This window comes from Fusarium falciforme, chromosome 8, assembly GCF_026873545.1.
Source record: "Fusarium falciforme chromosome 8, complete sequence".
NCBI classification, from domain to species: Eukaryota; Fungi; Ascomycota; class Sordariomycetes; order Hypocreales; family Nectriaceae; genus Fusarium; species Fusarium falciforme.
In genome coordinates, this window is record NC_070551.1 from 2,936,244 (window position 1) to 3,074,982 (window position 138,739).

At 40.5% G+C, this 138,739-nt stretch overlaps 24 protein-coding genes and 1 pseudogene across 25 annotated transcripts, besides 1 other annotated feature; 11 read left to right on the forward strand and 14 right to left on the reverse strand.

Annotated features, from left to right (window-relative positions):
- Positions 1–6,594: 6,594 nt before the first annotated feature.
- Positions 6,595–7,921, forward strand: NCS54_01070900 (Stc1 domain-containing protein; the record flags this gene model as incomplete). The annotated part of the gene is made up of 4 exons (XM_053156009.1): positions 6,595–6,626; positions 6,686–6,944; positions 6,994–7,734; positions 7,793–7,921. 4 exons carry the CDS (start codon positions 6,595–6,597, stop codon positions 7,919–7,921), a joined length of 1,161 nt encoding a protein of 386 aa, XP_053011984.1.
- Positions 7,922–8,632: 711 nt separating this feature from the next.
- Positions 8,633–10,015, forward strand: NCS54_01071000 (Hypothetical protein; the record flags this gene model as incomplete). Its single annotated transcript, XM_053156010.1, has 1 exon — positions 8,633–10,015. One exon carries the CDS (start codon positions 8,633–8,635, stop codon positions 10,013–10,015), a length of 1,383 nt encoding a protein of 460 aa, XP_053011985.1.
- Positions 10,016–10,067: 52 nt separating this feature from the next.
- Positions 10,068–11,410, reverse strand: NCS54_01071100 (Beta-lactamase domain-containing protein; the record flags this gene model as incomplete). Its single annotated transcript, XM_053156011.1, has 4 exons — positions 10,068–10,196; positions 10,253–10,943; positions 10,996–11,260; positions 11,311–11,410. 4 exons carry the CDS (start codon positions 11,408–11,410, stop codon positions 10,068–10,070), a joined length of 1,185 nt encoding a protein of 394 aa, XP_053011986.1.
- Positions 11,411–12,003: 593 nt separating this feature from the next.
- On the forward strand, positions 12,004–12,981 carry NCS54_01071200 (Nudix hydrolase domain-containing protein; the record flags this gene model as incomplete). The annotated part of the gene is made up of 2 exons (XM_053156012.1): positions 12,004–12,041; positions 12,090–12,981. The coding sequence occupies 2 exons, from the start codon at positions 12,004–12,006 to the stop codon at positions 12,979–12,981; spliced, it is 930 nt and encodes a 309-aa protein (XP_053011987.1).
- A 2,387-nt stretch (positions 12,982–15,368) lies between these two features.
- Positions 15,369–18,232, reverse strand: NCS54_01071300 (Hypothetical protein; the record flags this gene model as incomplete). Its single annotated transcript, XM_053156013.1, has 3 exons — positions 15,369–15,734; positions 15,788–18,020; positions 18,144–18,232. The coding sequence occupies 3 exons, from the start codon at positions 18,230–18,232 to the stop codon at positions 15,369–15,371; spliced, it is 2,688 nt and encodes an 895-aa protein (XP_053011988.1).
- Positions 18,233–21,064: 2,832 nt separating this feature from the next.
- On the forward strand, positions 21,065–22,276 carry NCS54_01071400 (Utp12 domain-containing protein; the record flags this gene model as incomplete). The annotated part of the gene is made up of 1 exon (XM_053156014.1): positions 21,065–22,276. One exon carries the CDS (start codon positions 21,065–21,067, stop codon positions 22,274–22,276), a length of 1,212 nt encoding a protein of 403 aa, XP_053011989.1.
- Positions 22,277–23,471: 1,195 nt separating this feature from the next.
- Positions 23,472–24,224, forward strand: NCS54_01071500 (Hypothetical protein; the record flags this gene model as incomplete). Its single annotated transcript, XM_053156015.1, has 1 exon — positions 23,472–24,224. The coding sequence occupies one exon, from the start codon at positions 23,472–23,474 to the stop codon at positions 24,222–24,224; it is 753 nt and encodes a 250-aa protein (XP_053011990.1).
- Positions 24,225–24,794: 570 nt separating this feature from the next.
- NCS54_01071600 (Hypothetical protein) lies at positions 24,795–29,102 on the reverse strand (the record flags this gene model as incomplete). Its single annotated transcript, XM_053156016.1, has 1 exon — positions 24,795–29,102. The coding sequence occupies one exon, from the start codon at positions 29,100–29,102 to the stop codon at positions 24,795–24,797; it is 4,308 nt and encodes a 1,435-aa protein (XP_053011991.1).
- Positions 29,103–32,532: 3,430 nt separating this feature from the next.
- NCS54_01071700 (MFS domain-containing protein) lies at positions 32,533–34,286 on the reverse strand (the record flags this gene model as incomplete). Its single annotated transcript, XM_053156017.1, has 2 exons — positions 32,533–34,086; positions 34,140–34,286. 2 exons carry the CDS (start codon positions 34,284–34,286, stop codon positions 32,533–32,535), a joined length of 1,701 nt encoding a protein of 566 aa, XP_053011992.1.
- Positions 34,287–41,024: 6,738 nt separating this feature from the next.
- On the forward strand, positions 41,025–43,088 carry NCS54_01071800 (Hypothetical protein; the record flags this gene model as incomplete). Its single annotated transcript, XM_053156018.1, has 1 exon — positions 41,025–43,088. One exon carries the CDS (start codon positions 41,025–41,027, stop codon positions 43,086–43,088), a length of 2,064 nt encoding a protein of 687 aa, XP_053011993.1.
- A 974-nt stretch (positions 43,089–44,062) lies between these two features.
- On the reverse strand, positions 44,063–44,848 carry NCS54_01071900 (Protein HRI1; the record flags this gene model as incomplete). The annotated part of the gene is made up of 2 exons (XM_053156019.1): positions 44,063–44,643; positions 44,692–44,848. 2 exons carry the CDS (start codon positions 44,846–44,848, stop codon positions 44,063–44,065), a joined length of 738 nt encoding a protein of 245 aa, XP_053011994.1.
- Positions 44,849–45,958: 1,110 nt separating this feature from the next.
- On the reverse strand, positions 45,959–47,297 carry NCS54_01072000 (Hypothetical protein; the record flags this gene model as incomplete). The annotated part of the gene is made up of 5 exons (XM_053156020.1): positions 45,959–46,015; positions 46,072–46,179; positions 46,233–46,868; positions 46,922–47,161; positions 47,220–47,297. 5 exons carry the CDS (start codon positions 47,295–47,297, stop codon positions 45,959–45,961), a joined length of 1,119 nt encoding a protein of 372 aa, XP_053011995.1.
- Positions 47,298–49,047: 1,750 nt separating this feature from the next.
- On the forward strand, positions 49,048–50,481 carry NCS54_01072100 (Amb-all domain-containing protein; the record flags this gene model as incomplete). Its single annotated transcript, XM_053156021.1, has 3 exons — positions 49,048–49,702; positions 49,755–50,358; positions 50,415–50,481. 3 exons carry the CDS (start codon positions 49,048–49,050, stop codon positions 50,479–50,481), a joined length of 1,326 nt encoding a protein of 441 aa, XP_053011996.1.
- Positions 50,482–50,900: 419 nt separating this feature from the next.
- Positions 50,901–51,917, forward strand: NCS54_01072200 (Hypothetical protein; the record flags this gene model as incomplete). Its single annotated transcript, XM_053156022.1, has 2 exons — positions 50,901–51,047; positions 51,096–51,917. 2 exons carry the CDS (start codon positions 50,901–50,903, stop codon positions 51,915–51,917), a joined length of 969 nt encoding a protein of 322 aa, XP_053011997.1.
- Positions 51,918–53,868: 1,951 nt separating this feature from the next.
- On the reverse strand, positions 53,869–55,624 carry NCS54_01072300 (MFS domain-containing protein; the record flags this gene model as incomplete). Its single annotated transcript, XM_053156023.1, has 4 exons — positions 53,869–54,123; positions 54,182–54,356; positions 54,471–55,261; positions 55,346–55,624. 4 exons carry the CDS (start codon positions 55,622–55,624, stop codon positions 53,869–53,871), a joined length of 1,500 nt encoding a protein of 499 aa, XP_053011998.1.
- A 7,441-nt stretch (positions 55,625–63,065) lies between these two features.
- On the forward strand, positions 63,066–64,659 carry NCS54_01072400 (Hypothetical protein; the record flags this gene model as incomplete). The annotated part of the gene is made up of 3 exons (XM_053156024.1): positions 63,066–63,489; positions 63,544–63,645; positions 63,704–64,659. Exons 1-3 carry the CDS (start codon positions 63,123–63,125, stop codon positions 64,657–64,659), a joined length of 1,425 nt encoding a protein of 474 aa, XP_053011999.1. The 5' UTR covers positions 63,066–63,122.
- A 2,174-nt stretch (positions 64,660–66,833) lies between these two features.
- Positions 66,834–67,544, reverse strand: NCS54_01072500 (VOC domain-containing protein; the record flags this gene model as incomplete). The annotated part of the gene is made up of 1 exon (XM_053156025.1): positions 66,834–67,544. One exon carries the CDS (start codon positions 67,542–67,544, stop codon positions 66,834–66,836), a length of 711 nt encoding a protein of 236 aa, XP_053012000.1.
- Positions 67,545–68,146: 602 nt separating this feature from the next.
- Positions 68,147–69,448, reverse strand: NCS54_01072600 (2EXR domain-containing protein; the record flags this gene model as incomplete). The annotated part of the gene is made up of 1 exon (XM_053156026.1): positions 68,147–69,448. The coding sequence occupies one exon, from the start codon at positions 69,446–69,448 to the stop codon at positions 68,147–68,149; it is 1,302 nt and encodes a 433-aa protein (XP_053012001.1).
- A 904-nt stretch (positions 69,449–70,352) lies between these two features.
- Positions 70,353–71,592, forward strand: NCS54_01072700 (GST C-terminal domain-containing protein; the record flags this gene model as incomplete). Its single annotated transcript, XM_053156027.1, has 3 exons — positions 70,353–70,484; positions 70,536–70,685; positions 70,732–71,592. The coding sequence occupies exons 1-3, from the start codon at positions 70,473–70,475 to the stop codon at positions 71,590–71,592; spliced, it is 1,023 nt and encodes a 340-aa protein (XP_053012002.1). The 5' UTR covers positions 70,353–70,472.
- A 154-nt stretch (positions 71,593–71,746) lies between these two features.
- NCS54_01072800 (HET domain-containing protein) lies at positions 71,747–73,081 on the reverse strand (the record flags this gene model as incomplete). The annotated part of the gene is made up of 1 exon (XM_053156028.1): positions 71,747–73,081. One exon carries the CDS (start codon positions 73,079–73,081, stop codon positions 71,747–71,749), a length of 1,335 nt encoding a protein of 444 aa, XP_053012003.1.
- A 3,543-nt stretch (positions 73,082–76,624) lies between these two features.
- NCS54_01072900 (HET domain-containing protein) lies at positions 76,625–78,977 on the reverse strand (the record flags this gene model as incomplete). The annotated part of the gene is made up of 2 exons (XM_053156029.1): positions 76,625–78,423; positions 78,482–78,977. 2 exons carry the CDS (start codon positions 78,975–78,977, stop codon positions 76,625–76,627), a joined length of 2,295 nt encoding a protein of 764 aa, XP_053012004.1.
- An 882-nt stretch (positions 78,978–79,859) lies between these two features.
- Positions 79,860–80,891, reverse strand: NCS54_01073000 (Hypothetical protein; the record flags this gene model as incomplete). The annotated part of the gene is made up of 3 exons (XM_053156030.1): positions 79,860–80,154; positions 80,194–80,537; positions 80,778–80,891. 3 exons carry the CDS (start codon positions 80,889–80,891, stop codon positions 79,860–79,862), a joined length of 753 nt encoding a protein of 250 aa, XP_053012005.1.
- Positions 80,892–83,838: 2,947 nt separating this feature from the next.
- NCS54_01073100 (Hypothetical protein) lies at positions 83,839–85,218 on the reverse strand (the record flags this gene model as incomplete). Its single annotated transcript, XM_053156031.1, has 1 exon — positions 83,839–85,218. The coding sequence occupies one exon, from the start codon at positions 85,216–85,218 to the stop codon at positions 83,839–83,841; it is 1,380 nt and encodes a 459-aa protein (XP_053012006.1).
- Positions 85,219–87,784: 2,566 nt separating this feature from the next.
- Positions 87,785–89,019, forward strand: NCS54_01073200 (annotated as a pseudogene). The gene is made up of 2 exons: positions 87,785–88,751; positions 88,802–89,019.
- Positions 87,785–89,019: a sequence feature.
- A 1,050-nt stretch (positions 89,020–90,069) lies between these two features.
- NCS54_01073300 (CMD domain-containing protein) lies at positions 90,070–90,800 on the reverse strand (the record flags this gene model as incomplete). Its single annotated transcript, XM_053156032.1, has 2 exons — positions 90,070–90,167; positions 90,314–90,800. 2 exons carry the CDS (start codon positions 90,798–90,800, stop codon positions 90,070–90,072), a joined length of 585 nt encoding a protein of 194 aa, XP_053012007.1.
- Between the last annotated feature and the right edge of the window lie 47,939 nt (positions 90,801–138,739).

Consider the following 138,739-nt stretch of genomic DNA (forward strand, 5'->3'; position numbering starts at 1 on the left):
TTTTCTTCTTTCTTTTCTCTTTTTAGAGCCCTCGTGGGCTGGCTGCTTGGTGCGTGCGGAGGCCGTCTTCCAGCGGCCGGGGCAGCCGGGGGGGGGGGGCAAGGTAATCAAACTGCCTGTCTAGCCTCGACGCTGCTCTCTTTTTCACTTTCCCTTGATCGGGACGTGCCCTGCGATCCCGTCCAGTGGTCCAGGGACCTGGGAATAAGAAAAAAGGGGGAGGGGACGGGGAACACGAGAGGGGGAGGAAACTCGCCTCGGGGAGGGGGGATCCGTCGCCGCCGTTGGAATGACGAAACACGCTGGAGAGTCAGTAACGAATAACGGAGAGAGCCCGGCTAGGATAGCAGCCAGCGCCGGCGACCGAGCGGGAACATTTCCATGCGACGGCTTGGTCTGGTTTGTTGGAGGCGCACAGTACATGAAGATGGTAATGGGTTCGGTGCATAGCCTTTTTTTCGAAACACGCGAACCCCTGCCACACACGTGTACAAAGTCCGTTAGTGCGAGTTATGCAATTGACGTCGCCATGCACCGTCGGCTTCAGTTCTAGAGCCACCTGGGTCAAGACAAAAAGATATACCCAGACAAAACTATGAGCCTATTCTCCCCTAAAGATGATCAATACAGTATGATAAGAATAAATAAAAATGCTCCAAATTATGAGATTATTTTTGTAATATTTTCCACAAATTTATTTATAATGCGTAAGGGCAACTAGGTAACCCTCTTCATATTCTGGCGTCCCATGCGTGGGAGCTTCCATGCACCACGTACTTTTGAGCAAGCATCTTTCAACACTTGGGAACCGCTGGTTTGAATTAAACTACATAGATGCTCAGGACAGCCTCTTTTTCGTCGCCCATAGAACCCGATTCTAGATCCTAGTCCTATATCATCTTATTATTTCGTTGTTCTGCCCTGAGCACAATGAAGCCCGATACAGATATCGGGAAGCAGGTATAGAGCAAAGTAGGAGGGTGTAGGTCAATTATTATGGGAGGACTCGTTGCTTCTGTGGGAGTGGGAGCCATGGTGTAATAGTGCTATCGTCCAGCGAGGGGAAATTTGAGAATGATGACTTCAACAGGAGTGGTAATTGTGCATGACGGCGATGGTGCTCGATGTTTTATTGATGCTTCAACAGCCTCCCGTTGAGGCCATCACGGTTTTATTTCCCCTCTTTTGTGGCTATGAAGGCGTCATCTACAACTGTTACAAACTCTATTGACCTGTTGTTGTGTTGTTGAAGCTTGTACTCCGTATAGAAACTTCAATTGTGTTACGGCTGTATTATTTCTGCTGAATTGTGAAGCCCCCGCCTCATGGGAGCCCTTTCGACTTCCAGGTCGGTCACGAGAGTAAGTTTTCCCGGCTCTCACTCGGTCACACAGAGAGTGCTTGGACAATCTCTTGCCCCTTCCACTGCAGGGGTACGCAGGACATCGTCAGGGTCCAGGTGCCCATTAACTCGGATCAGATATAGCAGTGACAAAGCTGCCAGAAGAAGCGATGGGTACAGTTGATATCACGATGTAGTACTGTACGGAGCTGTCAGAGAAGAGGACGGGCTGTCCATCCGAGCCACAAATGCGGCAAATCCATTACCAACAACCAGGTACAGATCCCGACTCCTGGCCCGAAAAGAAACGGGCTAGCTATTCCCAGGGGAAACCGGCTCGAGTTTGAATTTTCACTCCCCCATGTCAACCTTGTGCTTCCTTTCACGGCAAATCTTTGGGTGTGTTTTGCTTCTTCCCAAAGAGACGCCAATCCGTTGGTCGGGCCTCGAGCCAACGGCCGGAGTGTGGGGCCGCTGCCAGGGACCAACCGCTGGACCATCCCATCCCATGGGACGGTCGGCGGGCTTCACTGGTAGGTACTTGATGCTGTGCGCCTGTATGCGTGTGGGCTTCGGTACCTTCCAGAGGCTGCTGCAGGTACCAGACATCTTGAAACCCCCCCTTTGGGTCCCGTCTCATCCAATCCATCCCGCACCTCAGCCCGCCCGCCCGTCTTGTCAAGACGTGACGTGACGTGAATAACGAATACTGTGCGTGTCGTGCGTGCGTGCCCTTCGAGGCAGTTACTCCGACCCTGGACTTTTCTTGTCCCGTCACGATGCCCGCGGAATCGGTTCCAGCGCAAAGGGACACACAACAAGCACAGGGGCCCGGGGAACGGAGATTGCCATCCCAGGGACGCGCAGTGGACACCTACCGTAGCATCCCCCGGGTTGCCCGGTGTCAGGGAGGGCTGGGCAAGAGCTTCGAGAAGCAGAGCTATCCTGGCCCAACACCGATCCCCAACGCAGCGGATGCCCTAGGCGTCGATCCTTCTCGCAGCGAGCCGTTTGCTGTCCGTCCCCTTCTGCTCTGCTGGGTGTCTGTCCCCCCCCTCCCCTCCATTCATTCCCCCTCTTGTTGCTCTTTGATTTGATTCTAGCGCGCATTGGATGCCTCCCTTCAAGTCAGTGGTTGCTCCCAACACGGCAGGCTGCCCAACCATGCCGCCCCGTCATGAAACGCGGCAGCTCCTCAGGAACCGCCCGCATGCTTGCCAATTGCGCGCTTGTCACCCAGCCTCACAGTATGCAGCCCATTGACAAGGCCAGCTCAGAGTCGAACCTGAGGGAGAGCAGGCGGGGTCTGAATGTTATGCGATGACCCTATAGCCCCAGTTGGAGTTCCCATCGAAAGCTGCTCTCACGTCACCTTGCGGCCTGTGGCAAGAGGAGGCAGCGTCATCGCGGTCCCGGGACATACCCAGGAAACTCCCTGCGCGACATCGCAGCATGCCTCTGAGCGGCCGGCCGCATGCACAGATGATGCGAGCAACTGGGCGCGTAGGATCTCTGGCAGGCCCGTTCGCGCATTTGCCAGCCGGCCGCTTGAGGGGTTGGCGATGGTGGCTGAAGGGATCAGTATTGTCTAATAAGAGAACCCTGCGTGGGATTGCAGTTGAGGCCGGCAAGGACGTCGTATCGTATCTGATGGGAGAAGCACCGAGGCTGGGGCAGAGGCTGTGGTTTGCTGGTGAGATGGGATTACCGCCGTTGATTTCTCATCTTCTTGTCGTTTGTGGGTCTGTATTTGCTTCTTTGCGTCTCTTGCTATCTGTGACCAAATTGTGCTTTGATGTGCCTGAAATGTGTGCCTTGATGTTAATTGTGATGGCTCAGTTGCAGTAGCTCCAACGCCGTGCCATTACATCGTGCCTCCATCTCTCGTCACCAATTGTCACTGTCACACTCGCAATTAAGCAACTCGCCAATCCGAGTTTTCTCTCCTATGCTTTCTTTTGCCAGTGTGCCCTTGCAGCAACGCATGGACATCCATCTCAACACGAAAACTCACGCCTCAAAGCGTGGTCAAATGTGCGCCACACGAGCAATACCCAGCCCTCTCTTCCTCGGTCGTCTTCCTGCCACCCTCCAAAGAGCCAGCCTCTCCTTCGCGAGGCCCAGCCTTGGGTCAACGCTCCAGGAAAACTTCTTCGATTGACTTGACACTTGTGGAGTACAGCCGCCGTCAAAGGGTTCTTCCCGATGGGACGCCCCGTGTGCTGTAGTTCTCCACTCGCGCTGTCGACCGAGCCTCGAGCTTTCGAGCCAGTCGCTTGACTCTAGCGCAGCGCCCGAACCGCGCCGTCAAGAGTCTCGTCCTCGGACCTCGACCTCGTCTCTGTGTGCATGCCTCTCTGCAGAAAGAATCGAACCGTTCATGCTTTTTCCTCCCCGCCAAGTCCTTGATCAGCACTTCAGGGGTGAAAAAGTCTCACTTCTGGAGTTCGGGTTTCTGGCACCTCGTCCCGGTTGGAGACTGAAATCCTTGCCTGGTTCAAGGCCAGATCTGGCCCCATGTTCGTCAAGGCCCTTGACGCGTCTTGTTCGCCTCCATCGCTGATGAGAGACCATTGACTGAGAGCCTCACCTGCTGAAGATCCGCTCAACCGGGACGTCGTCAAGTACTTTTGAGTTGGCATTTCGATATTGGCCGGGGCAGACGCTGGTGAGACCCGCGCTGTGCGTGGGATTGTCCGAATGTGGCAACATCTGTCCACCTCGAAAAGCATGGCGGTCGATCCCAGCCCACCTGGGGTCACCTGTCACTGCGGCATCGTTGTGGTGGTGAAGTCACTGATCCAATGCCCGCTGTAGACGCGACAGGACGGCTTGACACGACTGCGGAGGGATGTCGATCTGTTTTGTTATGGTCAAAAACGGAAGAAACAAGGCAAAGGCCCCAGTTGACCCCCATCTCAGCCGATGCTGTATGTAGCTGGTGGAGAGGGAGTGAGCTGTCATGGAGCATCGCAGGCTGAGCAAACCAGGAAGCCGGTTCGGAAGAGGGGGACATCTCCAGCTGGACTGTCTCAGAGCACCGATTTCTCGGCAGGCTTCTGTCTCAGCTCTAGAGTCCAACGTCCAACTTCATGATGCCGAGTCTCGTAGAGGAGTCCATCACGCCGTCGTCGAGAATTTAGCTTTGGCACGATTCGGCGGGCTTGCAGTTGTGTGCATGTCTAAAAGTCGGTTACCCCAGATCCATCATCCAGGATGGGCATGACTCTTGTCGACTCGAGCCATGGGTTGATCCTGAAGTGGAAAACCCGCAACCCATCTTTGATCAAAAGAGGTTCTTGCGGTCTGGACCCTGCCCTCCCTATTCCCTCTTCAGCTTGCGTCTGCATGTCTCTAGTGGGTACGGTGGGCGAGGCTATCTCTCCCCATCCACCGCACATGGGCCGTTCGCCAAGCTCAAGTCGGTGATGGAAAGGGCCCGTTCTCTTGTAGACAAATAGTCTGGCAGCGAGTAGTCAGTGTACCCGGTGCCGGCCTCGCAGGGCTGTATCAACATGACTGCATCAACATGGCGTGACTGCAGCATGAAAAATAACTGTGTTTGTTCACACACATGCTCTCCCTGCTGAGTCGGTCACTTGCAGCCTCCAACCCGTCCAGCCTGAACATAAACACCAATGGCCTAGCCCGGAGGGGCCGGATAGATGCAGCACCCATCTGCCAGACCGACTCAGACTGCTCTCCTGTCTCACAGCCCTGCATCAAAGTTCAAGTTTCGTTCGTCCCTCCCCAAGGACCCCTCCGAGGGGATCCATCGTCCCAGCCAGAAGCCCGGTGCTCTCGCGTAGTTGGTCGAGCCAAGCCACCGAGAGGCCATGGAATCCACCGGCGGAGCGGCGCCGTGCCATAGACGAGGGTATCCGTGAGTCGCCGAGAAGCATGCCAGGTGGCCGTCTGGGGTTTGTGCAGCGAGCTAACCAAGGGTTGGTCTTTGGGCGGTGAACGCCTCGTTTTGTCGGTATGCTATAGGGTAGGTAGCGGTGAGGGTGGAGGAGGATGGAGTCTCGTGTCGATAGAGTCTGATGCCTCGGTAACTGGAAAATGATGGTCAGTTTGAGCAGTTCGTCAGATGGCTTGAGTAGTTCGGGCGTGACAGTTGGGGAGATGCCTCACGTGGATGATGCAGGTTGTGGATCTGCGGCCGGTTGAGCCTCACTGATAAGGATGGAGACTGCTCAGATGCGAAACGACCTCTGTCCAGAATTAACAGTGACTGTCCGGTATAATCCATAACCAGAGATTGATTTCCCTACCAAATAAAACTCCATTTATCCATGGCCCTGGATATAATTACACAGGCAACATGTAGTGTGCTACATATACCGTTCATGGGCTACCCAGACTACTTCCATCCACCACCCGGGATCAATGATAATAACGACGAGAGCCAAGTATCTATTCCGAGGCTAGAGTTTTGGCCATCTCTGAGTATCTCAGAATTGTATTATGTCGATATTCATCTCTGAATGGGGAAAATATGCCTGAGAAATTACTCATCTGAGGTCATCGCGACTTCAGTGGCCTTCGGCGGCATACAGAGGAACCAACCGCCGCTATCCCCATATGGAGATAATACTGTACGAGAAATGGCAATTTAAATCATCACAGCACACGCACTCTGCAAGCAGCCGCCCATCACAATTCAGCAGCCAAGGCTAAATCCATTTCGTGGTCAGAGTATATGCACCTCCCCGTCGTGGCACAAGCAGGAGAGAGCAACACAGCAAAAGCCCCTGGCAAACAAACAACAACTGTGGCAAAAAAGGAGCTTCTGTGACACTGAATCACTGTCGGAAAGAAGCCTTACAAAAATCTGCTACGTGCGCCGACTTCTCATCGAGTGTTTCTTTCGTCTTTAACCTCACCACAACAACCCCCGTCGGGCATTTTTATCCCACACACAGCCTTCACAGAGGTGCAAGAATATCAATACCGTGCTTAATCTCAGGTTTGTGCTTGATCGCGGCGGGCGGCAGTGGCAGCAGAAGATTTGCCTGTGTTTGTGCCCGAGCAAGAACACTGCTGCACTGCACCTTCCCGCCCCCTCCTCTCCCTCTCGCACCTCAACTCCTCCACCACAAACAAACTCCCCTTATTCTCGCATATTTCTTCCACAACTTCCTCTCAGGAACCTTCACCTAGCGGCCCTTTTCCTCGGAGTCGTCTCTAATCATTCTCGCATCTTCAGGCCAATATCTTCATCCACCCATCATCTCCAGCAAAGGACCACCATGCCCAACAAGAACAAAGGGGGCTATAAACCGTGAGTTTGATCCCCATATGACCATGAAAAGAGTATCTACTAACTAGTTCATGGTATAGCCGGGCCCAGGGAACGACTCCCACCAGATTTCGATGCAAGGTCGGAGGAGAGTGGAAGCCACTCGCCGACTTCTCCAACAACCAGCAGAAGAATATCAAGTGGCAGCTCGAGAACCGCGAGAACGTCGATCCTGCGCACTGCGGAATGATCTGTAAGGAGCATTCTGCCGGCACCAAGTTGGAATACCGCTGCGAGGTGTGCGACCTCATCAAGCCCCGCGAGCACTTCAGCAAAGCCGCTCTCCGCCGCGACGAAATCGTGAGTCTCTTGGTCCTTGGCTATCACCGTTCGCCTACTGACGTCTTAGATTTGTGAGAGATGCACCGCCTGGACCGAGACCCAGGAGCCCAGTGTTACGCCTTCGCCCTTGGAGACGGGCCATGTTTCCGTCGAGGAAGAAAACGAAGGTGTCTGGGCTCGCGATTTTGCCAACGCCGACTTCTTTGGCGACACTGATGCGCTTCCACGAGCTCCCATTACCGGCCTCGGAGGTCTCGGCCTGACTGAGTTGGAGAGCACTGCGGAGGGTACCCGGGCCAACCAGATCCTCTCCGAGGTGCTCACCCGCGATGGCTCGACTTCCTCGCACTCTGTTGTCGGTGCCGCCGGGGACACAGCAAGCGTCGCCGACGAGGCAATGTCGACCATCACCCGACTGCCTCCTCACCTGGCAGGCAAGGTCTCGACCAAAGCGAACTCTGTTGTGAGCTCCGTTGCGACATCCAACCTGAAACAGCACAACGAGCTGCCACCTCACCTCCGAGGCCCTGGGAGCATTTCAACTGCGAGCACCGTTCGGAAGGATCGAGAGGAAACGGCCAAAGCACGTCAGGTTCAGTACAATGCCTGGGATCCCACCGGAAAGAAGCACCAAGCCATCAAGAACCTGACTGTCATGTCCAGCAGCGGCGCATCTGCCTTGTCTTCGGCCGACAAGAGCGAGTATAGCAACCCCAACCTCATCGGCGACTGGAGCGATGTGCCCAACGCCCTCGAGGCGGAGCCGGCCACTCGAGGAGGGAACAGCAAATGGCCCAAGTCCAGCGAGGTAAGATACCTGTCCGAACAAGTATTGATTGCCTAGGTAACTGACCGATCAAATGCAGCTCCGAATCCCCCAGTCTGAGATCAAGAAGCAGCCAGTGCTGGTCTCGACCAAGGCGAAGAATGTCGATCCCGAGGTCGCTCGCCAGCGCCGCATGCACTACGCCGAGTCGGATGATTCCGACTTTTAGTTGGGTTGTGATTTGGGGGAGGATATTCGCAGATACGGGTTTGGTTTGGGGTCTCGAGATTTGATACAGGGAAAAGCGATGCCATTCATCGCAGGTCTACAGTGAGCAGCGAGGGACTCTAGGCTCGAGGGAGTTCGACCAGAGCAAGGTAGCAATATGGAACAAATGAATAGTTTTGCGATTTATACCCATGAAGTTGTCAGTGAAGATCTTTCAAGTCTACATGTGGGGCGAGGCACCGCACACGGTTGAGAAATGAACCAAATACCAGAACTTGTAAAAGGGTTACCTAACTCCTTCTAGGTATACTAATAGAATTATATAAAATAATTAAGAATATGTTATAATTAAGGTGCCATTTTGGACCTCTTTTGCCTATCTTTAGGAGAGGATACGCTAAAGGGTCTGTAGTATTGGTGTCTCTTTTTTCCCTCGGCCTGGGTGCCATATCATTGACAGCATCAAGAGGAACCACAAATCAGTAGAAATTATTGGGAAGTGTGAAGAAAACACTTATGGCTTTTGATCGTACGATTTTATTACGCTGAGGTTAACCGTTATTCCTAGTCATGGCTGAGCATGTTGAAACTATTGTCCACTTTCAGATGATCTTGACCTCATTGTGGGTGCCTCATTTTTCTTGGAGCCTCGCAACCAACTCAACCATTTCAAACCCACCACTCATTCTCTGTCCATTACGCTGCGCATAAAATGACCTCTTCCCAGCGCATTTCGGAGCTCGTCTCATGGGCGACCTCTCACGGCGCCCATCTGAACCCCTCGGTCAAAGTCGACAACCTCCCCGAAACCGGCCTCTCATTCCGCGCAACTTCCAAGACGAACCCTCTCGACACAATCGTCAGCATCCCCTCCAGCCTCACGCTGTCCTATCTCAACGCTCTTCCTGGAAGTGACGACCCTCGACCTTTTCCTGCTGGCTTCCTGGCGCAGACGCCTCCGCACGTCATCGGTCGTTTGGTCCTCGTCAAGCACTACCTCCTCGGGGGTGAGTCGTTCTGGAGTCCTTATATCCGTGCTCTCCCACAGCCGGAGGACCAGGATTCTTGGTCGCTGCCGCCTTTTTGGCCTGATGACGATGCAGAGTTGTTTGAGGGGACCAACATTGAGGTTGGTGTTGCGCGCATCAAGGCTGATGTGAAGCGTGACTTCAAGGCTGCTCTTGATGCTCTCACGACTGAAGACTGGGAGCCAGAGTTGAGAAAAGGGTTTACTTTGGGTCTTTATCAGTGGGCGTACAGCATCTTTTCCAGCAGGAGTTTCCGTCCGAGTCTCGTTCTTGGACCGGAAGATCAGAAGCGTCTCCCCGAGGGTGTCAAGATTGACGACTTTTCCGTGCTGATGCCACTGTTCGACGTGGGGAATCACGACATGAGAACTGAAGTACGATGGGAGCTCGAAGAAGAGAAGAAGCAATGCAGCCTCAAGGTTGCCAAGGCGTACGAAGCTGGAGAGCAAGTGTTTAACAACTACAGCATGAAGACCAACGCAGAGCTGCTCCTTGGCTACGGCTTCATGCTCCCCGAGTCAGAAGAGTTGCATAATGACTATGTTCATGTGCGGAAGCGACAGGCTGCTGAGGCTGCGGCTACTGAGGAGTACTACATCTCTCTACGACCGATTCGACATCCTAGTTCCCTTCTTGCGCGGTCGAAGCAGGCTATCCAGTTGAGCGAGTCTACTACAGTGATCGGAGCGTTTCAACACGTTCAGCATGACATGGTTTGGGACATCTTTTGCACGATAGCAACCCCCGAACAGCGCGCGGTCCTCGTCCCAGTCGACACCACTCTCCAGGGTGAAGCAGCCGAGCAAGCCCAGCGAGAACGCTTCTTCAGCGGCGACATCATCGAGGAAGGCAAAATGTTTCTTCAGCAGACGGCAGCTATTATCCAGCACAAGGTGATGCAGGAGCTGGAGAGTTTGCTCGAAACGGACGTGGAGGTTGTGGGCGGAGGAGATCTCACGAGGAATCAGCAGCTGGCGCTGGATTATCGGGCGAGGTGTAGACGGGTGTTGGAGAATACGTTGGAGGCTATGAATGCAGATGAGTTGTTTGGAGATGAGGATGAGTAGACAGTATTGCCATTGATGAATGGAAACCAACAAGTTGTCTACTGGCTAGGCTCTACTGTATGCCCAAACATCGATAAACCTCCAACTCGAGCTCGTTATACAGGCTCTTGACGACTGGATCGCCATGTGGCTGCACATTGACGATCAAAGCAGCCGCAATACCGGCTTCTCTGTCAATCCACTGCAGTAAGACAGGTCAGTAAATCTAGATAGCATCCTGTGAAGGGGGTAACTCACCCATCTGCTGTTGCACATGCCACTCCACATTAAACTGCCCTTGCGTCTCTTCCCAGGCACATCCTCCATGTTTATGACACCTCCAATCCCATGGTTTAGCTTCGCCCCCTTGGGGTATTCAGGAGCGAAAGCATCTTGGCCGCCAATGTTGTACGCAATCATCTCTAGAATGCCAGCCTGTGCCTCGTTGAGCTGCGGAGAAAACATCTCCTGCAAAGTCTCCTCCTTGACAAGTTTCCCTTGCAGTAACCCCCGGAAGAAGGTAGCGTAGTCGTTTGCTGTCGAGTACAGGCCTGCGCCGGCACTTTCGAGGATGTGTTCCTTCGGTGGAGGTAGGGGACCGGGCTTAAGTGTCTCGCCCTCACGGTATGTACACACGGTAGTGCGGTCCGCCGTCTGGGGAAGCTTCTCGGGCCAGAATCCTGTGTCCTTGATGCCCAGTGGCTCGAGGATGTTCTTCTGTGTGTAGGTGCCCAAGGTTTCACCCGTGATCTCCTCGAGGAGGACGCCGGCCCAGTCCGTCGCGGCGCCGTAATACCAGCCTTCACCGGGTGCAAACTTGAGGGGGGTGTTGATACCCTCGCGGTTCCAGGAGAGGATGGTATCAGTGCGGCCGACAGCTTTGGACCACTTCATGAGATCTGGATCTGCGAGGTCAGAGCCAAGGCCGAGGGTGTGGGTGAGGAGGTGGCTATCAGATCAGTATCGAGGAACTTTGTTATGTGTCGATTATGGATACATACCGAAGCGTGATAGGTTTCGTGTTGTCATCGAGAATAGGCTTGTCGTTGTCGTCGAAGCCACGGAGGATTTGCATCTTGGCGAGCTCTGGAATACGAGGTCGAACATCATCATCCAGTCCTATCTCTCCACGCTCGACGAGTTGCATGAAACAAGTGGTGGTGATGATCTTGGTCATGGAAGCCATCCAGGTGAAAGTATCGGTGCTGAACGGTCTTGAGTCGGGGTCAAAGTCGATGCGCCCCGAAGAGCCAGAGAAGAGGACATCTGGGATATCTTGTTAGCATTGGACGTGAAGCGACGGCTTGGTGGCGAACCTTTTGCATTTACAACCATAAAAGCGGCCCCGAGGAGTTTGTTGGTGGTGTCTTGTCCTTGAGCGACGTGCTCTTGTAGTATGGAGCTGAGCTTCTCCATGTTGGTGTGTGGGTGAATTGATGCGATAGAGGAGGAGGAGAACCTGGGGTATGGTTTAAGGACGAGATGAAGTTTGAAGAGAGTGGATAGCCCAGGATAGCTCTCGGTGTGAAAGAATTGGTGAAGCTATTTCGAGGATGGCAAGCCGCTCTTATATGATCGAGGCGAAAGTGGAGAAGGATGATCGACGACGTTTTGAAGATGTACAACAGAAAAGCCAACCAATATCATGGCAAGCCACGATTCTTTGTCAAGCTCGACGCTTGGCATTGACAAGCGCCTGCTCACTAGATTTCAACTGTGAAATAATCAATATTCAATTTTTGTAGTAATTTTTGGCCGGCTTGTTTCAAGGCCTGTACTCACTTCTGGGCCATCATGGCACCCTTTCGCACCTATGGTCCTGGTTCGCTGGTGCTTCTTTGCAAAGCTATCAATCAGTGTCTGGCAACTCCACATTCTGTGATATAGTGGGTGACTCACTATATCTGATCTGCTGCTCGTATCTCGCTTTTCTCCCTCTTTTTGAGTCAACAATCGGACATTTCCAGCCCGTCTTACCATTGCTGATCTTTAACCCCTCCCCCACCATCATGACCAAGCTTCTCGACCTCGTCACCCAAATCGACAAGTGAGCTCCCACAATCCCCATCAAAACCCTCGACTGACACACATGCAGTGCCCCGTTGAACTTTGAGACGGCTCACCATCCCTACTACCGCCTCTATCTCGCCCCGGATCCTCGTCCTCATGGCTACATACTCCCCGACACCGTCTCGCGCATGCCGTGGCCCGCAGACTTTACCGTCAGCCACGACGACCGCTCCGTGACGCTGTCGGCGCCTCCTCCGGGAGAAACACTCACGACGCATGCCAACACTGCCTTTCAAAAGGCTGTGGACGGTGCCATTGACGGCGACCTGTTTCCCATTCTGCACCGGGAGCACAGCGAGCCTTTCCTTGTTGTCGGAGCTAGGAGTTTTGTTCAGATTGAGCGTTTTGCAGCACCATTGTTTGGTATCGCTACTCGTGGTGCCCACATGACGGGCTATGCTCGTGGTACGGATGGTAAGATCAAGATTTGGGTTGCGCGTCGAAGCCGTCATCTCTTTAGTTACCCAGGCCTCCTCGATAGCACCGTCGCGGGCGGTATCAAGGCAAGCAACACACCCCTCGAATGCATACTCGCCGAGTCGGTAGAGGAAGCCTGTCTCCCCGTGGACCTCGTCTCATCCAAAGTTCAAGCCGCCGGCGCCGTGACGCTAGCCAACATTAACGAGCGCTCTGGACTACACCACTCCGATATTCTCTACGTCTACGACCTCGAGATTCCAGACGATGTAGTCCCAAAGCCGGGGGACGACGAGGTTGAAGAGTTTGTGTTGATGGAGTGCAGCGAGGTCGTGAAGCGGATGCTAGCCGGCGAGTTCAAGCCGAATGTGTGCCCGGTGTTGATTGACTTCTTGGTGAGGCATGGAGAGATCACGGCCGAGAATGAAGAGGACTTTGCAGAGATTCAGGCTCGACTGAGGAGAAAGATTTCTGTGCCCATGGAGTCGGATGAGATATAGACTTGTTCGTGATAGACTAGAGTTGAGCCGTCGATTTGCAGGACACTGTCGACTCCCACACTAGCACTGGTGACTCCCAAGTTTGTATTCCTAGTATGCGACCTAGATTTACTCTTGTACTTCCAAAGGAATATCTATCTGTTGCTCGGTCTAGTCTACACTTGGGAGCCGGCCAAGCATTCGCACCCAAGTATCGCCTAAACGAGGCGGGCACTGATGGATGCGCAGTGCCTGAAAAGCCGGAAAAGAGCACGTCACAGCTGCCATTTCGGGAAATCCATAAATGGACATGAAGAAAGCGTACAAGTGTAGAAAGAGTCTGTCACTGTTATTAAGGCACAAACGGTGTGTTGTGGTGATGGCTTCTCACGGGTAATAGAATGGGGATGCATGGATGAATTCATTCATCAACAGGAGTATAAGGCTTGAGTATGTCTTATTATTACCTGTAACAACCTCCCCATAAGATCTAAAATATACCTTGTTCTTGCATCATTCAAACAATACGATGCCACCAAGCATCAAGCACCCCAAAACCCAAAGTAAAGTGTAAATCGTGTCTAGGGTAGGCCGTCAGCTCTCTTTAGAAACCCGGGGCAAGCCAGCCAGCGTTGGTTGACCAGTCCCTTCAGCGAGGCGAGGTTCCTTCCCAAAGTTCTCCCCCCCTAGTCAGCCCACCAAAAAAGTCGACTGCGAAACAACTCCCACCCATCCGCCAAATTTCCATTCAGTTCCCGCACACGGTGGAAAATTCCAGCTCAGGACAGCCACTATTCTTGCGATATTGCTGCGAAATGTCGTTCAATATCCTCTACTTCAACTCTACCGTCTCTGAATCACCTTGATCTTCACTACCTAGGTATGAACGCGCTCTTCGTGTCTGCTGACCTTGCCTGCCTTCCTTCCCACAGCGACCCCGCCCTGTTCTCGGGGCCATCTTCCGTTCACGCTGGCCAGGGACAACAACACTCAACTGGACGCTTCATGGGTTCGCAAGGAACCAGAAGTGACTATCGCAGACCTGGCATGATACCTCGAGTCCGTTTCACTGTCATATCGGCTAGTTCACGCCCTTTTCGCGCCGGAAAACGCTTCAGAACACCTATTCAACCTCCTCACTTGGCCACAAACTCACCACCACCTCCAGGGATCCCTTCACTCCGACCACATCATCTTCCCTCACGGCGACATATCGCTGCTGAATCACTCACTGGCATCCCCTTTCGCCTCGCTTTCAATGAATCTATTATCTCTCTCTTATTTGACTCCTTCCTTCAACTGTCGCCCCAAAGGACACTCTCGCCCTACTCACATAGCCTTTGCACATTTGCGACGAGGCCGCCAGCTCACCTGTCGACTCTGCCGACCGGACACTTTACTTTCCACAACAACAACAAACACACACCCTCCCAGGATTTGCTCTCTTTTCCCTTCTCTTGTCAACTGTCATCAATCGCTCAAATCCCACCTTTGCCCACCATTTCAAGCCCATCAACTCTAAAGTATGACGAGGGCGAGGAACTATGAGGCCAGCTCAGATCATCCAACACCGACAGCCGCCTGGAGTTCACAGCGCTCGGATTTCAACACAAACATGCAACTCAGCCCATCAAGCCGATAGCGACAGCGGACTTGCCTATTTGGATAGATCGCCCTGATCACATGGCTCAAACCACTCCAGAACAAGCGACAGCATCACATTTTGTTTGGCCTATTACCTTCGCTGGCCAAGCCCGCCACCTACTCGCTTCTTCAGCCTACATCGACATCACATCACATTGCACGGCAAAAGACTCAGCATGGGAATCAAAGTTCCATGTTACTATACATCTCAATCCGTACACCATCTCCGAGTAGTCCTCGAGATTTCCCAAGTCGCTTCATCTTCCCCCACGACTTTCGCTGAGCAAGCAAGCAAACGCTATCGTCCTCCTCCGACTCCCTTGGTATCGTATCGACTGCTTATCAGAGCCCTTCATCCTTGCCAATCGTTCGTTGCCCGACTGCGCCAAAAAGTCTTTCTCGACGACAGGACTCACTATCTCCCTCCCGCCCGGAGCTGCGCTCAGGCTGGCTCTATCTGCGCTGCTGTTGTCCGAATCTTCCAAGAGTAATAGTTGCCCAAAACTATTAAGGCCAGCATGCTACCAGGTCCCTCTTGGTCTCGAAGCGCATGTCTTCAACTGGGCTGCCTCCTGCTGAGGCGGCATGCTCAAGCATGTGCCGAGCACGCACTCAGTCTGTTGACTGTGAGCAACCAAGGGCACGTCGAATAGCCATGTGGCTGGGTATAATTGGCAAACCACCTCCTCGTTCGGCTCAGCAACCGACTTTCAACAGTCATACAAGTTTCATCATACAATCCATCCATGAGCCCAACGTCGCCTTTACTCCTCCTCCGAATCCGACTCATCACTGGACTCGGCGGTGGGAGTGGGTGCCTGCAGCACGGGCTGGGACTCAGACGGCTCTTGACCTGGCCTATATAGGTCTCGGAGTCCCCGAAGCTGCGCGATGCGCTCCTCTTGCTCACGGGCACTCATGGGCTTGTTCTTCTTGGGCTTGGCCGATGTCGACGACGACTTGGACGGCTTGGGCGCAGGCGCTCGCGTAATCTCTGGCGAGGATACTGCGGCCGCGCTCGAGTCCTTTCCGAACCCAGGCAACACCTTCTTGCAGAGCTCCCACAGCTTAAGTAGGGCATCGTTGCTAAGCTGGTCTATGTCAAGCTCCAGCTCACCATCATTGTTCTCCTGGAGCACATGTCAGTCACAAAAGAGCTACTCTGGAAACGGGAGTCACTTACGTTCTGACCCGTGTCGCGCTTGATGATGTCGATGGCGCGATCGAGGTATGGGTACTCGAGATCGTTGATAGCGTTGGCAATGGTGTCCTTATCCGCCGCTGTCAGACTCTTCTTGGGCGCCGCCTTTTTGGTGCCTCCAGACTTCTTGGGATGCGCGGGGTGACTCGTGGGTTTACGCGAGGCAGAGCTGGCGGGCTTGGGCTTGCTCGGCTTGCTCGCCTTCTTGGCCGGCTTGTCATGCTTCTGCCGGTAGTCGCTGAGGTTCTGCTTCGCCTTGAGGAGAGCCTCCTGGATCATGCTCAGGATACCTTGCTGCACAGTGATGAGGCTCTGATTGGGCGAATCACCAGCAAACAGGTCCGTGAGCTTTTCGCTCTCTTCACGCAGCTTGGCTTCCAACTCGCGCACTTCCTTGGACGGATCAACGCCTGGGTTGGCAGTAGCCTCCTCGCCCTCGGCGTCGAACTCTTCCTCCTCCTCGTCGCTCGCATGGGAGGCTGCAGGAGGAGCGTTGGCCTTGGCATGCTTGGCCAACCACGAGTCCTTTGTCTTCATCAGGGATTTGTAGTGGGCTTCAAGCTGCGACGCCAGATACGACACTGGGTTGCCCTGATCCACGTGTCCGTTGAAGGCATAGCAGTTGTTGAATATCAACATGATATTCTTGTCGAATTCTTTTAGGCTGGTGATTTCACCATTTGCCAGCATGCGCGACACTTTGCCAAGATCCATGGGCTTCTTGATGATGGAGTAGTAGTGAGGGATGTTGAGACCTTCCGCATCGACAGCGTCCATGAACCACGAGTTGAGGTTCTTGTTCTTGGGGTGCATCAGGTCGCTCAGAACCTCTTCAGAGAACTGAAGCTCGGGCTTGAGCTTCTTACGAGAAGGCTTGGTGGAGTAGTCAATATCCTTCGGCTTCGGGGCACGTACAGTTCGCTTGGGCCGGTCTCCATCGGTGGCGTTGGAGGCACGACGCACTTGAGCAGCATTGTCTGGAGCCGCGGGAGCCGGTCTCGGGGCAGGGCTCCCCACGGTAGGGCTCGCGCTAGGCCCAGCAGACTGCTTACGAATGACTGGATCCCCGTGGGTGACGGTGCGTGGCCCGCGAGGAATCTTCTGCTTTGGTGCCGGCTTGGGTTTGGCTGGCTCCTCCTGGGGGATGTGGACAATGTCTTCCCAGACACCTCGGATGGCATTAAAGGCAGCACTGGTGACTTCATGTAATTCGCCATTGAAGTCTCGGGTGTTGTTGTACATGAGGAGCAGATCGGCCTGGAAATCCCCAACCGTGGTATACACACCGTTGACATCCCGAAGTGTTCGGTCAATCTCGGACAAGTCGGTGGGCTTCTCGATCTTAGCGAGATAGCTTTGCGCCAGTGAAGGCCAGAGTTTTGGGACCGAATCTCTGAAGTGACCGCCAGATTTGGTTTTCTTCACACGTCCAAGCACCTTGCGGAACTCACGACGTTGGAACGGGGTGAGGGTTTGGCGTATCAACTCCTTGTCATTCCATCGGTTGAGCGAGGCGAACGGAGACTCTGTCTGCTGGGAGGCAGACTCGGCAGGCGCTGTCTCAGCTTTGGGGGCGCTGGTGGATGGTGCAGGTTCCTCTGAGTTGGGTTCCGTCTTGGCTCGCTTGGGCGCAGGCTCATCAGTGGTGTCGTCCTCGCGTTCACGGGCAACTTTGACGGCACCAGGCGCATCCTCCATGGCGACCTCGATGGAGGGCTTGGGGGCAGCGGGTTCGGATTCGATGGCAAGCTGAGAGAGGCTGGCGGGCTGCAAGTCAACTTCGGATGTGGGGAGTGCGGTGTCGTTGGAGGAGGATGGTGTCTTGTCGGTTCCGTTGACCTTTTCAGCAGGGCCAGAAGGCTTCTCCGACATTTCGACGTCCTTGGATTCCTTCTCAGGAGCAGGCTTCTCGTCCTGAGACTTGTCCTGCGCGGATGCGGCATCCGTCATATCCACATCTTCTGAGGCAGAAGTTGAGGGCTTGGATTTGTCGTTTGATTGCTCCGACTGACTCTCACCTGCAGGCTTATCCCCGTTTGCGCCCTCGCCATCCTTGCCCGACGGTGAGTCTGTAGATGGCTTGCTTTGATTCTCGGCATCTCCCATCTCAACATCCTTAGTGACGCCGTTTGACGTAGGGTGATCGTCCGTCTTTCCATTTCCATTAACTGTCGGGGGCTCAGATGTACCCTTGGGCTCATCGGGTGTCGCATGACTGATGAAACAAAGGTCAGCTACCGCTGAAAGATGCATAGGTGTGCGCGCGCATGATGGATCGCGTCGCAAAACGGAGAGCAAGGCCATCGTAGCAGCGCGCACAGGAGCAGGGGTGACTTACCCATTAACTTCAGACTTCTGCTCTGCTTCCGACGTCGAATCGTGCGATTTGGTGTCCGGCGCAGGAGCGTCGGGCGTCGGCGAAGCCATACTGGCCGTTCGCGGTGAGCGCGTCAAAATAGGGGATGCTCAGTCAAGTCGTCGCGACATGAAGAGGTCAAAGACCGATGCGCTTGCGGCGGATGTAGTTGGTGAAGCGATCGATGTGCGATGCGACAAATGCGATGCGATGCGATGCGCGCGATGGAGTTGGTAGGTGTGGAGCCTTGGGAATGGAGGCGCGTCGCGCGACCGAGAATGTGTGAAGGCGGGGGGGCGCTGTTTTATATGCGCGGTCTCGAATTGTGTGGCGCAGAGGCGAGAGGTAGCGCAACGTAGATGGCGACGGAATCAGGTTCCAAGGCCGAGATGGTAACTCCGGATACGCGCAGGTGACAACGCGATTGAGGTAGGTCAGGAAGAAAAGAGGAGAGAGTTGGGGCAAATGACGCCGACGACCAAAGGGGAGCTTGTAATGGCGGGGAGGGGAGTGTTGACGCAAGCGGGAAAGAGTATGAACAAGAAGAGAAGAAAAGGAAGAAGTGGATAAAAAAATAATCAAAGAGAAAAAACAGTTTAAGCGATGCAAGGAACAAAACAAAACAAGCCGTGCCCCGTGATCGTAAACTTATTATTGATTATCTGGAGTGCAGTTGGGCAGGTGTTGCTGGACGTAGACGTAGACGTGGACGTCGAGACGAGGGCTTCGAGAACAATAAGAACGTGAGGGGAGCTCTTATCGTGATCGGGCGCGGAAGGTGCTTTTTGTGCTTCGCCGCAAAGAAGAAGGTGGTTGCGGCGCTGGGTTGCCAAGATGGAACACCAGAGAGCTTTTGTGAGTGGCTAGACTTTTAGGCGCAGGATGCGGCGACGGTCTTGCTTGCCGAGAAGGTACCTCCTCTTGAACCTCGTTTTTTTTTTTTTTTTTTTTGCTGCTTCCTAGCAGGCCCGGGAGGGTGGAGGGGAGGGGGGAGGGGGGGTTGAATATAGGGCCTGGAGGGAAAAGCGCGTGCACGTCAGTGAATTTTGCCCGGTCGGAGGCGCGGTGGTATTTATGAGAGAAGAAGGCAAACTCCGCTGAGCCGTTTGACTTGTTTCTACCGGGGCGCAGAGGTGACCAGGGGGGGTAGGAGGAGAGGAAGAGAGGGAAAAATTTAGTTGGCCGAGCTTTTTGTAGTTGAAAGGGGAATGGGAAGAGAAAAAAAAAGTGGACGCACGGACCAGGCTGGCCCTTTCTCTCTCCAGTCTGTTGCGCTTGCTCTTGTTGCACCGGGTTGGGACTGGTGGCTGGGGTGAATAGTGGCTTGAACCGGTAAGGGGTGACAAGGGTGCACGGCAACGCGAGGATGGAGATGGCGATGCAAATACATTTGTGTCTGTATGAGTTTGAAAATGCACATCAACTTCTCTCTTTTTGCTAGATAAGATGCTCTCCCCTCCGCTGTCGAACCGTTTGATTGTTGCCTCACGGCGGCTTACAGCGCCATGTGGCTGGTGGAAGTCCCCTCGTGTGATTGGGCCTCGGAAGGTCAACCACGGGAGTCCCATTTCACGGCCCTCAAACGCCCTCCGTTTCCCGAGTCCGTCGTCGTCTTACAAGACTTATCCGTCTTCCGTCCAGCCAACACGAGACGCATCAGCTCGGGAAAGAGTCTGTACGTGTTGAAAGGTGAACAGGCGAGAGCAAGGATACTCTTTTGCATGATAAAAGAGAAATTCAGAAGAAGGAAAAGCCATGAACTTGGTTTGGTTGATGAACCCAGCGCAGGCAACCCATTTAACTTTGGCGTCGCACCCAAGTCACGCAGCGCGTCGCGACGCGTGCGATGCCATGAAAAGGGCTGGTATGTTAACTAACGCGTATACCCTCATGACGGTGTCTAACCATCTAACGAGGTCGAGCCGACGCATCATGGACCGGGGCCCGAGCCCGACAACGGATCCACCTCATCTCGAGTGGCCAAGGCAGGGGGGAGGTCAGGTGACTGTGCACACCCATCTCCGGCAAACGAAGGAGGGGAGGGCTTTGCAAACACACACACACACACACACATGCACACACACTTTCGGGTTTCTCGTCTGCTCGTGATACCACCCAACTGTCCAGCTTCTCGGGAACGTTGTTTGTTTGGGAAGAAGAGGTGGCTTTCCTTTCCTGCCCCCCCTGAGGGTAGCCAGTCCACAAATTGCGTCGTGGTCCCTCTTCGACGGCACCAGCAATGTAAAATGTGGTCGATGCGACCAATCACCATGAGGACAGGTGTCCACTTGGGTTCCAAGTCCTCCAATGGCGGCCCATCTCATTTAGAGCTTGCGGCAAAGCCAATCACTGTTATTAAATGGCCTCTTCCAGCTGCAAGACGAGGCCACATTGGGCTCTCCTGCCAATCAGATGCGGTGAGCGCGCAACCATGGTCGCCCGGTTGCCGAAGGCTGCCAGCAGCCTTTCCCGGCCGAATGTCGCCCTCTGTGCGACTGTTGGATGAGTCACGGTGTGCGCGAGACACGTGAGACACACTTGGTTTCTTATCATCAGGTGACCTTTGAGGACATTCTTATCTATCGCTTATGTCATCCAGAATTTGTGTGGTGTGGGGGCATCCATCAAATCGCCAAGGCTCGAGACCAAAAAAAAAAGTTCACACGCTTGGATTGAGCGACGGGCCTCGTGAAATTTTGCAACCACTCGGCGCTGATAACGCTGAAGATATCACGACAATTTGTTTGCGACGGATTGATACCTTGCGAAGAGGAGCAGTCGCCGAGTATCCATATACTTGAAGAAAAGAAGTTCTTTGACTGGCCAGTTGTCATTGAACATCGACAATCCCTGCACGCGACTTGATACACTTCTGCGACGCTTCAACAACCTCTCGCATCGCCATGTCTACAAAGCGCAAAGCTTCGGCCAAGGTGGCCGCTCCCGTCGTGCGATCCGGCGCCCGAGTCCCCAACAAGGTCACCATCGATGAGTCAAAGGCCTCCATCGCCGGCCCCGAAGCCCTCCAGAGCTCCCAAGTCGAGACGATTGAGATCTCCTCCGACGCCGACAGTGACGAAGACCTCTCAGATGCCGAGGTCCCCCAGCAGCAGGAGGAGGAGGAAGAGGAGCAGCAGCAGACTACCAAGGACTTGACCGCGCGCCTAAAAGCCGCCAAGCAGAAGCCCAATGGCGAAGAGGAAATCGCAGATTCTGATGCCGAGCCTACATCGCCTTCATTTGGCGAGCTCCTCCGTGCCGAAAACGAGATCATCGATGTTCCCTCGCTGCTGCACCCCTCGGGTGGTGCTGTCACCCAGCAGCCCACGCGCAGCGCTCTTCCCGTACCTTCTCACCAGTCCCTCACCACTGTCCTTTCGCAGGCTCTCCGCACCGACGACACCGACCTCCTCGAGTCCTGCCTGCACACCACCGACCTCAGCACCATCCGCAACACCATCGAGCGACTCGACAGCTCCCTCGCTGGCATTCTCCTCGGCAAGCTGGCCTCCCGCCTGCACCGCCGTCCTGGCCGCGCCGGCAACCTGATGACGTGGGTTCAGTGGACCCTCGTTGCACACGGTGGTGCCCTGGCTTCGCAGCCCAAGGCCATTCACAGCCTGGCCGGTCTGCAAAAGGTGCTGGCTGAGCGCGCAAAGGGTCTCTCCAGCCTTCTCGCCCTCAAGGGCAAGCTCGACATGCTTGAGGGTCAGATGGATCTGCGCCGCAAGATGTCCCGATCCGCCGGCCTTCACACTGGTGGTGACTCGGACTCTGACTCTGATGATGAGGACGTTATCTGGGTTGAGGGTGAGGATGACGCTGCTCGCACTCCCGGCCGGCGGCGTGGTCTCGATGGGGAGTTTGACGACTCGGATGATGACCTCGATGTCCCCGTGACTAATGGTTTCATCGGCGACTCTGATGATGAGGAGGAGGAATCTGCCGGCGAGGAGGGTGATAGCGATGCCGAGGAGTCCCTCGATGAGGATGAGGTCAACCATGACGATGTGGACGAGTCAATGGGTGAGGATGAGGAGAGCGACGCCGAAGCCGCAGCCGCACCGCCGTCCAAGGTTCAGAAGACGGCGGGAGGTTTTGGAAAGCGAAGGTGAGAAGACAAAAAAGCATGTACAGCAAAAATGAAAGGGGCTTTCTTTTTTATCTTGGCGTTGGTCTTTTCTAGATTTTTCGGCATCGGGGAGGAATTTATATAGCCTTGAGAGATAGAGGCGGGTAGCAAAGGGGGGTTTTGTTGTAATCTGCCTCGACGTGTAATAGGCTACCACTTGCATGTTCCATGTTCTCTGTCAGTGACTGATTGTTGATCTGTGTTGATTACATTGGTGTGAAGAGATGGAAAGACTGTGTATCCTACGAGCTATCATGAGCCACCGAAGGGCCATGACTGGAGGCATAAGCTAATTATATTTCATCATATAGGATATCTTATCCAGTATCAAGCTATTCCCATATACAAAAGCTTGGTATACGACCATGATAGAGAATGACAATACGCTTGGACGATCTCTAGAGCGAAGGGATATGTGACACTCCCAATCTCTGTTCTCTTACAACTGTAAACGTCAAGTTAGTATTTTCTACCGACGTGCTCGTATTAACAAAAGATTTCGAGTAAGAACGTTAAAAAAAAATGCACTCTTATTAGTGAGATACTGTTGTAGTCTTGTTTTTAAACCTGATCGGAGGGCCTTCTTGACAGAGCCAGTTTTGGCCCTCTTGTGCCGACTTGCACTCGACCATCACATCATGATCACAACGTCATTCTGCTAAACAACCCTCACAAGCTTACTTTTGCATGGCAGTAGAGAGCCTTGGTTGCTCTGGTTTAGCTCCTGGTGTACATAGTCTGCAAAAAAATTAAAATAAACCTTGAAATGTATCATCCCTGGCTTCCTCTGGATTCCTAGGTATTCTTCACACCTGATCATATCTCGATACTTTTTAACTTTCAAGTATCTTACTTTTTCTGCTCCTTGTAACTCTGAATGTCGTTGACTTGTTGCCTGGCTGCAAGAAAAAAAAAAGTTATATTACCTCTTTGGGAAGCGTTTATCCAACAAGGTGAATAACTGTTCTTCGTTTTTGCTTCGTTTTGGCATATTTCTTGAATTTGAGGCTAAAGTTTATATTCCCCTTTTGGGTGAAATCTTTGAACGTGAAATCAGTCCTCTTCCTCTTCCTCTTGCTTGACTTTCATCTCAATCATAACATCAACACAACTCCAACTCCAACTTGCTTGATCATTCACATTCACATTCACAATCATCCTCATCACAATCGAACAAGATGGAAACTTCCGGAGATAACAGCACGATGGAATCCACAATCCATCAATTCTCGGACTTGAATCTGTCCAACAAGCCATCATCCCGCCTCGCCCCGCCAACTCGTACCCTCCCCCGAACCACCCTCAAAAGAATCCCCAAGTCCATCGGCAAGAGCACCATCAAAGCCGACAAGTCATACCTCGCCTTGTTGGAGGATGGTCGTCCGAGACGTGACCGCAAGAGGAACGAAGGGCGGCGCTCCAAGTGGTGGTCTAACCGCGAGAAGGCCTTGATGCAGCATCCCAGGGGTTTCGTTGAACACAGCGGCATCGCAACCAAGATGATATCGTACTGCAAGGCTATAGATGAGGCGGATGAGAACGAGGGAGAGGTCGACTCCCTCCCTGCTCACACAATCGATACGGCTGGGATGGATGGCGACCCGAGTTGGGACGACCCGGCGCTGCATCGTGACGCAGTACGTGAGTTCCGTGGGACGAAGGCTTGGAAGTTCTTTAGCGAGGCACTCGCTCGATTCCGCCTCGGAGAAGATCTGTCGTCGCAATTCGCATCACTCGACCTGGCTGGAGCGGCATCGCAGAGTGCGACTTGGGATGACGAGGATGGCCGCCCTTTACAACACGCTCCCCCTAGCCTGCCCTTCGGCAAGACACAATACCTTGATAGGAAGTTGGCAGAGCCCGTGAGGTGTCCAGCAAAAATGACTGACCTTGATATAGTGGTTGGTGTACTTGGAAAATTGGGACGATGAATCTGTTTGGCTGGAACATGTCCTTGGCTCTCATCTCTCGGCCAAAACAACATAAGGTCAGGACAAGTCTCCAGCTACCAATGGTAGATCTTGCGCCGACTGTCATTGAGAAGTCTCGGCACGCTGTGGATTAATCACGCCAGACAAGCAAGACTTGGGTTCATGTCATCGTGTTCATGTTGATCTAGACAAGACACAACACACCTCCTCATGATAGAATACAAGACCCAAATTACAAAAAGGACCACAACTATTCGTTGCCAAGATTGCTTTATCCATCCAGCCCTTGTAGTTCCCAGCGCCATGCTATGCTAGGTGCCATGATTAAAAAGATTAAAAAGACGAACCCCCCGAAATCTTTGCTTCCACTGGTGTAGCTCTCTATCCGGGACACCCAACACCCAACCCAATTCAATAGCAAGCACTTTCGCTGCGATGTCCCCTCCTTGTTTCTTTCTTCGTCAATAGTACAGTGATGTGGTGAGTGAGTGCCTTCCTTGGCACTACCACTCTAAACGTGTTGATACGTTGTGATAGATATTGGCGTCGAGAGTCGGCTCAGTGGTGAACTCAAGGGAGTACACTCTGCCGCCATTGCTCGATTCTGTTCATTGAACCGCCATTCATAGGCTGCATACCCGGTTGCATCAAGCCTCCGCCGTACACGGCGCCGCCACCGCCATACGGGCTCAGATTGTTCATGCCAGCATAGCCGCCCATGTTGGGGTTGTTCATCATACCGAGGTTGGTAGCGGAACCACCATATGGGCCTTGCTGCATCGGTGCCCCGTAAGAGCTAAACACAGCGCTTGCTCGGTGGTTGAGAGCCGGCTGGCTGAGAAGTTGTGTGTTGAGAGCTGGCGAGGACATGGCTGCTTGAGGGCCTTGACCGCCTGTGCCATCATTAAAGGCACCGCCCCGGAAAGCACCATTGTGAGCATTGGTTGCACCACCACCGAGACTCTGTGGCATCTGCCGAGTCAAGGTCTGTGGCATTTGACTCCGATAGGCGGCCAACTTGGCCTCGCGTTCTCGTGCGAGTCGGTTCTCACGTTCCACGCGAGCTCGCTCCTGTTGCGCGATAATATCTGCCTCCCTCTTGGGGTGCGTGGCAAGGATATCTGATAGCTGATGCATTCTGCTGTTGATGCCCGGCACTGGACCTCCTCCAGGACCTCCAGCTCCGGGTCCTGCATTCAGTTGGTTGAAGCTCATTTCACGCTCACGAGCCTCACGCTCAGCCTGCAGGCGGCGACGACGCTGGCCGAGTGTCTCTTCCTCAGGTGGCTTCGCCTTCTCCTCTTCCTGCTTCTTCTTCTCTTCAGGATCCTCGAACTGGCTTAGCAGCTCCACGGAAAAGGCACCGCTGACGGGTCGAGCCTTGGGTAGAGGATTCTCAGCTTCATCCTTGGCAGCGAGCCGGCGTTTCCGATCAGCAAGAGTCTCTCCTTCAAACTCATCATCGGGTTCGGTTGATGGATGCTGTGCCGACTGTGGAGTCTGGGGGAGATGGTTCGCGCTCAGGTTGTTGACACCGAGGTCGTTCATGCTAGGCTTGCGGATCATGACAGATCTGGGATCCTGTCCATGAAGACGAGCTCGACGCTGGCTTAGAGGTTCGTTGTCCTCCATCTCGCGACGCTCCATCAAACCTAGTGGTCGGTTGAGGTCCATGACGTTCTGGGCGCCTTGGTTCCTGGCCGCAATGATGGCCAAGGGCACATCCTCATCATCCGAGTCTTCGTCGACGGGGTTTCCATCGGCGTCCTCCCAAGCCAAGTTCACACGCTTATCCTTTCTGGCCTTTCGCTGAGTCTCGGCAACAGCGTCCATCTCCAGCAATGTTGCGTGCATGCCGCCGGGGAACGTTCGTTGAGTACGCTGCTTCTGCTGCTGCTTACGCAATTGAAGTTCAGCCAGAAGTGTCGTGGGAGGTCCATAGTAAGCCTCCTCTTCAGACTCCTCCCCTTCCTTGGCCGCCGCTTGTTCGTCATCGGAGTGGCCTTCGCTGCGACCGTCCATACTGCGAGCCAGTGCCTCATTCTCAGTCGCACGCGTATCGGCGTTGACGGGACCAAGTCCAGAATCCGATTTGTTAGCTCGGTGGTCGTCGTCGTCGCTCTCATGGCTGTGTCGCTTGAGCCACATGAAGGAGGATCGCTTCCTAGCATGCTTTTCGTGCTGCTTTTCGCCCGACTCAGGGCGGAGAACAGTCGATGCAGCGACCGACGCTCGCTTTCGTTCCTTTCCGTACACCTCCTGGCCAAGTTTGCCAGCTCGTTCGTGGTCGGTGAAAGCGTTGACTGGTGCGTTGGCAGATGCATCCAGGATGCTGTCGAGAGTGGCCATGGCGGATCCGTCCTTGACCTCGATATCTGGCTGTGCCGTCGGGGGCGAGTCAAAGTAGACACTGGCCCTCAACTGCGGTGGCAGATTGGACATTCTGGACTTGCGCTTGTCAGGATCCATTTTAGACAATCGTCTGGGCCGTCTCAGTGGCTCGGCCTCAGCTTCGGGCGCTGTCTCAGACTGGACTGCAGGCGCTTCATCTCGGTCCGAATGCACAGAGCGGATGGTCTGGGGTTCCTGATCTACATGCTGCAGCTGCTCTGTAGACAGAGCAGCAAACGACTCTCGGTGGCCTGCAAGGGGGTCAGGTAGCCAAGAGTCCCGAGTAGTGTCATGGTTGTCCAAGGCTTGGGAGCGTCGGTTGTCATCTAGCACACGAGACTGTCTGTTGCCCTCAAACATGGCACTCATCACTTGGGAACGTCGCTTGTTCTTCTCTGTTGCCTTGGGCTTGTTAGACAGCTTCGGGGGTAGGTTGAGCATGGCCGGCACTCGGGCCGGGTAGTAGAGCATCTGCTGACCAGTCTCAGGGTCCATGTAAGACTGTGGCCGAGCCATGCTAGCGGATGGCATTTGTCTCTTGGGAGGAGACTCTGGCCCTTCAGGAGGGGCATAGGGGTCCTCTTGCTCCGGAACCCAGTGCACACCATCAAAGTCACCGAACGCATCTTGACATTGCTGGAAAGTTGTGTCAGAGTGCGCACTTCCAGGCCGTTGAGGTTCTAGAGATTCTTCTTGGTCAGAGAGAAGCCCCGTGGTGGCATCAGCAGGCTTCTTTTCGTTCTTATCATCCAAGAAGTCATCGTCTCCCATCATCTTATTGAAGACATCGGTGGCAGGCATATTGGCATCGCGGAGCTCGTCGGGTAGGAGAGAGTCGCTCTCCGAATTCTTAATGGGGGGCGATTTGTCAGCCATATCGAGAACGTCCTGGGTTAGTGAAATGGGTTCGGACTCTGAAATCTCTGCAAGAGAGATCTTTGTAGATCGAACGCTTCTAACGGAAGCCTTTCCTGGGCCGTGGCGTGATAGGACAGAGTCGAGGTCAAAATCTGGTCGACCGGCCGAGTTCTTGGATCCCGAGCGCAGACGGCCAGTAAGCGAGTGGTTCGGAGAGAGGACGTATCCGGCGGGAGAGTAGCCGCCGTAGCGAGCAGCGTTATTCGTCGAGACAATGGAGGATGCGATTGAGGGGTGTCGTCTGAGCTGTTCGACTGCCGAGCTGGGGGTGTAATCGTCGACAGAACCCGAAGCCTTGACGCTGGCGGCGAGGATAGACGAGCGTCTGGAATCGGATCGCTTCAGTTCGGTGTGCAAATCACGGATTGCATCGTCGATGGAACTTGTCATAGACAGTCGCACAGCAGTGGCCTCGAGCTGGGCGATGTTCCCGACGTAGGCCCCAGATCGGGCCTGGGAGGTGATGTCGGGAGTGGGATGTTTGAGATCGAGGGAGCCCGAGTCGGAGGTTGTGCGAACGATTGTCCTGGGGCGCGGCTGGACGACCTTTGTGGTGGGTTGGACGCTTCCAACTCGAAGAGGAGAAGGGGAGGATGTGTAGGAGGGAGAGGAAGCGTGGTCGTGGGTGTCGTGTGAGGAATGACCGTTGAGGTGGCCGTCTTGGTAGCCCGGTCGATGCCCAGGGGAAGCAGATTTGGTGCCAATGGGTGAAGTGGATGCTGACATGTCCTGCGTGGCGCCCCGAGCAGCAGCAATAGAAGCAGCACTATCCGTACAGTGGGCACTCGCTGGTGCAGTTGCTATCCCTGATGCAGGGAGCGCTGGCGCCTGAGCTGGCACTGACCCTGTGGGCGCTGGAGCAGTCTCGTATCGCTGCTGATTTCTGTTCCAGAGGTCCATTCGATGCTGATGCGGGCCCCTGAGAGGCGAGATGCTGCTGGATGGGGCGCTGCTATTTTGGGCCGGCAAGCTGGTCGTATTAATTGTTGCTGGCGAAATGAGTTTTTGCTGTGATTGTCGTTTATGCTGATCCTGCAGTACTGGACTGTCGGTGTCCTGTCGATCTTGCTCTAGAGGACCCTGATTTGAGCCTCCATCGCGAGCACATTGGTCAGTCGATGGATTTGAATCAACTCGACGGGAAGCATTGACGGTATCATCAACGGCACGTGTCGTTTCGGCGTTTCCGTCACCCGCAGGAGAGACAGCAGTCCCAAGATCTGCAGTGCGCTGGCTCTGACGGCTGGGGTCCAGGTCTCTAGCGGATGGCCCTGTTGGTAATTGGTCCGAGGACGCTGTGGGCTTGTCGCCACCTGCACTAGCAGCTCCAGCATCAGCGACCATGGTGCCAAAGCTGCTCATGTTGGAGTTTTCCGTGTCCAGAAAGCATGAGTCGTCCAGCATGCTGAGTGGTGTTGAATTCTGGTCGGCCAGCGACTGGAACGAGACCGGCTCGGGACTCGTGGTGAGAGGGGTTGAAAGGGGAGAAGAGAGGAGCACAGGGTCGACCTGGCCCTCATCCTTCTCGTGACCGCGGCTGGCGGGCTGTGACTGTGAGGGAGCAGTCATGATGGCTGCTTGTCGACCTGATGGGCAAAGCCGAGGCGATCCTGCGCCGAGTGGTCAAGGCAAGACAGGGGATGGCCGCCTCGGTGTCAGTTTAAATGTCTTGCGCTCAACGCAGACTCTGCTGGAGCTGTTCTGGATTCAGCTTGGTGGATAATCCAGACAAGGAAGTGGGTGCAAGGCAAAAGGGTAGGCTCCCCAGACCAAGAGCGCGACCTGGGTTGCCCATTCACAATTGGCGGGTGAGCTCGAAAAGGGATCGATATCGCGCTGCGAGGTGTGGTATCTCGAGGTCACGGGTCAACACCCCATGATATGACGGGCTGAAGTCGGTGTGTGCTTTGAGGTGTAGGGCGCTGCGGGCGTAGCAGCTTTGGTGGTTAGTTGATTGATAGCGGGAAGCCGGTGTCTCGCAGTGGCTGATGAAGGTCGTAGCGAGGTCCCGTGGTGCGCCTGGGTCGAGATAATGAAGTCGAGAACCTTGAAGTCAAGACTACGCGATAGGGAAAAGAAGTAGAAGGAAAAAAGAAGTAGAGAAGAGATGGCCGGTTGAGGACAGCAGAGGCACGATGGTCCAAGTGTGCAGATGAAGCCTGGGTCCTTGCGCAACAGTCGACGGGAACAAGGCGGGAAGGATCTTGTTGCAAATCAACCGGGGACGCAGATGGAGGATTTGTATGGCTGAAGACTAGAAAGACGACAGGTCAGGTCAGAGAAGAAGAAATGAAAACGATGCTCTGCCAGCGCAGACTGGACTGACAAAGACCCTGCTCGTGAGATGATATCGACTGGCTGCCGCGCACAGAGCAAGGTATCCCGGCGTGTGTTTCGCTCAAAGGGCAGGATGATCCAGGTACACAAGCAGGTACGTGCGGAAAGGCCCGCAGAGATGAGATGAGACAGACTCAAATGGATCCGTCCGTCGAGGGGAAGGGAAGAGGGAATTGGGCAAAGAGGGTCTGTCCTAGCGACGAGTGCTCGCACAAGATGCACGCACAACGTGGCCGGCAGGATAATGAGAATCAAACAGAGAGGTCGGCCCGTACCTGACGGCGCGCATTCGCAGGCGCAGTGCGACGACTGATGGATGGACAGACGAGACGAGAGAGCGATTCGCGCGGCGCTGCGGGCTCTGAGCGGTCGAGATGGACGGATGTCGCACGGGCAATGCGACCCTCGGGTCGGACCAGATGCAAGGTCCCGGGAGGACAAGAGGCAAACGACGAAGCGGGGACGGGGGCGAGTAGGAGGAGATGATGAGTTCCCGACAGATGAATCCCGAGAGATGGAGAGAAAATCCCGAGAGGAGAAAAGGCGATGGATTGTCCGGGATCGTTGATCCAAAAGTTGGAGGGTCTTGCGAGTCGCGTAAAAAGTTGGAGCTTCCAAGTTGGTCCAGGTCGGGAGTCCAGGATGGGAGCGCTGGTTATAGTGGGACAAGAACGACAGTCTGTCTCTGCTACTTCAATGGCCTTTTTGGTTGTTGGGAAGGACAGTGTTGACTGGGAAAGTAAACAAAACAAAAAAAAAAAAGGTTTCAAGGATAATTCAATTCGGAGCGATGCGCACTCAAAGCTTGGGTCCCCGGATGGATGCCACACTCTCTTTGTTAAGAGTGTGGATGTGAGGTGAGGTATCCATCCATCGCAAACTCTACAACTAAGTTGATGCGCCTGCACCTGAGGATGCAACTTATCCAAGCCAAATCTCTGCTGATGCCTTTTACTGGCCGAATTGCCCAACTCTATCGTCTCATCAAAAATTATCAACTGGAAGGTGTTGAGAGGCCTGCACGCCCTGAAGTCATCGACACCTTCGAGACCTCGCAAAGGCCGGGGTCTGGCTCCTCCACTTGCACTTCGATCGGTGCGACTCATCAGAGGCACTAGAAACGTCCCCTTCTCCACACCTTCGATCCTCTTCCCCAGTGACCAATGGCGCAAAAAAGAAAGGAAAATGAAGGGAAAGCAAAATTTTTCTCTGCGGTCTTTTGTTTCGGATCAGAATGAGACTCTAAGTAAGTTAGTTATCTCTCTGGTCGGATATTCCCTCACCTTCTCTTCCGTAGGATGAGTACTGCATCTGTTATCTGCGCTGCGACGCGACGCTACGCTACGTTCCCTCTATCCGTTATCTTGGTCGTCATTATCGTCATTGGGTCTGATCGCTGCTCCCCCGGATTTCTTGGCCCGCCACATGGCTCCTACTCACCAGTCAACCCGTCGATTTCTTGCTCCAATGGATAGCAACGCGATAATCAACAAGCCGCCTCTTCTGAGCATAGTCACCGTCGCGGTCCCCTCGCCCTGAACTGGATACCCACCATCTCGTCATCTCAGCGTCTGCCCTGCTTTTTCCCTGGCGGCAGCTCGACGCCATCGCCGACGCCAGACCCAACGGAAAGGAAGCCCACTCGTGCATCGCCCAGAGACCCTGGCCATCTGCCTCGTGCGCGAATTCCCATAGGCTTGGTTGATGCTTTAGTGCTGTTCCCGACGGTCTCTACCCGCTCCGCTTTCTCCACGACAAGAGCCGGAGCTACTCCGTCTTCCGCTCCAGCACAAAGCGATGACGCTCGAGATCTGCATCCGGCAAGGTTTTGCGCTCTGTGCGACAGGTGGGATTGGTCCCTGGTGATGCAAGACAAGGCACAGCCGTCTTGGCTCGACAGAGATTGAGCTTGAGCGGCTTCTGTCAGCCGAGCCACAGCCTGCAATCCAACTTGGCAACGACTGCGGTGGACCGTGACTTGCTGGAGTTGAAAACGCTGGACCCAAGCGTCCTGTCTGACATTAACCGTTGACAAGGGCACCATGATCAGTCTCCATAAACACCCAACGGTCAAGCCCTGGTTCGCCGCCACCTCTGGGCAACGCAACAGCTTGAATCAACTCTTGACTCCTCCTCGCCTCATTTGCCAGCCACTGTTGCACAAATCTCAAGTGGCGGCAGCCTCAAGACCACGTTTCCCATGCCAGGCCATGCCATTCCCGTAACCACCCTTGCTCGAGACAAGGGGGCTGTACATAATTTCATGCAGGGGCATTGCGGTCCCTTTCGTCGCAACTTTAATGTGCCAGACCTCAAAACCAAAACCGCCCCTTTTGCCTTTTGCCTTGGCCTCGGCGGATGGCCTTTTTGGTGTAGCCGTGGCAGGGCTGTCCCTACGCTGCATCCGGCTTTTACCTCTCCAACATCCGGGACGCCGGATTTGTTTCTACCGCAATCCCTGTAGAACCACTTGAAGCTTCCATGGCAAGGAACATGGTGCTTCTCTCGGTATTATTGACCAGCCTCATCGATATTGGGGTCTTGTCTATTTGTCGCGCATCCTTGACTGGACCCTTCTTCCGAGATTCTCTTGTTATTCAGCCTCAGACTGCATATCGATTTTGCCTGGCAACTATTGACAGGGCCCCGTTACACCCAAGTGTCAGATCCATTCAGGGTATCTGTTCCCAGCCTTAGCATCGTCCTTATTACCGTCCCCGTCATTAAAACCCCTGCCCGGTCCATCTACCGACCCATTCTTGAACTGCCGGAATTCTACTGCTTCAAACATCTTGAGCTCATGCTCACACTCCGGCTCCACCTCAGTCTCCGACTCTTCCGCCAGGCGTTCATCTCTCCTCGGCTGTTCGAGCTTCTGTCGCTCCTCCAACGTGAGGTCACTCTTTGCGGATCCAATCTTGAGGAATGGGAGGAACAGCAGGGGAACTGATGCCACACCGAATGCCATCCAGAAGGCCACCTTGTAACTCTGCCTGAGCCCAAGGTGAGCTGTCTGTCCCACCGCAATGTCTGCGATGCCGAGGAAGAAGCTGATGCCTAAGAAGAGGATACTGTTGATCAATGCCCCGGCCAATCCTTGCCTGTGACTTGGCATATTTGTTGTCAGAAAGATATTGCTGACTGTAAAGGTTATATCGATACCCATGGTACAGCACACCATAGATGGAAACACCCATGCCCAATAGTTTGGGTTCTCGGGCATAAGAGCGAACAGCAGCATACTCGTTGCATTGGCTAGACACGAGATGAACAGCAGAAGTCTGCCAGGAAGGAAATGCAGAGTGAATCCGCCCACGGTGCCGATGAGTAACCCACCGGCGAACAAAGGGATGTACCAGATGGCTGTCGTAAGCGGCGACTTGTGGAGCACCAGCTCTATGTAAAAGCTGGAGTAGAACAGGAAGATTCCGAAGGTGCCGAAACTCATGAACAACGCTACAGTCAGGCGCTTCATGCACTTTGGTGCGAAGAGGTCAGCCGGCAGGAGAGGATGCCTGGCCTTGTGCGTCTCAACATACCATGCCACAACCAAGAGGATAACGCCGAGAACCAAGGTCACGATGATATGCGGAGTAGCCCAGCCATTCCGGGCGTGTGAGCTGTCGGTGAGTGCATAGACAATTAGAAGCAGCCCCGGCACAATTGTGGTGACTCCCCACCAGTCCATCGACATGTCGGTCCGCTTTCGGTTGTAGTCAAAGGGCACGGCGAGCAGCGAGATTACAGTGACGACTGCAAAGATGATGGTGCCGATCCAAAAGTACCACCGCCAGGTCAAGAACTCCGCGGAAAGCCCTCCGATTAGGATGCCGAGGAAGAAGCCAAGCGGCGCAAAGGCTCCATATAGGGCGAATATGAGGTTTTTGCGTGGGCCGGGACGATAGATCTTGCCCATTAGCATTACGCCGCCTGGCAGGTATGCAGCTGGACCAAGGCCCTGCAAGGCACGGCAAAAGATGAGCATGATGTAGTTCTTGCTGAAGCCCGCAATGAGAGCCCATATGAAGAACCATAGTAGTCCGCCGTTGAAGACAAGATAACCGCCGTACATATCGCCGAGCCGGCCCATTGGGAGGAGCATTGCTCCTGTGACGAGGGAGAAGACGCTCGAAGGCCATGTCTGAGAGGCCTGGGGGATGTCGAGCTCTTTGGCCAGAGGAGGGAGAATGACATGGAAGCCACTGACGAAGAATTCCTGGTGTCTGGTTAGAGTCTGATGGAAGCTCTGAGGGGTGAGGTTAGACTTACAGCTAATAGCATAGAACAGAAGACGGATATACCAAAGCCTAGCTCAGCCCAGATCGACTTGAACACGTCTGGTCGTTGACGGCCGAGTTTCTCGACATCGACGGCAGGCTCGTGTTGACGATTAATGCTCTCTTCGTCTGTGGCCATGGTCTCTCACAGAACAGAGTATAGAATATGGTGTTGAGATTGTCTACTCAAGGCTATGCCTGTCTCAGAATGAAGCTCGCAACAATCGAAGGCACCGATAGAGAGAGGCTCGTCCATCCTTTGTACCCATCCCGCAACTCCCCCCTCCTCAGCTGCATCTTGGTCAATGCCCAAGCCAGGTCCTCAGGAACAAAGCCTCCCAGCAATGATTCCTGGCTTCCCCTCGCGAGGTGTGGATGGAATTGCCTCCTTTGGGTTAGCGAGGAGACGGGGCTGACAAACACAATAGTTAACGATGCGCCTCTCGACTCGATTATGACGACCGTTGGGCTGAGGGCTTAGTAAGGTTGTTGGTTGAACATGACGCCCTTGTGGGAAGGGGAGAGATTAAAATGACGACCGGGCAGCGAGGGAGATACGATTATGACGACCGGGTTGGAATCACTGCATGGTTATGATGACCGAGGGGGGATTGTAGAATAGTTATGACGACCGAAAGGGATGATTTGAGAGGGGTGATTACCAATTGCTTTTGAGGAGAAACTCGGATTGATCAGCATTGAGGGTCGGTTGGAGAGTTGCACAGCGAAAGCAGATGAGTTACTCAGCTCTCTTTGGTCGCTATCGGTAGTGTTGATCTTGCTTTAGGGCAGCTCGAAACTGGCTTTGTAACTCAACCGACTCTGTCCACGCTGATTGAGCATCTCGCCAAGCTACTAGTTGCTTCCGGATCCTTTACTCAAAGCTTGGATCACTTGACCGGAAGTCTTGCCGCAGCTGAAAGTCCATTGCCAAGGTAATAAGGTCTTGTCGACGTTCGGAGAAGTTGAAGTTGTTGTAGTCACACTCAGTTGCCGTCGAGGGTGTAGGGTGGCTGAAGCATGAGGATCTTGGGCCCTCCAGAAGCTTCGGTCAGGCTCAAAATCCGGGGAATACGGCGTCGTATCTGGGCCTCGTTGATTGTAAACTAAACTCCCTGGCCATGGCCAGCGAGATGCGGTGAGGGTCTTTTCGTGCTGCGATGTGATTGACAAGTGTCAGCTTGTCCGTCTGCTAGAACGCAGCAACACACGATGTTGGAACATTCACAAGCCAACACATATCTTTTTGTAAACTCTCCTATCTACGTGTAAAGCTCGAGTAAATGGCGCGTGAGGCGTACATGAGGTAACCTTGAGCCATCGTCGCACTCAAAAACTCGAGGACATACTGTGTAGCACGCCTCGTGTTCTGAAGCAAGCCATGGAATAAGGTTGCACTCTGTAACGGGCAGCCTTTAGATAAAACTCCGATAGCGGCGCTGACTGGACGATATTACTCAGTCGTACTGAATGTCTATCTATGGCTAGCTTGGTGATGCCTTGACATAGTATGTTCGAATCAACAGGTAATGTATTGACATAGCCACTACGTCTAGGGAGAGACTCGACTGTGGCTAAATGGCTTGGAACTGTGCCTCTTCTCGACATACAAAAGACGTTTGCCAAGAAATGAGCTTTGCAGGCAGTCCCGTCACTTGATCTGGAACATCGTATGTTTGCTCGGTCAGGTATCGTCATCTCGATCCAAAATCTTGGTCACGGCAGTCATCAGCCGTTTACTTTCAATCTCGACGCTAATCTTGACGCCAGAGGAGATGAAGATCCAAAATACTGCACTCCAGTCAAGCGAAGCATGTGGAAGGGATGTCTACGAGATCCTCACGATGTCGCCGTTCTTCCGCCATCGGCCACCCGCATTCGACGATGGCTTCCAAGAGTCAAGCGGGGGGAGCTACTCATGGTGACGACGTAGAAAAGTACAGTAACACACTCGCGATAGAGTTACAAGCCCGACGCCGTGTCAGGACCCTGCAGTACGACTACGCTGAGAAGATTCACGGGGCCAGTTCTCGACTCGTGCCTTTTCGACAGTGTAGATCTCGACTCGTTGAGAGGGGACGGACTGACGTCGTGTGTGTTTTCCCCGTGAGACGGACCCTTGGCTCTCCGCGCCCGCGATCTGCAGCTTGGGAGAAGACGGTTGGCTGGGGAGGAGAGACATGCATTCCAGAAGGTCTGATGGAGGGGGATTTTCCTGCTCCGATCGGCCATCGGGATGAGGAGGGGCACCGAACCCGCCCGTCAGCCAAGACGATGGGCGTTGGTATTGTCCTTGTCCGTGGGCTTGAAGGGGGGGTTAGAGTTCAGTCCGGCTGCCGCGGGCGCCACACCGGGAAACACATGGCTTGTGGAGTGCCGTGCACGGCGATCGTTGAGGACGAGCGGGATGGGGGAGGGGAAGATGGTGCCAAGTTGAGATTGTTCTCAGCTGGGGAGGGAGAGAAAGAGATTCGACATATGAAACATTAAGATGGCATCTGGGTTACACAAAGGCTGTTGGCCTATGACCGTTGCTGTGGTAGAATGTCACGGCGAGACCATCTGGGCTAGATCTCGTTCTATTGCTGCACAAAGAACACTGATGGGTTAGTGTTCTAGAGTCAGCTCGATTCAAGACATGCCGGCAGGAGGGGGAGATTGCAACCCCAGAAAATCAGAGCAATGGGCACAATAAGGTTTCAGCGAGGTTACCAGTCAAAGGGAGCGGTGTGTGAAAAGTAACACCACCATCTGGACATGTATGTTTTCGCTTGAGCATCGCGCTTATATCCCCCAACCAGGGGGGCTAGGGGAGGGGCTGATTTCTTCCGGTGCTGGGAAAAGCAGGCTCGCATGGAGAATGGCCCACGTGTATCCTCTTTGAAGCGCAGGGATATCGGACGAAGCTTTCAATAACGTGAGGCAGGAAAAAGAAGGTGAGAGTACATAGGAAGAAGTCAAGGGGTGGACGACGCGGCCATCACCTGAGGGGGCCGACGGCGCCAGACAGCCGGCCACGGGTTTGGGAGCGCTTCACCGATTCGACAAGCGACGGGAGATGCTGACAAGGAGGACGAGACGGGGCTTAGAAAATGTCAGGAGAGTTGAGGATGGCGATGGGCTCAGATATAGAGCCGTGCACCGGGGTTTGACAGCTAAGCGTATCTTGGCTATATCGTGATGGGTGAGAAAAAAGGTGGATGTAGTCAGATATTGATAGAGAAGGGGGGGTCCGCAAGGGGAGGGGGTCTCGTGCTTTGATGGCCTCGAAAAAAGTAAGTAGGGTATCATTCCGGGGGATTTACTCGGCAGCTAGACGCTTCGCATGCAGGCTTTGGTCGTGTTCCCAGCGGAGACGGCAAACGGCAGCTCTGGATGGGATGGTGAGTGAGACAAGGGGAGGATGCATCTGGGACTGGAACATGGCAGATGCGGTGAGTGTGGGGGGTTTAGAGCAAGGGATGGATGTTGTGGACATGAAACTCCGCGAGAAACAAGGTCCCATTGTCGGCGGCAGGTGGTTAGGAACGACGATAACGACTTGTTTTTGTTTGCTTGCGAGGAAAGGAAGTAGGTCTCACCTGGAGGGGGAGGTAAAAGTGGCTGAATGCAACGGTTCGACTGTGGTTGCGGGAGAGTCACTGCCATTGGCTCGGTCTCCTCGCAGGTTTGTGCTCAGATGTTTTCTCGTTGTCGCTCTCTCTCCTCCCTCTCGGGGAGCCGCCCGCCGGTAGATGCTGGCTGGCTGGATGTGGGTGTGACGACATGGGAGATGTGTGGATGGGATATGTAAAGATGGGATGCATTGCGTGGGGGGTTAATGCATAATGGTTGATTGACCTTGGAGATACTGATGCCTTGAGGATTTGTCCATGGCTTGGAAGTTGACTGCTTGTAGGAATACAAATTGTCGGGGACGGCATGTTATAAAACGAGCGCGTTATATCGTTACGTGAGTAGTCAGTGTGCTCAAAAGGCAACTCGCAAGAGTCGATAGTAGACTTGCCCTCTCCGTTGTATCTCAAGTAGAGTTCCATCCTCTCAAGGGATTGACGCGGGTGAGCCTTGTGTAACCCACGACAAGCCCAACGGTGGTCGTACAGGATGCGCATCTCTATCAGCAACAGCAGATCGCAGCGAGAAAAAAAGAGATAAAGGGACCCTTGAGGCTCTTGATTACGTGCTTCCCGAGAGGGTGTGAAGCATTGGATGGAACCTGACGCCGCATAGATAGCTATGGGTAGGACGTGGGTTGGAGGAAAAAATAAGACGGCAGCACTTATACAGAGGCATTAGTATATGTTCCTTGAAGGATACTTTGGAAAAGTATAATACTATGTGATAAATCATGTATAGAAGACTTCTAGCGTACCACCCTTTCTTGTGCTATTTTGCTACTCTTTCTACATATTCTATAGACTTATAGTTCATCAACGTCCCAGCAATCAACAAGTATTCGAGGCCCTCTGCCATTATGGTGTCTGATCTATTATTTCATGACCCGCGTGGGAGGGTAGCAGCACAGCACATGCCGTGCAGCCTCAAAAGCTCGCATCTGCTGCCGTGCTTATTCTTGGATAGCCTCACGTTTCGCCACAATGGTGACGATGTGCCGGCCCTACTACAGGGTCACATTCTGGAGAGCCGCAGCCGCATTGGGCCCTTCCACGGCCTACCCGTAGCTTGGTAGCGCAATCGGGCAGTCTCCCGCTCAAAGTCTCCCCCTTTTTTTCTTTTTCACTCTCAAAGTTTCATGACTTCTTGTGCAGGCTAAAGAAAAGTGTCGGTGAAGGCGCAACTGCAGGAACATCACGGCGGAAACACCCTAGTAGCGGGTCCTTACAGGCTCGTAGCCGCACCGGGCGACACGGCTTCGGGGGCCGGGGGCGGACGCGGAAGCGGGTGGCGAGCTTTCTGCTGCAGCTCAGAGGAGTCCGCTGCTGCTCGTTTCGAGTATGTGTGCTCGTGTGTGCTCTTAGGGGAAGGTCCAAGACCGATAGTGTCCTGTATTCCTGGAGTGAGGCCTTGCGGCGCCTTCAGGGTCTCCCAGGCCTCCCCTACAGGGCCACAAACAGGAGAGATCAAAGCGCGGACATCGCCCACCGGTGGGAGGAGGGCATCACATGGCAGCCGGCCGAGTAATGGATGGCTCTTGGTTTCACCGCGGCGCCGGGCGTAGTAGGTGTGTGTGTGAGTGTGTGCGTTTAGGCAAAAAACAACACCATCGGCCCTGTCGCCAGCAATGTCGGTATCATACAGGGTCAATGGCGAACGGCTCGTACCTCGTGAAAGCTTCATTAAACGTCTCTGACGACTGGAATTGTTGGACATGGGCTGCCGAGGACTCGTGCTAGGTTGTGTCGCTGACGTTGCTCAGTCTCAGAGATTTATGGAATTGTTCATTCGAGGTGGCTTTTCTGGTGAAGAGGTAGCTGGCATGTGCGAGTATGAGGCTCTGCGACTGTGAGGCCTGAGTCATCCGCCCATATTCGCCAAGATGGAATGATCTCAGGACAGTGCGATGTCTGGATATACTTGATCGCACTGCCCCTATACCCCTTGGTTCAATCTCCCCATGTTAATGAAACCCCACCATCATGGTGGCAGGGCCCAGAGACACCCCCACCAATTCCTCATGTCTCTGACGGTGACGACCTGGACAGAATGGATAGGACACCGGTTTCGGCGTGGGCGTTCTTTGGTAGGTGCAGGAAAAAACACCAAACCCCATGGGCAGCACGGCAACCCGCACATCGTCAAGTTTCCGCCAGATGACGATCCAATGCCATACGTAGATGAGTGACGATGCCGTGTCCCCAAATTCTTGAACCGTCCCCTGGCAATGGGGCCATGGGCATCATCATGGTCGCCACCCGGTCCCCTAGATCCCCGAGCTGGGCTGCTAAGCTCCCCTCCTCGGGTATGACAAGGACCCTTGCGTTCCAGGGGCTTGACTCTGTCGGGAACAGGTGTCCGGCTGGCTGGCCTCTCTTGTCTCTGGGTGATATGGCCGCGACTCGGCCGTATCCGACATCAGAGAACTGGGCAGCTGGACAAGGACGGTTGAGAAAACGGGCTTGGGATGGCTTGGAGGCAGGCGATGACTGTGGCGGTACCTTTTTTGGGCCGCCTCCAATTCAGTTCGTATGAAGAATCTGACGCTACTGTGGCCTGGCATAGCACCGCGGGCACCGCAGAGCACAGCACACACAGCGCTGGAGGGAGTCCGGATTGCCGGTGGGGGTGTCGTTCTGTGCGAATCGTTGTCCGTGGATTTGATTGAAATGTGAACTTGTGACCGCCGGCGCCGGGCGATGGATGTTTTGCTCATCAAGTACCTGGACTACCGCAAACGAACTATTCTGGTACCTGTTGCCCCAGTCCAGTCCAGTCCATCCCAGTCCGTCCATCCCGTCCACGCCTGTCTCTCTCTCTCTCTTGGTTGCGTTGCGTTGCGTTGCGTCCGCCCCGCCCGCCTTGTTATCCCCCATCCCATATCTCGTCTACTAAATAAGCCCAAAATCCAAGTTCGCGCACTCCGCTCTGAGATCGCTTTTCCAACGTTTCTTGTGTCATTGTCGTCACTTGCAAATTCTGAACCATTCATCACATCGTCGGTTCTACATCTACTAGACACACATACTTTTACACTCTTCATTGCCTTTACCTGTTGTTATTTTCCCCTGCGTGCCGCTCCCTGCGCTCATCGCCTCTGTATTTTTGTCTACCCCTCCGCCAAACAGCACGCACCGCACGCACAGCACAAGCCAAGGCAAGGTTCGCGCAGAAGCGCACACACAGGCCAACCTCGAGAAGCCAGTCACGAGCCATCCCGCCCTCGCCGACCCCTTCGCTCGTTTCGTTTCCTCCTTCCATCATGGCAGCGCCAGATAAACCAAGGCGACGGTTTGCCCCCGAGCCCATTGAGACCACCTTTGAGACGTTCCGGAGCAAGACGGGAAAGCAGAAGCAGGTTTTGAGCAGCCAAAAGAACAACCACAACGATCAGTACCAGCCCAAGACACCGCCCTGCACCATGGGCCCCAACCCAGAGCCCACCCCCGAGGCTTCACCTCGCTCGCCCTCACCCGTTCCCCAGGAGTTGCGCCCGAAGCGACGCTTCGCTCCTCAGTTGATCGAGACCTCGCGCAGGAGTCGCCGGGTCGGAGACACCGGTCCTGCCACGAAACCCACCGACAAGACCGACATCACCCCTTACACCAGGAACATCTACACCGCTACAAAGCACCGTGGGAGGCGGCGAGGTGACGGCCGTGACGATGAGGAGTCTCCCGTCGTCAACGGCGCCCGGCGCCGCGAGTCGGAGGATGAGAATGTCATGTCGTATCTGCTAGAGCTTGCCGCCAAGGAGGCTGAGCGCCAGATGCAGGAGGCTGCCCTCGCTGCCTTTCCCAACAGCCACCAACGTGAAGGCAACGTTGACCACTTCTACTTCCGTGAGAGTTCTGGTAGCGACAACTCCCCAGAAAGTACATCACCCGTCCACCACGGTCACCATGGCCAACCCATTGGAGCTCACCACAATGTGCGGCGGCAGTCGTCCGATGCGAACCTGTCCTGGTGGCATAAGCACATGCAAGAGCACGCCGAGCAGGTCCTCCAGGAGCAGAAGCATGACGACCCCATGGTTCTGGACGAGCCCGAGCACAAGCCGGGCGAGATGGCCACGCTCGCCGAGGAGCCCCACGAGGACCACACGGCGCGCAAGCCAGGTGAGGACACGGTGATGCGGACAGACACGGCCGACCTCGACAAGATGGACCTAACCGCCCCTCCGGATCCGATGTGGACCACGTCAAACAACCAGCACGCGCCCCCCGCCGGCAGGAAGAGGTCATCGCCCGGCGCTCCAGGCCCCATTGGGGAGACGTACATGCCACTGCTCCAGACAGATTCTTATCTGACGGCCGAGCAGACTAATAAGGCCGCCTCCCCGGCACCTGCGCCATCCCGGCACATTGGTGAATCTCCGATGCCCTACATCCCCTCGGCGCCGTCCGGCAGATCTGATGTGCCATACGCCAAACCCTCCCAGATCCCCCCAGACACCGGCGGCTTTCGCAACTCGGGTCGAGGCTTTGGACGCCCATTCGGAGGCTTCGGTCACAGGTCGCCAGCTCCCCCGTTCCAGAAGAGGCGCCAGGCGGTATCTCCACCCATGCTGGGCAAGGATCTCGTCTTTCGGAGGTGTCCGTCGCCCAAGCAGACCAAGCTGGAGCCAGACCACCCATTCGCAGAGCGCCATGCCGAGGAGAAGTACCGGGATCTTTCGGGAGAGAAGGGTCTCTGGCGAGGATACTGCTTCAGATCCGAATCGAATGATGCCTACTTGGTGCCAGCAGACCTGCATGCCCCACCCATGCTCACAACCCCCAAGCCGCCGGCTACTCCCGGCACCGCCTCGCATATCAGCTCTCCAAGCTTTACGGACGAGCCCGCCGCTATCAACGGTGCTAACGGTCTATTCAACGGCCAGACCAACGGCACCAAGGAGCACCGCACCCGGGCCGGCAACCCCAAGGGCCTACACATGCTCCATGGCATCGATGAGCGGCTTCAGCAGGAAAAGGCCCACGCCGAGCTTGAGGAGAAGATTGCCCAGGAGTTTGACGATGGCTTCGTCACCCAGGTGTACAACTATCTGTCACTAGGATACCCCGCCATGGCACGGGCCTTTGATGAGGAGTTGTCCCGTATCAGTCTTATGAGCATTGATGATCTCGAGGGAGATGACGACCAACAGCTTGCCAAGGGCCACCTGGTCGAGGCCGACGACGGCACGCCCCGAGAGAAGAGATGCCCTCGATGGCGAGCCCTTCGGTCTTATATCAAGGAGTGGGCCAGACAGCACCCCAACCTCGACAGCATGGATCCTGTGGGGTGGGGAGTCCGGGAACGACGGGGCAGCTGGGCTGTCTGAGCTGCACGTTTTCTTCCAGAACCTTTTACTTTTATGCGGTTATACTCTGTTCGCATACGCCACGTTTTATTTACGAAGCACGAGGTCTTTCTCAGAAGAGTTGATTGGAGTGTTTACTTATTTACTATTTTGGGCCTGAGTTTCTATCAACCATCGGCGGGCGTTTTTACTCTGCAAGAGTCTGCTATAAACGCAGCACCTGCAACTGTTATTTTTGAGCAAGAAGCAGCATCCATGGAGGGTACATATGGAAAGCCCCCAAGAGCACGTTTTGTGTGTTCGAGTTGTGTGTTTTTATGACCGAGGGGGAGGAAGGGCGAAAAAGAGCGAGAGAGGGGGAAGATAAAGCTTTGGTACTGTTTGAGTTACTGCTACAAGGCGGGTAGATGATTAGACCACAAGCGAAATACTGTTTTCGTAGATGAAACATCAAAAGATGATGAAAGGAATCAGGGGAGGAAGGGAGGGATGAAAGTGTGCGAGTGGTGTTCGCACATAAATGTACATGAATGAATGGTTGAGTGTGAGAGATGATGATCCAGCTCTTGGTGGGCTTTTTGCTCCGATGGGAGTGGAATACATGACATCCGGTCCGGGCCGGACTGAGAAGACACTTTTTTTTCCTGACATGGTTGTTGTGTGTGTGATGTGAAGTTGATCTAATATTACCTAGAGTGCGTCGGAATTCATCCAGCCCGTTGGTCACGCAGTTACTGCCAAGTCTTTATCACTTTGCTCACCTTGATGGCCTCTATCTCAAGGCCCATCGACTGTCCACGAACCGATCTCAAGTTTCGAGTATGTAGCTGTAAAGTTGATTCGTTATCTTCACGGAGGGCAGCGCTTGAAGCCCATGGGGCTGGCCATCAGGATCACTTTGCCCACTCATGTCATCAACCCTCCCGACAGCCTCTTCACATGAAGCGTGAAGTTGATTCGTGAGCCCGGTATAACAGCATATCTCATCCATAGAGTTACAGCTTCGAGGGGGTATCGCGTCTCCCGCTCTCTTCAACAACCATCCACGGCTTTCCTCCTACATCGACAACATCGCCCTCGCTCAAATTCTCGCCCTTCAAGATCTTCTCACACGGCAGCCCAATCTCTCCAATCTTCACTGTCCTCTTCCACCCCTCATCCCACTCCCACCTTTCCAGCGCAACGTCATCCCCAACCCTCACAAAACCCTGCATATGCCTCCCCAGCCTCACGACCGAGCCCCTCGTGCGGTGCTCATCGTCATGCAGCTGGACCACCAGAATCCTCACACCGCCCTCACCGGGGACGGCGGTGGGGTCGACATCGTGCCAGAGCTCCTCGTACTCGCCTTCGACGCCCGTGTCGGGGTTGAGCATGGAGCCCTTTTCGAGGGTGAGGTCGTTGGGCTGGGGGTACATGAAGCCCGCGTCGGGGAAGAGCTCTGGTGTCAAGGTGCGGGATGAGATCCACTGGTGGAAGGCTGAGTAGGATGTCAGCTTGCCAGTTGAGTCGGGGCGTTTGGTCGAGATTGAGATGCCGGCGATTCCCCATTCTAGGCGGGATAAGGGTAGAGGGTCTGGAGCTTGTTAATTGAGTGATATCAAATGGAAAAAGAGGTGATTACCATGTTGACCAGTCCAGGACCCTTGGTGGCCTTCCGGTAGGTAGATACGCAGGTCAACAAAGTGCCGCCCGGGAGAGGTGAGGACGAGAGTGGAAGTCGGCTCGCTAGCCTCCTCAGGGACCCAGCGGATCCATTTGCGTACCGAGATGCTGCCCATCTTGAATCAATTCAAAGGTCACGGTTGAGGAGCTGTAGATGTGTGAATAGAGTTGCAGCCGGGTTCTTATGCACAGATGGGGAGTGGATCTTGGGAGGCGGAGGCACGCGGGGCCGAAGATGGGGTTGACGAGCCGAAAGGCGTCGAATCCACTGAGGAAAATGCACTTGCTTGGTAATTCAATTGTTGTTATATAGTATTGAGGCTAGTGTCAAGAGATGAGACATATGCTATCTAATTACGTAGGTAATCAATATTGTACTTCAGTTGGAAGAGGGTGTGCAATCACCCTGTGTTGGTGTCTGTCTACATTGTAAGAGAATCAATTATACCAACAATGATCCAAATTATACCCGACAGTATCAGAGATGTGACTAGGACCAAGGTGCTGGGCGCAACGTATGCTTTGTATCGTAACAACCCCAAGGCACAGAGGATGCAGGATAGCAGCATGCACCTCATTTCGGGGGTATCTTCATCTTCTCCATGAACAACTCGAACCAATACCAAGCGAATTCCAGACAGAGGCAAACGCCAAGATTCCCCATTAGCTCCCAAGAAGAAAATTTTTTCCACAATGGTAGGGGTAACAACACATGCGATAACTAGAAGAAGAATGATAATAAAGGGAAACAATGCGGGCCATGGCCGTCGCATGTCTTGGAAAGCCACGGCGAGAATGAGAAGGGTAAAACCACATGCAAGTATTCCATAGGCCATAAAAATGCTTATACCGGTGGTGACATAGACGCTGCTATCGTCTTTCGTTGGAGCCCGGATAAACTCGTTGATTGTGATGGCCATGAAGGCGCTGAAGACGGTGTTGTGGACCGTCCTTTTAAATAAGACTGCTTCGATTCAAGTGCGGGATCCAGAGCATGCAGTGCATCCAGTGGAACTGCAGCGGTGGATTTAAAAAAAACGGAAAAGGCTCCAAGTTTGAAGTATGGCTCTGCGATGCCAGGTAATTCGTCGCCAACAAAAAAGACTCCGACTTCAATGTAGGCTACCACGGCTAGGAGGAACGCACCACGGTATGCAATCGTGTCGAAGAAACGATGATCCATGTCAACTTGCGTGTTATCCTGAGTTTCTTCCCTCTCCAGCTGATCAAGTATCGCCGAAGCTATCGGACTCGGCTTGCGGCGTCCCTTTCTGGTTGACGTTCTGAAGGGTAAGAAATGTTCAAGTATTGCTGCCAGCGGAGCCACGACCAGTAGCACGGGCAAGACCTGCCCAAAAGTCCACTCATCTTCCTCTTTAGGTCCTAGCCGCCTCGTTTTAAAATACCGCCTCGTAGCCCACAGAGCTGAAAGGGTCAACCAGTAGACCTGCGCAATAGCAACGTTAGAAGGAGGATGTGACGTTTGGAGAGGGGGCATACCTCTGCGAGGAAAGACGTGACAAGGCTTGTATGCATGCTGAACAAATGAAATATTCCGGCCATGAATGAGTTTAAAGAATGAACAAAGAACCACATAAGGGAACTCCGGAGATCCTGGGGGGCGCATGGTTCCATATTTGTCACTTTTTCCTGGAACTCCATCTCGGAGTTGTGTAGTCGATCTGCAACCCGTCGAAGTCCGCCTTCAAAAGCTCTTGACATTTTCGCCAGACGGATGAAGAAGCCATACGCAAGTAGAATAAGCGTCTTCATCATGGATTCGAATGCCACTGATTTAGTGTTCATCTTCTCGCCGAAGTAACAAACAGCAAAGTCCGAGGGGTCGTTGGTGCCATCGTCATCCCAGCTAAAGTAGCCTGCGAGACCAACGGCCACTGCCAAAAAGACCAGCACGATGAACATTAAAGTGACGCGCCAGAACCTTGGGCCAGGGTGATTTGATAAGTGATTTCGAAGGAATGACAGAGCCGCGAGGTGCGTCAAGGAAGACAGCCACACCAGGTAGACTGTCAACTGCCAGTGGTAACTCTGCAGTCCACAGCTCAACGCGATGTAGCCGCTGATCATGACCGCTAATCCAGTAAATATCTGGATGTCTGCATACATGATGACGCACTGGAGTTTGTTTGTAAACATGGACGTAGACAGAGCAGGTTTGGGGTTGCTACCTTGTTCAGTGCGGACTCCAGCTGGCTGGACCGAAGCCACTCAGAGTATTGCAAGCCCCTAAGACCCGGCAGCTTGCGAACAGCATCCATAAATACGTAATCAGCGACATTGGGATACTGACAAGATGTTTTCTTGCCTGGCTGCCGAAAGGGGTCGAGTTTGGGGTTGTAAGCCACCAGATAATAGCCGATGAGCAATAGCACAACCATCCACGCGGTAGCGAAGAAGGCTGTTGTGACCTAATTGAGAAGCGTTAGTTTAAATGTGGTACCTTTCCAATATGAGAGGGTTTCATACCCCTATGCCTGAAATGTCGCCATACGCACTGATCTCTGTAGGATGTGCGGAGCAGTTGTATTTGCAAGTATCTGGCATTGCGGTTTGTACAAAGATAGACACATGAAGTGATGAGATATTTACAAGAGGGATGCGAAGGGAAGAGAAAGGAGGAGGGAGGAGAAGGACAAAATGTTCATGGTTGCCACCTGCTGAAATCAGGCTGGCGGTTAACTAACTCGCCATGAATGGCCAGAAGTCACAAGCAGGCTGCGGCTTGCAGTTGGGCTTGGACACTGTGATATGATAGGTTACATCAAGACATTGAACAATGAGTGAATCCACGCACGCATTTCTTTTTCTTGTGCCGAGTACTATGGTAAATGGTTGCTATGGAAGATGAGCAGGCAGGGCAGTTCTGGGACACGACCAAGCTCTTGTCAAGGAATTAGACATACTTGGCGACATCCATCCGACTTTATCGACTCTGAAAACGATAAAACCATGATTTAAATGCAACGACACTTTACGGCGTCTCTCATAGTTTGAAATGTTCAGGGTAAGCTCTCATCAGTCTTGCCAAGGTCGACATTGTCACCCAACTCCTAGAGCCTCCCTGGGAAAACTTCAATAAAAACACTCTACGCCTATTTTGAAAACATATCAAGACGACAGATATTGTGCCGCAACTAGTTGTCTCGAAGTCGCACCCCGTTATGCCCATATTGGGCCCTCGTTATTAATGTTGCCATTCTTGTGAATCCACGGCTTCGTTATGGGAGACTCTCGAAGTGCCAATCGCTGCATTTAACCTCAAGTACCCTCTAAGAACTATAATAACACTTTAGCCCATGCTGGGCACTTGTCACGTTGAGAGACTTAGCAGCGCTGAGATGGTCGAGGCGAATTGCGCGAGTGTATTCCGGACGCGCCTCTGGTTGGCAACTTCCGTGTGCCACTCCAGACACTTGTAACTCAACGTGAGTTCACTCTAACCTCGCCCGATATAACTCGACCTTGCCAAACAATTAAAGACGGGTTTAAGGGGGAAATGCCATCTGATACTTGTACCGAAAGTGGAAAGCCGCTGCAGGTGAGCCAAACAGTTAAATTCCCCCCCTCTGGCGGGTCGGGCCTGAGTGAGAATCCCGACACTCCGACACCCCGATGGACCGAGATCGACGACGCTACAGTCTAAGAAACCTCAAAGTTTTGTTTCAATGGTCTAATTCTGCTAGCCTCGCGGGACTACAATTCTAAATGTTTTGACAAGACCGTTATGACTGATGGGTTGGACGCCACGAAGCCGGACACGACTGCGCGCGTTCGACGGCGGTGACTCCTTGAACCTGACTTATTGGCTTCGCCAAACTCCTATCCATTAAGCTTAACAAGAAAGTTTCCACCTCAAAAAACTCGCCTGTTTGGTCATGAAACACTGGCGAACTCGCTTACTGCCCGTCCAAGCGCCAAGCTGTCTGAAGTCTCGTGGCATGTTTCCACGGACATGGGTTTGAAACGTGCAAATGGGTCTTCAGCCTTGACGACGGGCCTCTACAAAGACTCGGAGCCGAGTGCCCAGGCGGAGATTCTGTCGTCCGCCAAACGGAGCTTTCGAGGTTGACACGTCTTGGTGGCCCTGGTTAATTAAATCGAAGGTTATCGGATGACGACGCGGGAGTCGTGGGATGGGCTTTAAAACAACGTCGGTTCCTCGCTGGGAGTGACATCTTTTGAAGTTTCAGTAATTCACTTTCGTTCAGTAATCCCTTCCTTTCGTTACTCTTTTTTCATTCATTCATTCTTTTGCTCATCCATAAACGGCCGTGCCGTCTCCAGTTAAACAACAATGAAGTCTTACGCCCTTCTTTCTCTCCTCCCGGCCGTCCTGGCCTGCGCCAACCCCAAGACCAACGAGTGCGCCAAGGCCGTTGCCGCCAACGGCTCGTCTTTCTGCTCTTCTGTGAGCGAGACCGCCGAGCTCCCCTCGTGGGCTTCTGCCTGCAGCAAGAAAAACCTGGCCAAGGAGTGTGGGTGCCAGTTTGCCGCCGGCGGCGACTCTGCTCCCGCTCCCGCCTCCGAGGCTGCTGAGGAGCCTGTCCAGACTCAGGCCCCTGCTGCTACTACACTTGCTACTGTTGTTGCTCCCTCGGCTGTTGCTTCTAGCGCTCCTGTTGAGGAGGAGCCTGTTGAGGTTCCCGCCTCTTCCGCTGCTGGAAACTCTCCTGCTACTTCTGCTGCTGCTTCGCAGCCTTCCTCCCCCGCTGGTGGTGAGGTTACTGAGGGTGGTAGCTGCGGTGCTGCCGCTGTCGATGAGCTCGTTGGCTACGGTGATGGAACTACTGGTGGTGGCAGCGGAGAGGGTGTCACTGTCACTTCTTGCGCAGACCTCACCTCGGCTGTTGCCAACGGCGGTGTCATCAAGATTGATGGCCAGCTGTCTGGCTGCGACATCATCCGCCTTGAGGGCGACACCACCATCCTCGGTGTTGGCTCCGGCTCCGGTAAGCAGACCACGAATCCATCATGTCATACATCGCTAACACATCTCACCAGGTCTCGTCGGTGGCGGTTTCCGCATGAAGGACGTGTCCAACGTCATCCTCCGCAACCTCAAGATGAGCAACCCTCCCGAGGGCAAGGATCTGATCGACATTGAGAGCTCCACCTACGTCTGGGTTGACCACTGCGACCTCTCGGCCGAGGGCATCACCGGCGACAAGGACCACTATGACGGTCTCTGCGACGCCAAGCGCGGCTCCGACTTCATCACCATCAGCTGGACCAAGTTCTCCGACCACTGGAAGGCCAGCCTGATCGGCCACAGCGACAACGCCGGTGCTGATGACACTGGCAAGCTCCACGTCACCTACCACCACAACTACTGGTCCAACATCAACTCGCGAGCTCCCTCTGTGCGCTTCGGTACCGCCCACATCTACAGCAGCTGCTACGAGGACGTCCCCACCTCTGGTGTCAACTCCCGCATGGGCGCCCAGGTGCTCGTTGAGCAGAACTCGTTCAACAACGTCCAGCGCGCCATCGTCACCAACCTCGACAGCAAGGAGGAGGGTTTCGCCTCCAACAAGAACAACATCTTTACCAATAGCGACACCCAGATCACCCAGGAGAAGGAGTTTACTCCTCCCTACAGCTACACGTGAGTCCAAGAAGTATCCCCGTGAAGTTGAGACATGACGCTGACTGTAATGGTAGCACCGACCCTGCCAGCTGCATTTGCGAGCTCGTCAAGGCCAAGGCCGGTACTGGAGTCGTCGCTTAGATGATGAGACGAGGGAATCAAGAAAAGGGCAGTTCCCGCCCGGTCAAGGATTGATGAAGGGACGATCATCGACAGATGACATTATTCTGGACACTTATTTAGGCCGTTTGAGCCCATGTACATATTACTGTTAAATAGTGGACTGCTCAATGCTAATGCCAGGTTGACCCTGCACTCAATTGTCTCTGTTTTATTCGGCCGAATAGGTGAGGGGGGAATTTAATGGTGATTCCCCCTTGGTAGATTTCGCGAGGGTTGGTGTCCCAAGGGAGATGTGCCGATTCGTTTGGAACATCAAGGGATCCATCACACCCTTTGGCTCGATATGTCTCGGATAATAATACTCGACAAGGGCGTCTCCATCAATTAAGAAGAAGCATGTCGCCCATCTATTTGGCTCGTCAGATAGGTATGTCAAGATGGAAGTTCAAGACTGGCAAGCGAGCAGACTCAGAATCAGGAATAGTCGTTACCTTCAGAACGGCAATGTGAAGCCATGGCCTTGGAGTATTCAGGTTCAAATACTCGGCGCAGAGGGAAGCGGACGACACAGTCTTCTGGATAGGGTAAGCAACGACTCTTCAGCATAAAGTCAGCTCTAATCAATTTGTTAGATATGTCTCGACGAGTTCATACCCAACGACGACCCCTTCACAGAACGCGACAGCGCCTGCAAGCAAACCCACCTCCGAGGCCTCGCCTGCAACGTCTGGTTCGAGACGCCCATGTCCCTCACATCCCACGGCGACGGCTTCGCCCTCTCCAAGCAGGAGCTCTTCTACTGGCTCACCCGCGGCATGCGCGACTGCGACGCCCTCATACTAGCCTACGACCTCACAGACCCCAGCAGCTTCCGGGAGCTATGCGAGTTTTGCGCCCGCTGCGAGCTCGAGGGCGTTGGGGTGGCGCCTGGGTCTAGTCTGCCGTGTCTTGTTGTTGGCGCAAAGGCGGACTTGCCGAATCAGGAACATGTTCATGATGGGGAGAGGTTGGCTAAGCGTCTGGGAGGTCGCTTCGTCACTTGCTCCTCGCGAACGGGCGAGGGCTTCCCGGAGCTGATGGAGGCGGCGATTGGACCGGTGGTGGATGCAAGGACGGCGCTTATACAGGAGAGTGAGGATATGTTGGGCCAGGCAATACGGGCGTTGTTGGCATGGGCGGGAGAAACGAGGACGGGCCTGAGAAAACGACTGAGCAAGAGGAAAAGAACATCAGAGCTTCGACGGCCAGTGTCACGACCGAGATGCACGGGAGCACCTCCACGATGGACAATGAGGAGCTTGATCTCCCTACCTCTATGCCAGAGCCTGCAAGGCATGAGCAGCTTTGACTCGGAGAACAGCGAAGGTTCGCTCCTGGTCCCGTGTCCGCCGGAGTGGCAGCTCTCGGTGGACCTGGTCGAGCCGGCCGCGACAGACTGGGCGCCGAGGTTCTAAACCGGTAGAGTTCGGTGCAAACTCCGGTACAAAACAGCGGGGCCGCGCCGAAGAACCGGGCACGGCCCGAAACCGGTCCGACGACATGTGCTCAAGACACAAAAAGAGGTTTCCTGCCTGATTCATTCATCATTTACAATTACTTCATGATCAACCTTTTCCCCCCACGCCGGACAGGGGGGCAGGACACTCGGGCGTCTACGCTAGCTGAGTAATTTCCTTTCAAGTTGGAGAAACTAGAGGGTTTAAACATTGCGGGGAGTTGGAGTAGACAGGGCCGGGTTCAAGTTGGAGATGATACCTTGTACGTAATGAGCAACAGAAGGATTTTCCTTCACATTTTAATTGTGGTTCTTGTTACTTGACACGTGGTGAAAGAGCATCATTCACAGGAAATTTATGTGAGAGATATGTGAGAGATGTGACTTTTGCTGGAGCATAGCCGCTGATGGGCCATGACTCCAACTCTTACATGCTCGACAAAGTGCCCGCGAACCACCTAACCCACACGGTTTAGCTTCGCCGGCGGAATCAGCTGGGCCGGTCTACCAAACACCCCTTGCAATCGGCATCCAGGGTCGGCTAATGCAAAGGGGGGAAAGGCACATCTCGGCCACGTTTTCTTGGTGTGCGTCCCACACCAACAAGAGCCCATCAGGCCATGCAAGTTTCGGTGCCTACCGTCACGGGCTGATTTTCTGCTTTTGGAAGTAGGCACGCAGTTTGAAGAGGGGGAGAGACGGCCTGGAAGTTATTGTCCGGAGAGGAGAGAGAGGGTCGCCTCTAATCTCTGCCAAGACTGACGAATTGCTCGCTCATTGGTGCTGATATAATGGATTGCATCTGCCAAGATGGTAGACTTTGGTGTTGAGGCACTAGTCTCTGGAACCAAGCTCACAGAGTTTTCTGGAACATTGTGACATTGACTCTTGCCCCTGCCTGGCCAAGGATGAATATCCTGGGTTTGAAGCACCACATAACGCTCTCGGATTGAGTGAAATCGGCACGAATATCCGATATTCTGGCAACATAGTGAAACGCAGAAGATGTGTGCAATGCGACCCGGTGGCGAAACACATTATGAGATTGGCGGGCGCCTGAATCTATGCCAGGCAATTTAGGCTGTATCTTCTCCCTCTAGCAAATGACGGAGTGAGTGTTTGAGACGAGGAGAGCAAAATATCCGAGCCTAGCACCCTTTTGGTCACGCGGAGAGAGAAAAACAAGAAGCTCACAAGCATAAGATAAGCTCAAGCCAAGCTCAGCTAGTGTCGTCGATCATTAAGCGCTACGTACCCCAAACCCACGCTCCGGAGGCACAGTAAAGTCAAGCATGCCCCGTCTTCGTATTTTTCGGTGAAATTCCCCAGCATGCAGCTAGCACGGCAGAGGAGACGATATTGAGAACCCTTGTAAGGAGCGCCCAAAGGTTCCCCGGAGCGTGCTCTGTTTATGTGGTATGCCGTGCTCACTGTCGGGCTTACCCATGATAAGCAATCTGCGTCTCAGCTGCGCCTCTTATGCGTTAGCCCGTCGGTTTTTCGGGAGTTGAACCGCTGCAGCAGTAATGTATTGGAAGCCTGTGCGACAAGCCAGGGTTACGGCCCGGTGCAACGTCTGTGTTGTTAGCCTGGGAGAGAGTTTGGCAGATCAGAGTCATGAGCAACACTAGACAATCACAAGAGCAGAGAAGAAGAAACTGTTGAATGCCTCTAAATCATGACCGAGGTTCAATTTCAATTATCAAAAGCCTCAAAATTTGTAAGCCTTGTATCCCAATTCGCATGCATTTCCGTCCGTCTCGTCATCTCAGGAACCAATCCTCTATGGCCCAATCCCAACCGCCTCTTTATGCTTTTTCGCATTACCAAAGGCAGTGAGTCATATGTACAATTCCAAAGCGATATCCTGTAAGATGTTCTGCAAGATGTCGCGCCGCCAGCTTTGTCGCTTAGACGGTGTATCGGAAGAAGGTGGCGTTGTCGCCAGAGTCCTGCTCCAACTCCTTCTCGGCGCGGGTGTACTCATGGGGAGCCTTGTGGGTGCTGTCGCGGCGGGCGTTCTCGCGGCGGAGGTAGATGGTCATGAGGATGGAGAGGATGCAGCTCATGGTGGTAGTGCCAATGAGGGTAGCGTGGCCGGACTTGTAGTGAGGAGCATCGTCCTTGCGGTAGACAAAGCCAGAGACGGCACCACCGAGGTTACCCTGTTGATTCGTGTTAGTGAGACTGTGGCTTATGTAGTGCAGATGAGGATCAACTTACGAAGCCGACGTGCATGGCAATACCAACACCTCGCTTGAGGGAGCCACCGATGTTGTTGCCGTTCCAGGCGACACCCTGAGGAACGTTGGGGTAGATACCGCAGGTGATCATGAAGGCACCGAAGTACTTGGCACCGTTGGACTCGACAGCAGCAAGAATGACAAAGCCGACGATGCTGTAGACAGGAATGTTAGCTAATTGAGGCTTAAGATGGTCGCGCCAAGCCGGAGTCGGCTTCCGGGTCTGGGCCCTTGGCGATTTGGAGAGAATTGGAGAAGGGAGGACTTACGCGACGCAGCAGAAGAAGATCATGTAGATACCACGCTGACCGTGCTTATCAGCGGCGTAACCACCGGCGATGGTGAACAGGCAGGCGACGACATAGGGAGGGACAGTCATGAGCTGAGCCATCTCGTTGGTGTAGCCGAGACCCTTGACAATGGTGGGCAGGAAGATGGAGATGGAGTAGAGAGGGGTGTAGATGCCGATGGTGATGACCATGTGGACCCAGATCTTCCAGTCCTTGAGGGCATCACGGAAGAACTGCCACTTGAACTCATCAGAGAGAACGGATCGGTCCTCTTCGAGGCGGCGGACAACCTCCTTGCGCTCAGTGTCGTCGAGGAACTTGGCAGTGTCGGGGTAGTCGTACATGACGAAGAAGGCCATGACAGCGAAGCAGAAGGTGACGAGACCCTCGAGGATGAAGATCCAGGCCCAGCCGTCGAGACCACCAACACCGTCCATCTCCATGATACCACGGGCCAGGAGACCACCGAAGGCACCAGCAGCAGTGGCAGCGGAGAAGAAGATGGCCATGCGGAGACCGCACTCGTGGCGCTTGTACCACATGGTGATGTAGTAGGTGATACCGGGGAAGAGACCACCCTCAGCAAGACCGAGAGCCATGCGGGTAGCCAGGAGACCACCAAAGTTGTGGACAACACCCATGACACAGGTCATGGCAGACCAGATAATCATGATGAAGGGGATCCAGATAGAGGGGCGGAATCGCTTCATGGCCAGGTTGGATGGGATCTCAGCCGCGACATAGAAGGGGAAGAAGACGGACACGGCGATCTGTGGGGAAGCACATTGTTAATTCTCCGCGATGACATGGGGTTAAAGGACCCGAGAGGATGGGAAAGTTGATGCTGTACTCACATTGTAGTCCCACTTGCCAGTCATGCCCAGGGACTCCTCGAGACCGGCCAGCTTGGCATTGCCAATGTTGGCACGATCGAGGAAGGAAAGAAGGTAGAGAAGGGCGAGGAAGGGGAGGAGGTGGGTGTCCATCTTGCGGAGAAGACGCTTGGTGGACTTGACGTCAAAGACCTCATCGGAGGTGTTCTCGTGGAGAGAGACGGCCTTCTCATAGTCGACCTTTTCTGTGGACGAGTTGTCCTGGGCGGTAGCCGCAGTGTTCTTGTCGTGGTGAAGCATTGTGAAGATGCCCACTTGGGAGTGAGTGAAAGACAATGGAGAAGAAGAGGATTTGATGAATGGGAATTGTCCTCGAGGAAGTTGAGAGAAGAGGATGAGGCGGATGCTCTGGTCTGGAGATCTGGAGAAAAAACCTGGGGAAGAGTCCACCTTTTATGGATGATGGAAGATGAAAGGTTTTGACGATATGGATACTTGAGACCTGACTGTCTCTCCTTCCCCAGATCATCTTGGGGCCCGGTCTACGCCGGGGCCAACAACTAAAACCCCAGCTCTAGTCGACACGGTTGACATTGCCCACTTTCCCAAGCGCCTCCCCGGCCCCCCTTTGGACGCCTCGACTCTACGCACGAACGGCAGCTAGCATGGGTTGAGGCGAATAGCGTGTTCTAGGTGTGGTGTGTGTGGGTAAGAGAGAGGAGGAGGAGTTGGAGCAGACACTCAAGAGTCAACAAGGGTGTTGCCATGTCCCACCCCCAAGGCCCACACACCCTTACCGCTTCCCCATGTCTCCATATCTTACCCCATGCCTTAGTTGAACCCACAGACTGAGGGCTTCTCTCTCTCTCTCTCTCGCTTCCCCGCCTCAAGCCGGAGACCAATGGCCGGTCCCCAAACAGCAATGTGTGTGCCGTGGACGGGGGAACGCGACGAGAGGAGGCACTGCCAAGCAACGCCTGCTGAGGACCAGGCCCTTGTCGCCCACCCTTGTCCTCCAACACACACACGCACACATCTTGGTAAGAAGAGCCAGAGCCAGATTCTGTGCGAGATGGGGTCGGGCCCGTGCCTAAAGCCTCGCCGCAACTTTCGGTCTGCGTCTGGTTGCAGGGTGTGGTTGCGTAGTTGAAGTGAAGCTGTTGATTCTGCGCTTGTTTTCAAGGTCTCATTCGTGGGATGCCAAGGATATCATCATGCGAGACAAACGAAGAGAATTTTTTTCTTTTCTCGAGTCCATGAGTGGTTGCATGCGATGCGGATTCAGAACATGTCCGGTCTTGTCAATCATGTCAATCACTTGCGGAAAGATTGCGACATGGGAAGAAAAAAGCTTGACGAGTTCGCCCCTTGTTCGCCAAGTCGGTACTGACTCCCACGTATGGTTCGACATTTGAGAAAGGACCAAGGACATGGAGAGCGGCACGTTTCCGGTCCTTCACTCTGCTTTCGACCGCAACAGGGAAAATCCCCGTGCATCACAGACCAAGCATATCGGCCAAGCGATATGTCTACTCTTTTTGCCACACATGTGCTGCGGTGTGGCTTTCCCTTTTGCATCAGTATCAGTGTCAGCTTCACAATCCCCCTTCTGCAGTCATTAGCATGCATGTCGAAACACGGCCCCATTATTAGACAAGAGTTCCTCAAGGGTGGTTGAGCGATAGGGCCATTGTCGTCACCGATGAAGATAGTCACAGTCCCTCGTGGGCGCGCCCTCACGGTGAGCGACTCGTATCATGGCCGCCAGCTGAAGCCGAGGTGATGGCCTCATGTCGATGCCAGCGCACCCGTCATCTGGTACGAGCCCTGCCCATCTAGCCGCCCATCTCCCATCTCGCAGTATTTTTCCGCCCCTGTAGCCGTGCCACCCCTCCGCGACCAAGCTTTTTTGGCCCTCCCCCCAGAGACGTCACCTTCCAGACGTCACCTTTGACCGAGACCTGTGTGTCTGTACATGGCCAGATGAGGCGTTTGGCTCCCCCGTCCGTGACGACGGGTCTCGTGGCTGCTTGCCGCGAAGGGGCGGATTTACATGCTCAGAGTTGCATGGGGACACATGGCAGCGCATCCTCTACGACGTAAAAGATGCTGCATATAGGCACAGTTGAGCGTATTCCCACGTGTAGAACTCTTGGTATCCCTGTGTCGTGCAGCGCTCGGCGGGCGGGAAGGAGGGCAGCAATCCGTAGATACCGCTGCTTGTGACGCTGGGCCCAGGCATCTGGAAGATGGTACGAGGTGGCATGTTGATCCCCTTGACAGCTTCTGCCAAGGTGGGAGTTCAAGTTGTCAAGCAATGCCCAGGACGTGCCCAGAAGATGCCCAGCAGATGCCCAGACACAAGTCCAGATTCGAGATCTTGGAAAACCGCCGCGCTCCTTGCTCTGCCGCGCTCTGGCCAAGCTTTTTCCTGCGCTTCTACGTAGTAGCCTCACTGCAACACAGCGGAAACGCGAAAAGAGCCTCAACCGCAAAGCTACACCATGGTCGGGGGCATGCCTTAACGGCTTCGGCTATCTTGACAGCCGTAGCCAACATCGGGCGGATGGAAGCTCTCTCTTTTCGACCTAGGGCGCCGGGTACCCCTCGCTTGGCGTCAAACAGATTGTCCCAAGGGAAAAGTCTGTTCTCACGCAGCGGGCGGCGCGATCGCCGAGGGAAGTGGGCGCCACCACATGGGAAACACGCGGCGAAGGACCTTAGTGTCTTGTGAAGGAGGGAGCATGAGGGGAATGTGAAAGTTGGAGGGAGGTGTGAGTGAATAAGCATAAAGGAAAGGCTAGAGAGTAGTCGGAGAGGGTGAGAGGAGACGAGGAGAAATGGAGGTGAGGAAGATGAGAGAGAGTGGCAGAGGTTGGTTGGTGCTTTGGGGGATCTTGGTAAGCCCAATCTCCTACCCCAGGCTTGGCGTGCGAGATGAGATTGGCCGGGGACCAATTTTGCGGGGGAAACCCACTGAAACCTGAAGATGCAAGCATCCCAACTCCAATCCAATCAATGATGAAGGATTAAATGCAGTCCTGGAGACAGAGAGAGCCAGCCCTGTTCGTGCAGCCTGTGCCGCTCAAGGAGGACCCCAGTTCGGGGCTGAGCCCAGCGCCCCCAGAGCCCCGCACGATGCCTGGGCTCCCAGTGGTTCAGCGCCTGGAGGCCTGATGCGTCAGTGGACCTGACCACTGCTGGGACCTACCACTCAAAAACCAAGGTCAGCAGGCAGAGATAGAATGCAATCATGCTCCCACTTGCCCCAGACCCCGTAGAATCCCGGGTCCGTGAAAGGAAAATCCGGGGTCGAGAGAGATTTATTGAGAGATTCCGGGGAAAGGGGGCAAAACAAAGATTCCGGGGAAGCCCTGGGTCTGGATGTGCCGGCTTGGCCTGGAACCTGCTTTCGTCCTTGTACTTTTTGAATGCTTCTGCTATTTTGCATATGACGATGGCTTCACATACACTGAACAGAGGCAAGCCACCCTGTAGAGCTCCGCACGTCCGCAGCTTCTTCCTCGGTAATGACCAGGTCAGAGTAGCATTTTTTTTCTCCAAAGGACCTCCTTTCTCCTCAGCGCTCTGGTCTTTTTCCTCGCCCTCCATCTTCCCCCCCCAAAGCTGCAAGCGGGGAAAAGTAAAAACAAGGTTTACGTACAAAGAATTCTCCCCCAAAATCCAAGGCCAAAAGCTCTGAAAAGGGGGGGGAAGACAAAACAGGGCAACAGAAGGCGAAAAAGATGGAGGGTACAAGGGCCCCCGCCCGTTGACGCAGCGCCCGACAAGGTACCTTGTGTCTGAGCGGGCCGGTCTTTGCTTTTTTTGTTGAGTGAAAAGCGGAGACAAAAACTCCAAAGGGACCCAATCTTGGGTCATCACATTGCGTCTTCTCCTCATTTGCCGTCGTATTAAGGTGGTTCAATAAGGTGGAAGATAAGGTTAAATGTCCCCACTGGCTCTCTCTCTCTCCACCGCTCTTTGTATCTAATCAAGAGGTGAGGAGGAGAGATAGAGGGCATGTTTATCGAGTCAAGTAGTGATAAAAGATACGGTCGTCAAGATACGAGACATTGGATGCCATGCATCTTCATTCTCTGATCCAAGATCTCGTCGCGCACATGCTCCAGACTGCCTGGTCTCTCTCGCGCCCGTGCCCGTGCCAACCGTGTCTTGCTTGTCTCGCTCCCAGCTCCAGATGGGGGGAAACCACCACCACTACCATGTCGACACAGGGACACCAGGTCACGCCTCCATATCATGCGGGCCGGGTCGGTGGGTACAATGGTCTGACGATGAGTCAAGTACCGGGCCCCGAAATCTCTGCCCATCTGGCGCGCAGCATCTGGCCATGTGCAATCTGCATCTACATCTTGAATCTCACCCCTTCGGTATCTCTCTCCACTACTCCGCACTCTTATTTTACCCCAGGCCTACCGGCATCCCATTCCCGGGTCTCCTCTTTATGCAGCCCTTTTGTGGGTACGAGGGCGCGCACATGTAATCCCGGTTCACGCGCGCGGCCGCGAGCCTGCACTGGAGACCGGTCGAGGCGCCTCTTTTGGGTCGTTTGTGTCTTGGCATTACCTCGATGGTTTGGATAACGAGTGCGTAAACTGTCCTGCCTGACTCTTGAGTGGCCGACCATCGGGGTGTTTCTGACTCTTGACGATTTTTGCCTCTGAGAAGTGATCCTCACAATATGGCATCATCAGGACTGATAGTGCGCTATTGTATGCTCAGATCATCTACAACCCAGCCTATGAGAACCCCAGATGCCCTGAAAAAGATGTGCCCGCATAACCACGTTTCACAGCCCCCCATCCCTCTCATGGATTGCTGCCAACCTGCAAAATCTCTTGTTGACTTGAGATGCACTGCTACCCTACATTGTAGATATCGGCCTCAAAGCTCGGGTTCCGTCGTCTGTCCGTTCATGGTAAATTCCGCCCATGCCACACGCACAGACTCAACGTCTCATCCGCATGCCGTCTTGGCAATATCCCGTCATGTTTCGGACGCTCTACTCACTCAGTACCCTCCATGATTAGACGCTTGTGGGCTTCCATCCTTCTTTATTCCTTCTCTTTTGCATGCAGCTAGGCAGCCTCGGACAGAGGGATGGCGCCGCCACCTTTTTTTGGAGTTGGATGTCCCAATGCGCGTCGATGCATTGCAAGTTGACTCTTTGCACATGAGCAACGTGGCCAAGGCATGGCCTGCGATGCGCCTACGATCTGCCTGCTTAGCTCAGGGCGCATCAACCATTTTGTTGTGTTGTTGTCGAGATAAGCCTACACACCATCAACATCTTACAAGGATGCATCATTCCTCGCGTGTGCGCAAGTCCATGTCCACGTTTCTGGCATGTGTCCTCTGCAGATGGATGGATGGGCGAACGAACACGAATGTCCGTGTGTGTGTGGATGCTGTCGTTCGCCGCTCTCGTTTCTTTTTCCTTCTCTCTCGGTGCCGAAGCGATGTCTTGAATCGAACGATTGTTCAACCTTGATGATATCCTATCCCAAAGTAACCCTGCCAGTGTATTACTGAAATTGGAGTCGTTCCCAGCAGCTTGGTCTTGGCCCTGATCCGAAGGAGCCGGTGCGCCTATGGCCTGAGACAACTCGACAAGGCGGGTGATCAAAGAAAAGCGAAATCTAGATTTTGCGGAGGACCTCGTTTGTCCAGCCGCCTCCGGGAAATTTCCCCCAAGTCGGTTAGTTTGGGCCCTGGGTTGTTGAGAGATTGGATTGCGTCTCGAACTTCCCCCTCTTTCTTTTCTCCTCTGGGCGCAAACTGCGGTCAACCAAAGATTCCCTCCCCTGCACACCAACTCCCTCTCCGCCTTTTTCTCATCTCCCCCTCCTTTTCTCTCCTCACTCGTTAGCTCAAAGCCACCCCCAAACCCCTAGGGAGACCCCGTTAGTCTTTCTCCTCCTCTCGCTAGTTGGCTTCCTCAACCCATACCCCCAAGACAAGGCATGGTTTTCAGCTCGCACATGGCCGTCAGCCTCTCACAGGCTGGGGGGGTTGCCACCCGTTCCTAGGCTGATGTCCTGTGCTCTGTGCTCTCCCTGAGTTATTATCTCGCTGGCATTTTTAGTGGCAGATGTCTAAATCTTAAGTCATGTCCCGCGGCTACTCTGCCAGCCCTGCCTCGTAGACATGCTCTGTCGGACCTTGGCTATGTTCGGTTGCAGCTCCCCAATCATGGTTGATATAGACGGAGACATGGAGCATTCCCACAGGCATTTTCGGTCCAGTTTCGGTTCATCCTTTGTCTTGATACTCCTGACTCTAGACTACGCCGTCTATGACGATCCCCTCCTCGGTGAAGCTCCGATACACATCGTCCTAACGAGAAATTCAACTTCCGGACGGTCTCAGCCATTCACAGGGCCTGCTGCATCATCGATATGCGCCCCATGCGGCGGCTTGGTTGGATGTTGGGGTGCACCGATTAGAGGTCGGGGAAGCGTCGAGGGCGAGTCCGGGGGGAACAGTCTGGAACTAACTCGACAAGTGTCGAGATGCAGACTATCTGCTGCCCCAAACTCTTCCCCGGACTGAGCGGCATCAAGCGGATAGCGGCCCAAGCGAGAGGGGGTTGCGCTTCTGCTGAAGGAGGGCCACAATGGGACGATCCCTCCTAGAGGCAGCCAACAAACCAAGGAACCTCGTCGAGACGCAGCAAGCCCCCCTCCCCAATAGTCAATCATCTTGACGAGACGCCTCCACACCATCTGCTGCGACATGGGGGATGCAGGTCTGGCCCTCAGGCCTCGTCAGGCTCTGGGTACTTGGCGATGCCGACGCAAGAGCGCCAAAAACCCAATAGCGGTTACATTTGCCTCCATCGCGTTGCGCTGAGGCCGTCCACACACACCGGCTTCATGAACGCCGGTGGCGACCATGTGGAGAAACGGCTTTTGCCTTTGTTGGAAAATCTTGTCTGATTCCAAAGTGATAATCTTATCGACCAGTGTCGGTGTGTCATTTTGATAACCTAGGAGAATCGAGCATCGCGAGGAGGACATGGATATCCGGCTGGAGACGCCTCTGTGAGGTTTTACCGGGGGCCAAGTTGGCGGCTAAGGCTGGGTGATTACCGTGGTAGTCCTCGGAATAGCGTCTATCTGGGCCGAGGATATGTCTCAGGGGCCCGCTGAGGGAATTCTCAGACTGCTCCAGGTTTGAGAGCTTTCCTCCTCTTTCACCATGTCGATATGATCAAGGGATTCTCGTCTTCTGTCGCGTTTTGGAGGGTTTGATTGTTGTTGTTGGTATTGTTGTGTTGTCGGGTTGTCCATGTTAGCCATGATGACCAAGAATCAATATGCCACAAAGTCCCTAATAACTTGAGGCTTTATTTGATGGAAGAAATTCGACTGACAGATACGAGAAAAACAGTCTTTCATTCACCCAGACTATCCAGGAAACCGATCGAGACTGGATTTCAACTCAAGCCCTTCGTGTCCTCGTCGTCGCTGCCGATGCTGAACTCGTCTATCGATCGACCTCACACCCCTTCATCATCAAACTTGGTTGTTCTATCATTACTATTCATGTTCCTTTTAATTTCTATATGATTATTTTCAACTGTATCATCATGTTGGCGATGGTTGATCATCATGATGGCTCTCACTCTGTCCGTTCCACAGTATCGGCGTTTACGGACTTTAACGCGTTTCGCCACAATCTCACCGCCGCGCCTCGTCATCCTCCTCCATGAACGTCAACATCACACCACGTCCCTCATCTCTCTCTTCTCTGTAACCGAACTCACGTGGTCATGAAGTTCCACTTTGTCGATAGCCATGCAGCAAGCGATCCCGGCTCCCGCAAGGCCATCCGCCGTCATGTCATGAAGGGCAAGAACTTGGGGCGGACTATCCAAGGTCGCGGGCGTAAGCATGCTGCGGCGCAAGAGCCAAAGATCTTTGAAGGTGTACAGAAGAAGGAGAAGCTTGAGGAACTTGTCGTTGCTAGACGGGAGCGAGATGTACGCGTCGATAGTGATGGCAGCACGTTGATCTTTCCAGAGATAGTGCCCCATGATGTGCTGGGCTCGCCATCGAGCCCGTTCGCTGGGGAAGAGTATACATACTTTGCCTTTCCTATCCAGTTTACCCAGTCGATGAGATACATGGTGTATCAATGTAAGCATCCAGCACCTCGCTCTTTGGCTGAACAACCACTGATCTATAGAGTAGTCCACACAGCAGTCTGCGATGCCATCTATCCCTCATTCTTTTGTTCTCGAACAGAACAAGTTGGGTCACCATGGTTTAAATACATGGTTTCTGACCAAGCTTGTACGTTGTTTCCAGTCTTGTCACCTGAAGTCGCTTTCTAATGGTAGAACTTTCATAGTCCTTCACTGCTTGCTCGCTATGGTGGCAACCTACCTCAACCTCTTCCGCAAACCAGATTGCGAACCTCTCGAAGCCACACGCCATTTCTCACAAACCCTTCGTCTCATCAACCCCAAGCTTATGCAACCTACGCCTCCGCAAGATTCAACCATCGCCATCATTGTCTCCCTTGCCATCCATTCCAAACTCATCCGAGATCCACCCAAGTGCTCCATGCATCTGGACGGTCTTCAACGCCTCGTCGATCTACGGGGTGGACTGTCAGAAATCAGCGAATCTAATCGTGCACTTCTGCACAAGATACTTCGCACTGATATCGAACTCGCCATTTCCCTGGGTGCACGCACACGGTACGGAGTCAGAGGACTCACTGCGGCAACTCCCGGCCCTACAGCTGCGAGGATCCTCAGGTATCCTCTGAACCAGATGTGCGAGCCACTACGGCACATGACACGAGAGATGCTGGCTCTGTGCCGACAGCCTGGAAAGGCTAAGATGGTAGCTCTGCAGTACCAGGACATCTTGATCTGGCTGTGGCAGCGCCTGATAGACTTTGCACCGCTGAGTGAGAAGAGACCCCTCGATCCGCTCGATGATATGTGGCATCTGGGCCTCTTGACTTTCTTGGCTACTATAACATGGCCAACGAGTTTCCTGCGAGGTCTCAACTGTGGGCTCTTGCAAAAATTGCTTCGAGAGCGTATTGATAGCAAAGTCTTGCTTGAGAGAGGCGATGATTACCGAGCCTTATGGTTTTGGATCGTCTTTGTCTACGCTATGCTGTTACCCGAAGATAACTATGAGCAACTTCCTGTCCAGAAAATACGAGAGATGGCAGAGGAGTTGAATATCGGGACATGGGAGGAGGTCAAGGTGGCCTTTCGACCGTTTCCATGGATTGGAATTCTCCATGACGCACCTGGAAAGAACCTATGGGAGTTGATCAACGACTGATCTGGAACGCATTTAAAGGTTAAGGAACGGCTTTCTAAACATCTCGGACTACAAAAAATCGGGACGAAACCTTTGCGGTCGAGTTAAACCAGCTGGGTCCCATTGGATATCTTGCTGCATTACTCATGCGTTTTACGCACGCAAATCCGGGCTCACATCTAACCGGAAGTTCCTTCCCTAGTCGGTATTCCCATGGGACGGCATGACCGGGTGCATGATTGTGTTTCTCCTGCGCTCCCGCACTTCTTCTTGACACTCTTTCTCTGTTGACTTGAATTTGCATAGTTTGACGGCTTGGAGAGCTCTGCTGGAATACGAGAGTCTGCTAGCTGTTGTGCTTGCTCTTTGGAGAGGCGCCTCAGCTCCTACAACCCTAGGCTTTGCGTCGCGGCGACCGTATCTTGTCCGTCTGCATGAACTGGCTATCTCAAGGTCCCTTTGACAAGGCCGGGAACATGCCATGGAACAAGCGCGTTGCAGTCCCTCGCATTGGTCTGGACACTGGAAGATCTGACTTGATTGTGCTCGTCAAGTTTGTTCTCTGATGTCCGGCTTCTTTGCTTGTAGCACATGTTGGGAAGGTTAATATCCTGGCCTTCTGGGCTGGGCCGAATTGAATAGGCCCAGAAGACTCGACATGCAAAGGCTCGACATGAGGAGAGTTCTTGAGCTTGTCTTCATAGTATGCGCTGCTTTGGGATGGTGGGTATGCTGCCTGGCTGGGCTGAGCCACGACGCTTCAGTGTTCGTTGAGGAGCGAGAGTCAGCGGGAGCCAGGAGCTCGCTATGTAAAGACATGGACGCACTCGAGTAAGAAACGTGGACTTGTCGTGGTCCATGATAGCGAGTGAGAAAGAACTCAAGTCTGGAAGATGGGTGTAGTAAGCCCCTTCAAGATCACATCCCTACACCACCGGTGCCCTTCTGTTGGGAGTTGGGGCATTGAATTCCTCGGGGAACTCATGAAAATGCCCTCCAGCTCGGCGCTGGACCTGGAAGGTGCACACTGGGCGCCTTGTTTTGCATTGTGTAGATACTGTCACTCCCCTAAGATTCAACTCGAACCAGATGGCGAATTGGTTCTCTTCGTCGTCGTCTGGCGTGCCGGGGAAGGGGAGCATGGGGGTCAAGACGTGGTATGTGGGCTTTTCGATCGTGTCTATAAACGGCGTCAATTCTTCCCAAAGCCCCCAAAACGACGGCATGCACAAACTGGGGGGATAGGTTATGGTGTTTTTCGGCATTGGATTTTACTGCCGGCATGAGCCAATAACTGCGTTCGTTGTTATTGTAGCTAATGACTTGTTTTAAAAGCTTCGCCAATTTCACAATGCACAAACTGGGGGTCATGGGCCCGCTATCAGTTGTAGAAGACGAGCTTTGACAACGACGTCGAGGGCATTGAAGAGAATCGCTTGGCCGAACCCTGGCTTACAATTCCAGATAACAATGCAATGCCGAAAGACGACTACTAACTGCACTGTAAGAACCATGAGCTTGGCATATTTTATCCCAAAATCCCAGGCACGGACGCAGTTCTTTCATGCAGAAGGAATATGTATGGCCCGTTAGCAGGTATGAAGGGGCCCCCAAGGATTCGGCTAGCTTAGCCGAAACATAAATCCTTCATCCTCACTTGTGAACCCTTTCATTTGGGCCTGCGCGGCACATTTGGCGGCACGCCAGCATCCGCTTTTCTTGCCTTCAGAGACTTGGCGTGCTTCAGATGTGACAACCTCGTCCCTCGTCCATGGCCCTTCCTGAAAGACTGGCTTACGAAATATTGGGTAAAAAGTCAAGCCAAAAAGATTGTTTGAGGGCCTGGCCAGTGGAGAATGGTGGAAATGGATGTCTGCGGAGTAAGATGGGTCTTGTTTCCTAGTCTCTTGCTGCTTCATATCCATTGTCACTTGGAGAGTTTTTAGAAGAAGAGTATTAGGGACATGACTTTGACTTGTTTGATGAGATGATACTTTCACGAACTACACGTAGATCATCGAAATAAGTCGTTAAAACTCGAAGCATAACAAACAATTCATCAAATTCTACCAAATATGTCCGCCTAAAGAAGTTAAATACATTGGACACAAACCACCCTGTGCCCCTCAAAAGTTTTCAACATGTACATCATGTAAATAGTTAATGTCATCCCAAGAGCTCCTAGTGGTAGGCCGCTAGTTCTGGGGCTGCAGCTCGACCAGGTTTCCATCGGGGTCAGTCACGTAGATGAGGGGCGAGTTCAACTGGCTCAGGGTCTTGATCAGAGCAGCCTGCTCCACAGGCTTAAGCTGTGCCACGACAGCTGGGGAAAGGCTGGTCGCGTTGCCAATCTCAGTACCGAAGGACAGTGGTTCTCCTGTGCGCTTGAGGACTCTGACATCGGGGAATGTGTCGAGGCGTGCCTGGGCGGCTTCGATGTCGGGGACGATCATGCCAACGTGACCAAAGGTGTTGGGATGCTCGCCGGATGAGGGGAGGTAGTTGTCTGGCACGTCGATGTGGATGAGTTCGAGGAGACCTTGGGCATTGTTCTTCTCTCGGTTGAGCTCCAATGCGGTCTGGTAGCCTGTTCCGTTCTTGCCGCCGTGGCTGTAGCCCATGTAGGCGATGGTGTAGCTCTCTGTGACCTCGAGGTGGAAGAGCTCGCGGAGGCCAAAGACGCGAGAGTAGAAGTCCATGCTGGCTGTCAGGTTTCTGACGTTGAGGCACAGGTGGTTGATGTTGTAGCCAATCGTGGCGGGATCAGAGGCGGCATCACTGCCGAGGTGGTTCTTGGGGTATTCTGAGGTGTCATTGTCGGCTCTTTCGATGGGGCCGCATCCTAGGGTTTGGGAAGCGAGGAGAGGGAGGAGAGCCCAAGAGGACTTGAAGGAGAATTGGACCATGGTGTATGTGTTGGAGTGTAAGTGAATGTGAGAGTTGATGAGGATGAGTTGATTGACTTACCTGCCAAGCTGGAGACATCTTGAGGTTTATATGCACAATCGATTCGAGCCATGACTTACAATTCACTCGCCCATCTACGAAAGCAACGTCAGCCTCTTCCCTGCCCGCTTCCTTGGTGTATCTGATGCGACACTGGCCTGCAGAGCCCTGTGGGGTCGATCGACGCTCGGCCGACGAGTCGCGGGGCGGGGCGAGGGGCGAGCGACCTCGCGAACCGCGACAGCGAAGGGACGGGGCCTCGCTATAGGGCTGGATGAGGTTAATTGCAGGGACGACATGGCGAATCCTTCCTGTGCTTGTTGGTACCGGACCCAACTGCTTGGGAGTCGTGTCATTTAATCCTGCCTGTCATCGGGTGGACCGGCAATTGAGGCGGTGAATTTTGGTCAAGAAGGATTGAGATTGAGATTTATGCCACATTCTTTGGATCGAGGATCCTTATGCGAAGCTGTTCCAACTGACTAATCCTCTAACAAACTACACATACTTGCCCCTTCTCTTATTCAGCTGCCTTTGCCTCTGCAGACTTATCTAGCCACGACTAAGCAATATCATCTGCCCGACCGCAAACCTTGCACGACGAATCTCTAGGGCATACAATCGCATCCGACAACCTTGGTCGAAGTGTCTTGCCCGGCGCAGCCTGGCACGCCAGAACTCGCAGTCGACGATACCCATCTATCTCCAAGTATCCATATCCAGACTTGGCCAACAGCTTAAAGAAGTCAAATGCTGCGTACCTAGCGGCTCGGGATTCGTAGCCCGATGTGTCAATGTACCATTTGTCCCTGTCATCCGGCTTCGCCTCAATGAGCACCAATTCGTTGGAGCGAAAGATTGCTCGCTCCTGACCGTCAGATGAACGCAACACAGACTCCCCAGACAAAATCTCACGGCTTGCGTAGTCTGGATCAATAGGTCGAAGTCTGTAGTCGATGAACCACAGCGTTCTCTTTGCGTGGTGATGGAATAGCTCCATCATGTAGCTCAAACGCATGGCGTTCCACTCCACGTCTGGTCGCCGAAGGTGCGTGCTGGCTGGGAGCCATTGATCGAACATGTAGGGGTCATAGTCGATGGCGATGTTGGGTCCCAAGAAGCTCGGGTTTGCCACCAAATCCCCATCCTCGGACTCTTCCATGCAAGCTGGGAAATCGGGAGTAGAGCGTCGGATGTAGTATCGGAGGCTTTGGAGCCAGTCCAGAGAGCCCAAGTGCCGGGAGTCCAAACAGAAAAGGTCCATGTCGTGATTTATCGTGATGTGGATGTACTCACCGTCGTGGTTCTTGTACGACGCCGTGTGAGTAGCACCCTTCTGTTGGTTGTAGTCGCCGCAGGTCGCGAGACGCTCTGGAGCATTTTCGCATTGAGCCTCTGACCACCACTCGTTCTTCGTGAAACGTCTTTCCATGGCGGCCCGCGAGGCCTTGCAGGCCATCCACAGGCCGCTATCTAAAGCGTAGACAGAGTCGTTAGGACCGCCGTCTAAGGCGTCATATGGTATGGCGAGGGTACAGCTGCCTGGAACGAGAAACCTGGGCGAAGCCGGTTCATGGAAGACACCATCTTCTTTCTCTCCTTCAGACGAGCCCCTCTGTTCACCAGCTGAATTCTCATCATCTTGTGTGTGCTCGTCCAAGTTGTGATCTTCTGTGGAAGTGATACCAAAACTAGTAAAGTCCAGAAGATGACCCGAGAAATTGTGCTCTGGCTCCTGGGACCCCAAGACCATGAACCGGTGCACATGCCTCGTGCCTGGCACTGGGCGCACAGCAGCGTCCCAAATCAAGTCCTGGATCTCCTTGGGGAGGCTGGGGAAGAGGTGAAATGTATCAGACGCCATGATCAGGGACAAGCGTAGAGATATTGGAAGATGACTGGGGATGACGGATTCATTACTGTCAATGACATGATTGTAGTTGCAGCCTCAAATACGTCACGTGAGACTCAGAGGTCTTTCCGCATGTAAGATGACATCCTTGCCTGTGGCCTGTCTGGTCTATTTTCAGACGATCCATGACTTCAAGGTTTCGTCTCATACTGCATCGGGAAACCACTGCGATAGAACCAGGCTAGTGATTCGTGAGGGCTGGACCCATCGGACAACTCACCGGGATAACTCAGCCACGTGGGCAAATTTCGGCTCCTCGCAAAGTTCTTGGTGGGCAAATAGGGTATATTATTAGTTTGGTGCAGCAACTGCTTGTTCAAATACATCTTCAACGCACGCTGTCGTCCTCAATAGTCCAGTGAGCCAACCCCGTTGTCCCCGTTGTTAACATGCACCTCACACCCTACAAGTGATGGTTAGCTTCGTAACACTCCCTCAATCAAAAGCAGAAGGCTTGACCATTGGCATATCTCGTTGCGAATTGATGTTTTCCGGTGGATATGTAGTCGCTTGACACATGAATGCTTGAGTTTCTGGATGTTGAAACTTGGCAACTGAACAATAACCGCATCTACACTGATCTTGAACCGTGGTGGTGATGAAACACGACCTCTGAAAGGACAAGTCTGGCTGTGAGTGAAGGTATATACCCCGTCTTTGGGGGCAACTGTTTGATGCTTCCGAACGCTCCGAGTTGCCGCGCGGTTAACCCACCCCGGCCGTTTGCTGAAGTAATGATGATTTAATCCGATTGATCTCGGGATCAACATTTGTCAGATTGCTGACAATTGTTCAAAAATGATAATGACGTGATTCTTCTCCCCGCAGGACAACCGCGCGGTTATTACAGTATATCAAAAAGTCTACGGAGGTCCTCTTTCTTTGCGACTGGATCATATTTTTGCACAGTAGCTCTCCACAGAACGTGTACCCATATTGTACAGCTTTAGTCGGTCCTGTAATACCATTATACGCCATGAGCGACTCAGTATGTGGTGCTGAAACCGGTGTTACTGGCCAAACTGATGATGTCAAACAGGAAGATCACATTAGGTATAAGCCTGGCGCGGGCGGAGGATTTGAACGAACTGAAAGCGCCTTTCGGAATTTCATTTCGAACGAGCCGGGATCGAGATTCCCTGCGGAAAAGGGCCGATATGCTCTCTATCTCAGTCCAGGATGCCCATGGGTAAGTCTCTATCCTCCTTCCCTGTAACTAGCTGACCATCAGGTAGTCCCATCGCACTATGATTGTGCGAAGCCTCAAGCGACTAGAAGATATTGTGGATCTCTACATCAACTCACTCTCCATGGGCAAAGACGGCTGGTTCTTTACCGATGGTCCTGAGGCTGCCAAGTATGGCGTTCTTCCCAAGGATCCCCTCTACGGTTTCAGCACCGTCAAGGAACTGTACCTAAAGGCCAACCCAAACTATGAAGGACGATACACGGTGCCAGTTCTCTGGGACAAGAAAACACACACAATGGTTAGCAACGAATCAAGCGAGATTATCCGCATGCTCTACACGGAATTCGACCATCTCCTTCCAGAGGAGGACCGAGAGGTTAATCGACCTGGGGGCGGCTTCTATCCTGAGAACCTTCGAAAGGAAATCGACGAGATCAATGACTGGATCTATCACACTGTTAACAACGGCGTTTACAAATGTGGGTTCGCCTTTTCTCAAAGCGCTTATGAGGAGAATGTGGTCAAAGTATTCCAGTCACTGGATCGCCTAGAGAAGATCCTCAGCGATAGGTCATTCCTCCTAGGAGACAACATCACCGAGGCCGATATCCGACTCTTCCCAACCATCGTCCGATTCGACGTTGCGTACAACCCCATCTTTATGTGCAACCTGGGGACCATCAGAGACCACTATCCGAACCTGCATCTATGGCTAAGGAGGCTGTACTGGGACAGGAGTGGAAGAACGCATGGTGCCTTTGAGAAGACGACGTTTCCTTGGATTGAGAAGTACAAGCAGGGATATGGAGACTCAAGGCAGCGGGTTCTGGGCATTACGGGTCCGCTGATTATTCCGAAGGGGCCAGAGGTGTTTGTTCATGAGCTGAAGGAGTCCGATGCAAGGTGATTTCCCATTTGGAGCGTTTGTTTGTGCTGGCTTCTATCACAAGGTGTGGTTCATAGCTTGAGAGCAAACGCTTGTCCAATGAGCCCTCGTAATTTGGTGCTGTACGATACCATTATAAGTTGTTGAGCCATTTCAGAAATCCCAAAGTCAACATCTACACAAGAACGAAACTCTTCATCTTCTGCCTGTCCGCGTCCCAAGCATCGGCGTGCAATTGCCCAACAGCCAGCCGCTGCGACAAATCTCCTTTTCGCTCCACTAGCAAGATATTCAGAGCCCACCAACTCTTGTACTGGTAAATGCTTGTATCAAAAATCTCTTCATAGTATTCATCAGCTGAGGGGTACTCCGGGGGTAGATGGTCGCGATAGCCGTCAACATCTGCCTGAATAATCTTGTCTTGGTCGCTGCGTGAGAGTAGGACAAACTCATAAGCGGAATCTGGGCAAGGTTTCCATGAATTGAATCCCCTAAGTGTTCCACAATGATACCCTGCTGCATCATAGATCCAAAGTTGGCAATGTAACGTGTTGGTGAAGGAGCCTGAGAAGGGGCGCGATAATGTCCTGGACAATTCTGGACGGGGCGATGAGATTGTGTATATATCGGCTCCTAGACTGAGAGATTCAAAGACCAGTGCATAAGCAGTAGAGTTCTCGTTCAAGGCCGTAAGTTCTGGTGCCTCGGACAGGGCTGGCAAAGAATTGGGGAGAGCTTCTCGGAGACTGTGATCCTCTCGGACAATCTTGCGCCCCCCAACCTTGTCCATTATGATGAAATCCCTCACTTCAGACTTAAGTGTCACACGCTTTCCGGCGTAAGAGTCAAGTCGCCAAGGATCCCAGTAGATGTCATATTCCCAGGCCGTCCAGCACCAGGTTGGTGACCTGCAAGCTGAACCAAGTGGCTCCCTTGGTCGTAGTTGGCTTTGCCACATGGGTGACCAGAGGAGAGCAAAGTCGAACAGATTTTCGGGTAGGGCGCTCGCAAATCGCCATCCAAACGACTCCTCGATTGCGGAGAGGATTCCAACGAATGCATTCAGAGAATCAGACGGATATGTCAGCGTCCGTCGAGTGTACTGTTTGACCAGTGATTCGTAGACGTTGAACCTTAGTCTGGGGTCGTGGCTGACCTGCCGTTCTAAAGGGTTCATGCTCCAAGATGAAAGCTCTCCTGCCGGACTTTCTTCTCCATCTTCTGAGCGATGCGCCGCAGAGCAATGCCAATAAACTTGAGAGTCGGAGAAATATAAGCGTTTCCTGGAAAGCATTCCTTCCTGGAATGTCCAACCTCGGCTTCGCCATGTAGACGATTCAACCGTAGCCGCAAGGCTTCGCAGTTCAGGAGCCAATATCAGGGATCCTAGCTGCACAGGTGACTGCGACGGTGTGCGAGATCCGGTGGCGACGCCAGGAAGTGCACAGTTGACGTCGGAGCCAGCTAGGAAGACGATGGTTAACAGGGCCTGGCCGTAGATTCTATCCATGCATGGAACGTAGAGCTCCTTGACTTCAGGATCGTCTTGCACAATGCACAACGCACAATGCATCAACCCACAGGTAGGTCTCCCCAAGATCTGCCACAAAGGCAATGGCGTCATTTATCAGTTAAGGCAACTGATCACGGACTCTTAACAAGGCACCGTCTTGTTGAAGCTCCTGAAAGTTGCTCTTGACCGTTGTGAATTGCTTTGCTTTGCCCCAGACGTAGCTGAGAGCCAAGTACCGACAGTGCCGGTCGCTTTTAAAAAGCCGCATTTGCTTGACATCGAAGAGTATCAGAGGTAGACAGTCTCTGCCAAGGCCGGGCGGATTGCATTTTGGTTCATGGCGAGTTGTACAATCATCCATCCAGCTCCTGATTAGCGAGTAGTTGAGTCGTTCAAGGACCCGGGGCTCAACACTGTCAAGGTACTTTATCCGGCCTAGAACGGTGTGGTGTCCCCAAATTCCGCCCGGAAGAGTCTTTGACGTTGCGTGGAGCCATACCTCGATTCTTCCTGGGCTCGAATTGCCACTGAGCCTACCGAGATAGCACATCTCGACGGGGTACTTTCCCGGCTGCCAATAGCTCTGGGCGTAAACACTCAGTGCTTTGATTACTAGTTTGCATAGCGTGCAATTCTCGTTCTTCAGGATACCCTGGAAGTATCCCATGGGCGTGCTGATTGGGTCATTGTGGGAGAGATACTTGGCAATGTCGACTGCGCGGCAAGCATTGCAGAGATCATGAGACCCGTCCATTGCCATAATACCTCAAGCAGTCGAAATGAAGGAGAAATTCAAATGAGAATGGGAACTTGTAGTACAAATGAAGGCCGAGAAGGGGGTTTATGCCTCATTGAGGTATAAGATTGAGGGGTAATGCGGCTGTTGGAGCCTGATTGCTTATGCATCGTTCACCTGCACCTTTTGGGACTTGCGTCTAAGGTGCCACCGTACTCACCCCTGTTGCGTAGCATATACCATCTAGTACCCCTCTGCCGATAAGACCCCTCTACTGATAAGTAAAAAAAAAGTTTCCCTATATAAACTACTAATTTTTTACCCCCCTATAAGGAGTTATTAGAAATATGAAAAATAAATTAGTTCTTATTTTTTAGCTTAGAATCAAATATATTTTAATATTTTCTTAGTCTTTTAACTACGCGGCCTATGCGGGTCTATATAACTAGTAACTCTTTTGCCTCTAAATTTAAGCCCTTATCCTTTTTTACTCCTCCCACCTCGATCACCTCCTTAACAGCCTCTGTCTCTTTAATTGCTTCATTTGGCTTAGAAATAGTATTACTAGCTATTAGAGCCTCAGCTAGTATTATGAACTTCTTATTAGGATTTAATATTGCCTTTCTCTTTTTGCCTTTGCTTAACTGCCTGACTTTCTCCTCTAAACTAGCTACTCTTAAACTTAGGGAGGCGATCTTTAACTCTTATGCTTTAAAACCTTTTAATATTATAGAATAGTGCCTTTTTATTAAAGGGCTTTTATTCTTCCTTAGATCCCTAATATAATAGCTAGTCTTTAGTATGTTATTAAAGTCGCATTGCTTATTGCTGAGGCTATCTAATGCGGGCGTTATTTCCTTTTTATTAGGCTAGATCTTAGGATATATAAGCGCTTTCTATTATAAAATCAGCTAGTTTTTAGTTACTCTCTAACCAGAAAGGATATTTTTTTTTATTATACCTATTTCTTTGCCTTTGGCATAGGCCTTAATAAAGTTAACCTTATCTACCAGCATAGAATCAGTTAGGCTTATTAGCTTTTAGAGTTCTTTGCGATAGGCCGTCTTAGATATATTAAATAGACTATTATCAAGTAGTTATAGGCCGTGGGAGCAGTAAGCTGGTAGGTAATAATAATATATATTATTTAAAAAGCATGTAGCTATCTACTTATCCTAGATTTATGGTTAGTAATATCCCTGGCCTAGGTGGCCCAGAAAAGGCAGATATAAATAAATACATAGCTTTAATAACTATCTAGTATAATAAGCCTTATATTTAACTTATCTTCTAGTTGTGTTTGGGGAAGATAGACCTATTTAAGCTACTTGACCGTAATATAGTTATCTGTCTAGCTATTGTTAGACGTAATATAATATTAGTTAGCTACTTCTTTAAGCTTATTAATAAACTACTATTGCTAAAGCTCTTTGCCTTTAAAGATAATCCCCGGCTTTAAAAGATAGCTAGTTATAATTATGGCTTTAAGAAAGCTAGTCTAAGTGCGGGACTAGGAGCCTTTAAGGAAAGCTTTTTTCTTAGGGTCGCTATTGCTAATAACTAAGGAATCTAAGCCTATATTAGCAATTAGTTAGTTTATCTTATAAAAGAAATAATAAAATACTTACCAAATCTAGCCATGATGCCGCCCTTGTTAATATTAATAGTATTCTTAGGTTTAATCTAGCTATATTTACTCTCGCGGATATTAAAGTACTAATTAATAGCAGTTAGGGTAAAACAATTAAACCTTAATACCTCTTAGCGTTTTTCTATCTTAGTCTTTATAGATAGATATTATTTTATAAACCTAGCTAGCTAATATATGCTAATAGGCTTTTCCCTGCCTTATTATTATAGGAGGGTAGTAATAGTGGCGCGAACTTAACTATAAGAAGGAGCATAGCCTAAGGCCTCTTATCTTAGTATCTAGGCAATTAATCTAGACTTCTAAGACTTAGATAATAGCTAGGCGGGATAGGTAACCTTAGACTTTAGTGGTATACCTCTTAATTAGTTTAAAAGAATTAGCTAAGGGATATTATACTTCTAGGCGGATTAGTTTTACGAGAGATTATTATCTATGATATCTAATATTACTTTAATAATATTATCCTCTATATAAGAAGCTTAAGCTATTTTTTAAGGCGATTATAGAAGGCTAGCGCTAATAAAAGTCCTATAAGCTTTAGGGAGGAGTATTTATAGAGGAGGCATTAATAGAAATTTTATAATAATTCTATAGAGCTAAACCGCCTATATAGCATAAGCAATAATAGCATAATATGAAATAGTATAAAACTCTTAATAAGATATAACTTATTTTACATAAATAACTTTAATTTTAGCTAAGCATTATATAAGTGAAATTAGGCATTTTATATGGGGAAACTTTTTTTTTACTTATTAGTAGAGGGGTCTTATTAGCAGAGGGGTACTAGATGGTATGGCCTATTGCCTGGGTGCCTGTTAGAAGATATCTTCTAATTTTGCCGTTGGCATAGTGGCCAGTTGTATTCCACAACCTTAGAGATTCAGGCTTAAATGGTTAGAGGTGTAATGAAACATCGACCATCACGAACAAGTTGCTGCCCACTGTTCTCAAAATCAAATTTTCTGGGTACTATTGCATACGTAAGTAGACAAGAAACACCATTTTAGAGGAAACGCCTACCGACACAGGGAAAGGAGCCAAGTCCCTTGAAAGAGTTCTATTCCGAAAACCAACAGCCAAACTCTTATTTAACCTCGACCCGAAAGAGCTATATATACTCTGTAGCCCCTATTTAAGAGCCGGAGCAGACCTAAGCCAATTCAACTTCCATCTCCTCCAACTCGGAAAATAGCGACGACTTTGTCTTTAACGTGAAAAACCCAACCCTCTTGTAGGTGCCACCATCTGACGCAATCAATGCAAGTCCTTCAGATGTCTCCAATCTCTTGTGTTCGCCTACTTCCCGCAGAACCTCAAAAAGATACAGTTCCTCGTGTTTATCCTCATCCGGGATGTCAAAGATGCAGACAAGCGTGTCTTGGTCCCGCTCCTCCCCTTGACGAATCTCATCTGTGGAACGGGATTCCATAGCACGTGCCACCTCCTCCTTCATATTAGACTGTAGTAGATTATCGTCAGCTACCATGTTGGCCATCTGTTCAGCAGCATCATCCGGCACGGGATCCCAGTTCTCATCCATGGACGGGATTGTAATGACTCTCTGCTGAACTGCCGACTGAATCGGGCGGTAACCGTGCCAGCACTCTTCCGCTGACTTAGCTGCAGACTGCAGCGTTGGGCATACTTCCGGGCTGTATTTCATCAGCTGACCACGGAGCCGTAGTGAACTGCCACGCACCCAGGCGAACGGGTTCAACGTCTTTGGCTGGACGGATACATTGACAAGTTTGGCCGTGATGTTGTAGCTTTCTGCAGCACGTGCTGGAAAGTCAGACTCATCTAGACTCGTGAACTTAATGTGAGACGATGTGGATGACCAAGCCCAGCTCGGAGCATCAGTTAGCCTCACCGGATCTGAGGTAGGTGTGTGGAGCCGGAACCAGAGGAGGCTAGGCAGAAGAGATTCCTTCCAATGCCCTGCAATGTATACGTCCTTCGTTTCTTCCTGGATGGCTTTGGCAAGACCTGCCAGTGCAGGCAGTCGATCAGTATTGTAAGTGATATCGAGTCCGGAAAACCGCTCCACTACCTGGCGCCAGTATCTATCCGTGACAAAGGACGCACCTTGACCCAAGGCATTGTGCAGCTGAAGTAGGCCCTCATCCCGAACTCGGTAGTCGAATTGACAACCGAGGGGCTCCTGCTCCGAAGCACGCAGCTCGGCGCACTCCCACATCAAGCCCTGCATAGTACAATGCAAGATGCGCTTTGACATGAGTCTTTCCTGCAGGACCCATGCCCTTGAGTTGAGCGGGCAGTTCTGCACCTGCCACAGCCAGGAGGCGGGCGAGGGCTGCATAACGGGGAGCCACTCCGGGTTGCGGCCCGTAGCGACGGAGAATTCGTCCCATTTTCTCTGTATAGGATCCTTGAATAGAGGCCAAGGCTGTGCCTTGAGTTGACTTCCTGGCCTGGCAAAGAAACATCCAAAGTTGCTGTCGGTCCCCACGCTAGCAGCGATGGTGAATGCTGCGTTCCGATAGTAATCCGCCATGCAAGGCCCCTCCCTCGTCCAGTCCTCCGTGTCCCCTGCGGTAGGCTGAATGATGCACATGGAATCTATCCAGATGTACCTGATTCTCATACTCTTGGTGATCAATGCGGCCTGGGAAAATGTCTTGGGGAGGTCATCGAGATCGATGTGGGTCATCATCGAGGTCATGTTATCCTTGTTGAGCTTGTAATTGTGCTGGCTTTGGCCCCAGCAGTGACTGAGGGTGACGTATTCTCCCCTTTCCCCACCTGTATCAATCACCCGAGGGCCATTCGGGTGACCAAGGTCCAGGACGCGAGTGGGTAGTATAGGGCCGTCTTCCGAGTATAAGGGTGTGTCGGGGCAGGTGTCGTGGCAGGCGCTGCAGGTCCATAGCCAGCTGCGAACCAGGTCGGGCTCGTCTATAGGCGGGTTCGGGATGTATTTGTTGTTGTCTAAGTAGTATCATTAATGGCTGGTTTATAAGAGCAACCTGAGCTGGATAAAACGTACCACTGGGTTTCAGCATCCTCATCTTCAACGGGTCGATATTCAAATCTACCCATTCATAGTCCCGTTCATGGTTTTCATCCCTCACATTGTCACTATCTCTCAGTGTAATCGACAGTGCATCGCGGCCTAGCAGGGGAACCTTGCTGCCGTCAGACGCCCAGCAATGAACGGTCAGGTCATCATCCAAGTTGAGTCGAAGGCCAACCTTGGCAATCCGATAGAGCCGCACCTCATCGCGTAACGTGGTTAAAGTGTTGAGCAAGGTGCAGAGCACGAGCCGGCAGGTCCAGCAACCTGCAAAAGCGGATTTCTGGACTGTTTCAAAGCTCCCCATGACGAGCGTGACAGGTCTGAAAGTCTCGTCCAAGAAGGTTCTGGCGCGGAAGCTGGAGAATTGGATGGTCGAGCAGTTGTCGCAGCGATGGCCTTGTTTCTCCACGACAGGGGCTTCAGGGCGCCCCCAGTAACGGTCTAGAAAGTCTCGGCTGTTGGACATTGTGGTCGCTGACGCTTGGCTTGGTGAATGACTAGGTCTTGGAAATGAGCTTGGTCGGCGGGCAGAAGGGGTATTTTGGGTCGAAATTGGGTATCTTTACTAAGTACCTAGATCAAGAGAGATGATAAGATAATCCTCTTAAATGACCGAGCGAGGACATTGATAAAAACGAGGAGAAAACCCCCACAGAATCCAACACGTCAACACGCATAATAAGTAGGTAAGAAAGCATAGCCACTCGAAACCTCGTATTACATCCATTCCCAAGGCTGACTTGGGCGATCAGAGAGGGATTTCTGACATCTCGTTGGGAGGAATAATGTGGGGGCGATGCAAGAGCACTGCCCCAAAGCCAGGGGCTCTGCCTGCGCTTTATTCTGCCTATGATCTTGCGCTGCTTATTGCAAGAATCGAGTTTGGGTGGCTGTATATATATCTCCATAATCTTCGAGTCCGATTTGATACTTGGCTATACGTCTCTCAAGAAGTGAAGCTTTGGCTTGCCGGGGGGGTTGGATAGTGGGCTTGGTCGCCGCTATATGACTGCGATACTGGGTTAAGGTGCGAGGATGATAAGTAAGAAGAAGACGATGACAGGAGAAAGAGAGCAAGACAAATTTTATGGAGTTGAGGATAGGCCCTGTGCATGGGAAGCCTAGGTTTCACCTGAAATCATGTGGCCTTTCTCTATTTAATCCGGCAATCTATTTGGATTTGCGTTGCAGGGACGTTGGGTCCTTGGGGGAGAGATACGAAGAAACTATACCCAACCGCTCTTTCTCAGTCGACTACAACAAGCAACTCAGCGGCTCACTGGCCTCGTCCTGTTAGAAAGGTCGCGAGTTGTGCTTTTCAAGAGCCAAGTCAACAGGACGAACCCTGTCATATTTCTCGACACTTAGTATCAATAGCAGCAACCTTGGCGCCTTCAATCTCGGCCCCATTGACGGGAGTCGCGATTGCTCCAGACGTGCTCACGTAGAGGACTCCTTTGTCTTTGGTCCCTCGACCAAACGCAACAGATGTAGAGCCAGCCACAGTCATCTCTCCAGTTCCTCCCACGACCGCCTTCCACTCTTTGGATTGGGCGTCGATAAAGGCAATAGAGTTATCAAGGTTGGTGGATGCATAGATGTTGCCGTTGACGTCAAAGCTGAAATCGTCCAGGAAACTGACGCTTTTGGATAAGTTCGCAATAAGCTCCAGTCTGGATTACCCAGCAGGGAACCCGGTCGGAGTGATTGCAATACGGTAGATGCAGGCTTGGAATGAATTGGTCCAGTAGAGATGTTCGTTGCGGATCTGAATGTCGTTAACGCCAATGAGCAGCCTCGCACCCTCAACCGGGTCCATCTCAAGGTGGAAGCGGAACGTCGAGGTATCAAAGATGCCCGTGGCCAATTCAAGACGACCGATGAAGCCGTTGGCAGAATCGGCTACAAGAACCACATCGGATATGCCAGGAACGGCCGTGACGTCATTGAGGAATATGCTCTGGGGGCTCATGTCGCTGATTTTCCTGACCTTGACTTCGTTTCCGGGTGATTCAAAGTCTATGGCCTACGCACCAAAAGAACCAGTTACAGGGTCCCCTGTGGATGTAGAATTACCGCCGACAAAAACGAATGTTTCGACACCTTGGCGGCTGGGTGTGACCTGGGCAAGGCCATAAATGCTCTGGATAGAAGGAATTGAGATGACTTGTTCGAGTGTATTCTGACGTTCCTATGGGGCTCGGATCGTGTATATAGCAGCTGAAGGCCACAGCTTAGTCACGAGTAGATCCCCATTCGAGCGCACTGCTATGTTTTCGAGGAATGTGCCGAGCTCAAGCTGAGCAAGAGTTGTAGAGGGAAGAGATTCAGACAATACAAGGGCCGCCATAGCGGCAGCAGCTAGGATGACAGAGAACATGGTCCAGATAGTTTGGGACTAAATGCTGTTTTTGGAAAAAAGAAAAAGGGAAGTGTTGGATGGCGAACTAGGCTGGTCTCATCTTATACACACGGTTATCACTGATCAGCACGGCTAAACATTGATATCTCAGGTCATGATCCATGTTAACCCTGGTTCTCAAATCGGATGTAATTGGCAGTCTAAGTGATACCCTTGCCAATAACAAGGATAGTAACTATCGTGCGGGCGAGAATAACGAACCGCACTCCCCATCGCACTCCGTTCGCTCCGTTGACAAATTTGTCTGGCATGTTGCAGCCCACTTCTCTTGGGCCTGGTCTCAGTATTTATCTCATCTTCGGGCTCGCGGGGATTTTGGGTTCCGTCTCGTATAAACGAGTACATCCCCTGCCCTCAATGTGTTAGGCCTTTGGGGTACAAACTCGTGGCTGAGCCTCGCGTCGCGAGTTCCTCCCACAGATGATCATGGCTACTAGGGATCTCTGCAAGATGACACGAGGCTCAGGCGTTACACAAACTTTATGAGAGAATGAGGCGAGAGATCAAGGAGATGGCTTCAAGGGAAGATGCAAACCCTAGACAAGACCGAAGACATCTCGCAGGAGCCTTCAGAGCTCTCGTTAAAGCTCACAATGTCACGAACTTCCCCGTTGATCCACGGCAAGAGAGGGAAGAATACACCCCAGAGATTCTTTTTACTGCATGCGAAACCGATGCTGTCGGGTTCATCACGTGCCAGGATGAGCTCCTGGATGATCCAACCACGAAGGAACCAAGTCCGTGGGCGAACTCGAGCATTTCGTTTGTAGAGATCGCGGGATCAGGGATGAAATCACCTTCAACGGTGTCTGTATTTCGATGGAGGCTCTCCTAAATAGCCACCTTACCTTTAAAGTCAAGCCAAAAAAGCCAGGTCATTGTGTTGAAGGATTATGGCCGCCAAGTTGTACGTCTCCTCACCATCACGCTGCAAATGACCGATCACACTGTCGATCTCCCGATCCATCTCTCCGAGATGCACGATAATCTAGGTCTCGTAGGGGGACACGTCGCCCATACAGTTCAACTGTCGGTCCTTTTCTTGGTTGGCCATTGGCCACTGCCGAATACACGCCGCGTCGGTCCATGTTGAGAGTTGCCGCGGCTCAGATGCCAGGCGTGTTACAGCTTAGTAGTTATTTCTCGTGGCGTAATGTCCCAGTTGTCAATCTGAATAAGTTTCTTGTTGGTCCCATGGTCCAAGATCTAGGATAGGGCAAAGTAAACTTGCTTGCAGGGGGTGGGAGGAAAGTGGTGATGAACTTAAAAATCAACAGCCCGTCATCTCTAAGGCTAGAAGTAGCACAAGAAGCCGTATCCATTACGATGTAGTTCAAATAAATAGGTACTACTGTGGAATCTCCCTTCATCGTATTGCCTTGCAAAGACAAACGAGTAAGGGTATTGACGGTCAAGATATGTAAATTTACCTTTCGGTAACTGATTGGTAATGCCCTCAGTACCTCAGTTCACCCAGCGCCTCATGGTGCCATATTTCTTCCAGCTCCCCATCTCGCATTCATGTGGCGTCTTCGCCTGGTGCATGTTTTTTGTACTGCATTCACGACAACCCTCAAATCCAGTAGTAACTGTGTGCATCTTCGACCTTTCTATACAACAGGGGTCTACGCCTTTGACGCGACACCACCGTCGATGTGGGATAGTCTATTCAGCCTCACAGACCGGATGAGTGACAGCTCAATGCATTCACACAGAACCTCAACAAAGATGCCGCAGCTTTTCAGCCATTCCCGAATTGCTGAAGGGAGTGAAATTGAATCTCCTGCACAACTTATATCAAGGGGATGTCTGCACTCTTTCAGCTGCCTCATCCACCACTGTATCCATCAGCGACAACCACCCCAAGACACAAGAAATGGACTCGCCAGACTCGATCAACGCTAAAGATGATTGGCCTAAGAAGCCCATCGAGATAAAACCTAATGATCTTGCCGACTTGTTGGAAGAGATTTGGGGCATAGAAAAGGCCAAGCCAAAGAGCCCAAGCAAATCCAGCACGAGCTCGCCCAAGAAGGTGATTAACCATTCTCATCCCAGCTTAAGTTGTGTCATAGCTAAAGCTCTTGCAGTCACCCGAGAAAGAGGTGCGGGGTGAGAAAATAAAGAGTTACTTTCAAGTATTTCCCCGACCCCTCGATTATTCAATGGGTTTTTATCCGCGGTTTCGGTCTCAATGGGAGCCCCCGGGGCAGCAAGTCAACACCAAAGAGTGCGCAAAGTTTTTGAGACAAGTGGGCAAGAGAATCATGGAAATGAAGTCGGGGCTCTAAAAATGCAATTAACGCATTATTTTGGATGGCCATTGTTCCGTAATGTGGCATCACAAAGCGACTGCCCATCAACGACTAGTCCTATTGACTTTGACATCACTCATCACATCACAACCTTCTCGGAGGGCAGGACCTAGACTCTGAACGAATTATAGACACTTCATCGGCAAGTTGTCCAGATTTTGATATAGGGCCAATAAAATACGAGCCAGGAAACGGGCATTGATCTCCTACGTCCCCCACGGTCAGAGACACCTGAAGAGATCCCAGATATCAACGATCTGGCAGGCGCTTGATCCCATTTACCAACCCGCCATCTCCCAAGCTTATATCTAGGAAATTCGAAGATTTACCCCTGGACTCTTATTTTCTTGTTCATTTACCAGGGGCGCATCTTTACTGTGGGCGTATTTGCGGTATTCGTCATAGGTATAGAAAAGTACACGGGAATATGCCTTGCTAACAGGATCAATTCAACTACATATTCTCTAAAAAAGCATTTCAGACATAAAACCAGATTAAATCATCCAGTGAAAACGAACACGCCTCATGATCAGCGAGGCGCTAGAAGAAAGTAAAGTATCATCCACAATGCTCACATAGCCTTCACATTCTTACACACCGAGAGTTTTGTGCAGCCAAGCAAACATGACCCTCATCATCTCCTGTCCCGCACCCGTCTGGCAGTGATATCCTGCAGCTCCCCGGAAAACATGCAGGTCAGCCTGGTCACCAAGTGCCTTCTTGACCTTGGCAGACTGTCCCTTGAAGAAACCCTCAAACTCGGCGTCAGCAATCCACACGGGGGCCTTGATGCGGTGAACGACATCCTTGAGGGTGTGCTGCTTGGTAAGCTGCATAAAGTCGTAGGGTGACCTGACGTTGAAGGACCAAAGACCCTGGTTCATGCCCCAGCGGAACGTCGTGGGGGTCTTGGGGTCCTTTCGCAGCTTCTCCGAGATCTTGTCGAATTCTTCCTTGTTGCCGGACTCGAAGAGCTCCTTCATTTCGGGGGTGAAGCCGGAGCTGAAGGATTCGTATGTGTCCCAGACTCCGCCGTTGCAGAGGACAGCCTTGATTCGAGGCTCGAAGGCGGCGGCGCGGGCGGCCTGGTATCCTCCGAATGAGTAGCCAAATAGAGCGAGTTTCTCGGGGTCGACGGCGGCGGCCTTTTCTTTAAGGAGATAGTCCACAAGAGGGGTGACGACACGCTCCCAGTCGGGGATGAATCCGAGGTTTTGGTTTCGGCGGACGGATGGGTGTCCAGGGCCTTCGTAGGTAAGAACGTTCCATCCACGAGCGAGGGCTCCAGTGACGACAATGTGGTACAAATCTTCTTGAGCACCATCATAACCATTACCCATGATTATGGTCGGTCGCAGAGAGTGCTCGGATTCGGTGTACCAGATGGCTTCGACGGTAAAGTTGTCGGCCTTGATACGGACACGTTTGCCGGGGCTCGGGAGAGCAGCCAAACCCTTGTTAAAGGCAGCGGTCTGCTCTTCCCAGAGGGAGTTGATGAGGGGATCCTCCCAGTCAGAATGAAGGTAAAAGTCTGCCCGACGGAAATACGTCGCAGCGGAAAACCAAGCATCCCTCACATTGACGGGGTCATACGCAAACGCAGGGTCTTCAGCCTGGGCCTTGGTCTCGTTGGCGAGCTGGTAAAAGACTTCGCTGAAGCTATCGAGGTCTCCAGGGGTGATGTTCTTTGCGGCCAGGAGCATCGGGTTGATGTCGGAGCCTCCGCCGATGGCTTCGCCGAGGGGGACGAGCAGCTCGAAGTGAAAGGACTCGTCTTCACTAAGCAGGAGAACTGGGTGTTCATCCTGAAGGTCCTCGGCCGCGGCGCAGGATGAAGCGCTCAGGGCTGTGAGCAGAAGAGAGTGAGAGAGCTTCATGGTGGAGAGAGGAGGAAGTGCTGTTGGAGTTGATGTGAGGGTGGGAGATAATGAAGAAAAGAAGTAGATATCAAGAGGCATATATATACACATTGTGCTTTCTTAATATTTACGAACTCGCCTCATGTCTACGACAAAAATCGTGGCTCTGTCAATGATTCTGCTCATCCTTTCCATCAGGTCATTTCCCATCTCCTACGGACTTTCTCAGTCCCCAGACAGCAAAATCCCTCTCCCCCACGACCTTTAATTGAGTGTAAAGAGTTGTATTGGCTGTAAATAGGATCAAGTTGCGAGACTCGCAATATTATTACCCAATCGGGAATGCAATGCCAAGACCTGTCATGCGAATGCGAAGGGAAAGTGGAGATTGCGGAGGTTGGTTTGTTGTAAACGAGAACGACGACGCTACGTGATACCCTTTCTAGGTCTCTTTCATGCCTCCTGGGGCGTCATGAGACGATGCGCAGCCTCATTTTGGTTTAATAACCATCTCTGCCTAGTGGCTAAGGGTGCTGCGCCTCTTCACTGAGGGATTGCAGATGCTTCGAGGCGGTGTTCAAGTCGAGACGCGTTCGTAAGAGAGTAAATACAGTTTTTCGCAACCATAAGACGGGTCAATTGATGTATAGAGGCTTGCAGAAGCTTCGGGCCGACAAGCAATTCCCACAGTGGCAGAGTGAGCTCTGGGTTTGCAGTCATGCACAGGTGTCTCTTGTCCAAACATGACTCTGTCTTGAAGATGTTCAGTTCAACTCCTCAGCTCAAGATGCTTGTTACGAGAGCTGTGTCTGACGGAGTATTTAACATCGCCGTCTTGCTCGTCATGGCAACTGAGTGGACACGTGCATACAGTCAACCCAAGACCCAAGCCTTTGATCGTTCAACAATGGAAAGGAAGAACGTTAGAGCGCAGGAGACGATACATACGCGTTTGTGCTGCCAAGAGATGCAGGGGCTGGTGCTAGCAGCCCAGAAGTCGCCCGCAAAGGGTCGCCACAACAGCGGTAAACAGGGGCTGCCATTCGGAACGAGTCTCCGAATGCACAAGAGGTGGCGTCCGACCAAGATGATGTCATATAATAAATCCCCTTTTCTTTTCCACCATTTCACAAAACTACAGCAAGCCGCCATCCATCCTCCTCCTTTCCCCCCTGCTCCCGCTAGGTCCGGCAGTAGCCCGTCCGTCCCCAAGATCGAGCTGGCAGCGGCATCTAACCCCAATCTCTCCAGCCTCCACTCTCGTAGCTTTCACCCCGTTCATTAATTTTTTTAGACTATTTTGGCCGCTTCGACGGCGGTGCGATCGATGTGGGCTGCGGAACTTGGGACGCCAATCGACGGCTTGAGACGGGCTTGTTTGCGGGTGGCGGAGCCACAAAAGGTGTGTGTGACATGAATTGGTCGCAAGCTTGAAGACTGGAGCAGACTACCGTTGATTTGGAAGGCCAGAGCTAGCTTTGTTGGCTTACGAGATGAGACCCGTGTGGACCAGCGGCCTAATCTGAGGGTCCGTCGTCGACGATGCTCGCGATCGACACTGTCAGGTTCAGTATCAACAGGAGCAAGACATGTGGCATTTCAAACCACGTTTTTCTTCAAGCGAACAGCCGACGATCGCATCAGGTATAGAAGGTCGCCCTACGAGCACTGCCCAAAATCCGACGTTGATCGTCAAAGTCAGACCACGCCCGTTACTAGTGTCTCATCAACGTAACGCTCAAAGGGGCCAAGTCCATTCCTCTTTTTGATGATGTGATTATGCTCGTAGTGTGGTATTACGATACAGTTTCATCCGCGTACGGCTTCATAAGCCACGGCTTATGCGGGCATGACTCGTAGCGCCGATAAGCACACCGAGAGACGTTTACACAAACGGGATTTCGAATCGACGATGGGATGCGGCCGTTTAATGGGATAAGGTTTTTCCCATGACAAATTCAAGGTAGTGAACCTGCCTCTTGGGCTCAGGCGTCAACGCGTGTGTTGCCAAGGGGTTCGAGCGCAGCAAGGGCCGATAAAGAGCGTGCTTTTGGGAATGGCAAATTCCTGGGGTGGCCATTGGCCCTGGGAGAGACGTGCTCACATCATTGGCCAAAAGAGACATGGGTGCCAGGGAAGAAGACCCCTAACTCAACACCAAGACTCCCTGTAGTCCCGCCCGGGTTCGTCTCCCCGGGATCCGCGGGCCCGTCAAGCCCAGGAGATGCCGAGATGACGCAGCCAATCTTGATGCTCTTGTGTGCCATGCCCACCGTCTTCACCTGTTCCATCTGTCACTTTTCTTTTCCCCTTCGCTGAAGCCGACGTAGGAAACTCGACAGAGAGATGCGTCCTTTGTTGCTCCGTGTGGCTTGCCCAAACGTCTAACCTTAACCATGTCCTCTCCCCGGGATTACCGACCCCTAGCTTTCCCCTAGAGGCCAGTTCTGCATGCAGGGGGGTTGCAGCTCTGGCCAATGGCTCCAGCTGAGAATGACCCCGGGAGACCAAGCTACCGATCATTGACGCTGCAGCCGCAAAACAGCAAGGGCGGCGATCACAGGGATTCTCAGTCTCTCGTAAATAAACCTGCCCCAATTTCTTGTTCTCCACCAGAAACAAGCTTTTGTTCACGTCCTCTCCTCCTCCTCTCTCCCCTTCCCCGTCGCTTTGACAGTATCATGATCGGCCTCGTCGCCGCGGCAGCGACCTCCTCGCCATGGCTGCCACAGGAGAGACGGGCCCCATCTCGGCGCCGCTGGCCATCAACATGGTCATCGCGGGCTTCTTCGCCGTGGCCTGCTACAACTGCGTCGAGATCCTCATCTCCCTGCTCAACCGCTTCAAGCGCCACGAGGGTCTCTACTTCTGGAGCATGCTCACCGCCACCCTGGGCATCGTCCTGCACTCCATAGTGGTCCTGCTGCGCTACTACAGCCTCGGCCCCAATTTCCCGCTCTGCGTCTTGACCTGCATTGGATGGTATGGCATGGTCACGGGCCAATCTGTCGTTCTCTACTCGCGCCTTCACCTCATCGTCGACGACAAGACAAAGACGCGCTGGGTTCTCGGCATGATCATTACCAATTTTTTTATTCTACACGTACCCGTCACCGTTCTGTTCCTAGGCAGCAACACCAGGGATTCTGACCGCTATCTGGCCGCCTTTAATATCTACGAGCGCATCCAACTCGCAGGCTTCTTCCTCCAGGAGTCCATCATCTCAGGCCTCTACATCTGGGAAACAGCACGAGGTCTCAAGCCCATCTTTGCCATCAAAAAGGACCTGGAGCGGAAAATCATCAGAAATCTCATAATGGTCAATATCCTCGTCATCCTCCTCGACATAAGCCTGCTCATCACCCAGTACCTCAGCCACTTCCAGATCCAGACGACGTACAAGCCCGTGGTCTACAGCATCAAGTTGAAGATGGAGTTTGTCGTGCTAAATAAGCTGCTGCTGCTCGTGCAGCACAAAGACTGCAATTGCATGCACATCAATGCTGATTCTGGAGGCATTGATGCTATTCACGATGACGGCATCCAGTTGCATCCAGTTCCAGAGGCAGCCAATAATGTGTCGTCAAGGACCAACCAACCCAGGACCTCCCCATTCAACATGTTCCACATGACGGACCCTTACTGTATGTTTGCGAGTCCATCCTTCTTCTTGCTGATGTTGAGACCCTGACAGATGCGAAGGAACCTCTGTCTCGTGTAGACAGCACTATTTCTTCCCGAGGACTAGTACCTTCTGGCTCCTCGTCTTCGGTGTATCCTCTTGATCAGACAGAGCATGTTTCTCATGTCCATGACCAATCTACCGACGTCACTGCCGTGACATCCCAACCGAGCATGGCTCGCCAAAGCTACTGGCCGGTTGCGTCTCCGTTTAGAAGGAAAGACACGTGAAGTGGCAGACGATGCCAAGAACACATCACACCACCATGACTAAAGAGTCATTACGGCTGAGGCAGTGTAAGTCGGAAGCGGATTGGACAAGGGCTAGGATCGATTTCCGAATCCGCACGACTATCTGCCACCGTCACGCTGAACAGTCGAATACGACGCGTCGAAATTCCTGGGACGCTATGTTGCACCCAGCACTGGGCATGCCAAACCTTTGAAGAACCGGCATCTCGGTATGAAGCATCTTGAAATCCTGTGGGAATGACGGATCCTTCACTGGGCAGCACTCTGCAGGCCTTAATACGCCGTACGGATAACAGGACGTATGTGCTAGGCTGCGAATGGGGGTCACAGGACCCAATCATCTGGAACCAACACCAGATCTATCATGTGGAAGGTGAATGAAGGTGAATGAAGGGGAAATGTCTATAATTGTAACGGCCTCGATTTCAACTTGATACCCCTGGCCAAGGAGCCTATGTCTTTGGCTAAAGCTATTTTACTGGAGGGCAATATGAGAGCTTGCTAGCTTGGGAAAGGAATGAGTAGATGAGAGCAAGTAAGCGAGGAATCAATAAAGCCTTCCTTATATCATTTATTAAAAAGTTGTGTGATGTTACTTACCAAGATTCCTATGGTTGTTCGTCAACGGCAACAAGAGGGCAGAGCTATGCCCGCTGTGCGAGCAAGGTTAGATTATGCTTAATATGGCACAGGGAAACTCCCTCGAAGCCATTGCAAAGGTGAATGTAGGACTTCTTGATATAATCTCTCGATGTGAGTTGGGGCTGTCGGTGCCTCGACGCTTACCGGACGATTGTCTCTCGCCGGAAAACAAGGTTAGCCTCATCAAATAGCGTTGTTCGACAGAGCGAGCAAACGATATCGAACTTTGCTGCTAGTGTTTTTGGATAACACTATGATTTCGATTCTCGGTTGGTTCTCTTTCTAAAGGAGCAGAACTCTCTCAAAATAGATATGGAATCTAGTGTCTCGAACCATGTCTCCTCCGGCTCTGTAGATTCAAACAATACAAGAAATTCAAATAGTATTTTACAGCTTGGCTTTGGTTATTTTAGCGTCCTTCATTTCTGCCACATCCAAGGCAACAAAAAAGCGTGAGGAGGCGTTGTAGCCACTGATGATCATTGCTGTAGGTTATTTCGTTAGCAAACACATCATCTATGCGCGTGCATATCCTGTCACGAGCCCTTCTGCATGTAGCATTATATGATCCAGAAGAAAAGACTTGTGCTGTTTTCTCCAACAGCCAGGAAGAACAAATAAAGGGACTTACTGAACTCAAAGACCTGTCTGTCATTATCCAGATGCTTTCTCATGGCCTCAAAGACTTCATCGCTGACGTTGATGTCCTTCGTTACTGCATCGACATAGCGCATGAGATCCCATAGTCGGGTACTCAACCCGCCCTCCCCACCAGAGCCCTTTTGTCCTGGAGCCGCTGTCCTGACCGTCTCGATCCCTTCTTCGCTAACCCCTGCCTTCTTGAGCATGGGGGCATGCGCATTCCACTCGACAGCGGCGCCCGTCAAGACCCCAACACGAGACATTGCCAACTCCACCACATCCGCAGGCAGCGTGGACTGGGATCGGAGAGCAGTAAAGAAGCTCAAAAAGCCACGGGCGAAGGTCGGGGAGATGAGCAAGGTGCGGAAAAGAGGCCCAAGACCGCGCTTGCCGACTTGTGCTTGTAGCTTCTCCAGAAAAGCTTGGTCCGTAGGGTCGGAGAAGGTTGGAGGGTCTGCTGTGTACTTGAGGCGCATTTTGATTATATCTGGTGGTGTCTAAATGAGAGTGGCTCTGGAATATTGCGTGTCTATAAGACTTTATCGTAGATTATTCAATGCTGGACAGAAAGCACGGAGTACAGTGGCAGGAAAAGGGAAAGATAGGATATAAAGAAGCATATATCTCTGGGGAGATAAGGTCTCAACTATATACCACACATACTCTTACTAAATCTTGCCGAGGCTCGTATAACTTAGTTGTCCGTGCCTCGGTTACTTTGGTAGGCACTCAGGGGGCCTCGGAGACCTGATATAGGAGGGGTTATGAACAAACTGGAGGGCTTGATGACAAACGTCCGACACCGAAACCGGAAGGCACTCGCTGCTATCCTGATGGTCTGTTATATTATCATACACAGAAACCGAGAATATCTGGACCTTGGAGTAACCCCTCAAAGAACAGCTGGATTAGGCGTGATCAGTGCAAAAGGATTTTCTTAGGGAACTACCTACGGCGGCCAAGCTGACCTTAATGTAGCAGACTTTAACTCATAGGCTTCCAAATTGGTATAATATAGTAGCTGGATTTGTTGTTTATATGGAAAACAAGGAGATGGTCTGTAAGAAGGTGAGGAGTGGGCTCCACTTATTGCCGCAAGCCGAGGTTCGCAACAACGACCCCGAGTTCCACGCCCCTAATTGGTCGATTTGGATGTGGCTGATATATTATTAAGTTAGAGGAAAAGGTTGCTAAGCCGTTTTGGGCTATTATGTAATTTCCTATATATAAAAAGAGGCTAGAGGTAAGGACCTTTAATTATTATTATTATTTTTATAAGTTAAATTAAAAATAAAAAGCCTAAGGCTATTTTTAAAAATAATCTTTATTATTATTAATTAATTAATTATTTTTATTATTTTTTATAATATTAATTTTATAAAAAAATATATAAATTTCTTTTTTTAAAAATTATTAAAAATAATAATATTATATATTTTATTTATAATTAATATATTTTATTTTTATAAAATATTTAATATTTTTATATAACCTTTTAATATATTTATTTTAATTATATTTAAAATATATAATAAAAAGTTTTATTAATAAAATATAAAAAACTTTATATTATAAATTAATATATTATAAATATAATTATTTTTATTAAACTAAGAAATATAAAATACTTAAAATAATTATAAAAAAAATAAATAATTATATAAACTTTAAAAGTTATTTAATTATAAAAGAAATTAATTATATATAAATTTATTTTTTTTAATATTTAAGTATATAAAAGGATTTAATTAAGTTTTTTTTAAAAAATTAAAATTAAAATATATATTTTTTTATATTTTATAAAAACTAAATATTAAAAAATATAAAAATTAATTTTATTTACGTTATTAAAAAAAGTTTTAATAATAAAAAAAATTTAATTATTAAAATTTTTATTTAAATAATTATAAAAAATAAGATTTTTATTATTTTTATTTAAATAATTATAAAAAATAAGATTTTTATTATTTTTATTTTAATTTTTAATAATAAAAATATTTATAAATAAAAAAAATATATATTAATAAAAAAATTATTATTAATAATAAAAATAATTATTAATAATAAAAATAAGTTATTATTAGTAAAAAAAATAATTAAAAATTTTAAATATTTAAAAAAAAAATAAGTTTTTATTTTATAAAAATTAAAAAAAAATATTAAATTAAAATTTTTTTTTTTTTATAATTAATAAACTTTTTATATTATTATTATAGCTTAAAAGAAATATAATTAAAAAATATTAAGATATTATTTAAAATATTAAATAAATTATTTATATTAAATTTATTATAAATATTATTAAAAAGATATAAAAATTATTTAATTAATTACCTCTAGGTATAATATATATAATAAGTAAATAAACTAAGTAAATAATAAATTAAAAATTACTTAAGTTATAATATTTTTATTTAATTAATTAATTTTTAATTACTTAATATATTATAATTTAATTATAAGATTAAAAGTATTTTTTAATTTTTAATTCTTTAAATAAGATAAGATTAAGTGTTTAATATATTATAAATATATATAAACTTAATTAAATTATATAAAGTTACTAATAATAAGATATTTAATTTTAATATAATATTATATAAAAACTATATTAAGTATTTAATTTATAAAAAATATATTTATTTATTTTTAATTTAAAATTATAAGGATTTATTTTTTAATTTTATAATATAAAAAAAATAATTTATTAATTATAAATTAATTATAATATAATATATTTAATAAATAAGTATTTTAAATAAATAAGTATATTAAATAAATAAGTATTTTAAAAATCCTACCTTTTAAAATTAAAATTATAATAAAAATATAATAAATTATTTAATTAATTTAAATTATTAATTATATTTTTTTTAAATATCTTAATTATTACTTAATATATCCTTATATTATAATTAGGCTTATTATAAATATTATAATACTAAATACTAAGTTATATTAGCTTTTTTACTTTTTTATATATTTATTTTTTTATTATTATTTTTATTTATTTTTTTTTTACTTATTTTTAGGTTTTTAAGTAAAATCTTTATCTTTTTTTATTATAATAAAATATAAATTATATTTAATTTTTATAAAAGCTTAATAATTAAGATTATATTTAATTTATATTTTATTATAAAAAGCCTATTTAGTTTTATTTTTAAGTATTTAGTATTAAAATTATTTAATTAATTAATATTATTTATTATATTTTTTTATAAACATTTTAATTATTAGTTAATAAATCTTTATATTATTATTAAGTTAATTATAAATATTATAATATTCAACCCTTAATTATATTAATTTCTTTTAATTATTATTTCTTAATAATTTAATTATTATTTATATATTAATATTTATTTAATTAATTAATTATCTTTTTTTATTATTATAATTTCTTTTTTTTATAATTAAATTTTTATTATTTTTTAATATTAATTAAATATTTTATTTATTTTTTAAAGGTTTTTAATTTAATAATTAATAAAATAATTTAATATATAATAAATTTTTTTAAAAGACCTTAAGGCTTTAAAAATTAACTTTATATTACCTACAATTAAAATTAAAGTATTATAATTAATATTTTAGTAATTTTAATAATAAAGGCTCTATATTTAAAGCTAGAGGTCTTAATAAGCTTAAATTAATAAGGTTTATTTATATAATTATTAATAGCTTTAATAACGCGCTGAAGCTAGCTCTATTTATAATAAATAACTTATATCTTAACTAACTAAAGAGGTTAAAATTTAACCCCTTTATATAATAGCTCTCCCCTCTAATACTAACCTTTTAATCGCCTTTATAATTCTTAACTACTTAAAGAGATTAAAATCTTAAAGGATTATGCTTTTATTATCCTTATAAGAAGAGGTTTAACTATAACTAATAATAACTATAACTAATTAATTAACTAACTAGTTAACTAATCTATAACTAATTAACTAATTAATAATATATTAATAATCGCAATAGCTTTTTATAAGGACCTTTAACTAAGTAATTAAAATAGCATAACTAATACCTATTAATATACCTTTTAATATAACTAAAATAACCTTAGCGAGGAAATTTATAAGCTTTATAAGGATATAAAAAGTATTTATAATAAGCTATAAAAAATAATATTAAATAAATATCTTTAAAATATTATATTAAGTAAAGACCTTAATAATTTAAAGTATATTAAACTTATGATTTTTAATTATAATATTTTTTTTATTTAGCCTTTTTTTATTTAATAATAATATTAATAAAAGAATTAATTTTATTATAAAAGAGCTTTTTTTAGTAAAAACTTTTAAAAAGAGACTAAAAGAAAAATAAATTCTTATTAGTAAAAAAAATTAATTCCTTAGGGACTTAAAATATAATTAATATATAATATAGCTTATAACCTATATTATAAATATTAATACCTTTTACTATGCTAAATAAAAAGATTAAAGAAGTTAGCTAGGATCTAGCTATATAGCTATAGGCATAACTATATTAGGAAATAGGGGTTATTAATATTATAGATTTTAGAGGGATTAGTTCTTAGAGTTAGCATTAGAGTTCTATAAACCTAAAAAGAGTTAGCGCTAAGGCTTAGCGCTAAACTTAGAGATAAATAAAGGTTTATAGGTTTAATTAATTAAATTTATCTAATTTAATATATAATATATATATCTTAGCTTATATAAATATATAAATAATAATAATTTTAATAATAATTTTAATAATAATTTTAATAATAATTTTAATAATAATTTTAATAATAGTTTTAATAATAAATATAAAATTAAATAATTTTTTTTATAAAATTTTTTAAATTTAATAAATTAATAATTCTTATAATTATTAAAAATTAAGAAATAATAAAAATTAATTAAATTACTTAATTATTTATATTAGTTAGTTAAATAATTATAATTTATTTTTAATTTTTAAATTAAATTAATTTTAATTTTAAATATTTTTTAAGCTTATAATAATAATTTTATTTATAATTATATTTATAAAAAAATTAATCTTATTAAAATTATAAATATTATTTAATTATATATTATGTTTTATAATTATATTTATTATAAACTTAAGTTAATTATAAATAATAATTAGATTTTTATATTTAGCTTTTTAATAATTTTATTTATAAAAAAAATATTTTAAGCTCTAAGTATTACTTAATAAAATTTAAAGCTTAATATATATTAATTAATAATATATTATAATTAATAAGTAATTAATTAGTTATATCTTTAATATTATATAATTAAGAGAGAAGTCTATATAAATTTAAATAAAAAGTAAAATAAATAAGAATTTATTTCTCTAGATTAAATAGCTTATATAATTTTATAATAATATTATATTTAAAAAAATTACCTCTTTATTAATAACTTAGGGTCTTCTAGGAGACTATATATATTATTATAGTATATTAGAGACTTAATTTTCTATTATTTTAAAGGGCCTAAAGAGCTAAAAGTATTTTATCCTTATAGTTATTTTATAATATATTAAGTAATTAAGAATTAATTAATAAAATAGAAATAATATAAGTTAAGGGATTTTTAAGATACTTATTTATCTAAGATACTTACTTATTAAATATATTATTACCTATTAATATATATTATGCTTTAAACTTTATTAAGTAATATTTAAAGTTTAAAATATTTTTTTTTATAAATATAATTATAAAAAAGCTAAATATAAAAATTTAATTATTATTTATAATTAAGTTAAGCCTATAATAAATATAATTATAAAATATAATATTTAATTAAATAATACTTATAATTTTTATAAGATCAGCTTTTTTATAAATATAATTATAAGATATAATATTTAATTAAGTAATATTTATAAATTTAATAAGATTAGCTTTTTTATAAATATAATTTTATAAATATAATTATAAATAAAATACTTATTATAAGCTTAAAAAAGTATTTAAAGCTATAATTAAATATATTTTTAATTTTTTAAATTAGGTTTTTAAGGTTTTTTAAATTAAGAAAATCTAATAAGATACTTCTTAAGTTATTTTTTATAATAATTATATAAATTCCTAAGAAATAAACTAGTTATATTAGGTTTATATTAGTAGATAGATTAATTATATTATACTTAAATAAATATGGGTATTATATTTAATAATATACTTAAAGGTATTAAATATAACTAAGTTATATTAATAGCTAAGGTAATTATTATATAGGAAAGTAATAACTATATTTTATATACTTAGGCTTCCTTAAGTAAAACTAATTATAAGAGAGCATAATATTATTTTAAGACTAATATAATCTAAGAATAATATTAATCCTTAATATATTAGTCTTATTATAATTAGTAATTTAGAACTTAGGATTTATAGGGAATATATAATATAACCGCGAGGGTTATAATATAATATCTCTTCTTTATTAGGCTTTATTTTTAAGACCTATATACCCTTATTTTCCTAGTTTTATTTTTAATATATCTTAACTTAGACCTTTTTATTATTATATTATATAATATTTAATTATATCTCTAAATAGTTTTCTTATAAAAATAAAAAAATTAATATATTTACCTTTTTTATTAAGTTTATTAATAAAAAGGCTAATATATCTTATATTTATTACTTTTATTTAGGTAAAAAGTACTTAATATTTATAGACTTTATTTATTATAATAAATATATTTATAATAAAAAATCTTATAATAATACTTATATAATATTATCTTATAAGTCTAGCTTTTTATATTTATTTTTATTATAATTTTTATTTCTAATATTATTATATAATTATTAGCCTAATAAAATAAAAAAAGAAATTAAAAATAAATAAGGGTAAAATTCATAATAATTTATTAAAGCTTTATAAAGAAATAACTATATTATAGTCTTACTTAGCGGCTATTATAGGCTATTTATTATATATTTATAAGATCTAGGCCTAGGTAAAAAAGAAGTATTTAGAAGCTATCTATTAGGGCCTCTAAGAGGTAAAATAATAAAATAATATCTTATTTATATTAAATATTTATAAAGATATTATTATTTATAATCTCTAGGTTAATTATATCCCTAATAATATTGATTAAATATCTCTTAGTCTAAGTATTAATTTCCTTAATATTTTATTTTTATTTAATCTTAGTATTATTAATAAAAATTCTTTAAAAAGTATTATATATTAATAAAATACTTTAATAATTCTTATATATTTTTAAAGTTTAAGTAATTTTTTTATTTAATAAAATATATTATTTTATTATTAATTTTATTTATAATAAAAATAGCTTTTATAATATACTTTTTTAATTTATTAACTTTAGTTTTTAATTTATATTTAGTTTTAATTTTAACAATATCTTTTATTAATTTAAGTAATAAAATATAAAAAATTAAAGAAAGCTTAACTTTAAGAGGTAAATCTAATTTATAATTATATTTTAAGATTTTTTATTTAATTTTATATAATCTAATATATTTATAATTAAGTTTTTTATTTTATTATTTTATTTTTAATAAATTTAAGTTTTATTTATATTTCTTTATATAAGTTTTATAATTAATTATTAATAAAAATTACTTTAAGGTTAATAATTATATCTTTAGTTTATTAATAAATATCTAAAATAAATCTAAAATTAATATAAGCTAATATAATTTTTATATTTTTATTTATTATTATATTATAAGCTAATTATATAATTAATAGTTTTTTAATTTAATTAATTTATTTATAATTAATATAGTATTAAAGGTATTATTTTAGTATTTAATTTATATATTTAATTTACTTATTTATTATAAGGGAATAATAATAATAATACTTATTTATCCCTTACTAGGCCTCTTAGAAGTCACGGGTCCTTAGAGAAGGCATGGATTTCCAAAAGGGATAATAATGAGGTAAGAATTTAATAGCAAATTATCTAGTCTACTTAGGGGTTCTTATAGGAGATTTCCCTAGGAATTCCCTTAGGTTTCCCCTGAGGATCCTTTAGGGAATTCCCGGGGAATTCCCGGGGATTTCTCTGGGAAGTCTCTGGGAAAGTGGGTCTAGATTCCGGGGAATTCCCGGTCACGTGGTTCCCGGGGATTTCCCTAATATTTATTTCTTTATAATATATAATAAAAATATATATAATTAATCCCTAGCTATCTTATAAGGCTTTATTAAAATTTTAAAGTAAATAATAATTCTTAATTTATAATAATTTTAAGTAATATATTATATATTTTTATAATATAAAAGTAAAAAAGGTAAATAAATTCTTTAGTTATTATTAATTCCTTAGTATTTATATAATAGGTAATTATATATTTTATATATAAGTTTATAATATAATTTATCTAAAACTTATTATTTATTAGTTTTTTTAATATCTAAGAGTTACTTATTATATTACTAGATTAACTTTAAGAATAAGTTACCTTATTTTACTATATAAGTAATTATATTAATTTAATAATATATTCTTATAATTTTTAATTATTTATAGATTAGTAATTCTTATATTAATAATTAGGTTTTTTTATAGTTTTTTTATATTTATATATCTTCTCTTTTATCTTACTTTTAAGGTTATTATTATTATAATATTATTATATAGCTTAAGTTATTTCTTCTAGGTTATTATAATATATAACTTAATAGTAGTAATAATTAAAAATAATTTAAAGTACTTTATTAGGGATAAAGATTTTTCTTTTATAGGTCTAAACTCTATTACTTTATTATTAATATCCTAATATATACTTAATAAAGTTTATAATTAATTATTTATATTTTTTAATAAATATAAGGTATTTTAATAAGGGTACTAGTTTTTATATTTATTTAATAAATTTTTACTTATCTTTCTAGTATAAGGTATAATAGCTATTTTCTAGCTTTAATCTTCCTAGTATCTAAGTTAAGTTATTAGCTAATAATATTAGCCCTATTATTCTTTATTTTTTAATATAAATAATAATATAATTAAATTCTAAGAGATATTTAATATATTATAATTATTATTTACTAAGTTCTTAAATTTTTACGAAGTAAATAATATTCTTATAATCTATATATACCTTAATCTAATATTTACTTCTTAGGAAATAATATTAAAACTCCTTAAAGGTATTAATTATTATAAGGAATTCTTTATTATAGATAAGGTAATTAAGCTTGATTCTATATAGCTTATAAGAGTAAAATATAATTAAATATAAAAGTCTTTTATTATCTTATTATTTAATTTAGATACCTAGTATAAAGTCTAAAGTATTTATTTTAAGTTTAATTTATTAAGATAAATTAAATATCTTAAGTATTAGGTTATTTAAGATAAATTTCTTAATTATATAAAACGCTTTTTATATCTTATCCTTAAATATAAATATCTTATTTTTCTTTATAAGGTTAATTAATAATATTATAATCTTTTTAAATTATTTAAGGAATTTATAATAGTAATTAATAAAACTAAGAAAAGCTTATATTTTCTTAATATTAATAAGTTCTTTTTAATCCTTAATTACTAAGGCCTTCTTAGGGTTTATATATATTTTATTATATAAGATAATATATCTAAGAAATTCTACCTCTAAGCTATAAAACTTATTTTTCTTAGGTTTTATTAATAAGTTAATATCTTATAGTCTTTATAATATCTTATAGATATGTTTTATATATATATTTTTTTTGTGTTAAAGAAAATTAAGATATTATTTAAGTAATATATAATAAATATATTTAGATATTTTTATAATATATTATTAATTATTTATTAAAATATAATATAATTATTTTTTATTATTATTATTTTTATTTATTATAATATTTATATTATATCCCTTTAAGTAAAAAGATATTTTATATTTACTTTTATTTAATTTCTTTAATATTTTTAATAAAAGTTTAAGATCTTATATTATTTTCTAAGTTATTATTTATTATAAAAGATATTTTATCTTTAAAAGAAAATATTTAGCTAATTCTTTAATTAAAATATAAATTAAATTAATATAGCTATAAGTACCTAAGTACTAAGTTATAGCCTTTTATAGGTATAATATTAAATAAGATTTCTTAATTTTTTCTTTTAATAAAAACTTTAAGGTAATTAATCTTATTATTAATAACTTTATTATTATCATTAAATTATTTCCCTTTAAGGTTAATTATTATATAAGGCTTTACTTTATACCTTTATAATAGCTTAAGCCTATTAATTATCCTTAAGTTAAAAAGATTCTATTTAGCTTTATTATTTACTAAAGCATATAGTTATTTTCCCTTAACTTATATTAATATTTTAAACTATCTTAAATTAATACCTTTTTTCATAATATATAGGGCCCTTTATAATATTATTAGCTATTTTTCTACTTATAGCCCTCTTATAAGTAGGTTTCTTAGTTTTTTAATAATATATAATTAATATAATTATACTTATATTTATTATTATTATATATTTTATCATTATATATATTATCTTAGCTATATACCTAGCCTTAATATTATTATTTTTATTTCTATCTTAGGTTTTTTTTATTATTCAATTAGGTTATTAGTTATTAATTTTTTTATTTTTTTTATTTTTTTTAGCTAATTTATTTCTATTAATCTTTAACCTTATAGATTATTTATTTATACTTCTAAATAGCCCTATATAGTTTTTCTTAATACTTAATATATATAATACTAATAGTATTATACTAATAAAATACTTAATATCCTTATATTTTATATTATATATAAGGTTTATTATTAGGTTAAGCTAATAAAATAATAAGAAAATAATTTTATTTTTATTTTTCTTTTTAATATTTTTTAATATTATAGGTTTTTAATTAATTCCTTATAGTAGGCTTAGATATAGATTTCTTATTTATATATAATATCTATATATTCTTATATTATCTAGATATACCTTTCTTATAGGCTATTTTAATATTAGTTATTATTTTTATTATATAATTATAAGTAGTTTTCTTTTATTTATAATTCTTTATTACTTTTTTAGCGCTTTTATTATTAAGAGTATTTCTTATATAATTCCTTTTATAATTTCTTAGTATTATATTTAAACTTAATATAATTAATATTATTATTATTTATTTTAGTAATTTAATTATTATATAGTAATTTATCTTATTAATTTACCTTTTATTATTTATAGATCTTATTATATTCCTAGGATACCTTAACCTAGTATTAGGGGCATAAAGCATAATTATATTATATAAGATTATTTTATTTCTAGTCCCTTTAGTAAATTATAATAGGTATTAAAACTTATTTTTTTTTTTTATATATCTTATAATTTACTTTTTATAAAAAAAGCCTTTTATAATAATCTTTTAAAAATTAGCTTATTTATTTATTATTAGGGGTATTTATTATTTTCGCCCTATTAATATTATTTCTTTTTTTTATTTAAGTTTCTTAGTTATTATAATAATAACCCTTTTACTATTTATTATATTTAATATAAGGTTTTTTTACCTTATTAATTCTAAGAGTAATTATTCTTATATATCCTAGGTTTCTTTTAGTTATCCCTTAGTTTATCTTACCTAATTATAAGCTACTTTAATCTTTAGTTTTTATTTATATTTATTTTTATCTCTTTTTATTAATATATTATATTTACTCTATAATATTATAATAAATTTATTTATTTAAATTATAATTTAAGGTTTCTTATTTTCTTATTAGGCTTATTATATTATATTTATATATTTCTTACTTTTTAAGATGAATTATTATTAATATAGCTAATAATACCTTTCTTTAATATCTTATTATTTCTTATAATAAACCCTTTTAATATAATTTATTTTATAATAATATTAATATTTAAGGCTATAATAATTTTATTTATCTTTTTATATAACTCTAAGTATTATAAGGCTAGCTTTAATATTATAAAAAATATTATTATTTTTTTTATTTTAATTAATATTAAATTATAAGTTATTAGCCTTATTATTATCAAACTTAAGGTTTTATAATTTTTTTTATAAAAACTATTAATTATTAATTTTAATTACTTTATTAATATAATTAATAAGGTTATTAAGTTAATTTTCTTTATAGAGTTTTATTTAAATCTTTTTTTTAAGTTTATTAAAGAAAAATAATATTAAAGGTTTTTAATCTTAATTAAGCTTTAAGGTAAATTAAAGATATTTTATTTTATATTCTAAGGCTAAGTAGGTTTATTTAAGTGCCTTAATCTCTCTTTTAGCTTATACCTTTTTATTAATTATTTTAAAAGCTTATTAAAGCATAGCTTTAAAGGTCTTAAAGCTATAATAGAGATTAATAGTTTTAGGTAAAAGCTTAATAAATAAGACAATAAGATATTCTTTTATAATAAGTTTAAATTAGGTTATAATATATTTAATAAGTTATCTTATAATATATTAGACCTTATTAGATACTAAGTTAAATTATATTAAATAATATATTATAAAGGTATATAATTATATAAGAAATATAAATAGCTTATAAGTAATTTTATTAAATTTCTCTAAGGGGTCTAACTTTAAGATTTTTCTTATATTTTTACCTCTTATAATAATAATTATTATATTATTAATTTCTTAGATATTATTTAAGTATTTTATATTTTAAATATATTAGGTTTTACTTATTCTCTTAATAAGGTTATATATATTATTTATTTTAATATTTATAGTAGTAATTTATATATATAGTTATTTAATATTTTTATTTTTATTATTATTATTTTTTATTTTCTTATTAATTAAGGAAATTTAAATAAATATAAGTAAGTAATTAATAAATAAGACTTATTAATTATTTATTATAAGAGCTACTTAAGTAATTATTATATTTAATATTATTTAAGGTAATATAAGTATTTTATTAAATAAGAGCTATTAATATATAATAATTATATATATTCCTAAGAGATAAATTAATTATATTAGGTTTATATTAATAAATAAATTAATTATATTATACTTAAATAAATAAGGGTATTATATCTAATAATATACTTAAAGGTATTAAATATAATTAAGTTATATTAATAGCTAAAGTAATTACTATATAGGAAAATATAATAAATATATTTTATATACTTAGGCTTTTTTAAGTAAAGCTAATTATAAGAGGGCATAATATTATTTTAGGACTAATACGGTTTAGAAATAATATTAGTCCTTAGTATATTAGTTTTATTATAATTAGTAGTTTAAAACTCAGGATTTATAGGGAATATATAATATAACCGCGAGGGTTATAATATTTTTATAGTAGCTTATAAAATAAATACTTATCTTAAACAATAATAAGGTTTTTTTTTAATTTTTTATATTTTAATTTTATATTAAATATTTATTAAAATAATTAAAAAAAATATAAAATAATAAGCCTTAATAGCTTAATTAAAATAAAATTATAAATTAAAGGTAAATCTCTATTATGTATAAGACTTTAACTTACTAAGCCTTTTATAGTAGCTTAACTATAGCGATTTGGGATGCCCCTGCGCATATGATATCTAGCCGGGATTATTCCGACTGGTCGCCGACTTCAATGGCGCCATATCCTTACATTTCATAGATACTCTCTCGGCGTCTTACCTCCCACACGATATGCCATAAGCTTTTCAACCTTGCCGGATGGCCCAGGGCCATTATAATGCTGCCACTGAAATACTTGAGTCATTAGTTCAGACACTCTAGACGCAAGACAATTGAGCGACGATCTCGAATATTCGAGAACACATTGCAACATGGAAGTTTACGACCAAGCTGAAGCATTCACTGAGAAGGATGGAGATCTGGGATTTTCCCACACCAAAGCCATCCTCCGACAAGGCGACCAATTTTTCTATTGCACATCTCAGTGTCGCCTTTCTCCCGGCTCCACGATCGATTTCCTACCTTCAAACCTCCACGAAATCCCTCTGGACATAGTTTGGCCCAAGGCTGACCTCGAGTTAACGGAAGCGCCCAGACCTTTGCCTCATGATTGTCATATAAAGCAGCCAAGGTTGATCGAATATGGCGATACTGAGGCGTCATTCAACCCTGGCGCTCAACTTTTGCATGAGGCAACCATATGGGAGGTTTTACACAAATCTCCTCATCCAAATATCGCTCGGTTCCTTGGCTGCGCCATCCAAGGCAGGCGCCTTACTGGGCTATGCTTCGTCAAGTATCCCATGACCTTGCTCGAAGCAGCGAGAAGCTCAAACTCATTGGACATTAAACGTTGTGTAATGGGCATTGAGAATGGAGTGCGGCATCTACATAAGTTGGGATTTATTCATAATGACTTGAATCCGTCAAACATTATGATGGATGGAGATACACCGGTCATCATTGACCTGGACTCGTGTGAACAGGAAGGAGCAAAGCTGGGTCTCAAAGCTGGGACAGTCGGGTGGAGTGCATGCGACACAGAGGTCGCTGAGCGCAAAAATGATATTGACGCGCTATCCAAGATTCAGAACTACTTAGAGGAGGTCCGTAAAACACGTGTAAACACGTAAGTCATCTTCTCATCCATGGCCAAGAGTTCTAGGCTCTACCAGAAGTTAGAGGCTATCAATAGAGGGCGAGGTTATAACTCACATTCATTGCCGCGCCGCCACGTAACTCGCTGAATGCGGGCAGGTAGTCAGACCACAATCCGACGATTTAGTTCCCGTTCGGATGTCGCAATTATCGACAAGCGGGGCGATCTGAGCAGGGGCCATTGTGCGTAGAGAGATGTCTGATATGAGGTAGTGGCTTAAGACTATTGATATTCTTTCGCCTTTTATCTTTCTCTGGTTAATGCGATACCGCCATCTTATACCTATGGCAGAGGCAACAGGCCTTACCTGCCATGGCTGTTGCCTAGAGATCGTGTGGGGAAGGTACTTTTGCGACATGGACAACTCACGCAACATCTGTTGCGTCGCGCTGGCCACTCGGCTTTTGCCCGTCTACCGAATCAAGCATGGGGCCTCCTGCAAGGCAGGCTCAGAGAGGAAAAGTCGCCCGCCTCATTTTTTTTGATTGGGTGAAGTTCCAAGTACGACAAAATCTCGCTGGACCTCAGCGAGAAGGAAAATTGCGGCCACAGGGAAGTGACGATGCCACGGTATAACTCATGTACATGAACGAACGATACTTGATTAGGTACATCATAACCCCAGCAGGGGTACCCTTTAAAGGGTGTGTGTGCTAGACCTGCGGAATTAGCACTCCCTCCGGACCGGCCTCGTCGGAATCATGTGTCGGGTGCGATATACCGGATGTTCCTCGACTTGGCCCCTTGATAGGAAGCAACGAGTTTCCTTATCTCATGAGTGCCCACGAGCCTGCACCGCGTACCTCGCCCCATACCCCCCCTGATATCACGAGGGTATAAGCAAGGTATACAAAGTTAGTTTAATAAAGTAATTCCCGCTAAAATACTATATAAATTATTTTAAAGTTAATAATAAATGCTTAATTAATTTTAAAAGAGAGTTAAGTATTTAATACCTATAATAATAAGAGCTTTATTAAGAAAAATTAGAATTATTAATTATACCTAAGTAACCCTACCTAGATAGCTATTTTTCTAGCTATAACTAACTGTAGTATTAACTTTAAGCCTTTCTATATAAAAGTATATAACTTTTATCTTAGTATATTACTACTAATTCCTTTATAGCTATTTTAGCTTTTTTTTATTTCCCTTATTAAGAAATATAAAAGACTAAAGAATAAAAGATATATAGTCTTTAAGAACTATAAGATAAGTAATAGAGATAAGAGGTAAATAGGCAGTGGAATTAGTTTTTATAAAAAGCTAATTAGCTAAATAAGATATTATAAAGTAATAAAAGTAAGAAATAAAATAAATAAGATTAAAATAAAAAGATTATCTTTTAATTAATATTCTTATTACTTAAATTAATTAAAGATCTAAGGAGCTATTTCTAAGAAAGGATTTATAGCTTATATAGCTAATAAATTATAAAAATATAGGGCAGCTATTAAATCCGCTAACTAATCAGGGTAACCCCGGCTAGTTATTATATGCGCAGAGACCTCCTAAAAGCTCTATAGCTAAGCTACTATAGAAGGCTTAGTAAATTAAAGTCTTATATATAATAAAAATTTACCTTTAATCTATAATTTTACTTTAATCTAGCTATTAAGGCCTATTATCTTATAATTCTTTAATTTCTTCTTAATAAATAATTAGCGTAAAATTAAAATAAAAGGGTTAAGAGAACCTTATTACTCCCCGGGATAGCTATTTACTCCGCGGGCTATTACTAAGAGAAATCTAAGAAATACCTTAGTAAACCTTCTTAACTTAAAAGACCTTAAAAAATTAATTTAAGAGACTAAAAGATATTATAATTTATTATTACTTATAGGCTAACTTTATAGTAGTTTATCCCTAATAAATAAAATAAATATTATAAACTTTCTTAATATAAGCTAATAATAAATATTAGAATTATTATAATTAATAAGATCTTATATAAAAAGAGATAGCTTATTAATAAGAAAATAGAAATTAATCTTAATACCTTTTTTTTTTATTTTTATTTTTAGCCTTAATCTTATTAAATAAATTAAAAAAAAGCTATAAGTATAAAAAATAAAAATAAAAAAAATAAATAAAAAAAAGAAATAAAAAAACCTCTTATTAAAAATTCTAAAATACCTTATAGATTAACTAATAAATAATTAGCTAAGGGACTATAAGAGGCTATTTAGATATAATTATAAGATCTTAACCTAAGAGGCTATTATTATTAATATTAATAATTAGCTTAAAGTAATTAATATAAGTAATTAACTTTATATAAAAATAATATTAAAATAATAAATTAAATAAATAATAAATAAATTTATTTATTTATTATAAATTAATTAATATAATTATATTATAAGCTTAATAAAAGATCTTATATAAAAAGAGTTTAAGATATTTATATAAAAATAATATATTAACCTAGAGCTCTAAGAAAAATAAGTAAGAGATTAACTTATAATTATAAGCTAAAAGCCTAATAAGATATTAATATAATATTTTACTTATTAATATATACTTTATAAGACCTTATTAGAAAAATAAAAAGATAATAAGGCTATAGCTTATTATTTCTTTTATAATTTATATAATAATTAAAAAAAAAACTTAAGAGATAAAAATATTTCTTATAAAGGGCTTATTATATTATATAAGAGGCTAAATACCTTTAGATTTAGATTATTAATTAAAATAGCTATCCTAAGAAGAAATAACTCTAAGATAATACTAAATAGCTAAGTAAAAGGTATTATTCTCTTAGTAGCTTAAGCTATAAAAAAAGCTTTAAAAGAAGTTCTTTTATTAAGTATTTCTTATATCTTATATTAAAATAAAGTTATTACAATATAAGTAATTTAAGTATACTTATATTAGCGCTATATTAGAAAAAAAATAAGTTATTATTAAAATATACTAAGTATAGCTATTTAGGCTATAAGATTTAAATATATTATACTAAGATATATATTAATAATAATAATCTCCTTATAAATTAAACTTCTCTTAGAAGTAAAAGTAAGTTATTAATAAAGGTTAATAAAGTTAAAGCCTAAGAGCTTAATTTATTAAAAAGTTAAAGAAAATAAAAATTAAACTTAAACTTTTATTCTTATTTATATAAAAATAAGTCTTAATTAAAAAGGTAATTATAGCCTTTATATTAATTCTCTAAGGTATAATTAAAGATGAGATTAAGGTTTTTATAAATATTAATATAGAAATTAATATTATTAATATAAAGCTTATATAAAAACTTAGCCTTAAGTTAATAAGAGATTATATAACCCTTAGGCTTAAGTCCTTTAAAGGAAAAAAGATATACCTAGGGAATACTTATTAATTAATCTTTTTCCCTATTAATTTATATAATAAATTATAAAAAGTATAATAAGTATTGATTAAGTTAGAGTTTAAAGATAATTTATATAATATTATCTTATTATAATTATTAATAAGATAAAAAAATATAATAATTAATTATATTATTAATAAATAATATTATATTATAATTATTATTATTAATTTAATATTTTTTATTTAAGAGATTATTAAAAATAAAAAAAAGGCTTATATATTATATATTATAGTATTTTTTATATTAAAAGAGGTTACTTAATAAATACTTAAGAATAAAATAAGTATATCTTTAAAAATACCTAAGGAGCTTTTCTTAAAACTTAAAAAACTAAAAGGGTTCTTTAATAAATAAATAATAAAAAATGTATTAATATTTATAAAGGCTATATATAAGAATAACTTAATTAAAAGTAAAAAACTCTTATATAATCTATTATATTCTATAAATAAAATATAATACTAAGCTCTTTAAGAATATATTATAAAAAACCTAGAAAATAAATATATATAATACTTTATAAATAAGGCTAATATATTAATACTTTTTATCCTTAAGAAAAATAAAAAGCTAAGACTTTATATAGATTATAAAGAATTAAATAAAGTAATAATTAAGAATTATTATGCCTTTTTATTTATTAATAACCTATTAAATAGGCTTTATAAAGCTAAATATATATCTAAGATTAATATTTATAATATTTATTATAAAATTAAAATTAATAAAAAAGATTATTAAAAAATTATTTTTTATATAAAATATAATTATTTTAAATATATTATTATATTATTTAAATTAATAAATATATTAGCTATTTTCTAAGTATATATTTATTAATTATTTATTAATTTACTTAATATATATTATATCTTATATATAAATAATATTTTTATATATTCTTAGATTAAAAAAAAATATATTTATTACTTATAAGAGGTTTTATAATAGCTTACTAAAATATAACTCTATAGAAAATTATTTAAATATAATTTTTATTAATAAAATATTAAGTTCTTAAGATATATTATTATATAAAAGAGTATTTAAATAAAACCCTTATATATTAACTTAATTAAAAAATAATTAATATTAACCTCTTTTAGAAATATATAAATCTTCTTAGGATTTTATAATTTTTATTAAAAATTTATTATATATTACTTAGTAATAATAAGTCTTTTAATAAAATAATTAAAAAATAATAAAAATAAAAAAAAATTAAAAATTTTAATTAATCTAAGGAAATTAATAATACCTTTAAAAGCTTAAAATATACCTTTTATTTTATAATTATTTTTTATTATTAAGACTTATTAAGATTAATTAAGATTAAAATAGATATATTAAATAAAGTAATCTTAGGTATTTTTATTTAATTAATAAATTCTTAATAATAACTTATTACTTATTAATTATAAAAGCTTTAAGAAATAAAATAATATTAAGCTATAAGGTAATAAGAGTTCTTAGCTATAATTAATAGCCTTAAATACTAGAGTTATTACTTATAAGGCCTCTTAGAGAAGTTTTTAATCCTTATTAATTATTAAGCCCTTATAGGTATTATAAAAGTATTATTAAAAGAGCTAAGAGATAAATTAATAAAATAAGTTTATAAACTCTTTACTTTTAATTTTAATATTTAATATTAGCCTAAGAATAAAAACCTTATTAATAGCTTATTAAGATAGCCAGATTATATAAAAGGAGAAATATTATATAAAAATATACTTTTTATATTAATTAAGAAGTTAGCTCTTATATATATATTATTATTAGAGCTTTAATATATTACTATTAGCCTTAAGAGTAAAACTTAAGTTATAATTATATATATATATATTATTAAAATAATAATAAGAGGCCTTATTATTTATAATAAGTATATATTAAAAAGTAATACTTATTATATTATATTTATAGTTATTACTAAGTACTAGAAGGCTAAATAAGAAGAGATTATTATATTATAAACTACTTAAGAGGTAAAGAGCTTTAATTAAGTCTCTAAGGAATTATTTATTGCTAAGGTTATTATTTTAAAGTAATATATCTTATGCCTTATTATAAAATAATATATAAAAAATAAAATAATATTTTTTTATTACCCTTTAAAAAGCTTAAAGTATTAATTAAGAAATTATAAAGCTAAGATTAATAAAATATAAAGCTAAAAAATAAAATATATAAAATTATTAATAAATATAAGAGCTATATTATTAATAGACTTAGATTATTATAATATAAAGATTAATTAATTATCTTAAAGTAAATTGCCTTAAGGTTAAAGATATTTTATTAATATTATAATAATCTAAGAGTAAAATATATAAATACTTAAAAGACCTTAGACTTAATAAAAAAGAAATTTTATTAACTAGGCATAGTAAATAATACCTATAAATATATTAAGAGCTACTTAATATACTAAGGTATTTATATATTAAGGTATAAGCTATATAATAAACTTTAATTATTATTATTTTTATTATATTTATTTTAAGAAATTAGTCTTAATTTTATAATTAGCTTATTAGAAAATATATATAATAATAGCGAGAGCTATAATATTATATTAGTTATTATATATTATATAATAAAGTATATAATATTTAATTTAATTATAAAAAAGCTTAAGGCTATAGGCTTAGTAATATTATTATATAAATATATAAAAAATTATTTTAATATACCTAAAGGTATTATAAATAATAAAAATAAACTTATTATTAATAAATTCTAAGTAAACTTAATATAAAAAAAATAATATTTTATTAATTATTAATTATTTATTATTTATATATAAATAAATAAATAAAATAAATATATTAAACCTTAGAAAAATACCTAAGAATATATATAAAAAATAAGCCTATTTATTAAGTAATATAACTCTTAGAGGCTACCTTTATATATAATAATAGCTAATATTTAATAATTAGAGTCTCTCTTAATAAGGTATTATATAAATATTACCTAAGGTATATTAAATATATCCCCTTAGAAATAAAAATAAATATTTAATATATTATTAAGCGCTTAGAAATACTTAGCTAAATATATAAGCTAATAAGAGATTATTAATATTATATTTTAGAATCTTAATTTAAATATTATAATATAAAGTATAACTTATAGATATATTATTAAGGATAATATATTAAAGTATTTATAAAGAATTAAAAATTTAAATATCTTAAATTAGCCCTAAGATTTATTAAAATAAAAATCCTTATAAGGCATAATAGATAAGCTTATATTATAGAGCTATTAAAAATCTATTAATATATATATAATATATATTATATATTACTTCTTAAATTATAAAATAATTAATTAAATAATATTATACTATTAAAAGCTTTATTAAAGCTTAAAGCTAAGCTTAATAAATAAGAAATAAAAAAAATAATAAGTTATAAGTTTATTAATAAAGTATTATTTTATTTTATTAAATAAAAAGACTAATTAATAAAGTATAATACTTAAAAGCTAAATTATTACTTAGAAAATATAAAAGTAATAATTAAGAAATATTATAAGGTTATAAAGAAAAAGTATAAGAAATAAAATAATAATTAATTAATATTTAGTTAAAATATCTATAAAAGAATAAAAATATTAATTATAAAAAAAACTTAAATAAAAAAAATAAAAAATAAAAATTATAACTTAATAAGATTATTAAAAGATAATTATTATTAAGTTATTATTAAGTATAAGCTAAAAACTATAAAATATAAATTATAAAAAATAAAAATTATAATTATAAATAATTACTTAAGGATTAAAAAGACTAATATCAGACTTTTTATTATTAATAGGCCTCAGGTTTACTAAGTCCTTGCCCTTAGCCTTAGCCTTATTATAAATAAAAGTATAAATAATATAAGCTCTCTTAGGAATAAGGGAAATAAATAGCGAATTATTACTAGAGCTATTACTATTATTATTATTATTATTATTATTATTATTATTATTATTATTATTATTATTATTATTATTATTATTATTATTATTATTATTATTATTATTATTATTATTATTATTATTATTATTATTATTATTACTATTATTATTAGTAAGGCGCTTTATACTATGGGGAATAAGAAGAATATTAATATATACTATAATATAAGTAATAATAAAAGTATTAACTAAAATATTAATAAGGGCATATATAATAAGTAGCTAAGGTAGATTATAATAAAAAAAATAAGCTCTTTCTTTATTAAAAATAATTATAATCTTAATAGATTAAAGGTAAATTAGTATATAATAAAGGGAATAAAGCTTAATATTATTATAAATATAAGTAAGCTAAGTAATATTAATAAGACTATAGATCTTAGTCTTATTAATATAGACTTAGGCTTATATATTAAGTTAATAGGGAATATAAGGTAAAAGAAAAAAAGACTTATATTTATAAGAATATAAATAAATTAAAGCTTATAAAAAGAAATAAGCTTAGTAAGCTAATAGCTAATTATTATTTAATTATTAATATTCTTAGCTAGGTTAATATATTAATCCTTAATATTATTTTAAGTAATATTATAATTATAAAGAATAATAATATAATATTAAATAATAATATAAGAAGTTATTAAGTTGATATTTATTAGAGGATTAATATTATTTAAGTAATATTCTTAGAGAAAAATATAAAAGTTTTAATATTACTAAGTAATACTAAGGAGCTTATTAGGAATCTAAGCTAGAGGTTAATAATATAAAGCTAATAGATTAGCTAAGAGAATTTATAAAATTATATCTTTAGGTATAATAATTATAATAAATATAAATAATATTATTAATATTAATATTATATATTAAATAAATATCTTTATAAATATAAATAAAATAATTAAAATATAAATAATTATTAATTTATTAATTAATAAAATTAATATTATTATTAAAAGTATAATAAAGCCTAAAGATATAAATAATATTAATAAAAATAAATATTATAAAAAAAAAGCTAATATATTATTAAGGGGGAATAAGATATATAAAAAAACCTTAATAAAAAAATAAAATATTATTATAATAAAAAAATTAAAATAAAATATATTAAATAATAAATATTATTTATTTAATAAATATTAATAAAATAAAATAAAAATAAGGCTTTAATAAAGTAAATAATATTAAAAGATTAATAAAATATTTTAATTATTTATATTATAATAAAAAAGAAATAAAAATTAATTTTAAATATTTAAGGTAATATAATAAAGAGCTTTTATTAAGGCTTTATTTATAAATTAAGGAACTTAAAGGAATTATTTAAAGTTTTTTTTTTTTACTTAAAGATCTTAGGGACTAAGATCTCTAGAAGGGAAGTAATTATAAGGATATAAGGCGGCTATTAAATCTACTAACTAATTAGGGTAACCCTAGCTAATTATTATATATATAGAGACCTCCTAAAAGCTCTATAGCTAAGCTACTATAGAAAGCTTAGTAAGTTAAAGTCTTATATATAATAAAGACTTATCTTTAATCTATGATTTTACCTTAATCTAGCTATTAAGGCCTACTATCTTATATAAATTAAAATCTATTTACTTAATTTAGATAAGAATTATATTATTAGATAGCTTTAATTCTGTAAAAGACTAAAAAATAGAGACTATAAAGTCTAAAAATAGTATAGGGTAGGTAACTAAAATAGGAGGAGAATAGGCAGTAGAATCAGTCCTTATAAATAGCTGATTGGCTAGATAAGGTATCATAGAGTAATAAGAGTGGGGAAAATAATAGATAAGGTTATAAAGAAGAAGGCCAGCTTCTTATAGGTAGTCTTATTAGTTGAATTGGTTGAAGATCTAGGAAGCTATTTCTAAGAGAGGGTTTATAGCTTATATAGCTAATTGATCGGAATCTATTAGCCCGATTCGGATAAAGGTTATACCGTCGGATAGCTCTAATTCCGGGCTTTAAAACCCTATTAGTTTTGCTAGAAACGGATAACTAGAAGCCGAGCTATAGTTAGAAGAAGCTGAAACCCTTAAAGGTTTTAAACTAAGAGATTTACAACCAGATAGGAAATACCCTATAGAAAGGCATGGCTTTACCGGCTTTATCGGGCTCTATAAGAGCCCTAAGTCCGAAGTCACGTGACCCTTCCTAAAAGGGTAATATTGCCTAAAAGGGGCATTATTGTAACTCCTTAATACCTTGCTTATCTAAGTATATAAAGCTTAGGTAAGCAAGCTGTAAGATAGCGCAAAAGCTATACTATAGGGTAATAGAATCCTAGGCTTATATCTTATAAGCCTATTTTTCTAGAATTATATTTATAAAAGACCTTTATAATAAGGACTTTCAAAATTCCAGGCTTTATAACCTTATTAGTTTTACTAAGAATAGATAACTAGAAGCTAAGTTATAATATAGAGAAATTAAAACCCTAAGGGTTTTAAATTAAGATATATAAAACTAGATAGAAAATACCCTATAGGAAGAGATAGCTTTAACAGCATTATTAGGCTTTTAATAAAGCCCTAAGTTTAAAGTTATATAATACTTCCTAAAAGGGTAATAAAGCTTAAAAAGGGTAATAGTATAACTCCTTAATATCTTACTTATCTAAGCATATATAGCTTAGGTAAGTAGGCTATTAATAAGTATATAAAATATACTATAGGGTAATAAAATCCTAGGCTTATATTTAATAAGCTTATTTTTTTTAGAATTTTATTTACAAAAGACCTATATATAATATAAACTTTTATAGTTTATAACTTTATATTCCTTAAAATTTCTAATAAAATAATAAAAATAAAAGCTAAGTATAATAATTATATATATTCCTAAGGGAAAACTAGTTATATTAGGTTTATATTAGTAAATAAATTAGTTATACTATACTTAAATAAGGGGGTTATTATATCTAGTAATATACTTAATAATATTAAGTATAACTAAGTTATATTAATAGCTAAGGTAATTACTATATAGGAAAGTATAATAAGTATATTTTATATACTTAGGCTTCCTTAGGTAAAGTTAATCGCGAGAAGGCGCGATATTATTCTAAGACCGACGCGGTCTAGGAATAATATCGGTCCTTAGTGTATAGGTCCCGTTGTGATTGGTGGTTTAGAGCTCGGGATTTGTGGGGAATACGTGACGTAACCGCGAGGGTCGTAAGACTAAGCTCTTAAAATGTAAGGATGTGGGGCGGTCATTGAATCCGCCGACCAATCGGGGTAACCCCGGCTAGTCATCACGTGCGTAGAGACCTCCTGAAAGCTCTGCACCCGAGCCACCGTGGAAGGCTCGGCAAGTAGAAGTCTTATACATAATAGAGACCTACCTTCAATCTACGATTTTACCCTAATCCAGCTATTAAGGCCCACTATCTTATATAAAATACCTTTAGTTAAAGATAATAAAAAATAACTTATTTATATAATTATATATTTTTAATTTAAAAAAAAAATTATTATATAAAATCTTTAATACTTATTATTAGTCTAAGAATATAATAAAATTAAACCTTTTATATCTATAAGTATTTAATTATAAGGTATATACTTTTATTATTAATACTTAATTATAATAAAATTACTTTTAAAATAAGCTCTTTAAATATAAATAAGTTTTTTTTATTAATTATACCTTAAGTAATTTTTTTTATATATAAAATTTATTTTATAAAGAAGTAATTATAATAAGAGATATTATATTAAATAAAAAGTAATTCTTTAATAATTAAGTTAAGTATCTAAGAGATAACCTCTTTAAAAAAGACCTTAGGATAATTTAAAAATAAATTTAAAAGCTTATAATAAAGTAAAGAGCCTTAAGCTAATAAATTACCTAAGTATTAGATAAAAAACTGAATAAAATTAATAAATTAAAATAAAAAAATACCTTAAAGCCTCTCTCTAGAATTAATAGAAAAACTATAAAAGAAAAGACCTTTTAGATAAAAATAATATAAATTAGCTAAATTTAAAATCTTTCTTATATTACTTAACTCCCTATTAATACTATTTATTAATACTTAGGCTATTAACTTAAATATAAAAGGGTATAATAAAGATAATATATATAAAAAAATAAAGTATTTTTTATAAAATATATATAAACCTATGTTTTAATATAATATTCCTCTTAGGGACCTTTTAGTCCTTAAAGTATTATAAAAATACTTATTAAAAAAATACTTAGAGGCCTAATTAGCTATAAGTTATTATTACTAAGGGAGAATATAACTTACCCTTTAAATATAAATAAATAAAAAGTTCTTAAAAAAGATATAAAAAGTCTTATATTTATTAATAGAAAATAGCCTAGTATTAATATATATTAGAGGTTATTAATATAATTTCTTAGCTTTTATATAAAGATATAAAGTTATTTATACTAAGAAATAATTTATAAGGCTAAGGCAGTATACTTTTAAAGCTATAAATAATTAAATTTATAGATAAAAGTTTTAAAGCTAATAATAAAAGGCTATTAAGTCTTAAAATATTATTAGGTATATAGTTATAAATTAAATAAATATAATATTATTATATAACTTTATACTACTTAATATAAGAATTAAAGTATTATAATTAATATCTTAGTAATTTTAATAATAAAGACTTTATACTTAAAGCTAGAAATCTTAATAGGCTTAAATTAATAAGATTTATTTAAATAATTATTAATAGCTTTAATAATATATTAATAATTATAATAGCTTTTTATAAAAACCTTTAACTAAATAATTAAAGTAGTATAATTAATACTTATTAATATATCTTTTAATATAATTAAAATAACCTTACTAAAGAAATTTATAATCTTTATAAAAATATAAAAAATATTTATAATAAGCTATAAAAAATAATATTAAATAAATATTTTTAAAATATTCTAATAAATAAAAACCTTATTAATTTAAAATATATTAAACTTATGATTTTTAATTATAATATTTTTTTTATTTAATTTTATTTTACTTAATAATAATCTTAATAAAAAAATTGATTTTATTAAAAAATAACTTTTTTTATTAAAGGCTCTTAAAAAAAAACTAAAAAAAAAATAAATTCTTATTAATAAAAAGAATTAATTTCTTAAGGACTAAAAATATAATTAATATATAATATAGCTTATAACTCTTATTATAAATATTAATACCTTTTATTATATTAAATAAAAGGATTAAAAAAATTAATTAGCTAAGATCTAGCTATATAGCTATAGGTATAATATTAGGAAATAGGGGTTATTAGTATTATAGGTTTTAAAGGGATTAATTCTTAGAGTTAGCATTAGAGTTCTATAAACCTAAAAAGAGTTAGCGCTAAGGCTTAATACTAGACTTAATAATAGATAAAAATCTATAGGTTTAATTAATTAAACTTATCTAGTTAAATATATAATATATATATCTTAGTTTATATAAATATATAAATAATAATAATTTTAATAATAATTTTATTAATAAATAAATATAATATATTTCTTAAGATTAAAATATATTTTATAATATATAAAAATTAATAAATTAAATATAAAAAAGATATATATATAGCTATATTAATAAGTATATTATTTAAAGTCTTAATAAGTATTATTAATTATTTTAATTATAAGGTATTTTAATATTATATATTTAATATTTTTATATATACCTTATTAAATAAAAATATATTTATAAAAATATTAAGAAGATATTAATAGCTAAGTAAGGTCTTAAAATTCTAAAAGGCGCTTTATAGCTTAAAGAAATCTTTTTTATTATAAAAATATTATGTTAAAAGCCTTATAAATAATATTATAAAAAAGTATTTAATAAAAACTATTATAAAATAATTAATAAGTTTGTTTTTTAAATAAGTAATTATATTTTTTACTTCTTAAAATATAAATACAAAGAAATAATAAAGCTAATAAAAAACTTATAAAATATATATTATATTAAAAAAAAAACCTATTTTATTAATTCTTAGAGATAAAAATAATATAAAACTAAGAGAATTATTAATTATAGATCTCTTAAGTTATATATATTTATACAATATATTATTATTCTTTAATCTCTTACCTTAAGTTAAGATAATTATTTTAATAATATAAAAAAAGCTCTTAATATATTTTAAATTAATAAACCTAAGAAATATTAATTTATATCTATAAAAAATAAATATAATTATATATATAATAATAATAATTTAATTAAGTATTACCTTTATAGTAAATAAGATTATAAAGTTTAAGTAAAACCTAGGCCCTTAATATTATAAGGCTATTTAAAAGAGTAATTACCTAAAGGGTAAATAAATAAAATATAATTATTATATTAATTACTAAGGTAGAGTTTTTAGCCCTCTTAAAAGCTACTAAGAAGGGCATTTTTATAAGCTACTTATTATTCTCTCTAAGAATTAATCTTATAAGGTTAAATACCTAGTAAGGCCTAATAATATTAATTAAACTTATAATCCAATATAATAACTAATAAATAATTTACTTTATTAAGGTAAAGCTTATTTAATTATATATAAAGCTTTATTATATAAGTATATATAATTATTAGCAAAGATAAAAGATTTAAAAAAGAATTAAAATAAAACATATCTTAATACATAAGCTTATTATTAATAGCCTAATAAAGGTTCTTATATTAAATAAGTTTAAATAATCTTATACCTAATTTAGCTTAAATGGCATCTTAGTAAAATTATAAAGATAAAGAGGTTAGGCCTAAGTAAATAAAAAGACAAAAAGGTAAAAATATTTAATCTTTTAGGTAATATATTTAACTAAAGGCCTTAATAAAAAAAATAAATCCCTAAGCTATTAGGCTACTTAGCTAAATATATAAACTAAAGAATTAAGACAATTATTATTATTAGCTTAGAGCTTAAAAAGAAACTCCTTAATATTAACTAATAAAAGGGAAAAAAGTAAAAAAAGTATGAATATTATTATATAAGAGCTGTTAAATAAATAGCTAAGTAAAAAAGCTAAAGCCTAGGCTACTTAGCTAAGTACTTAAGAGCCCTTATAATAATAATATTAATAATTACCTTAAGGAGGCTAGCTCCTAGAGAATTACTTTATTTTTTAAAATAGCTTTAGCTAAAGTATATAAAATAAATATAATTAATTATTTAAGAATTAAATTTTAAGCTAATTTATAATTAATTAAAGTAAAAATAATATATTTAATTTAATAATAAAATTAATTATTACTAAAAGTATTATATTACTCTTAGAGTTTCTCTTATAGCTTTTTACTATACTTAGGTTATACTTAGGAGTTTTAAGGAAATTTATAAAAAATTAATAAATATAAAATAAATAAAAAACTTATTTATTTATTATATTATATCTCTTATAATTATAATTATAAAAAATATAAGCTTTAGCTTATTATTAATAATATATATTAAATTAAGAACTTAATAAGCCTAAATAATATAATAAAATAAAATATTTTAGTAGTAATATATTTAATAAAGGTATAATTAAGAATAAGAATAAAATTAGCTAATATAATAATATAAATTTTGAAAAAAATAACATACTTAATAATAAGCAAGTGTCTTACTTAAGCAAGTGTTTTAATTTACTCTATAGTGGCATTTACTTTTTAAAGAAAATTATTATAAAGAAATCTAAAAAATTAAACTTTAATCTTCTAAGGCTATGAAATTAAATATAGACTATTTATAAGATAGAGAATTATATATATTTTTAATAGAATTGTAGAAAAATCTGTTATAAGGTAGTTTAGAAAAATATATATTTATATAATATAAATACCTATTCCTCTATAAAGGGAATTTTTTAAAAATCTAAAAAAAAATCATTTTTCTATTTTATATTAAGTTAGATCTATAAAAATACTGTTTTTAAGTTTCTAGCTATTTTATAGCTATTTTTAGAAATTTAAGATAAGCTTTTTTTAGTATATAGTATGCTAAGATACTTGCTTGCCTGAGATACTTGCTTATTAAGTATGTTATATTAAAAGATTAAAATAAAGAAATTATACAAATTAATAAATATTAAGAAAAGTCTTATATAATAAGAAATTAACCTAAGTATTAAGTAATCTAAGCCTTTAATAAACATAAAATAAGCCTTTAAGGAAAATTAATAAAATAAAAAAAATAAAAGCGCCTTAGCTTAGACCCTAGGGGTATAAAGACCTAGGAGAATACTTAGATATTATTAGGCTTTACTTAAAGACCCTTTAATAAAAAAAGCTATTTATAGATAATAATAATAATATTAAAGTAGCGCCCTTATACTAAAAAAGCATATTAGATTAAGACTTATATAATAGCTTAGAAGGTAATTATATACTTTTAATAGCTAGCTAAGTAATTTCTAGCTCTATAGTAAATTAGGCCTAATTAGGAGTGCTATATTATAGCCTAAAAGGGAAAGAGGGAATTATTATTAAGAATAATAAGCGAAGTAATATATATAGATTAAGGTAATCCATATGGATAGCCCTAATTTATAACAGAAATAAAAGAAACTACATAGCACAGCCTCGAAAGTCTACTATATCTTTTAAACCTTTTCTTAAGCCGTTATTATCTGTGTCTCGGGGATATAAAATCTCTCCAGCATGGCCAACCTCATGTAACTAAAAGTTTTACTAAAACACGAGAACGGGACCTCTAAACTGCCCGTTGCGGTCGTGTGAGCGAGGCCCGGTGTTATGGCACTAGCTCGGGTCACATGTGCCTCCACATAAGATAACTAATCAGGGCCAAAGACTCACGGTATATATCATAAGCCTAACCTAGACTTATAAAAGGACTTATAACTTACTATAAGCCGCGACTTATAATTATAAGCTATACCTAAGTATATAAAACTTATTTATTATACTTTTTTATATAAAAGCTACCTTAGTTATTAATATAACTTAGTTATATTTAATACCTTTAAGTATATTATTAGATATAACTCTTACCCATATTTAAGATAATATTAATAATCCCCTATTAATATAAACCTAATATAATTAGTTTATCTCTTAGAAAAAATAGAATTATTTTATATTAATAGCACTTATTTAGAGGATTACTTATATTACCTTAAATAATATTAAATATAATAGCTACTTAGGCTACCCCTATAAATACCTATTAATAAATTCTACTTATTAACTATTTATTAATACTTATTATACCTATCCCTACTAACTAAGATAAGAATATAAATAATATAAATAGCTTTAATAATAAAGATATTAAATAACTTTAGGCTTAGATTATTATTATAAGCGCTAAGATAAATAATATATATAACCTTATTAAGAGGATAAATAAGAATTAATATGCCTAAAATATAAAATACCTTAATAATATCTAAATTATTAATAATATAATAATTATTACTATAAATAATAACAATATAAAAAAAGTCTTAAAGCTAAACCCCTTAGAATTATTTAATAAGACTATTTATAAGCTACTTATATTCTTTACTTAACTAAGGGCATTTATAATATATTACCTAGTATAATTTACCTTAGCTATTAATAAGGTCTAGTATATTATAAGGAGACTTAAGGGTTATGTAGCTATATAGTTTAAACCTATTATAAGGGAATACCTTATAGTTCTTATTAGTTAATACTTATATTAAACCTATTACCTTTACTTAGATTATAAGGCCTTTAAAGTAATATTTTAATAGGCTTTTAAGATTATTAATAAAAAAAATATAAATTAAATTAGAAATTAAGGTACTTAAATAAACTTAATTTACCTTAAAATATAAAATAAAATACGTCTATTTTACCTTAAAGCCTAATTAAAATTAAAAACCCTTAATATTTCTCTTTTTTAATAAATTAAAAAAAGAAATATAATTAAAACTCTATAAGAAGGAATAACTTAATAACCTTATTAATTATATTAATAAAGTAATTAAGATTAATAATTAATAATTCTCTTAAAAAAAGATCTAAAACCCTAGGTTTAATAATAATAAGACTAATAACCTCTATTTTAATATAAACTAAGATAAGAAGAGATAAAATAATACTTCTTGTAAGATTAACCTAGGACCTATAGAGTTAAGAGCTACCTAGTAGGGGCAAAAAGATATTAAGTATTATTATTATTATAAGAAGGGCTATAAGGCTAATAAATATAAAAAAAAGTAATAAAATATTAAGGAAAGATATTATTAGCTAAAGCCCTAATTAAACCTCTTAGAAAATAAAAAGTATTTAAACTTAATTAATTAAGATAATAACATTTAAACTATTATTTATATTACTAAGATATTAGGAATAGCTAGAAAAGAGATATAATAAGATTAGCCTCTAATTAAGAGAAGTTATTATATTATACTCCTAGGCATACCTTATTAAAAAGTAAGCTAAATATAATATTAATATTAGATATAATTATATAAATAGGCTATATAAAGTAAAATAACTAAAGAAACCTAAGGTAATATACCTTATTATTTCTATTATCTAAAACTCCTTATTAAAACTAGCTAATAAAAGAATTAAATTACATAATATAAAAACTATTATTATTACCTAGTGAAATAGGTATTATAAACTTATTAATTGAAGCTAATACTCTGCGGGAACCTAAGTATAATAAGAATAAGATACTATATAAATATACTAATAATAATATAACTATTATATTATATTATAAAAACATAACTATAAAATCTTAGTTAAGGAAAAAACCAGTAAATATTATTAGTTAAATATAATTACCTAATATATCTAATTAGCTAGAAAATAACAAGACATAAATAATATAAAAGATATATATATATATAAGTATATTATAAAAAGTTAGCTATAAACCCCTAATAATTAAAACCCTAATATAACCTATAGGATAACTTATATATAATATTTATATACTTATAATATAATAAAATCTTATAGGTATTATATAAAGATTACTTCTATAATATATATATTATAAATAAATAATAAAATAATTACTTTTTAATCTAATTATTAAAACCTAATATTAAATTATACCTTGCTTATAAAACTTTTTAATATAAAATAAAGAAATAATATAAAAAACTTAATATTATGATTTTATATTTCTATCTTATAAAAAAAGGAAGTATTAATATAAAATAATAGATTATTATTATAATATAATAAATAATAATAAAATAGAATAAGATACTTAATAAAAGCTATTTAAATATAGAAACTATATTATATTATAAAGAAAGATACTTATAATATAAATAATAGGTCCTAGTAATCTATAAATATATAAAATATATAATAAAAGAAAGATTTAACTTTATAACTTATTAAGGGAATACTATTAATAAAAAATAATATAAAGATATTTAAGTATATCTAAAAGAAAAACTATAGACATATAAATAAGATCTTATTGGAATATACTAATTATATTAAAAGAGAAGACCTTAATAAGGTTTATTAAAAAGTACCTTAACTACTAGAATATAATTATTATAATAAGAATAATAAAGTTATAAAAGATAACTACTAAGAATAAATTAAAAAATAAAAATAAGATTATAATTATAAAGTATATATACATAGTAAATATAAATTTAATTACCTTGGCTATACTATTGAATAATTTAAAAACTAAATACCTTATTTAATTAAAGATAATAAGTAGATAAATATAGGGATATATTACCCTAGAAAGCCTTATGTTTTGTAAATAAAATAAATAAGTTATAATACTTAGAACTAAAAATATAAATTAAGGGAGAATAATTAAATACTTAAATAAATAATAAAGCTAAGTAGAATTACTTTAATTTAATAATAATTAATAGGCTTAAGCTATTATAGAGGTATAAATAAAAACCTTATTTAATTATTAACTTAGAAAGAACCCCTTTTAATTATAATAATAGAGTTATTAACTATAAGATTAAGTGCCTTAAGGTTTTTATTAAAAGAAAAAACTAAGAAATCTTATTTAATATTATATTAAATAAGTAATATAACCTTATACTTAAGTACCTATAGTTATAATAATATAACTTATATTTTAACTAGAGGATTAGCTAAGTATTTTCTATTAATAATAAGATACCCTTTATAATAAGTAATAACTTAAATATAAGATCTTAAACTTTTATTAAAATAAGTAAAAAAGTTAGGTAAATGGAAATATAAGATGTTTTATTACTTATAGGAATAAAATATAAATATTATAATAAATAAAAATAATAATAATAATAAATAATTATATAAATCTTATAATAATTTTATAAACTTAAAAAGAACCTTAAATAACCTAAGAAACTATTAAATAACCTAAGAGAAAAGAAAAATTAACTTAAAGATATATTACCTTAATATAAGATTAATAAATAACTCTTTATAAAAGAACTTAAAATAAGCTTACTAGAATATATATATTATAACCTAGAGATTAAGTTTATTAATAAGAAATAACCTAACTTTAATAAACTTTATTTACTTAATAAAATATAATTATTAATATTAAAGAAATATATTAAAGATATATTATAAAAATATTATAACCTTTACGCCTATATTATATAGTCCCTATAAATCCTAAGTTCTAAACTACTAATTATAATAAGACTAATATACTAAGGACTAATATTATTCTTAAACTATATTAGTCTTAGAATAATATTATACTTACTTATAATTAGCTTTACTTAAGGAAGCCTAAATATATAAAACATACTTATTATACTTTCTTATATAGTAATTACCCTAGCTATTAATATAACTTAGTTATACTTAATACCCTTAAGTATATTACTAAATATAATATTTTTATTATTTAAATATAATATAATTAATCTCTTTATTAATATAAACCTAATATAATTAGTTTATCCCTTAGAAATATATAAAATTATTATATATTAATAGCTTTTATTTAATAAATTATTTATATTACTTTAAGTAATATTAACTATAATAGCTATTTAAATAACTCTTATATATAATTAATAATAAGTTTTACTTATTAATTAGTTATTTATATTTATTTAGGCTATATTAATTAATAAAGAAATAATAAATAATAATAATAATAATTAAAATATTAAATAACTTTATATATAAATTATTATTATAAGTATTAAAATAAATAAGCTTTATAACCTTATTAAAAGAATAAATAAGATATAATAAATATAAAATACCTAATATATAAATAATATCTAAGAAATTAATAATATAATAATTATTACTATAAGGGGTAAAAATATAAAAAAAAATCTTAAAGTTAAACCCCTTAAAGAAATTTAATAAAATTACTTATAAGCTATTTATATTTTTTATATAACTATATGCCTTTATAACTTATTATCTAGTATAATTTAACTTAATATCTAATAAGGTTTAATATATTATAAGGTAACTTACTAAGTATATTATAGCTTAATTTAAATTTATTATACAAAAATATCTTATTATTTTATTTATTAAACTTTTATTTAAAACTATTAATCTCTATTTTAGCTTTAAGACCTTTAAGGCTATACTTTAGTAAATATTTAAAATAATTAATAAAAAAGTATAAGCTAAAAGAGAGATTAAAGTACTTAGATAAACTTACTTAGCCTTAAAATATAAAATAAAATACTTTTAATTTACCTTAAAGCTTAATTAAAACTAAAAACCCTTAATATTATTTTTTTTAATAAATTTAAAAAATTTTTTTAAATAAAACTCTATAAAAAAATTAATTTAATAATCTTATTAATTATATTAATAAGGTAATTAAGACTAATAATTAATAATTCTTCTAAAAAAAACTATAAAACCCTAAGTTTAGTAATAATAAGGCTAATAACTTATAGTTTAATATTAACTAAGATAAGAAAAAAAATATTAATACTTTTTATAATATTAAAAATAACCTTATAATACTTAGAGCTATATAAAAAAATAAATAAAATTATTATAGCTTAAAATATTAATATTATTATAATATAAATTATATTAAAAAGGGTTATTATAGAAAGTAATAAGATATTAAAAAGAGATATTATTAGCTAAATTAATAATAATCCCTCTTAGAAGGTAAAAAATATAAAAATATAATATAATAAGTCTAATAAAATAATAAGAAACCTTAAATTATAATTTAAATAATTAAATTTATTATAATATTATAAAATAGATATAATATATTAATAAAAAGAGACTAAGATAAATATAAATAAAAACTAAATATTAAAGTAACTTATAACTAAGTAAGATAAATAAAGGAATAATTAAAAAAAACCTAAGATATATAATAATAATTACTTTTAGAATTAATAAAATAAGAAAACCTTATATTAGATATAATAAATAATAAAAGGGTTATTATTATAATTACTAAGAAACTTAAATAAAAAGAAGTAATATTAATAAGGTAAAAGTAATAAATACCTTTAATATTAGCTAAGTAAGTAGACTTTAAAGAAGTTATAATAAATGGATTTAATTATAAAAAGTAGATTATAGGATATAATAAGGATAAGTAGTTTTTAATACCCTTTATCGCTTACTAAAAGGATTATAAATAAGATAACCTTATATAATATAAATATACTTTATACCCTTAATATTAGGTTAAGGTATTATAAGAATATAATAAGATTTATAAATAATAAAAAGTAAATTAATATAATAAGTTACTAAGATATATAAATTAAAGTATAAAAGAAAATAATATTAATATTAATTAAACTAGGTTTAAATATAAAACTAAGAAATTATAAAAGGAATTATAATAAAAATACTTATAATAATAAAAGCGCTAAAAGAATAATAAAGAATTATAAATAAAAAAAAACTATTTATAGTTATATAATAAAAATAGTAATTAATATTAAAATAGCTTATAGGAAAGATATATCTAAATAGTATAAGAATATATAGATATTATATATAAATAAGTAATTTATATTTAAGCTTATTATAAGAAATTAATTAAAAACCTATAAAACTAAGAAATGCTATTTAACTTCTAAAATAGTATATAAATATATTTAATATATAAAAAATATCTTAGTATTTTATAGATATCTTATTAATATTATTAATATAGAAAATATTAAAAAGAAAAAGAAAAATATAATTATTTTCTTATTATTTTATTAGCTTAATTAAATAATAAACCTTATATATAATATAAAATAAAAGGCTATTAAGTATTTTATTAATATAATACTATAAAAAACTATATTAAGTTATTTAGAAGTATAAATAGATTATTTATAAGGTTAAAGATTAATAAAAATAAGTTAGCTAAAAAGAATAAAAAGAACTAAAAGACTAATAATTAATAACCTAATTAAATAATAAGAAAAACCTAAGATAGAAATAAGAATAATAATACTAAGACTAGCTATATAGCTAGGATAATATATATAATTATAAAGTATATAATAATAATAAATATAAATATAATTATATTAGCTATATATTATTAAAAAACGAAGAAACCTATCTATAAAGGGGCTATAAGTAAAAGAATAACTAATAATACTATAAAAGGCCTTATATATTATAAAAAGAAGTATTAACCTAAGATATTTTAAAATATTAATATAAATTAAGGGAAAATAATTATATACTTTAGTAAATAATAAAGCTAAGTAAAACCTTTTTAACCTAAGGATAATAAATAGGCTTAAGCTATTATAGAGGTATAAAATAAGGCCTTATATAATAATTAACCTTAAAGGGAAATAATTTAATTATAATAATAAAGTTTTTAATAATAAGATTAATTACCTTAAAGTTTTTATTAAAAGAAAAAATTAAGAAATCTTATTTAATATTATATTAATAAAAGGCTATAACTTAATACTTAGGTATTTATAATTATATTAATTTAATTTATATTTTAATTAAAGAATTAGCTAAATATTTTCCCTTAATAAAAAAATACCTTATATAATAAATAATAACTTAGAAAATAATATAAGATTTTAAATTTTTATTAAAAATATTAAAGAAATTAAGTAAAAGTAAATATAAGATATTTTTTTACTTAAAGGGATATAATATAAATATTATAATAAATAATAATAATAAAAAATAATTATATATATTCTATAATAATATTATTAATTAAAAAAAAACCTTAAGTAAATTAAGAAAATATTAAAAAGAAAATAACTTAAAAATATTTTATTATAATATTATATTTATAAAAAGCTTTTTATAAAAAAACTTAAAATAAGTTTATTTAAATATATTTATTATAATTTAGAAATTAAAATTATTAATATAAAATAACCTAGCTTTAATAAACTCTACTTACTTAATATAATATATTAGGGAAATCCCTAGGAACTATATAACTAGGAAATCCCTAAGAAATCCCTAGGAATTCCCTGGGAATTCCCTAAAGGATCCTTAGGGGAAACCTAAGGGAACTCCTAGAGAAATCTCCTATAAAAACCCCTAAGTAAATTAGATAATTTATTATTAAATTCTTACCTTATTATTATTTCTTTTAGAAATCTCTATTTTCTCTAAGAATTTATAACTTCTAAGAGGCCTAATAAAAAATAAATAAGCCTTATTATTATTTTTTTTTTATAAATAATAATAATTAATAATATTATTACTTATTATTAAATTCTTATTTTCTTTTATTTATATTTAAAGAAGAATTACTTAAAAAATACTTTTATTTAATATATAAAACTAATAAATACTTATAAAGCTTTTTAAATCTTATTATTAAAGAGCTTAAGGAATATAAAGACTTATAAGTAATAGACTTTATTTATCTTAAGAATTAATTTTCTTAAGGTATCTCTTTATTCTTAATTAAATAATAATACCTTAGGGCTATAAAGTAAATAATTTTATTTACCTCTTAAGAAAAATAGCCTATAATTATAACTAATAATATAAAATAATAATAAATATATTATTAATATATATATATTTAAAAAGACCTATAGAAATAAATATATAAAAATATAACCTCTTAATTAAAGTAATTACTTATATTTCTTAGGTATTTCTTATTATTAAGATTAATTTTTTTAAAAATAAATCCTTATTATAAGTCTTAGAAAACTAATAATTCCCTTATTAATTAATTTATATAATTCTCTTTAAATTAAAATTACTTAGCTTTAATTTAATTTAATTAATTTATTAACTTTTACTTACTTTTATAAATACTTAGACTTAAAACTTAATTTAAATAAAATAATAAATATAAAAGCTTATTAATATTTTTATTATTCTTAGAAAGTATTCCTTAGATTACTTCTTAGCGCTAATTTTAAAACTAATTATTATAAATTAAATTAAAAAAATTAAATTCCTTAGGCTTACTTATAATAACTACTTAAGTTATAACTTTTAAGATAATAAAAGGTCTAAAAATAAGACCTTTTAATAATTATAATAAAATAATAATTACTTAATTATAAAAGTAAAATATAATTCTTTAATAAGCCTTAATTATTAATAAAAGTAATTAAAATAATATAAAAATATAATTATTATTATAATTAAAAAGTATATTAATAAATAATAATAATAATTAATTACTTATTAATTTTATTCCCTTAAATTAAATTTATTAAAACCTAAGCTTAAATAATAATAATAATAACTAATTATAGCCCTTATTAGTGCTATATACCCTTAGCCTAGATTAAATAAAATAATTAATAAGTAATATATAAAGATTTTATTAACCCTAAGTTTATTTTTATACTAAGGATATAAAAAATTTTTAATTAATTAGTAATTATAATTAAACTTATAATAAGGTAATTATTTAGGGTATTTATATAATTTTTTAAAGTATAATATAATTTATTAATACCCTTAATTAATATTATACCTAGAGCTAAGAGTATATTAAGGCTTTTATATTTAATATCTTATTTTTATTCCTTAAGATAATACTAGAATAATATATTAATAATATTAATACTAATAAAAGATATATATTATAAGATATATAAAGCTTTTAAAAATAAAAAGATTTTTTTTATAAATAATTTTACTTATAATTAGATATAATATTTTAAGCCTTATTTAAAAAAAGATTTATTATTAATAATATTTATAAAAAATAATACTTTTATAATTAAGTAATCTCCTTAAAGTATATAAAAATAAAAGCTAAGTAACTTAACCTATAATTAATTATATAAGCTTATATCTAGCTTAATAATTACTTAAAAAAAAGCTTTTCTTAATTATAATTAATAGGTTTCTTTAATAACTAAATAAAAGATTATAAATAAAAGATATTAAATATCTATATTTAGGTAATAATAAGAGATTAAGCTAATTAAAAGAGCGCCTTAACCTATTAACCTATAGCCCTAGTGATTATATAGACTTTTTGCTTTCTTAATTTAAAAAGAGCTAATAAGGATATTAAGTAAGTCTATATATTTAAGGCCTAAATAGGCCCTAATAATTATTATAACCTAGTAAGCCTAGCTAAGGGCTATTAGCCCTTAGCTTATATAAGAAATATATATAATACTATGCTTTCCCTAAATAATACTTAATAAAACTCTTTTTAAGCTTTTATATTAATAACTTAGGTATTTATTATTATTAAAAAAGTATAAGAAAATATAAAAAATAAATATTTCTTTACTAAGAAATAATAAATTACCTTATAAGCTATTATTAAGGGCAAAGAAACTTATATATATTTTACTTAGGTAATATCTAATTATAATATTACTAATAAATTAAATAAAGAAGTAATTAACCTAATAATAAAAGCCTTATTAATAACTAAGATCTTAGAAATTATAGATTTTATATTTAATAAATAATAAATAAAATTTATAATAACAATATATAATAAGCTAATCTTAGCTATTATAATAAAATATAAGCTTATATATATTATATTAGGACCTAATTAATTAGCTATTTATATATTTATATAAATATAAATTGTACACTCCCTAGGTAATAAAACTTAAAAAGAAGTTTATATTAATATAAAAGCTAAATATTTAGTTATTAAATAAGATTTTCTCTCTTTTTTAATAGATATATAATAAGACTTTACTTAAATTATTATTCTCTATAAAATAAGGTAATTTTATATTATTAGATAGGCTAAGTTTACCTTATATATCCCTAGAATAAAAAATAAGTAGCTTATTATAACTAAAGCTAAAATAAGCGCCTAGATTATAAATTAACTTAGTATAAGATTACTTTTAAAATAAAAATTTAATACCTTATATAAATTAAATATTCTTAATAATAAGAATTATATCTATATTAAATTAATTAGAGAGATTTTAATCTTAATAACCCTAGGCTAATCTAAATAATTCTATGCCTAATAAATTAAAGCCTAAGCAGCTATTAATATATTAACTTATAGTAAGATATATATCCCTATAAAAGTATATAAGGTAAAAAAAAATAATAACTTTTTCTTTAAATTATATATTAAAGGTAATATATGAATAATAATATAAAAAACTAATAATATTCTTTTTTATAATAAGTCCTTAAAAGCCTAGATTATTTATTAAGGCTAAAAGATAGGTATTTTAAGGCTAATTAATATTAATAAGTACTTTAAAGAAAAATACTAAGTATAACTTCTAATAATATATAAAGATATTATATTAGATAAGTAAATATTCTTATAAGTAATAATACTTAAACCTAGTAAGGGACTTATTATATTTCTTATAAAAGGCTTTATTAGATATATAATTAAGCATAAACTAGCTTATAAAACTATAATTTCTTAGGGACTAAATAGCCTCTTATATAATAATTAGCTTTAATAATCTAAGCTAGATCTAAGACTTAAGCTAAGAATTACTTAATTAAAAAACTTCTTAGAGATTATTATTAACCTAAGAATATAAATTTATAATTAAGATAAACTAGTTATTAATATAATTCTTATGCTATTTATAAAATTCTTAACCCTATAAGAAAATATAAGATTAATTATTATTAATAAAAGCTTAGGTCTTAACTATACTTACTTAGCCTAAAGGCTAAGAAATTCCTAAATAAAACCTTTAGAGCTCTTTATAACTAAGACTAAATAAAATTTTAATAAGAACTTATATTATTTATAAGCCTTATATTTATAATCTAATAAGTAATTAATAAATAATAAAAAAAGGGTTATAATAAACTTCTAAGTATTAAATAAGGCTATACTTATTAATATATATTTAATACCCCTATAAAATAAAATAATAAATAAACTTAAAAAAAAAATATATTAATATAATAAATATTAGATCTTTTTTTATTAATTTTTTATTTATATAAAATATTAAGACTATTTTATAATTATTAATTACTAAGGGCTAAAATAATTTAAGGTTACCTTTATAGGTTTTAAAAACTTATTAATATATATATAAAGGTTTATAAATAATATTCTAAGACTATATTAAGAGTATATTATAGCTTTTATTAATAATATTATAATCTTCTTAGATATTATAAAAAATACCTCTAATACCTTTATGCCCTTTTTACTTTCTTTAGGGACTAAAATATAACTTTATTAATAAATAAATCTTTCTTAATATACCTATTAATATAGCTACTTAGGTTTAAGGTAAATAATTTAAGATTATTAAATATTAATAAATAAGTCTAGGCCTTATATAACTTGGAATTTCTTAAAACCCTAATTAATTTAAAAACCTAAATTAATATAATTAAATAGCTCTAAAGCCTTATTTCTTAGTTTTTTAATTAAATTAAATTATTATAAAAATAAAAAATAAAGCTATTTTCTAAGAGATATAATTTAAGGGAATTAAAATTTAATTAATAGCATAAGAGATATATTTCCTTAATAATATAAGAGAATACTAAGAAAGAAAAAAAAGGCCTTTATTAATATAACTAGTAGGCTAACTAATATTAGTACTATATAATACTTTAACCTAGACTAAGAGCTTCTAGCTATATTAGATATATTTAAATAGAGGCTAAGAGCTATGATTTTCTATTTAGATCCCTCTTATATTTAAAATAAGATAAATTATATCTTAGGTATAGTAATTAAGCTAATATTATATCTAAGCCGCGCCTTAAAGAGCGCTAAGATATAATACTAGCCTATAGAATTAAAAACTATATACCTAGTATAAGTATATAAAAAGTTATATATAATATTTTTTTTTAGTTAATTTAGTAAAATATAAATCCTTATTAATTATATTATTATTTATAATATTATAAACTAGCTTATAATATTCTTATTAAGCTTATAAGTAAATAACTAATTAATCTAAGTATCTTAATATCTTAGTTAATATCTTATTATAATTTAATATATATTAGGGATTATTAACCTAATTAGGGATACTATTTTATAGCTATTAGGGGCTTAATTATTACTAAATAATAATAAAAGAAAGCTTAATTAAGGATAAGATATTAAGAGACTATATAATATTATTTATTATTACTTAAAAGTATTAATAAGCCTTATTATTAAGAATATTATTTTATAATAATATAAGACTAATATATAATAAAAAAGTATTTTTAAATAATTAAAAAACTAAGATAAGTAAAATAATCTTATTTTTATTTATTAATATAGCTTATTATACTTAGTAAAATATAATAATTATTACTAACTTTATATTTTTAATTAAATTATAATAAACTTAATATAAGATATATATAACTAGAAATTCTATTTAGGCCCTAAGATTATAATAAAAAAACTCTAAAAATCCTTTATAATTAATTACCTTAATTATAAAATTAAAAATATATAAAAATAATATAATATCTATAAATAAAATAAGATTAATAAAAATATATTACCTAATAAATTAATACTTATTTAAACCTTATTAATTTTATTTTATATTATTATAATAGATTTTATTATAAGGTTATTAAATATCCCTAGTAAAAGATAATTTTAAATAAATTATAGCTTTAATATATTTAATACCTTCCTTATAGTTATATATAAGTTTAGTTATATATCCCTAGTTATTCTAGGCTATATAGAGTTTATAGTAAAATAATAGGCCCTATTCCTAATAGATAAGCTAAGAAGATATAACTAAGGCTTATTATAAGTAATTATATTAGACTAAGATCTAAAGTTCCTTAGCGCCTTTTAATAAATACTCTAGGCTATTATAAGAACTAAGCTATATATATCTATAATATAATACTTATAGTTTAATAAAGTTATAAAATAATATAATTAGGCTATTAAGATTACCTTATAATATTAAATAAGTAATAACTTAATAACCCTATAAATAATAATAATTATATTATTATAATTTATTATAAATAATACTTATATTAATATAATTTAGATCTCTCTTAATAAACTTATTATTAAGTAAAAAATAAATAATAACCTCTAATATATAAGAGATATAATAAATTAGCTTAATAGGGCTATATTCTAGGAATATATATAGCTATTAATTGCCTTTATTTAAGCTACTATAAAATATACTTATAATAAAAAGTATTACCCCTTTTAGTTTAAACTAAAGGACTAGGTATTATTATAACTAAGAAAAGGTTATAAAGTAATAAATAATAAGGTAAAAAAGCTTAAAAAAAATAAATTAGCCCTTATTATATTATTAAGTAAATAAAAAAGCTAATATATTACCTTAATATAAAAAATAATCTTTTTATTTACTTAATAATCTTTATTACTTACCTCTTACTTACTAAGGATCTAAGGAAATAATTAGGCCTTATAATAATTAAAAAAGATATAAAGAAATAAAGAAATAATTATCAATACTTTAAAATAAAATAAATTATTAATATAAAATAAAAAAAGTTTAAATATAATAAGCCTAAGATAAAATACCTTATAATTTAAAAGAGATACCTAAGTAATTTTATTAATTAAATTAATAAAGATATTATTAATATATTAAAGGTAATAGCTAAATTTAAATAAAAAAAAAATAAAAATTAAGTATTTATTAATAAATTTAAGGTATATATATAAGAAATATAAGCTAAAAATAAAAAATACCCTTTATATTAAACTAAAGGCACTTATTATAAGAATATATAATAAAGAAACTAATTATACTAAGAATAAAAAAACTAATAAAGAGAAAGCTAAGTTAGCTATATAAATATATATAAGGGAATTCTTAGGGAAATCTAAGGGATTTCCTTATAATTTCTCTATTAATATATAATTAATATTACTAATTTAATAATTAGGTATTACTTAGGTATTAATAATATATTTTTATAATAATAATAAACTAATGCGCTTAATCCTTAAACTTTTATTTTCTTTTCTCTCTTAGCTTTTCTAAACTTATTTTTTTTTTCTTTTTTATTAATATAGCTAAACTATAATAAATAAACTATAGCCTATTAAGTACTTTTCTTCTTATAATATTTAAGCCTACCTAGTTAAAGACTTAATTTATTATGCCTTATTTTTTTATATTATTACTAAACTAATAAGTAATTTATTATATAATAAATATATCTAAGCTATTTAGATCTATAATTAAAAAGCTTATATAATTAATACTTAAAAGGCTAGTTATTTTAGCTATTAGATTAATTATAACCCTATTATTTATATTTTATTTTAAGCTTAGGCTATCTAGGATAGCTATAACCCTATTATAAGCGCCTTAGACCTATAGTAAAGACTTTACTTTTTATCTAAAAACCTTTATTATAATTACCCTAAGTACCTAGAGGTAAAAGAAAATAACCTTATTACCTATAATTAGCTTTTTATATTAATCTTATTTATTTTATATAAATAAAAAACTATTATATATATCTTAAGTATATAGTTTTTTAAGGATTTCCTTAAAATAAATAATAATAATAATAAGCTAGAAGTTATTTTTACTATTATATTTATAATAATATAAAAATAGCCTTATAGCCTAAATAGATAATTTAAGAAAAAAAAATAATTAACTCTAAGGTAACTATAAGCCTAAAGAAGGGAATATTACTAGTAATATACTAGGGTTAACTAAGATAATCTATATCCTTTCTAAGGCTATTAATTAAGTTATTTAGCCCTAGGTCTTTAATAACCTTATTATAGCTATAAAAGACTAACTAAAAGAGCTTAAAGGGGCTAAGGGTATTATTAATTTTTATAATTAGGTTTAAAAATAATATAATATTAATAATACTTAGCCTTTTATTTTTATCTTTAAGTCTTACCTTTAATTAACTAAGTAAATTAATTATACCTCTAGAAACTATAATAATATACTTATTTCCTTTAATACTAGCTATTTATAAGTAAAATTATTTAAAAAAAGCTACCTTAATAAGATAAAGGATAATAATAATAATACCTTAGCGCGATTTATTAAGCATTAAGCTAAGTAAAACTAAGGCATAGCTATAAATAATAAAAAGAAATTCCCTGCGGGATATATTATTATTAAAGATTAATATAATATAAATAACTAACTAATAGCTTATTTTTAAGTTATTTTTACTAATTAGGCTATTTTTTTTATAATAATATATATATTAAGGGCTTTAATATTACCCTTAAGATAATATAAGATAAAGCTAAAAAGAATTTTTTTTTTTCTAAGGTTATATACCTCTTTAAGATTAATAATTATTTTATATTAATAATAAACCTCTTATTATATAAGCTATAGCTTATTTACCTAAGTATAAATAAATTAATCCTTAATATCTTAAATTAGTCTATCTTTAATAACCCTAATAATAAGCTTATTTATTTCTTTTAGGCTATATAAAATACTTAGATTATTAATTATTATATCTTTATTATTATAAGTAGTTTAATCTTATAGGGACTAACTAAGAATAATAATATATTTACCCTAGGAAGACTTATATTAATCGCGGTTAACTATAATAGCTAATATTAATACCCTTATGATATTATAAATAATAATAAGTTTATATAAACCTTAGAGATTAATTACTAAGATTAATATAACTAAGATACTTATAATATTAAGCCTACTTAGAATAATAATAAAAATAATAATAATAAAAATATAATAAGTAATAAAAATAATAATACTTAAAGAGATATATTAATAAGATAAGATAATACCTAAAAAAGCTATAATATATAATAGGAAAAAAATTATATATATAATATTAATAATTATAAGAAATATAAAAATAAAAAGAAAATATATTTATAAGATATAGCTATTATATTAAGATAATAATTTCCTTTATTTATTTTAGCTTTTATTAATATTTCTTTAGTATTATAATAATAAAACTACTATATAGGATATAATTAGGTAAAGGGCAAATACTAAGAATAGCGCCTATCTTAGTTAAGGGGACTTATTAGGGAAATCCCTAGGAACTATATAACTAAGAAATCCCTAGGAAATCCCTAGGAATTTCCTAGAATTTAGACCTATTTTCCCAGGGACTTCCTAGAGAAATCCCTAGGAATTCCCCGGGAATTCCCTAAAGAATCCTTAGGGGAAACCTAAGGGAATTCCTAGGGAAATCTCTTATAAGAACCCCTAAGTAAACTAGATAATTTACTATTAAATTCTTACCTTATTATTATTCCTTTTAAAAATCTATGCCTTCTTAAAGGACTTATAACTTCTAAGAGGCTTAATAAGGGATAAATAAGTCTTATTATTATTATTTCTTTATATAATATAATTATTAATATTAAAGAAATATATTAAAAAAATATTATAAAAAGAATATATTAAATATAATAAGTTATTTATTAAATATTTTATTATATATATTTTAAAAAAAAATAAAAAGCTTTATTTTTATATTAATTTTAAAATATTTAAGATTATTATAATTAAGGATTATATATTATTACCTTTTATTAATAAGTTAAAAAATAAATTTTTTAAAATAAAATATTTTATAATATTTAATCTTAAAAGAGTTAATAATTTTATTTAAATTAAAAAAAATATAAATAAAAAATTATATTTTATATTAAATATAAACTATTTAAGTACCTTATTATACCTTTTAGACTTATAAATATATTTATTATATTTTAATAAATAATTAATAATATATTATAAAAATATCTAAATATATTTATTATATATTACTTAAATAATATTTTAATTTTTTTAAAATAAAAAAAGAATATATAAAATATATTTATAAAGTATTATAATATTATAACTTATTAATAAAACTTAAAAAAAAATAAGTTTTATATCTTAAAAGTAAAATTTCTTAAATATATTATTTTATATAATAAGATATATATAAACCCTAAGAAAGTCTTAGTAATTAAGGATTAAAAAAAACTTATTAATATTAAAGAAATATAAGCCTTTTTTAGTTTTATTAATTATTATTATAAATTCCTTAAATAATTTAAAAAGATTATAATATTATTAATTAATTTTATAAAAAAAAATAAAATATTTATATTTAAAAATAAAATATAAAAAGCCTTATATATAATTAAGGAATTTATCCTAAGTAAATTAATACTTAAGATATTTAATATATTTTAATTAATAAAATATAAAATAAATACCTTAAACTTTATATAAA